Genomic DNA, 144,179 nt, shown 5'->3' with positions numbered 1-144,179 from the left:
TTTGAACAGTGAGAGACAGAATAACAACAAAAAAATCGAGAAAAACGCATGTCAAAAATGTTATAAATTGATTTGCATTTTAATGAGGGAAATATATATTTGACCCCTCTGCAAAACATGACTTAGTACTTGGTGGCAAAACCCTTGTTGGCAATCACAGAGGTCAGACATTTCTTGTAGTTGGCCACCAGGTTTGCACACATCTCAGGAGGGATTTTGTTCCACTCCTCTTTTCAGACCTTCTCCAAGTCATTAAGGTTTCAAGGCTGACGTTTGGCAACTCGAACCTTCAGCACCCTCCACAGATTTTCTATGGGATTAAGGTCTGGAGACTGGCTAGGCCACTCCAGGACCTTAATGTGCTTCTTCTTGAGCCACTCCTTTGTTGCCTTGGCCGTGTGTTTTGGGTCATTGTCATGCTGGAAACCCATCCACGACCCATTTCAATGCCCTGGCTGAGGGAAGGAGGTTCTCATCCAAGATTTGACAGTACATGGCCCCGTCCATCGTCCCTTTGATGCGGTGAAGTTGTCCTGTCCCCTTAGCAGAAAAACACCCCCAAAGCATAATGTTTCCACCTCCATGTTTGACGGTGGGGATGGTGTTCTTGGGGTCATAGGCAGCGTTCCTCCTCCTCCAAACATGGCGAGTTGAGTTGATGCCAAAGAGCTCGATTTTGGTCTCATCTGACCACAACACTTTCACCCAGTTCTCCTCTGAATCATTCAGATGTTCATTGGCAAACTTCAGACAGCCCTGTATATGTGCTTTCTTGAACAGGGGGACCTTGCGGGTGCTGCAGGATTTCAGTCCTTCATGGTGACTATGGTCCCAGCTGCCTTGAGATAATTGACAAGATCCTCCCGTGTAGTTCTGGGTGATTCCTGACCGTTCTCATGATCATTGCAACTCCACGAGGTGAGATCTTGCATGGTGCCCCAGGCCGAGGGAGATTGACAGTTATTTCGTGTTTCTTCCATTTGCAAATAATCGCACCAACTGTTGTCACCTTCTCACCAAGCTGCTTGGCGATGGTCTTGTAGCCCATTCCAGCCTTGTGTAGGTCTACAATCTTGTCCCTGACATCCTTGGAGAGCTCTTTGGTCTTGGCCATGGTGGAGAGTTTGGAATCTGATTGATTGATTGCTTCTGTGGACAGGTGTCTTTTATACAGGTAACAAGATGAGATTAGGAGCACTCTCTTTAAGAGTGTTCTCCTAATCTCAGCTCGTTACCTGTATAAAAGACACTTGGGAGCCAGAAATCTTTCTGATTGAGAGGGGGTCAAATACTTATTTCCCTCATTAAAATGCAAATAAATGTATAACATTTTTGACATGCGTTTTTCTGGATTTTTTTGTTGTTATTCTGTCTCTCACTGTTCAAATAAACCTACCATTAAAATTATAGACTGATCATTTCTTTGTCAGTGGGCAAACGTACAAAATCAGCAGGGGATCAAATACTTTTTTCCCTCACTGTATCTTGTCCATTCCCAGGGTACTGTTGGAGAGCTGCATCGCTGAGGCGCTCCACCACTCCATCAAAAAAATAATCTAACATAAATCATGTAGCAGATATAGCATATGGTAGAAAGAGTAGGTTTATGTGGCCTTTTCTACAGGCTGGAGATAAAATGTGTGACAATGTAATGAGATGGAAACTTTTTACATCATGCAAGTTTCTCCGATCAAATAGCCTGACCTAAATGGCCAGTAGCAGTGTGTGGTTGAAATCACTGAGGAATCCAAGCCAAGAAAGAAAAGCCATATTACAACCTATGTGTTGTAATAATTGCATTGTTTGCTCTATAACCTTTTAGTTCATATGCCTTGACAACGTGATATATAGGCCTAAGGCCGAGACTATAAGAAGACACAGTGGGCAGAATAAATTCAACCACACCTTTGTTTCATCACAAAACCAGAATATGTCCGGCGAAGTCCACACAACATATTGCATGTAACAAACAGTTATATGACATACAGCATGGTCAAACAAGCTAATGTTTCTGACATTTTCAGACTACTAAACAACTAGGCCTATTGATTTAGAACCACTGAGAGTCACCGCAAGTCGCAAAGAAAACAGGCTCTGCCTCCACTATTCCAGCACCATTTCAACTTCAACATCATCTAATCACCTATGCTTAGTCTAATACAGTGACAACTAAAAGCTACCAAAAACGATTTAGTCCAATCAATGTAATTAAATATGAGTTGGCTGTCCATATTACTGATTTCTGTGTGTGTGTATGTGTGTGCATGCGTGCAAGTACACTATATATACAAAAGTATGTGGACACCCCTTCAAATTAGTGGATTCAGCTATTTCGGCCACACCCGTTGCTGACAGGTGTCTAGAATTGAGCACACAGCCATGCAATCTCCATAGACAAACATTGGCAGTAGAATTACCTTACAAAAGAGCTCAGTGACTTTCAACGTGGCACTGTCATAGGATGCCACCTTTCCAACAAGTCAGTTCATCAAATGTCTGCCCTGCTAGAGCTGCCCCAGTCAACTGTAAGTGCTGTTATTGTGAAGTGGAAACATCTAGGAGCAACAACCGCTCAGCCATGAAGTGGTAGGCCACACAAGCTCACAGAACGGGACCGCCGAGTGCTGAAGCACGTAGCGCATAAAATTAATCTGTCCTTTTTTGCAACACTCACAACTGAGTTCCAAACTGCCTCTGGAAGCAACGTCAGCACAATAATTGTTTGTCGGAGCTTCATGAAATGGGTTTCCATGGCCAAGCAGCCACACACAAGCCTAAGATCACCTTGCGCAATGCCAAGCGTCGGCTGGAGTGATGTAAAGCTCGTCACCATTGGATGCGTTCTCTGGAGTGATGCATCACGCTTCACCATCTGGCAGTCCGACGGATTAATCTGGGTTTGGCGGATGCCAGGGAAATTCTACCTGCCCCAATGCATAGTGCCAACTGTACAGTTTGGTGGAGGAGGAATAATGTTCTTGGGCTGTTTTTCATGGTTTGTGCTAGGCCCCTTAATTCCAGTGGAGGGAAATGTTAACGCTACAGCAAACAATGACATTCTAGACGATTCTGTGCTTTCAACTTTGTGGCAACAGTTTGGGGAAGGCCCTTTCCTGTTTCAGGATGACAGTGCCCCTGTGCACAAAGCGAGGTCCATACAGAAATGGTGTGTCGAGATTGGTGTGGAAGAACTTGACTGGCCTGCACAGAGCCCTGACCTCAACCTCATCGAACACCTTTGGGATGAATTGGAATGCCGACTGTGAGCCAGGCCTAATCGCCCAACATCAGTGTCCGACGTCACTAATGCTCTTGTGGCTAAATGGAAACAAGTCCCCACAGCAATCAGCAATGTTCCAACATCTAGTGCAGGGCTGCCCAACCCTCTTCCTGGAGATGTACCGTCCTGTGGGTTTTCAGTCCAACCCTAATTTAACACACCTGATTCTACTCATTAGCTGCACAACAAGACCTTAACTAGCTGAATCAGATACGATAAATTAGGGTTGGACTGAAAACCTATAGGACAGTAGATCTCCAGGAAGAGGGTTGGGCAGACCTGATCTAGTGGAAAGCTTTTACAGAAGAGTGATGGGTGTTATAGCAGCAAAGGGGGGATCTACTCTGTATTAATGCTCAATGGTGGAAAAAGTATCCAACTGTCATACTTGAGTAAAAGTAAAGATATCTTCATAGAAAATGACTCAAGTAAAAGTGAAAGTCACCCAGTAAAATACTACTTGAGTAAAAGTCTAAAAGTATTTGGTTTTAAATATACTTAAGTATCAAAAGTAAATGCAATTGCTAAAATATACTTAAGTATCAAAAGTAAAAGTATGAATCATTTCAAATTCCTTATATTAAGCAAACCAGATGGCACAATTTTCTTGTTTTTTTAATTTACGGATAGCCAGGGGAATGCTCCAACACTCAGACATCATTTACAAACAAAGCATTTGTGTTTCGTGAGTCCGCCAGATAAGAGGCAGTAGGGATGACCAGGGATTTTCTCTTGATTAGTGTGTGAATTGGACCATGATCCTGTCCTGCTAGGCATTCAAAATGTAATGAGTACTTTTGGGTGTCAGGGAAAATGTATGGATTAAAAAGTACATAATTTTCTTTAGGAACGTAGTGAAGTAAAAGTAAAAGTACTTTACACCACTGTTAATGCTCATGATTTTGGAATGAGATTTTCGACGATCAGGTGTCCACATACTTTTGGTCCTTTTGGTTATGTGAACTGTAATTCAGTAAAATCGTTGGAATTGTTGAATGTTGCAGTTATATTTTTGTTCAGTATAGCTAGCTAGCCACCGGAGGACAACAACAGAACAAGATGCCACATTTTTTTTTTCTGTCAATGACGTTTGGCTGCAAATGTAACGTGATTGGTGTGAAGCCAAATCCAAACTGGCTTCCCTTGACACTTTTTTTGGTGCGCCAGGACCATTCACAGCTGAGCTCACTCAGTTTAGTCCAATGCTGATTGGCTATTGTTACTAGGCCAAAATGCTCGCTGGTCCCTTGCATTCAATGCTATGGGCGACAACAGTGTCATACTCTTTTTGAACAGACAGCATCAGATAGATGGGCTACACATACTGAGACAGAGGGGGCGCTGTTTCGTTCGTTCGGATGATTTGTTGTGTGAGATACATTCAGCCTCTTGTGAATTGAAGGACATTTATGAAACACAGAGAGACGAAATAGGTTATTTTATTTTGAAAAAAAATGGATTGGACAATTTTTGTGGGAAGCCTGGCTTCCCTTGGCCTCAATGAATACAAGCCACTGTAAATGGCGCCCAATCAAATAAAAAATGCGCTGACATGTTAACAAACAACATATCCTAAAAACAGGTCAGGTCAAAGTAAAATGGACAATATGGAATGGAGAATCAGGCTACTCACAACTGCTGTCCAGGAGTTTCATCCCTTGGGCTAAATTGTCATGATCAGTGGTTTCACATTTGTATCCGTCAATTTTTTATGAGCTGATTACAGCGAAAAATAAAATACTTCTGCATTTCCCTCTGTGTAAACACATTGCAAATAGGCTCAGGATAACTCCTCCTGATAAAGTCAGGTAGCTGATATTCAGAAATTAAATAGCCAAATTGATTAGTCACAGGAATGAGGACTAATAAAGCCAATTCAATGGCCTGTTTTACAAAGGCTACACTTTTGTTTTTGGTCCTGTCCGGACCGGCCGTCTTTTTTTGGTGTTTTACAAATGGTAGCCCTACCACATAGATGGGCATTCCTAAAATTATATTTCAGGTGACACCTCAGTATGCATGGACTGACGCCAACGCCTTTTTTTGGTCTGGACCACATCTGAACTAATCATAGACATCTATGTTTGGTTCAGATTTGGTCAGGTCTGGACCAGCCTTGATTTGGCCCAAACATAGTCTTTTCAACTTTCATTCAGAAGCAAAAATTAACCTGATTTCAACGTCCGAAAAATACGTATTTTCAACTTCATTCAGAACCTAAATTGAACCTAACGTCAACATCTGGAAAATACGTATTTTAGACATCTTTTCAACATCATTTTTCTTACTGGGACTATTCTAGTTTTGCAGTGGGAGTCAATATATCATCCAAACACCAGGCACTTTCATACAACAGGTAACCAACAAATTGAAATAATGATTGACATATTCATTAAAAACTTTATTTTGATTAATTGATTCATACTATTGCATCCCTTAGAAAAAAATATTGCAGTTTTGAAACTGCAGTAAAAGTGCATTAACTGTAGTCAACTGTGGTATTTTGGACGCAGTAATTGCAGAATAACTGCTGTTTACAGCAGTTGAACTGCAGTTATACTGCGCTGTAACTGCAGTTACACTGCAAAATTACTGTTGTAAAAAAAACAGTGTTATTTTGGACGCAGTATTTGCAGCATACTGCAATTAGACTGCACTTTAACTGCAGTTATACTGTATTGTACTGCAGTTAAACTGCACTCTGACTGCAATCTTTTTTCGTTAAGGGATCCTTCCACAAGATATAGTCCCGACACAAATCTAGGGTTGCTACCCAAGCAGGCTGGTCGTTTATTCTATCGGTTAGGTTGCCAGAGACGAGGCCCAGTCATGAAGTAATTTTTTTCTGTATCTATGGATACAGTCATTCAATCTAAATGTTCCATTGCCATGCTACGGTTAACACAGTCACACCTGGCACAGAAAAGGGTCTCTCTCGTCAGGACACTGTTCAGAGGAGCTATCCAACTACACAGCTAACACAATCACTTCAAACGGAAACAGGAAAGACAGCAAACTAGCTGCATTTCGTTTAATTTTACTTGTTTTTCTATTTACATTTTTTTGTATATATCCATAAAAATCATGAGTCATGATTTGTAAACCAAATGCTAGTCTTTAAGAAAGGGGAGATAATGTCTAGATGCTTTTTTACAGTGTAGATTAAGTTTATAAATTGCTAGGTTGGGCTAAATAGGCCTTTCAACGTCATAGCCTTAGCCGGTGGTAACTTATGGAATAGACACTGGGTGGAATGTGGTATTAACCAATCAGGTCAGGATTAGACCCACCCTTATATAAAGGCCCTTGGAGGTATGGTATATGGCCAACATACCACGGCTAAGGGCTGTTCTTATGCACGACACAACGCGCACGACACAACGCGGAATGCCTGGATACTGCCCTTAGCTGTGGTATATTGGCCATATACCACAACCCCCTGAGGTACCTTATTGCTATTATAAACTGGTTACCAACATAATTAGAGCAGTAGAAATAAATGTTTTGTCATAGCTGTGGTATACGGTCCGATATACCACGGGTGTTAGCCAATCAGCATTTAGTGCTTGAACCACCCAGTTTATAATGGTTAATAAAATACTCACACAAGTAGTGTCCTTGTGAGATGAATGGATGGAAATTATTCTCTAACAAACAAGCTTAATCATCAACATACTTATTAGGCAATTGTCAGCATTTTCGGCATTATTTTTCCATTTAATAGTTCAATTTATCTTTGTAGGACCTCTCCAACATTTTGAAAGAGTGTAATCATGTTACAAAAATATTAAATCCCTACAGCTTGAGTGATGTTTGGTATCAAATGTAATTTTTTTGCCACGGTTTCCTGACTCAATCTCACCTATGCTTAAGCTTTGGAGACTGACGTGCACATAGTCATGTCATTAATTATAACTGGTATATTGTGGTATATTAATATTGTTCAATATACTGTAGATCCTCAGAGAAAGATACATTGAACATTTTGTGTAATGACAGTCATCCTTGATTGAATATTGATACGTCGATACATCCCCCTCACAAGCATCTACTTCATTACGTTTAATAGTAGGCTAGCTACATCAACAATAGATTTAACATATATTCACATTACAAATTGTAAAGCTTGACATTACAAATTGTAGAGTTGTAGAACATGAATGCATGGGGAATAAACCTAATGGAGAAATGGATAGTTAAATCACATCATACTGTACATCTTTGATTGGCATGTTTTCAAGGTTGCCCTTAGGGATATTAATGTTAGTTGTGCACTAGGGAGTTCATGCTCTAGCGCCAATGATAAGACTGGTGTCTATTTTTCATCTTAACAAACCAATTAGGCAGCAATTAGGGGCACTAATTTACAGAGCAAACCATCTTATTAAAGGAGCCATGTATCACTGAATACTAATCGCCCTGCTGATGTTCATATTTACTAATCACCCTTCTTATATTCATGTTTGTGATTCATATTCATGAGAACAATAATAGTTTTGGGGGGATTAAACAACACATGCTAATTCCACGTTTTCGATGATGAGTACGTCTAGGTGAATCATTAGATCTGATGGCATAAATTTACCAAATCCCATGGTTTTTAAGATGAGATCTACCCAATAAAATGTTCCATTCTTTTTTGATAATCATTTTCAATGAGCATGTGAACATTCCAACTTGTCTCAACATTCCTTTATCAGCTTTCAAACGTTCTATTGCACAGACTCCCATACATCAAGATACTGTAGATGTGAAAAAAATAAAGCTACTTTTTTTGGAGAAGCTATATATCAATTTGATCAGGGGCTTGTGGTGTACAATTTAATACCATCAAACCTTTTCCAACCCAAAGTGGACACATTTTTCCACTGGCCCATGGACTATAAGAGCTGTGTATCTATAGGAGGGCCATGTACAGTAGAGATGCTCTATCATGAACCAAACAGTCTAATGGAGAGGGGATTAATCTATGCCATTTCCTGAGACCGAAGCAAAACTGCTGAGGCCCTTAATGACAAACTCTGTCAGCTAAATCATTCTGTGGCTGTGACAAAATCATGCAAGGCTGATTAAAGTAATCATGTTATTATAACAAAATAGAAGAGGTCTCTAAGTCCTTGATGATGTCAAGCATTATCTCCTGGGAGCACCTGGCTACTCTTCAAAAGAGTGAAGCAAGTGGGCTCAAATCAGGTGTTGAATGCCTAGTTACTTGAAAATCACATGCCTTCCAGGGAAATTAATGTTTAGTGAAGTAGTTCATGTAAACAATATCAATATGTACACAGATTCATACAGATTTTTGTTAATGTACTGTATGACAATAAATCATGATTTCTTACAGCTATACTTCAAGCAATACCTCATTAGCCTAAACCATCCTGTATTTGCTGTCATTGATTGGTTATGAAACTAAATTCACATTTCCATCGCTGACAATACAGAGGAGGCTAGTCTAGAACAGGGCTTCCCAAACTCGGTCCAGGAGCCCCTCTGGGTGCACGTTTTGGTTTTTGCCCTAACACTACACAGCTGACTCAAATAATAAAAGCTTGATGATGAATTGGTTGATTTGAATCAGCTGTGTAGTGCTACGGCAAAAAACAAAATGTGCACCCGGGGGGGGGGGGGCTCCAGGACCGAGTTTGGGAAACCCTGTTCTAGACTAGCCTCCTCTGTATTGTCAGTGATGGAGATGTGTAGTTAGTTAGGACCGAGATTGGGAAACCCTGATCTAGGGTACCATGTGATGATAGAGTACATCCCAATACTGTCCATTCTGTCTCGATGTACCCCAAAATGTATACATGTAGGCCCATAGAGATGTCATTATATCAAATTGCCTTAGTTGGAGAAGATTGCACCCTGATAATTGAAATTACATTTCATACCCTCAATCCTGTTGGCCCAAATAACCGCATAGAGGTCATAACATATAATGCAGTGATTTTAGCTACCACATTTTGTTACCTCCGATACGTGGTTATCATACCAAGACATAACCCACAGACATGGATCTCTAATGACAATCATCATTAGACTTGCTACACCAAAGTGACAAATGTGAATTTTGCCTGCTGGCCCATGGATTATTACTGTCCCACCTACAGATACACATGGCCATTCTGCAGATACATAACGGCTCTTTAGAAAGAAAGTGACACATTTGACAAATAACGCATTTATTAAAGAGTGAAATTGTTGAATAAGGTATCTGTATGTACTGAATGTACTGAACATGTCTGTTTTATGAACATTTATTTGCACACTTCTAATTTTCACCTGTCAAATATTGGCCTCTTTTGAGCACTGATACTGGTTACATTGATTATTCTGCTCTACTACAGTACTACCATTTTAAATGGTATTAACATAGACAAAATGAATGTAAACAATGGGTTACTTCAAATGGCTGGACATAATAGCCTCACAGTTCCTAATCAAGAATTTATAGGAGAGACGAGAGGATACTCCTGATAGGCATGGCAGTGTGGAGACCGCCCAGGGTTAATGGCATACATACCTTAATGGACTGAAATACAGGAGGATGTTTGACAGAGGAGAACAGATAAGGAGACTATATTGTTCTTGCAGATTGCTCAAATTGTGATGGATTGAAGCTCAATTGAAGGAGAGAAAATTGCCTTTAAATGACAAAGGACAAGTGTAGAGCTTCTCTATATATACAAAAGTATGTGGACACCTCTTCAAATTAGTGTATTAGGCTATTTCAGCAACACCAGTTGCTGACAGGTGTATAAAATTGAGTACACAGCCATGCAATCTCCATAGACAAACATTGGCAGTAGAATGGCCTTTCTGAAGAGCTCAGTGACTTTCAATGTGGCACAGTCATAGGATGCCACCTTTCCAACAAGTCAGTTTGTCAAATTTCTGCCCTGCTAGTCAACTGCAAGTGCTGAAGTGAAAACGTCTAGAAGCAACAATGGCTCAGCCGCAAAGTGGTAGGCCACACAAGCTCACAGAACGGGACCGGCGAGTGCTGAAGTGTGTAAAAATAATCTGTCCTCGGTTGCAACACTCACTACCGAGTTCCAAACTGCCTCTGGAAGCAATGTCAGCACAATTATTGTTCGGCGGGAGCTTCATGAAATGGGTTTCCAAGGCCGGGCAGCCGCACACAAGCCTAAGATCACCAAGCGTCGGCTGGAGTGGTGTAAAGCTCGCCACCATTGGACTCTGGAGCAGTGGAAACGCGTTCTCTGGAGTGATGAATCACACTTCACCATATGGTAGTCCAATGGACGAATCTGGGTTTGGCAGTTGCCAGGAGAACGGTACCTGCCCGAATGCATAGTGCCAACTGTAAAGTTTGGTGGAGAAGGAATAATGGTCTGGGGCTGTTTTTCATGGCTTGGGCTAGGCCCCTTAGTTCCAGTGAAGGGAAATCTTAACGCTACAGCATACAATGACATTCTAGAAGATTCTGTGCTTCCAACTTTATGGTAACAGATTGGGGAAGGCCCTTTATTTTTTCAGCATGACATGACCCCATACAGAAATGGTTTGTTGAGACTGGCGTGGAGAACTTGATTGGCCTTCACAGAGTCCTGTCCTCAACCCCATCGAACACCTTTGGGATGAATTGGAACGCTGACTGCGCACCAGGCCTAATCACCCAACATCAATGCCCGACCTCACTAAAGCTCTTGTGGCGTAAAGGAAGCAAGTCCCCGCAGCAATTTTCCAACATCTACCGGAAAGCCTTCCCAGAAGAGTGGAGGCTGTTATAGCAGCAAAAGGGGGACCAACTCCATTTTAATGCCCATGATTTTGGAATGAGATGTTCGACAAGCAGGTGTCCACATACCTTTGGTCATGTAGTATATGTGTATCTGCTGCACCAACTGCTAAAACATTAGGAACACCTGCTCTTTTCATGACATAGACTGACCAGGTGAATCCAGGCGAAAGCTATGACCTCTTATTGATGTCACCTGTTAAATCCACTTCAATTAGTATAGATGAAGGGGAGGAGACAGGTTAAAGAAAGATTTTCAAGCCTTGAGACAATTGAGACATGGATTGTGTATGTGTGCCATTCAGAGGGTGAATGGGCAAGACAAAAGATGTAAGTGCCTTTGAACGGGGTATGGTAGTAGGTGCCAGGCACACCCGGTTTGAGTGTGTCAAGAACTGCAACGCTGCTGGGTTTTTCACACTCAACAGTTTCCCGTATGTGTCAAGAATGGCCCACCACTCAAAGGACATCCAGCCAACTTGACACAACTATGGGAAGATTTGGAGTCAATATGGACCAGCGTCCCTGTGGAACGCTTTCGACACCTTGTAGTCCATAACCCGACAAATGTACGGCTGTTCTGAGGGCAAAAGGGGGTGCAACTTAATATCAGGAAAGTGTGCCTAATGTTTTGTACACTCAGTGTATATTAATACATTTGACAAAGGTTTGATTAGCCCAAAGTCAGGATCATCCCTCTTGAATGTGTGTGCAATCTCTTTTTTTTAATCTCTTGAACCAAACAACATGAGGCGCTGTTGTAATAGCACCAATATTCAGCTGTAATTTGTAAGACTTTTGTCAACTTTTGCTGATTAGCTGAAGATGGCTATGCTGCTGCTCTGGCAGGATGGTCGACAGGACGGATGACAAAGACAAAAATGGTAGAAGTCAATAAAATATGATGGCACTATGATCCACTTTGGTCATACCCTCCTTGCTATACTTTTGATCTCATCATAGACATTGCCATTGTTTGATCCTGTTCCATAACAAATCCCAGAGACTGTGGAATGTCATGTTTTGTGAGAGAATACTGTCACTGGACTGGATCTCTACTGTAATTAATTATCCTGGGAGAACACAAAACAGGTTGTTCTTCCTCAAGTTTAATGACTTAGGATAGATATTTGAATGATGCTGATCTATGTGTTCATGTGAGAGAGAAGTGTACCTTCAGAGTAAATTATGTGTCTGAAACATGTTGATCCAAATAGAATGACATACTGTGTGTTCATTTAAATGTCATACCTCTTTCGTATGCGTCCCACTAGAGACTGAAATCAAAATAACTGTCTCTCTACAGACAGATTTCCAAAGTCCTTACCCACTTCTTTTTTCTCTACCACACAATCAAAGATTTTCTTCACAGGCAGCTTTTACACATTCCAAACTTTTCATATGCAATGATGAATACATGTCTTTGCCAGTAAGGCACATTATTCTACTATTCCTATCTTTTCATGTTGCTTGTTATGATTATTTTCTAATGGATGACTTTGATGTTCCTGCAGATGGTAGTCTTGTGAGTTAACTCTAGTAAATTGAGCAATATTCAGATTTACTGCAAATATACACAGTTCAATTATACCCATATAATAATGGCAAACTATTTGCCAAAGCACATCAAGTGAAGTTGTTGTCATGACGTGACTTTCATTATTGTGATGACTATTATTTATCGAATAATTACCTACTATGTTTAATTGTTACTAGATTAAATTAATCATGTAACAACTAACTCATTAGGAATTTGGGCCACCACGGGAAAAGTTGTTTAACGAGTTACCGTTTCCCGAATTAACTCTAAAGATATCTAGATATCTCTTGTCATTTAACAGTAATTTATTAATCATTTACCTCATATCAGTCTCATTCTGAAAGTCGTAGACTCTTTAAGTCTACACGAACCCCGGTCTTACTGATCATTCCGTACCACACAAATTGATTTAATTATTTATTTACTAAATAATTAAAAATGATAACACAAGATACAAACACATACACGGTATAGGTAGGGATTAGAAACTTAATATAATGAAAACGGGTCCCTAGCGGACTAACACAATATGACACTTGTTACAAAATGGCGAGTTGAAGCGAGAGAGAGAGAGAAAACACTTGGATGCACATGGAACTATGCTCACAGTAATCCTAATACCTTGCCCCGAACTGCCGCCCGTTTGGTAAAAAGTAATGCATGTATTTACGTATTGGAGGTCTTCATTGTGTATCTCTGTTGGACCCAGGCCTTCGTGGGAAGGGGTCGATCGGGCCTTCTCTTTCGGATGGCCTTTTAGATGTAAGGCTCTGATTGTCCACGAGGTCGCAATGTCCTTCTTCTTAGTTGTCTGTTTAAATCAAATCAAATCAAATTGTATTGGTCACATGCGCCGAATACAACAGGTGCAGACATTACAGTGAAATACTTACTTACAGCCCTTAACCAACAGTGCATTTATTTTTAACAAAAAAATGTAAAAAATAAAACAACAACAAAAAAAGTGTTGAGAAAAAAAGAGCAGAAGTAAAATTAAATAACAGTAGGGAGGCTATATATACAGGGGGGTACCGGTGCAGAGTCAATGTGCGGGGGCACCGGCTAGTTGAGATAGTTTAAGTAATATGTACATGTGGGTAGAGTTAAAGTGACTATGCATAAATAATTAACAGAGTACCAGCAGCGTAAAAAGGATGGGGTGGGGGGGCAGTGCAAATAGTCCGGGTAGCCATGATTAGCTGTTCAGGAGTCTTATGGCTTGGGGGTAGAAGCTGTTGAGAAGTCTTTTGGACCTAGACTTGGCACTCCGGTTTACTTTCACTCGTTCTGGAAGTGGTGTTCTGAGGACGGCTAATCAGCCGTGTCGATGATCCCCTGTGGGGTGATGAGAGCAGTGTAGTAGACGATGGTTTGAAGAGAGTAACAGGATGGTCCCACTTAAATTCACCTTCTTAGATACAGTACTTAGAACAGCTACTCAGCCGTAACATTGATTGTTAGTGGAGGCAACTTTGTCGTCTTCACCTCGTGTTGATTTTCAGGGTCGGGACCAATTTCGACCTCACTGCAGCTTGAGGTCCGTCTAGTCTGATATGATAATTCTTAACTCAATCTTTTATGCACTGGTAAAGAGGGGCGTTTCCGTCATACTGACACGCTCTCTGAGCTCCCTCAGGTGTGGCTAGTTACGAGGCAAAAGTATTATCATCACTATGATCTTGTTAGAAAGCTAAAATCACATTCCAATCTTCACAAAAACATTGTCTTCCTCCTTGATATTTTCTACCCAAGGTAAAGAATGTAAACCTGATATACACAGTGTAAAAGCTCTTCAAGTCACTATGTTGTCGTTATAACGCCTTTATACCATTTTTAATGACATCACAAAATATACATTAATTTTCCATATTCCATTTCTCATCATTCCCAAAATGTGGATGTTGAAATATACAGTGAGGGAAAAAAGTATTTGATCCCCTGCTGATTTTGTACGTTTGCCCACTGACAAAGAAATGATCAGTCTATAATTTTAATGGTAGTTTTATTTTAACAGTGAGAGACAGAATAACAACAAAAAAATCCAGAAAATCGCATGTCAAAAATGTTATAAATTGATTAGCATTTTAATGAGGGAAATAAGTATTTGACCCCTCTGCAAAACATGACTTAGTACTTGGTGGCAAAACCCTTGTTGGCAATCACAGAGGTCAGACGTTTCTTGTAGTTGGCCACCAGGTTTGCACACATCTCAGGAGGGATTTTGTCCCACTCCTCTTTGCAGATCTTCTCCAAGTCATTAAGGTTTCGAGGCTGACTTTTGGCAACTCGAACCTTCAGCTCCCTCCACAGATTTTCTATGGGATTAAGGTCTGGAGACTGGCTAGGCCACTCCAGGATCTTAATGTGCTTCGTCTTGAGCCACTCCTTTGTTGCCTTTGCCGTGTGTTTTGGGTCATTGTCATGCTGGAATACCCATCCACGACCCATTTTCAATGCTCTGGCTGAGGGAAGGAGGTTCTCATCCAAGATTTGACGGTACATGGCCCCGTCCATCGTCCCTTTGATGCGGTGAAGTTGTCCTGTCCCCTTAGCAGAAAAACACCCCCAAAGCATAATGTTTCCACCTCCATGTTTGACGGTGGGGATGGTGTTCTTGGGGTCATAGGCAGCGTTCCTCCTCCTCCAAACATGGCGAGTTGAGTTGATGCCAAAGAGCTCGATTTTGGTCTCATCTGACCACAACACTTTCACCCAGTTCTCCTCTGAATCATTCAGATGTTCATTGGCAAACTTCAGACAGGCATGTATATGTGCTTTCTTGAGCAGGGGGACCTTGCGGGCGTTGCAGGATTTCAGTCCTTCACAGCGTAGTGTGTTACCAATTGTTTTCTTGGTGACTATGGTCCCAGCTGCCTTGAGATCATTGACAAGATCTTCCCATGTAGTTTTGGGCTGATTCCTCACCGTTCTCATGATCATTGCAACTCCACGAGGTGAGATTAGGCATGGAGCCCCAGGCCGAGGGAGATTGACAGTTCTTTTGTGTTTCTTCCATTTGCGAATAATCGCACCAACTGTTGTCACCTTCTCACCAAGCTGCTTGGCGATGGTCTTGTAGCCCATTCCAGCCTTGTGTAGGTCTACAATCATGTCCCTGACATCCTTGGAGAGCTCTTTGGTCTTGGCCATGATGGAGAGTTTGGAATCTGATTGATTGCTTCTGTGGACAGGTGTCTTTTATACAGGTAACAAGCTGAGATTAGGAGCACTCCCTTCTGAGAGCCAGAAATCTTTCTGATTGAGAGGGGGTCAAATACTTATTTCCCTCATTAAAATGCAAATCAATTTAATTCATTTTTGACATGTGTTTTTCTGGATTTTTTTGTTGTTATTCTGTCTCTCACTGTTCAAATATACCTACCATTAAAATTATAGACTGATCATTTCTTTGTCAGTGGGCAAACGTACAAAATCAGCAGGGGATCAAATACTTTTTTCCCTCACTGTATTGTCCCAATGTTCATTGTTTGATGTTGAAGTTTTTGGGCGGCAAAAAGTCTCTGAAACAAAGGCATTCCTTTCACCATACTAGAGGGCCAGAGATAGATTCTCCTCCTCTGTAATTTATGGCAGTGTTAAGGTGTGAAGGCACAGCCCACCCCCCACCCCCCCCCCGTGGGTCATTTGCCAAGCTGATGTGAGGCCTTTGATCCTCACCCAGGGAGAGTCATGACATTGTTTACAACTACTTTTCTAGCTAGCTTGGTCTCACACCCACAAGTCACTGTATGGGAAGGATGACATCCATAGTTATCAGTCAAGCTCACCTGTGGCGTTCCACAGAGGGCTCACTCTATGTGAACCTGAGGAGAGAGCTTTACAGGCTGCATGTCAGCTGTCCTGTAGTGCTCGGAGAGGGCTCATCGTCTTTTTAATTATCAGCCAATCTTCTGTCAATCACATCACTTTATCCCTTCTTTAGAGCTCAGCTCAAGTCCGCACACTGTCACTTTCTGACATATATCACAGCCTACACCTCGGAAAAAACAGAAAATATAGTGCCAGCGCAACTTTACTTAAATAAAAAGGGATGTTCAGACAATCAGATTCACTATGGACTCAATATGTATTTTTCCTTGTATAATGGGACAAAATTCTGAAGTGAAAATTCATGTAAAAATTACTTGTGATGAAGATTGGAATGCCACCTTATACAGTGCATTCGGAAAGTATTCAGACCCCTTCACTTTTTCCACATTTTGTTACGTTACAGCCTTATTCTAAAATGGATTAAATAAATAAAAATCCTCGTCAATATACACACAATAACCCATAATGACAAAGCCAAAACAGGTTTCTATTAATTTCTGCAAATGTATTAAAAATAGAAAACAGAAATACCTTATTTACATAAGAATACAGACACTTTGCTGTGAGACTCGAAATTGAGCTCAGGTACATCCTGTTTCCATTGATCATCCTTGAGATGTTTCTACAACTTGAATGGAGTCCACCTGTGGTAAATTCAATTGATTGGACATGATTTGGAAAGGCACACACCTGTCTATATAAGGTCCCACAGTTGACAGTGCATGTCAGAGCAAAAACCAAGCCATGAAGTCGAAGGAATTGTCCGTAGAGCTCCGAGACAGGATTGTGTCGAGGCACAGATCTGGGGAAGGGTACCAAAACATTTCTGCAGCATTGAAGGTCACCAAGAACACAGTAGCCTCCATCATTCTTAAATGGAAAACATTTGGAACCACCAAGACTCTTCCTAGAGCTGGCCTTCCGGCTAAACTGAGCAATCGGGGGAGAAAGGCCTTGGTCAGGGAGGTGACCGAGAACCCGATGGTCACTCTGACAGAGCTCCACAGTTCCTCTGTGGAGATGGGAGAACCTTCCAGAAGGACAACCATCTCTGCAGCACTCCACCAATCAGGCCTTTATGGTAGAGTGGCCAGACGGAAGCCATTTCTTAGGAAAAGGCACATGACAGCCCGCTTGGAGTTTGCCAAAAGGCACCTAAAGGACTCTCAGACCTTGAGAAACAAGATTCTCTGATCTGATAAAACCAAGATTGAACTCTTTGGCCGGAATGCCAAGCGTCACATCTGGAGGAAACCAGGCACAGAGTACAGAGAGATCCTTGATGAAAACCTGCTCCAGAGCGCTCAGGACCTCAGACTGGGGCGAAGGTTCACCTTCCAACAGGACAACGACCCTAAGCACACAGCCAAGACAGGAGTGGCTGCAGGACAAGTCTCTGAATGTCCTTGAGTTGCCAAGCCAGAGCCTGGACTTGAACCCGATCAAACATCTCTGGAGAGACCTGAAAAAAGCTGTGCAGTGACGCTCCCTATCCAACCTGACAGAACTTGAGAGGATCTGCAAAAAAGAATGGGAGAAACTCTCCAAATACATGTGTGCAAAGCTTGTAGCATCATACCCAAGACTCAAGGCTGTAATTGCTACCAAAGGTGCTTCAACAAAGTACTGAGTAAGGGGTCTGAATACTTATGTAAATGTTATATTTCCGTTTTTTATTTTTAATGTTATTGCTTTGTCATTACATTGATAAAAAACATTGATAAAAAACACAATTTAATCCATTTTAGAATAAGGCTGTAACGTAACAGAATGTGGAAAAAGTGAAGGGGTCTGAATAATTTCTGAATGCATTGTATGTGATCAAAAGTAAGCTAATTCAACATTTGGGGGAAATGCTATTTCAGGAACAAGTGATTTGGAACTCATAAAATCCACGTTAACGGGCATGTTTTTCGGTTTTCTATCTTAGAAATGTGTGAATTTAGAGACACTGAAATTGATGTAGATCCTCAGTGGGAAGTTGTATAACAGCAGCATGAAGCAGTTGCATAGTTAATTGTAATTCCCCCGGCATGTTTTCTTTGAACTAGAACACCCATTGTGGATACTGTGTTGAATATTTAACCTCTGAGTCTTGCCTATGGTGTTATGGGCAAGAATAGACATGTGACTTGCAATGTAAAGTACAGGCGAGATTAAAAATGCATGAGGTATGTTAGCCAGTGAAAATCAACTCATGGTAAAAAAAAAAATACATTATTCATCTTCATTTCTACATTCCACCCATAAGCTTTGTCAATTCCCACGGGGGGCAGTATGAAAAAAAAAATATATATATATAAAAAAAGAATAAAAATAAAAAAATAAAATAAAAGAATGAATGCACTCACTAACTGTAAGTCGCTCTGGATAAGAGCGTCTGCTAAATGACTAAAATGTAATGTAAATGTAATAGTTGTATTGGTCATCAGACTTGAAACTCAGGCAGCATAAATACATACTCTGCTTGCCACTAACTGTAACTTAATCATAAAGCATTACTAACATTAAAAAAATAATGTATGCACTCACTAACTGTAAGTCGCTCTGGATAAGAGCGTCTGCTAAATGACGTAAATGTAAATGTATGGAGGATAATCAGTGCCACTTAGAAAATGAAATGCTACATTTTGTATTTGTATTTATTATGGATCCCCAATAGCAGCTACTCTTCCTGGGGTCCAGCTAAATTAAGAAAGTTATAATTTTTTTTAAACATTACAATACATTCACAACAGATTTCACAACATATTAAGTGTGAGCCCTCAGGGCCCTACTCTACTACCACATATCTACAACACAAAATCCATGTGTACGTGTGTGTATAGTGCGTATGTTATCGTGTGTTTGTATGCATGTGTCTGTGCCAATGTTTGTGTTGCTTCACAGTCCCCGCTGTTCCATAAGCTGTATTTTTATAAATTTTTAAAATCTATTTTTACTGCTTGCATGAGTTACTTGATGTGAAAAAGAGTTCCATGTAGTCATGGCTCTATGTAAATATCAATATTTGCGCATGTGGCAAATAAAATTTGATTTGATTTGATGTAATAATAATAATAATATGCCATTTAGCAGACGCTTTTATCCAAAGCGACTTACAGTCATGCGTGCATACATTTTTTTTGTGTATGGGTGGTCCCGGGGATCGAACCCACTACCTTGGCGTTACAAGCGCCGTGCTCAACCAGCTGAGCTACAGAGGTCCTCCCTCATCTTAAACGGCACCGACCACCACTGGTCTGTGGTATACAGTTCTAGGACAATCAGTTAGTGAGTATACACTGTAAGGTCAAACAATCAAGTAGCTCAACTCAAAGAAGTTAAGTGTGTAATGGAAAGTATTGCATGTCACCACATACAGACACAAAGACTCCCCTCCGAATATGCATACAATATACCTTAACATCTATGTAGTGCTGTGCGCCTCCCATAGTCTGTTCTGGACTTGGTGACTGTGAAGAGACCTCTGGTGGCATGTCTTGTGGGGTATGCATGAGTGTCAACATGTCAATACCTCTCACAAATACAACTAGTGATGAAGTAAATCTCTCCTCCACTTTGAGCCAGGAGAGATTGACATGTTAGCTCTCTGTGTACACCCAAGGGCCAGCTGTGCTGCCCTGTTCTGAGCCAATTGCAATTTTGCTAAGTCCCTCTTTGTGGTACCTGACCACACGATTGAACAGTAGTCCAGGTGCGACAAAACTAGGGCCTGTAGGACCTGTCTTGTTGATAGTGCTGTTAAGAATGCAGAGCAATACTTTATTATGGACAGACTTCTCCCCATCCTACTGTTGTATCAATATGTTTTGACAATGACAGTTTACAATCTTACAGTCCAGGGTTACTCCAAGCAGTTTAGTCTCCTCAACTTGCTCAATTTCCACATTATTCATTACAATATTTAGTTGAGGTTTAGGGTTTAGTGAATGATTTGTCCCAAATACAATGCTTTTAGTTTTTGAAATATTTATGACTAACTTATTCCTTGCCACCCATTCTGAAACTAACTGCAGCTCTTTGTTAAGTGTTGCTGTCATTTCAGTCGCTGTGGTAGCTGATGTGTATAGTGTTGAGTCATCTGCATACATAGACACACTGGCTTTACTCAAAGCTAGTGGCATGTCGTTAGTAAAGATTGAAAAAAGTAAGGGGCCTAGACAGCTGCCCTGGGAAATTCCTGATTCTACCTGGATTTTGTTGGAGAGGCTTCCATTAAAGAACACCCTCTGTGTTCTGTTAAACAGGTAACTCTTTATCCATAATATAGCAGGGGGTGTAAAGCCATAACACATACGTTTTTCAAGCAACAGACTATGATCGATAATGTCAAAAGCCGCACTGAAGTCTAACAAAACAGCCCCCACAATCTTTTTATCATCAATTTCTCTCAGCCAATCATCAGTCATTTGTGTAAGTGCTGTGCTTGACGAATGTTCTTCCCTATAAGCGTGCTGAAAGTCTGTTGTCAATTTGTTTACTGTAAAATAGCATTGTATCTGGTCAAATTGGAATGTGAAAATGCTAAATGCATTTACATTTTCATAACAGTGCGCATGATTCATGCCACAATGAAATTGCAATGTTAAATTAAGAAAACTGGAAACAGTAAACAGAAATTCTAAATGAAAATGGTAAATGGTAAACAGAAAATGGCAAATGGTAAACAGAAAATGGTAAATGCAATGTGCAAAGTGAAATGGAAAGTGGCTGTTTTCATTTTCCAACTGCCCAATTTCCCATTTGATCTTTTCTATTTTCATTTTCAAAGTTTATGCAAATGTCTTCCTGGAGATGTGAACCAGGACAGCAACATGACACCACCATGCAGTGGTACATCCTAGCCATGTCAACTTCTGTGCATTGAATTTAGACTAGTGTAACCGACAGGGTTCGAACCTGGTGTGTTGTACACCCAAATAATATTTAGTCTGCTAAGCCCAAACCTAGGCTTGGGGAGCCAATGCCATTTCTCTGGTCTCAAGCAAAGTTACTCAACACTAGGCAAAGTTACAAAACACTAGGTAAAGTTACTCACACATGTACGTGGTCACTGAACACCCTCCGTTACATGATCAGCTCCTTGACCACAAAGCAAGCACAATACACAGCCTCCTCCTGTAATGACTTACATTTTACATTTTACATTTGAGTAATTTAGCAGACGCTCTTATCCAGAGTGACTTACAGTTAGTGAGTGCATACATTTTTCATACTGACTTCTTCCTAGTTAGTTGTTCACATGATGAGTAATGTTGCCTGATACCTGAAGAGTTGAATTGGCTATACTAGACTTCTTCCTAGTTAGTTGTTCACATGATGAGTAATGTTGCCTGATACCTGAAGAGTTGAATTGGCTATACTAGACTTCTTCCTAGTTAGTTGTTCACATGATGAGTAATGTTGCCTGATACCTGAAGAGTTGAATTGGCTATAGGCTTTGGCTTAGCAGGATAATGTGCTCTTCTGATCTGCAGAAGACCCTTGTTCGAACTCTGTCAGTCATAATTGTGCCATGGCTCAGATGGGTCTTTGTAAGGAGGAGGAGGTCAAAGGATGGTGAATTGTAACTAAGGTGGTTCAGCCCAAGCAAAAAGAGTATACTTAAATATACTGTACTACTACTACAAATTCATATAATATACTTAATATAAGATGTACTTTTCTAGTATATCTTAAGCATACTATACACATACTGTATCCTATCGTTACACTTCAACACACTTATTTAAAGTGTACTGCAATTTCATACACTAATTGCAATTTAGTATATTCATTCAAAATACACTTGGAGTTGTTTTTAAGTTGCAATATTGATTTTGTTACGATACTATGCTTGTGAGTGCTCAAGTACACTATAAGTATAGTTTCAGTGCCAATAATGAGTTGAGGTACTTTCTGAATTCCTGTTCAGAAGAGAAAGAGAAAGTTGACAGTAACCATCCAACCTTTTATGCGAGTAAAGTACATGTCTCCCCAAAAAAATTCACGACAAGCCTGATGGAAACAGCAAATTTGTCAGTAAACTTTACAAATGTCAACAAAACAAAACAAACTACGCTAGATGAAGTGGGATCTTTTTGTGTCAGTAAAATTTATTATGCGAGAAATGGTGGTGGAAACGCATTTATGCACAAATACTGAATATAATAACCATCAAATAATAATGGCGCCGGAGGGGATGGCTTCTGTTTTACGGGCTCCTGACCAACTGTGCTATTTTGTGTGTTTTTTCGCATTGTTTTTAACTTATTTTGTACATAATGTTGCTACCACCGTCTCTTATGACCGAAAGGAGCTTATGGATATCAGAACAGCGATTACTCACCTCGAACTGGACGAAGATTCTTTCTTTAATGAGTCCGATGCGAAAGATATACTGCTTCTCCGAGACCAGGCCCAAATCCCTGTCATTCCAGTGAAGAAAAGAAGGAAATACAGGGGGCGGAGACCGGGGTGCCTTGTGAGAATTTGTCGGCGAGTGGGTAACCCACCTCTACCATCCGTTCTATTGGCCAAAGTGCAATCACTGGAGAATAAACTGGATGATCTCCATTCGAGACTATTCTACCGACGGGACATTAAAAACTGTAATATCTTATGTTTCACCGAGTCGTGGCTGAACGACGACACAGATAATATACAGTTGGCTGGGTTTTCCGTGCATCGGCAGGACAGAATAGCTACGTCTGGTAAGACAAGGGGTGGGGTTGTGTGTCTATTTGTCAATAACAGCTGGTGCGCGATGTCTAAAATTAAGGAAGTCTCAAGGTATTGCTCGGCTGAGGTAGAGTACCTCATGATAAGCTGTAGACCACACTATTAACCAAGAGAGTTTTAATCTGCTTACAAGCAAAAACTAAAGCAGGAAGTACCAGTGACTCGCTTAATACGGAAGTGGTCAGATGATGCGGATGCTACGCTACAGGACTGTTTTAATAGCACAGACTGGAATATTCGTACGGTCCCCACAGTGACTGTACATACAGTGGGGAGAACAAGTATTTCATACACTGCCGATTTTGCAGGTTTTCCTACTTACAAAGCATGTAGAGGTCTGTAATTTTTATCATAGGTACACTTCAACTGTGAGAGACAGAATCTAAAACAAAAATTCAGAAAATCACATTGTATGATTTTTAAGTAATTAATTTGCATTTTATTGCATGATATAACTATTTGATACATCAGAAAAGCAGAACTTAATATTTGGTACAGAAACCTTTGTTTGCAATTACAGAGATCATACGTTTCCTGTAGGTGTTGACCAGGTTTGCACACACTGCAGCAGGGATTTTGGCCCACTCCTCCATACAGACCTTCTCCAGATCCTTCAGGTTTCGGGGCTGTCGCTGGGCAATACGGACTTTCAGCTCCCTCCAAATATTTTTTATTGGGTTCAGGTCTGGAGACTGGCTAGGCCACTCCAGGACCTTGAGATGCTTCTTATGGAGCCACTCCTTAGTTGCCCTGGCTGTATGTTTCGGGTCGTTGTCATGTTGGAAGACCCAGCCACAACCCATCTTCAATGCTCTTACTGAGGGAAGGAGGTTGTTGGCCAAGATCTAGCGATACATGGCCCCATCCATCCTCCCCTCAATACGGTGCAGTCGTCCTGTCCCCTTTGCAGAAAAGCATCCCCAAAGAATGATGTTTCCACCTCCATGCTTCACGGTTGGGATGGTGTTCTTGGGGTTGTACTCATCCTTCTTCTTCCTCCAAACACGGCGAGTGGAGTTTAGACCAAAAAGCTATATTTTTGTCTCATCAGACCACATGACCTTCTCCCATTCCTCCTCTGGATCATCCAGATGGTCATTGGCAAACTTCAGACGGGCCTGAACATGCGCTGGCTTGAGCAGGGGGACCTTGCGTGCGCTGCAGGATTTTAATCCATGACGGCGTAATGTGTTACTAAAGGTTTTCTTTGAGACTGTGGCCCCAGCTCTCTTCAGGTCATTGACCAGGTCCTGCCGTGTAGTTCTGGGCTGATCCCTCACCTTCCTCATGATCATTGATGCCCTACGAGGTGAGATCTTGCATGGAGCCCCAGACCGAGGGTGATTGACCGTCATCTTGAACTTCTTCCATTTTCTAATAATTGCGCCAACAGTTGTTGCCTTCTCACCAAGCTGCTTGCCTATTGTCCTGTAGCCCATCCCAGCCTTGTGCAGGTCTACAATTTTATCCCTGATGTCCTTACACAGCTCTCTGGTCTTGGCCATTGTGGAGAGGTTGGAGTCTGTTTGATTGAGTGTGTGGACAGGTGTCTTTTATACATGTAACGAGTTCAAACAGGTGCAGTTAATACAGGTAATGAGTGGAGAACAGGAGGGCTTCTTAAAGAAAAACTAACAGGTCTGTGAGAGCCGGAATTCTTACTGGTTGGTAGGTGATCAAAAACGTATGTCATGCAATAAAATGCAAATGAATTACTTAAAAATCATACAATGTAATTTTCTGGATTTTTGTTTTAGATTCCGTCTCTCACAGTTGAAGTGTACCTATGATAAAAATTACAGACCTCTACATGCTTTTGTAAGTAGGAAAACCTGCAAAATCGGCAGTGTATCAAATAATTGTTCTCCCCACTGTACATATCCCAACCAGAAGCCATGGATTACAGGCAACATCCGCACCGAGCTAAAGGCTAGAGCTGCCGCGTTCAAGGAGCGGGACACTAATCCGGACGCTTATAAGAAATCCCGCTATGCCCTCAGACGAACAATCAAACATGCAAAGCGTCAATACAGGACTAAGATTGAATCCTACTACACCGGCTCTGACGCTCGTCGGATGTGGCAGGGCTTGCTAACTGTTACGGACTACAAAGGGAAACCCAGCCGCGAGCTGCCCGGTGACGGGAGCCTACCAGACGAGCTAAATGCCTTTTATGCTCGCTTCGAGGCAAGCAACACTGAAGCATGCATGAGAGCACCAGCTGTTCCGGACGACTGTGTGATCACGCTCTCCGTAGCCAATATGAGCAAAACCTTTAAACAGGTCAACATTCACAAGGCATGGACAGACCAACTGCTCGGCATCTGACCGTAAGGCACTACAGAGAGTAGTGCGTACGGCCCAGTACATCACTAGGGCCAAGCTTCCTGCCACTCAGGACCAATATACTAGGCGGTGTCAGAGGAAAGCCCAAAAAATTGTCAAAGACAGTCACCCAAGTCATAGACTGTTCTCTCTGCTACTGCACGGCAAGCGGTACTGGAGCGCCAAGTCTAGGTCCAAAAAGCTCCTTAACAGCTTCTACCCCCAAGCCATAAGACTGCTGAACAATTAATCAAATGGCCACCTGGACTATTTACATTGACACTGCTGCTACTCGCTGTTTATTATCTATGCATAGTCACTTTACCCCTACCTACATGTACAAATGACCTCGACTAACCTGTACCCCCGCACATTGACTCGGTATCAGTACCCCCTGTATACTGCCTCTTTATTGTTATTTTATTGTGTTACTTTTTATTTAATTTTTTACTTTAGTTTATTTAGTAAATATTTTCTTAACTCTATATCTTGAACTGCATTGTTGGTTAAGGGCTTGTAAGTAAGCATTTCACTGTAAGGTCTACACCTGTTGTATTTGGCGCACGTGACAAACTTCACAGGGTGGTGAAAGTGCACGGTGATGAGCTTGTCCATAATAATCTCATCATGTGGGTAGCCTACCAGCATTGTATCGGTGAACTGTTGGCTAGAGTGCACGTGCCAAGACCAGTGGGCACATTCGCTATATAATGCAAACATTTTATGTGACAAAAGAGTTGAAATTGTCACTTCTGCACAGATATCAAAAATGTTACATGTAAATTACCGCTCCAGCCGCAACTGCTTTATAAATAGCATGTTGTAACATTGGCTGAGAAGACGCCTTGGTCAATCAAGGTTACCTTTACATGGCTAATTACAATAGCAAATGTGGTTAATAATTTGAAGTCTGATTGTAAAAGTATACTTGAAACACATTTAAATGCACTTTGTTTGTAAAGACAATACAGGGATTCTAATTCAAATACCATTTAATTGATCATGCTAGTATATTAATAATACAATGACGTTGATTGGTCAACTACATCAAACTTAAATTTACACTGAATTAGAATTTGAGTATACTTCTAACTTATGAGAAATATACATAACATGTAATTAAGGTGTATTCAAAGTATTTCTGCTTTGCTCTTTATCTAATTTAAAAAAGATATACTTCAGTACAAAAAGTGTCCCAATTTAAATAATTTAAAATGTATTTAATATACTTAAATGCTAATAAAACACTAATAAAGTTGAAATTAAATGCATTACATGTATTTAAAATTGTTCCAATTTAGATAATTTCTAATATGCTAAAGTATATTTATCACAGACATACTTCCATATACTTAAATATATTTATGCAGTATGATTTATATATATACAGTACCAGTCAAATGTTTGGACACACCTACTCCTTCAAGGGTTTATCTTTATTTTTACTATTTTCTACATTGTAGAATAATAGTGAAGACATCAAACTATGAAATAACACAAATGGAATCATGAGGTAACCAAAAAAAGTGTTAAACAAATCAAAATATGTTTTATATTTTAGATTATTCAAAGCAGCCACCCTTTGCCTTGATGACAGCTTTGCACACTCTTGGCAGTCTCTCAACCAGCTTCACCTGGAATGCTTTTCCAACAGTCTTGAAGGAGTTCCCACATATGCTGAGCACTGCTTTTCCTTCACTCTGCGGTCCAACTCATCCCAAACCATCTCAATTGGGTTGAGGTTGGGTGATTGTGGCACTACATCACTCTCCTTCTTGGTCAAATAGCCGTTACACAGCCTGGAGGTGTGTTGGGTCATTGTCCTGTTGAAAAACAAATGATAGTCCCACCAAGCACAAACCAGATGGGATGGCGTATCGCTGCAGAATGCTGTGGTAGCCATGCTGGTTAAGTGTGCCTTGAATTCGAAATAAATCACTGACAGTGTCACCAGCAAAGCACCCCCACACCATCACACCTCTTCCTCCATGCTTCACGGTGGGAACCACACATGCGGAGATCATCCGTTCACCTACTCTGCGTCTCAGAAAGAGACGGCGGTTGCAACCAAAAATCTCCAATTTGGACTCATCAGACCAAAGGACAGATATCCATCGGTCTAATGTCCATTGCTCGTGTTTCTTGGCCCAAGCAAGTCTCTTCTTCTTATTGGTGTCCTTTAGTAGTGGTTTCTTTGCAGGAATTCGACCATGAAGGCCTGATTCACGCAGTCTCCTCTGAACTGTTGATGTTGAGATGTGTCTGTTACTTGAACTCTGTGAAACATTTATTTGGGCTGCAATTTCTGAGGCTGGTAACTCTAATGAACTTATCCCCTGCAGCAGATGTAACGCTGGGTCTTCCTTTCCTGTGGGTGTCCTCATGAGAGCCAGTTTCATCATAGCGCTTGATTGTTTTTGCGAGTGCACTTGGAAAAACTTTCTGGATTGACTGACCTTCATGTCTTAAAGTAATGATGGACTGTCTTTTCTCTTTGCTTATTTGAGCTGTTCTTGCCATAATATGGACTTGGTATTTTACCAAATAGGGCTATCTTCTGTATACCACCCCTACCTTGTCACAACACAACTGATTAGCTCAACCGCATTAAGAAGGAAAGAAATTCCACAAATTAACTTTTAAGAAGGCACACCTGTTAATTGAAATGCATTCCAGGTGACTATATCATGAAGCTGGTTGAAAGAATGCCAATAGTATGCAAAGCTGTCATCAAGGCAAAGGGTGGCTATTTGAAGAATCTCAAATATAAAATATGTTTTGATTTGTTTATCACTTTTTTGGTTACTACATGATTCCATATGTGTTATTTCATAGTTTTGATGTCTTCACTATTATTATACAATGTAGAAAATAGTAAAAATTAAGAAAAACCCTTGAATGAGTAGGTGTTCTAAAACTTTTGACCGGTAGTGTATATATAAAAATCAACACTTGGGAGTAGGCCCAACCTTGCCTGAGACTTGCAAAGTTGCATTGGCTCCCTGAGTCAATGCCTAGGCTTCAGCTTAGCAGGCCTTTCTGTGCCAAGGAGACCTGGGTTCACACCATGTTGGTTACACTAGTCTACAATTAATTCACAGAGGGTCCAACATGGCTAGGATGTACTACTACATGGGGGTGTGGCGTTGCTCTCCTGGTTCACACCTCAGAAACATTTGCATACACTTTGAAAATTAACATGGAAATAGAAAAGAGAAAATGCTAAATTGGGTAGTTGGAAAATGAAAACAGCCACTTTTAATTTCACTTTGTACATTGCATTTACTATTTCTGTTTAGAATTGAGCATTTTCCATTTACCATGTTTATTTAACATTTCTGTTTACCATTTCCAATTTTGTATTAACTATTTTCTATTTTCATTTTAACTTTGCAATTGAATTGTGGAATGAGTCATGCACACTGATATAAAAATATGAACGCATTTATCATTTTCACATTCCTATTTACCATTTAAGCATTTAATTTTCAAAGTGGCACTGAATATCCTCCATACATTTGGCTTGTGAATTAACTAAACAAATTAACTATAAATCTGTCTTTGAGTGTGATCACAACATATCTTTATTTGGAGATCACCATAAATGTATAACAGTAATAAACTGTCACTAACTGTTAGCCTAGTTTTTTTTTTTTTAATGGAATGTCCTACATCGCCCTCTGCTGAAGTGCACATACTGTCATTTGATACACCGTCGACAAGCATGCCATTTTGCACAGGAGATTTGTTTTCCTTCCTCCCATTCGTCGGTAAATATTCCTTGGCAGCCGAATCCATTGCAGCCAGGAAAACGATTCCATCCAATGTCCATGCAATAATCCAATCTCCTAGAGAGGTAATGTCTGCTCTACTGTAGGGTACAAATTAAGTGGAATATACAAATACAGACTATAGACAACACAACTCGCCAACCATATACGTGGACCAAAATGGCTTCTACAATCAGTAAAGGTTGACTTTAGGTAATATTAAGTCTATGAACTCCTAGAGGTAAAGAAGGCATTTTTTTATACAGGTTCTTATGAAATGTCCATGAAAAAGGGATTAGTTACAATCCATGAGTCAAGCTCTGGTTATACCAATTGCTTTACATATTTAAATCTGAGTTTCCTTTTTACAGAGCAGACAGCTTAAACTCAAAGGGGATTGAAGCTTTGGAAAATTGAAGTGACTGTTAAAAGTAGACTTTGAGTGATGTTAGTTTCCAAAACACATTTACTTATCCACGTGTAACACAGGAAAATAGGTCTGAAGCATGACAATGTGCATTTTAATGATTACAATTGTAGTTATGCTGTAGTTATAAAAAAACATTTTAGCACTGTCTCCCCCTATGATGCATTGTATACCATTTGATGCTGTGTTTTGCATCATATGGTGCAAAATGCATCATACAGGAATGATTTCTGTATTTTGAAAGTCACATATCTTGAAAACTTGATTGCTGACATGCAAAACATTTTGGGACTATGTCAACAATGGACTAATGAAACAAATACCAAAATAGTTTTTGGGTAGAGTTTTCCTTTAAGTTGCAGTGGAGCACCTACATTAGCAAAACATTACAAAGGTAGACTTTACACCTTGAGTAAAAATTTGGCCTGAAATTAACCATGACTGATATTTGCACTCCTATCAAGCATATTTTAATTACTGAAAATGTCAAGCAGCCGTACATTTGATCCCAACAGGCTCAACTCCAAATGTGATTCTTTCAGAACACCAAGAATAGCCTTATAAATGTTTAAAACATATTTCTAGCTTAGCTTGTTTTTTATATGGAGTTCTCTGGTTGTCAAACCAATAGCAGTTGTAGTTTCCTAAAGCCTCAACATGTTGCTATAGGAAACTCCAAAACCCAAATCCCAGTATTTTCCAGATACTTTCATTTTCTTATGTTGCCAAGATTAAGAAAGAAAAAACAAGCTTAAGGACTGCTGAAGTGGGATAAATAGAAGGAATTCCTTTCTGGTCATATCTTATACAGCACACAAACACTCCCTCCAGGGATGCATTCCAAGTAAACCTTCATGCAATATCTCTAGCTATGTAAACAAAATCAATGCCATAGTGCTGTACCATACATATCCACTGGGTTTATATTTGGAGACATTCTGTGTACCTCTTTGAGGCTTGTAATAATTACACACTGATGTTTCTACACATGACATGTTCAAAATACATACCAGCGTCAGAGACATGTTGTGTTTCTCAAACCCTGTCATTGGCTCCATTGTGTGGTATCCTCCAAAAACCCTCCAACAGAACGCCTCTCGAGCGGCTCCTCCTCGCTCTGTGGCCAGTTACACCTCAATGTTGTGGGGGTCTACCTGAGTGATCCTGTCAGCAACATATTCTTGTCTCAAAGATGAAGCAATGCAAGTCTTAGTACACATGGCCGGTAGAGTGAAACTCATTAAATCAGTTATGGTTCCTTTGATCGTGCCAACGTTACTTGGATAACTGAGGAAATTATAGAGCTAATACATGCCAACGAGCGCTGACCTTCGGGGATAAGTGCATTTATCAGACTTAAAACTAGGGCTGTGGGGGTCACGAAATTTTGTCAGCCGGTGATTGTCAATCAAATAACTGTCAGTCTCACAGTAATTTACTGTTAATTAACATAAACACATTTAGCATCTCCTGGCTTCCACACACAGCCTACAAGCCACTGATGCAGATCTTTGGAACATCTACATTTAAAAAAGTCGAATAAATCCATGTAATATAGCCTACACCTTCACAATAAATTAATTTTTTACGCAATGAGGCTGACGCAACAGATCAAAACGTTTAGCTTAAAATGTTGATAAATTATTATCAAAAGTGACCACAAATGTGATTATGTATGTAATGTTTTTATTATAAAGGTGCATTTTTATGGTTAAAATGATCTTCACCAAACTTGAAACTCACGCGCTGCTTATGTATGCCAGTTAGGCTCTACACCCGTTGTAAAGGGGATTAATGTGCTTAATTTTAAGAAGTTATTTGGCCACTTTAGTTGTGATACAAACCTTATCAAAACATATAGGCCTATGGGCTAGGCTACATGAGATGTGCGACTATGATTCAAAAAAGTAAAACAAAAAAACAATTGTTTCTTGCCTTAAGCTGGGCATCATTCACAAGTGATAATATATAATTCACAAGTGATAAGCTAATATTGTCACCCATTAGACTATTCTTGATTTAATCTTGTCTTTACATATATATGTGTGTGAAATTTGTTTTGATTTAGAATGGACCATTATCATGCACCTGTCTCGAAACAGGGGCAGGGGAAAAATACATGTAATCTCTGCACTTAAATAGCGAATGGAGGACGCTTTCCCTGTGGTTCATTTTCATGCCAGCCAGGTAGGCTATTCTCCTGTTGTAAAGATAAGCAATGTTCTTGATATTAGGAAAGTTGAGAAATAAATATAGTAGGCCTAGCCTATAGAAAGCTAATGTGATCCTCCACTTTTTCACTCCGTTTTCTCGTGCAATGTCATAGCCTATAGTAATATTGCGCAACATGAGCTCATGGGCTCTCATGAAGTGTTTGATTTGATTTTCGATTACATTTGCATTGATGTCAGAGTGATTAGAGGGAGAGTGCTGAGTACTAGGCAGTTAGCAAGTTTGGTAGGCTACTAATGACATTCAGCAGCATCATGTTTTTGGTGACCCCTTTCGTGGCGCTGACGTCTCATTCGAATGTGTGCCCTATCAACTTTCATTGATACTTTCTGTGCATGCCATGTTGACTATGGGTAACAGGGAATCAGGGTTCGATTCCAGGGAGGAAGCCTAAGAAACAGCTACCACGTCCAAGGAAGGCACCAGGCACATACATTACCCACTCCGACTCGGTAGTGACACTTTCGAGGCCTTGTAATTATTTATTTATTTTTTTAGCAGACGCTCTTATCCAGAGCGACTTACAGTTAGTGCATGCATACATGTTTTTTTGTTTGAACCCAGATCCCTGCCGGCCAAACCCTTCCCTACCTTGGATGACTTGTGCGCCACCCATGGGTCTCCCGGTCGCGGCCGGCTGGGACAGAGCCTGGACTCGAACCAGGATTTCTAGTGGCACAGCTAGCACTGCGATGCAGTGCCTTAGACCACTGCGCCACTCGGGAGTCGGATGATTGGAATGAATACACTTAAATCATTTATTGATGTTTAGAAGTTGCAATTTACAATGGTCAGAAACTTTGGAAAGTGTAAAAATGTGTCTGCCTGTTGTGTATTGTCCGTCGGTGTGGCATAATGTCCAATAGGGTGACGACAAATGAACGAAAAGAAAGGTGTTGTCTTGAACAAAATGTAAAAATAATTGTGAAGCTTGAGGCAGGTAACATCATCATAATACGCAAGTAAGCTAAATGCTTTTTATCTAGGTTTAATAAAATTACTAAAAATTTAATGGGGAGACACTTGGTTATCGTCATTATACAAGTAAATTGTGTTTTTCAATTGAAATTCCAGAATCTGATTACTGATTTAAAGACAGAAGTAACTAATAATGACAAAAAATATGTTCTTGCAAATTATTCAGACCCCTTCCCATTTTCCACATTTTGTTACGTTACAGCCTTATTCTAAAATTGATTCAATTATTTGTTTTCCCTCATCAATCTACACACAATACCCCATAATGACAAAGTGAAAACAGGTTTTTAGAAATGTTTGCAAATGTATTAAAAATAAAAAACAGTAATACCTTATTTACATAAGTATTCAGACCCTTTGCTATGAGACTCTAAATTGAGCTCAGGTGCATCCTGTTTTCATTGATCATCCATGAGATATTTCTACAACTTGATTGGAGTCCACCTGTGGTAAATTCAATTGATTGGAAATGATTTGGAAAGGAACACACCTGTCTATATAAGGTCCCACAGTTGACAGTGCAGGGGTTTTGGAGTTGCTTTAAAAAATGTAGGAACATATACAGTGAGGGAAAAAAGTATTTGATCCCCTGCTGATTTTGTACGTTTGCCCAATGACAAAGACATGATTAGTCTATAATTTTAATGGTAGGTTTTAATGGTGGGACTTGGGGCAGACACACTCCATGGAAACGTAGGCTCCCCTCTCGGGTTTGCTCTCCCTCTTACCCTCCCTCTTCCTCCTCCTCTCCCTCTGTTACCTCCTCTCCCTCCTCTCCCAACTCCTCTCCCTCCTTCTCTCCCTCTTCCTCTCCTCTCCCTCTTCCTCCTCCTCTCCCTCTTCTTCTCTGTTACTCTCCCTCCACTCTCCTCTCCCTGCTCTTCACTCTCCTCCTCCTCTCTCCCTCCACTCTCCTCTCCCTCTTTACTGTCCTCCTCCTCTCTCCCTCCACTCTCGTCTCCCTGCTCTTCACTCTCCTCCTCCTCTCTCCCTCCACTCTCCTCTCCCTGCTCTTCACTCTCCTCCTCCTCTCTCCCTCCACTCTCCTCTCCCTGCTCTTCACTCTCCTCCTCCTCTCTCCCTCTTCTCTCCTCTCCCTCTTTACTGTCCTCTTCCTCTCTCCCGCCACTCTCCTCTCCTTCCATTCCTCCTCACTCCACATCTCTATCCCTCCAATCATCTCTTAACTCATGTTCCTCCCTGCCTTTTGCTGCTGAGCCCTGACTCACCATATCACTTCCCTCTCTTTCACTGACAAAGAGGAACAGAGTAACAGAGGGAGAGGAGCAACAAATAGGAGACAATTGTGGTCAGGAACATATACTCTCTCTCTCTCCCTCTCACACAGTCTCTCTCTCTCTCTCTCTCTCTCTCTCTCTCTCTCTCTCTCTCTCTCTCTCTCTCTCTCTCTCTCTCTCTCTCTCTCTCTCTCTCTCTCTCTCTCTCGCCTCCAATCAACTCTCGCTTTCTTGCCTGACAGACTAACTACAGAGTTCGCCAATGTTAGCTGATTAGTTACGAAGCTGGACTAAACAAGCAACTTGTTAGCTGGCTATGTAAACAAATATCCAACTCAATATCATATGAGCTCTACTGCGAGGGCATCTACCCTAACACAACAGCTAAGCTGTCAAATAATAGGAAAACGAGGCAATGTATAGCCTATGAATATCTGCACCTAGCAAACATGACAAACCATAACCTAAGCCCAACAGATAAACACAAACTACTCCAACCTTCATTTTGGTGGCTAGTTAGCTGATCGTCTGTATGGCTAGCTAGTGAAAGTGACAGCTGAGGTTGATGCTTTGTGAGCACTACACACAACTTTTCTTGCCTGACAGACTAACTGGCTAGCTAGCTAGCTATAGCAAGCAGCTTGGGCCGTTTCTATATGATTTACATCGGTAGAAACAAGACAAAACAACCAACTAGTTAGCTGTATCACCAACCAACATATATACAGCCTCTTTCACAGTGAAAAGTCGTGTCCGCTTCGGCGCCGTCATTTTGAGTAATTAAGTGATTTTCTTTTTTTTAAAGTCAAATGACAGCATACCCTGTTTCCGGTTTCTGGTTTCTGACAACAGCCCTGCAAATACTACGACAAGTTGTTTGCAAGTTAATTTTGCTATATTGACACAGACATTATTGTTTGAAAAACAAGGCCGTTCGCGGTCGCTATAGTATTTTTTAAAAAGCCCACTGACGGCTGCTATGGGTTCTAAAGAGTTAAACTGTATACATTAAAAAAATGTATCAAAGTTGGCCACATAACATTTTGAATGTTTATTGCAAGTATATGTTTTTTTACTTACATTTTTGAATAAATGATTTGTTCACTTTTGTTTTGGCCATGATGTCAACTACTATCAAAATCTCAATCTATCAACCCTTCAGAGTTGACCTTACAGATTGACTTGACAATATGCACACCTATATAGAACCTTTTCGTTCTTTGGTTAAATTGTAAGAACCCTTTTCAGAAAAAGGGACTAGCTATGTTGCCGCTGAACCCAAATATCATTGCTACTGATGTCAGCAACTGCATGTAAGTTGGTCTTCTACATCATAATAAATATATGTCTGCATAGCATTTTTCCTTCATTCTTGCAGGCATAAGATTGACTCAAGTTTATGCTCCTTTTTTCTTCTTCTCAGGAACCAGCCAGGCAATAACCCATACAGTCCTTTTCCATAAAGAAGGCATGAACCCTGTGAAGGCATCCAGAGTTACCAAGATTGACATGGGCCTTCATTCAAACAAAGTGCCTCCCTGCCCACCAGTGCATATTTCCAAACAATGTTTGCAATATCTAAACTGTTTGTTTGAGTGTGACTATAATGACAATAAAATCTCAAAACTATGTTGGTATTATTTTGTGCATTATTTCATTATTTATTATATAATTTTCTTATTAATATTACTATTATATTAGTAGTAGCCATAATTCATAAATGGCGGTTCAGTGAAGAAGAACCATACCAAAGAGTGCATATATCACTTTTAGAGGTTCCATATATGAAGCAATCAATAGAACCCTTTTTGATTCTATATGGAACTATTTTTCTAAAAGTGAGCCATTCTGCCAACCAATGGCTCCAAATTCCTCAATTTATGATAACCATCAGTTGACTTGGTACTGCACACACTTACAAACATAAAATCCAACATACATAGGGTACATACAATGTCCTGAACTGAACATGCTAACATTTACATTACATTTTTGTCATTTAGCAGACGCTGCTATTGAGAACGACTTACAGTGAGTGCAATCATCTTAAGATAGCTAGGTGAGACAACCACACACGGTGAGTGTCTGACACACTTAAACTCAATTTGATCTCACTGTTGGTAAGGTAATGCTTTCCCTTTGAGTACTAATCCTGTTTACCTTAAAGATTATGTCTCTGTCATAGCTCCCAGTCCTGAGACCAGCTTTATCAGTACTGAACCTTGACTATTCATGTGCATTTGCAGGCCAAGTAGCTTGTGCCACTTTGCAGATTATGAGTGCTTTAACCTGGGTCTTAGAACTTCTGTGCCCTGCATCTTTTTAAAATCAACTACTTATTCTCTTGAATATTTCTTTAAAACCTTAAAAAATATTTGCAGATGTTTTGTGTGGACTTGAGATCAGGTCTTGGTTATTTCCATAATTCTAAGAGCGATTTACTGTTTTATTAATCACAGATTCCAACACATCTCAACCATTCAAAACAACATTTGATTTTAACTCCGACAAACTATTTCTATCACCAACATTATTCAATATTGCATTTGCTGGGACTTCCTCTAAACCTTGACACTCCTTTGTGCATATGCAGTGATCTTTCACCACTTCTGTGGCTATCTGTGGGAAATCTGGGCCAAATGTTCTCTGGTTCTTATGCATAAAATTCATTACATGGCCTTAGGAGGGGATGTCTAATCTGTCCCTACTTGAATTAACTGATCTCTATCTAACAGCTATTTAAGTATTGTCAAAAATAAGACTGCTATATGATTTAAGATTTACAATGGATGGTGGGGGTTGGGACTATATTGAAATCCAAGAAAAGCATGACTGGGTCGTGAAGGCCAGTTAAAAAAAAAAAACTATTTTATACATTGTAGAATAATAGTGAAGACATCAAAACTATGAAATAACACATATGGAGTCATGTAGTAACCAAAAAAGTGTTAAACAAATCAAAATATATTTTATATTTGAGATTCTTCAAATAGCCACCCTTTGCCTTGATGACAGCTTTGCACACTCTTGGCATTCTCTCAACCAGCTTCATGAGGAATGCTTTTCCAACAGTCTTGAAGGAGTTCCCATATATGCTGAGCACTTGTTGGCTGCTTTTCCTTCACTCTACGTCCAACTCATCCCAAACCATCTCAATTGGGTTGAGGTCGGGTGATTGTGGAGGCCAGGTCATCTGATGCAGCACTCCATCACTCTCCTCGGTCAAATAGCCCTTACACAGCCTGGAGGTGTGTTTTGGGTCATTGTCCTGTTGAAAAACAAATTAGAATCCCACTAAGCGCAAACCAAATGGGATGGCATATCTCTGCAGAATGCTGTGGTAGCCATTCTGGTTAAGTGTGCCTTGAATTCTAAATAAATCACAGACAGTGTCACCAGCAAAACACCCCCACACCATCACACCTCCTCCTCCATGCTTCATGGTGGGAAGCACACATGCAGAGATCATCCGTTCACCTACTCTGCGTCTCACAAAGACACGACGGTTGGAACCAAAAATCTCCAATTTGGACTCATCAGACCAAAGGACAGATTTCCACTGGACTAATGTCCATTGCTCGTGTTTCTTGGCCCAAGCAAGTCCTTTAGTAGTGGTTTCTTTGCAGCAATTCAACCATGAAGGCCTGATTCACGCAGTCTCCTCTGAACAGTTGATGTTGAGATGTGTCTGTTACTTGAACTCTGTGAAACATTTATTTGGGCTGCAATTTCTGAGGTGCAGTTAACTCTATTGAACTTATCCTCTGCAGCAGAGGTAACTCTGGGTCTTCCTTTCCTGTGGCGGTCCTCATGAGAGCCAGTTTCATCGTAGCGCTTGATGGTTTTTGCGACTGCACTTGAAGAAACTTTCAAAGTTCTTGAAATGTTCCGGATTGACTGACCTTCATGTCTTAAAGTAATGATGGACTGTCATTTCTCTTTGCTTATTTGAGCTGTTCTTGCCATAATATGGACTTGGTCTTTTACCAAATAGGGCTATCTTCTGTATACCACTCCTACCTTGTCACAACACAACAGATTGGCTCAAACGCATTAAGGAAAGAAATTCCACAAATTAACTTTTAACAAGGCACACCTGTTAATTGAAATACATTCCAGGTGACTACCTCATGAAGGTAGAGAGAATGCCAAGAGTGTTTAAAGCTGTCATCAAGGCAAAGGGTGGCTACTTTGAAGAATCTCAAATATAAAATATATTTTGATTTGTTTAACAGTTTTTTCGTTACTACATGATTCCATATGTGTTATCTCATTGTTTTGATGTCTTCACTATTATTCTACAATGTAGAAAATAGTAAAAATAAAGAAAAACCCTTGAATGAGTAGGTGTGTCCAAACCTTTGACTGGTACTGTACCTAAACTCTGTCAGTGAGGAATATAACCCCTCCTGGAGGTCTGCATCATATCTCTTCACAGTGTTACTGTGACAACTACCTTTTTGAAGGTATAGTATTGTATGTCCCTCTCAGGATATGAATAAGTAATAACCACGATAAGACATCTTTACTATTAATTCACAGTTCATGATCGACATACTGATGGTACACTGTGATGAAAAATAATCAGTTAAGAGATCAGATCAATTATCTGTGTTTTATTTAAGACACATACAGTACCTTTGTGCAACATAACGTGACATAGGACATTTTATGTACACTTCTTCTACTTTCATTCCTACACCTGCTTCTATTTTCAGATGGCCTGGCATCTGCTATGAAATCCCTGGGTACTCCACAGAGTTAGAGCAGTTCTCAGGAGATTAATGTCCACGTCCAGACACTTACCTGTCAGCCAACCTGATAAGATTATTCCAATGTGTGGCTGGCTGGAATGCACTTACTCTACTTTGGTGTCATGCCTCGTCTTGGAAATGTCATCTGCCATGTGGTACACAGAACTTTCTGTATCATTTGCTGTCCTAAATATCATATTTGAAATGTTACCTGGCACATTATGAAGTACATCCTGTGTGTGAGTTGATGAATTTGTCGCTTGTAAAGTTGACATGTACAATATATCCAATATAAATAAATACAATATCAGAAATCAGCATTCCAATATCATGCATTCGACATAACTTTGTTTGTCAGGAGGAAACAACTAGACAAATATTTTGCTTGATTCAAAACGGTTCCGTGGATTTCCTTTGTCACCCGCTATTCCTATTACTGAATGTTTACCATTCTAATTGCCTGTTGCAAGTTAATTTGTTTTCTAAGAAAGTTGTTATAATTGGAAATAATTATGAGAGCCTTCAATCATATGCTAGCAGTGTACAGTGTTCAACAGAGCTCATACAGGGGACCTGACCTCTGAAAACATGAACATTTCAAAGGTAATCTAAAAGTATCTGAAAAATAATCTATATAATTTCTGTATTCATGAGAGGTTAACCTTGAGCTATTGGTAATTAACAATCAGTATGCACAAGGCTTTGAATGGATTGTCTCCAGGCAACCATATAGATTGGAAGCATGAGATTTGTTTCATGTGGGGAAGGTACATCCACACAATACACATACATTCAGCAGTATTGAGCTGCTTACAAATACCACCGTGGGTTAGCATGAAGGGAGCAATTATTTTCTCTTGATACTTCTCAATGTTTTGACATCAGTGCATCTGATAATAGGGCAATATTAGCAAGAACATGAAGGTAGTTATTCCCAGGCAATATGTTCTTGTCTAACCCAAGTAAGGTTCATTGATATTCTCGATAGAATTAGCACAGTTAACCCTAAAGTCCCCTAAACCATTATGTAATCATGATGTGTTAGGCTCTGGAAAGCACTGGACAATGTTTGTGGGTGCAACTGCCACTTTTCATTAGTAGGGTCAGTGTTCACTGCCAGTTGCAGTGCATCAAATCAAAATCAGGTAATTCAATTCTGATTAAAACAATCTAAATTGCATGCATGGACTGACACGACAGGAATTGGATTTGTTAATTTTATGCTAAGCAAGAACCAAAGTATTCAGTTAAATGTTGATTGTGTTCAAAAATAAAACCTTGGCAAGGGAAAGCACAGCAGCCATGCTGTCAGTGTTGTGAGCTACCTGTTCATGGTAACTGAATGGTAACTATTAATGCAGAGGGGTGTCACACTGACTCCTGTGAATGATGGCTGTCATTCTCCCTGGCACTTTCAAAAGGGTACACACACCTGAAATGAAACACATTTAAAATAGACATTTCAATTTGAAATGTTTTATTCATTCTCAATTACATCTCACAGAGATATCTTTTGTTTGTTAATACAATAGTATTAAAACAGTTATGCAACACCTATCAAGCACAACTCAGCCACAACTTGAAATATATTGATTACGAACCATGGAGAAAGAGTTGAATTAATCGAAAATGTTTGAGAAAATCTTCCCCAGGTACTGTTTCAATACACATTAACATGTTTTTCTGTATAGTTCTGCATATTGAGCCAAGATGTCTGTGATGGTCATATTGACCATGATGATACTGTTAAATGTTGACGATAGCATATGTGAAACCTCAAGAATGTCCATATACCACAGAACTGGGATAGTTTTTCACAGAATCTGCTGAATGTTGATGGCCACCAGACAGATCATACTGTCATTGTGCTTCATTAAGGAATTAAAGGACAACCTCCTAGTGAACCATGGTCGTTTCAACAGTTGACTCATTCTTACAGAACATTTACAATAACAAACAAACAGGTCACACAAAACACAGGGATGAGGCACACATAGGCAAGGTACTGTATCTCTACCATTAGAAAAGGACATCATGTTATTCTAAAGAGAAGCTTGACATGGCCATGGGGAACTAAACATTTTGATATGTAATTACTGAGGGACATAACCAACATCATTAAGGGGCACGTTTGTGCCTTCATTTGATTACTTTCATATTTCTGCCATTTATAAATATCTCATGTGGATTGTTCTAAGGTTTGACAATCTTCTCATATGTAAAAGCCTATCTTTTCGGCATAAAATCTAGACATAAAACACTCAAAAGCTTAGTTGACAAATTAATACAAAAATGCATACAATAAGGCAATGCAGCTGCGTTGAATAGTCTAAATAGTTAGCTGTTGATTTCACATTCTTGAGAAGTGAAAAGTACACCTAAAACACATCCTTTGTTGAGTACTTGACTCTGAAAGTTAGAGTTCATTAAAGGCATTACATGTTTAAGTCTTATAAAGTTAACCTTGAAAGTATAAAAAACATAACTGCACAAATCTTGCTTGGAGCTGAGCTGAAATGGCCCTTTGAGTTAAGACCTGAAAAAGACAAACACTCATCAACAAACATACAGTACCTGGGTGATTCATTGTTATGAAATAATTTAGTTGAAGGCACTCTGGAAACCTTGAATCTATTGTACCAAAAGTTAATCCTGTGAATGGTGAAAGCCAAAAACAGTGATCTCTTACCAGACATCTTTGGGATCCTTATGGGGCCACTGCTGCTGCCATCCCCTCCACCACTCAAGGCTTTGATCTCAATGAGGTAGTCCTCACCAGAGGGGACCTGCAGCTCCATGCTGGTCCTGTTGGTCTCCACAACGCTGGTCTTCCCAAGCCAGTTCTGACGGTACAGCACCTAGAGACGGGAGAGGGAATATCATGGTGAGTATCTGATATCAATAATACTAATTTAAGTGACCCAGTAGTTTGACATACAGTGGGGAAAAAAAGTATTTAGTCAGCCACCAATTGTGCAAGTTCTCCCACTTAAAAAGATGAGAGAGGCCTGTAATTTTCATCATAGGTACACGTCAACTATGACAGACAAATTGAGATTTTTTTTCTCCAGAAAATCACATTGTAGGATTTTTAATGAATTTATTTGCAAATTATGGTGGAAAATAAGTATTTGGTCACCTACAAACAAGCAAGATTTCTGGCTCTCACAGACCTGTAACTTCTTCTTTAAGAGGCTCCTCTGTCCTCCACTCGTTACCTGTATTAATGGCACCTGTTTGAACTTGTTATCAGTATAAAAGACACCTGTCCACAACCTCAAACAGTCACACTCCAAACTCCACTATGGCCAAGACCAAAGAGCTGTCAAAGGACACCAGAAACAAAATTGTAGACCTGCACCAGGCTGGGAAGACTGAATCTGCAATAGGTAAGCAGCTTGGTTTGAAGAAATCAACTGTGGGAGCAATTATTAGGAAATGGAAGACATACAAGACCACTGATAATCTCCCTCGATCTGGGGCTCCAAGCAAGATCTCACCCCATGGGGTCAAAATGATCACAAGAACGGTGAGCAAAAATCCCAGAACCACACGGGGGGACCTAGTGAATGACCTGCAGAGAGCTGGGACCAAATTAACAAAGCCTACCATCAGTAACACACTACGCCGCCAGGGACTCAAATCCTGCAGTGCCAGACGTGTCCCCCTGCTTAAGCCAGTACATGTCCAGGCCAGTCTGAAGTTTGCTAGAGTGCATTTGGATGATCCAGAAGAGGATTGGGAGAATGTCATATGGTCAGATGAAACCAAAATATAACTTTTTGGTAAAAACTCAACTCGTCGTGTTTGGAGGACAAAGACATCTGAGTTGCATCCAAAGAACACCATACCTACTGTGAAGCATGGGGGTGGAAACATCATGCTTTGGGGCTGTTTTTCTGCAAAGGGACCAGGACGACTGATCCGTGTAAAGGAAAGAATGAATGGGGCCATGTATCGTGAGATTTTGAGTGAAAACCTCCTTCCATCAGCAAGGGCATTGAAGATGAAACATGGCTGGGTCTTTCAGCATGACAATGATCCCAAACACACCGCCCGGGCAACGAAGGAGTGGCTTCGTAAGAAGCATTTCAAGGTCCTGGAGTGGCCTAGCCAGTCTCCAGATCTCAACCCCATAGAAAATCTTTGGAGGGAGTTGAAAGTCCGTGTTGCCCAGCGACAGCCCCAAAACATCACTGCTCTAGAGGAGATCTGCATGGAGGAATGGGCCAAAATACCAGCAACAGTGTGTGAAAACCTTGTGAAGACTTACAGAAAACGTTTGACCTGTGTCATTGCCAACAAAGGGTATATAACAAAGTATTGAGAAACTTTTGTTATTGACCAAATACTTATTTTCCACCATAATTTGCAAATAAATTCATTAAAAATCCTACAATGTGATTTTCTGGATTTCTTTTTCTCATTTTGTCTGTCATAGTTGATGTGTACCTATGATGAAAACTACAGGCCTCTCTCATCTTTTTAAGTGGGAGAACTTGCACAATTGGTGGCTGACTAAATACTTTTTTTCCCCACTGTAAATGAGAAATTAGTGGTTTATGGATAATGACACTGTACTGTTTTTTATTTTAGGAAAGAGAAGCTGCTTCTCAGAGACTGACAAACTCTTCAGAAAAAAATATAAAAGTATTTTCTGGTGTAGCCAAATAGTCTTAAGAAATTGTATTTGTATTTCTCTGCAGACCCTTTCCAGAGGATGACATGAATTGCAAATTATAGTGCGAGGTGCTAGTGTGGCCCCTGTGGCGCTCCATGGAGGCTAGTGTCTGAGTGTGGAGCTTCACAGGCACCCAGCTGCTTCCTCGCCTTCTCTTTCATATCTCTGAGCCACATCAGATCAATAAATTAGCAAAAGGCGCTCAGTTGTAAATTAATACTTTAAAAGAAACCAGCACCTTTTCTGAGTCATAATCCTCTGCTGAATGCTCCCAGAGTTCAGATACCCAGGATGACATGAAACGCTTCCTGTTACGCATGTTCAAACACTTTTTACTACTGATCATTCAGAGTTCAGAGGGATCAAAAGGCAGGGAAGAATGTATCATCAGGGTGTTCTGCCATTAGGGACGCCATTAGGGAAAGTGTTGCCTCAACAACTATCCACAAGGACACATTTTGTGTTTCCATATCAAAACATTGCAGACGTTCAATCAAACCTACTCAGTGGAAACCCAGCACAATGGAGAAACAGGTTTGTTTTGTGTCATATCACCAGGAACAGTCTTTAAAATGTTGTATGGACCATCCATACGTGACACTGGAAAGGTTTATATTTCTATTGTGATCAGGGAGTCATTAATAGATAAGACAGCTGTAGAGGTAAGCCAAGAAACTGCATTTGTTTCCTAGTTTTCAAAGATTCTGCTATTACACTGACAACACTCACCTTATATCCTGTCACCTCAGACTCATTTCCCATTGCCTTGACATGCTCCCAATTCAAAAAGATCTTGGAGTTTGTCAAGTTCCACTCAATATTCCCTGGAGGTTGACTTGGTGCTGAAAGATATGCAATCATATAGCCACACAAATTAATCATGCACAATTCCGTCAATAGCTGAAATGACTTCGAAATGACTTTCTCACTTTAAACATCCCCTTAATCACTGCTGTATGAAGGAACTCCCCACTGGGCACACACTGGTTGAATCAACGTTGTTTCCAAGTAGGGCTGGGCGATATGGACAAAATATCATATCACGGTATGAAAAAGAAAATGTACGGTATTTGACAGTATTTTATGTATTTGAATAATAAAAGTTCTAAATTTGCTTTATGAGTAGTGCGTGACCCTAGGGTGGCAACACATACATTCTAAGTGATTTCAATGGGTCTTTCTCCATTTTGATTGTTTTATACTGTTCAATTAAACTTCAACCAAAAATACTTTTCAGCATTTTCATTAATTTCTGCATTTCCTGCACTAATTTGAGATCATTGTCACACTGCCACGTAGGGATGCATGATATGGGCACAATATAGGTCTTATTTTTAACCAAATGTTGCAATTGCGATTTTACTTGCGATTTAGTGCAAAACAACTTGGGTGAACTGTTGGAATCATGGAAATAGAATGATTATTCTAATTCTATAGGCACAGTGTTGTTTGACATGACAATTAATGAAAATGCCAGGGAGGAGTTATTGTGACAGGGTAGGAACCAAAGTGTTGATAATGTGTTTCCTAGGGGACCCTGTAATCTTTGGCTACATTGAATGTTTTCTCTTAGCTACTTCATGTAGCTAACATTTTCATGCTTCACGTATTCCTCTTTGATTTAGAAGATACTGTTACACAAACAACATGCTGATTTAGGTCTACACCATCACTGTTATTATCAGGCTGTATAGCTAATTACGTTTGCTCTGACTCAGTACATTTATTAGCTAGCTAGCTAGCCAGATAACTAGCAATTAGCATTAGCAGCTAACAAGATTTAGGCCCAACTTGCTAAGAAAATACAAACTAGCTGTTTGCAGATGTAAGAAACACAAACTAATAGTGTTATTATAGAATGCTAGTGGATTTATATTAAGAAGCAAAGTGAAAACTGCATTGTTATCATCAACATTGTTGCATATGCTGCATTGACCATGCAGACTGAACGCAAGTGTCTCGTGGTCGAGGAACAACATTTGTGCTCCTTGAGTGACGGGGTGGGCTAGGAAAGCGGCATGGAGAGAGAGAGCGGAGAGAGATGACTCAAGTAGCGAAGTAAACTATAAAAATGGACGTTACACGCGGCTTATCACATTTAACAAACCAAACATTCAAATACCGTTATAGAAGGTAAAGTAAAAACCAAAACCGGTCCGTGCATCAATATCGGTATATTGTAAAATACGGTATACCGCCCAGCCCTATTTCCACGTAATTTCAATGAAATTACATTGAACCAACGTGGAATAGATGTTGAATTGACGTCTGTGCCCAGTGGTTCTCGACTAGAAGATAACAAAAGGAGGAGAGCTGATTGCTTTGTGATAGAGTTAGTAGTTGAATAATTGAGTCTAACTCTGATAAGCTCATAAACACGCCTCCTCTCCCTGAGTAGTCAAGGCGAACAGCATCTTATCACCGATTTTTTAATTTATTAAAGAGCCCCAGAAGTGACTCTTCTTATCAACTGTACGCAATAATTTGCTATGTGTTGTCTTAAGAATTTAACATTATCTATGTTGATCTTGCCATCCCACATTGTCACACCTCTGAGAAGCAGAGGTTACATCATGTAGGTCTGATATCTGATTGGAGGTTAACTTTACAGTAATACTATTGGTCAACAACTCAGGTTTTGAATCCAAAAAACTCAGATGCTTATAAAATACTAAGATTCATTGTTCTTTCTCTTATTTGTTCCTGACCTGCTGTTGTGAGATACTCTTTCTTTCTTTCTCTCTCCACCTCATGGACTTTTGGGGCATGGCCTTTCAGGCTATGGTTTCTCTCTCTCTCTCTGATCATGCTTAGAATAATGCCTTGTAATGCTTGTTAATGCCTTGTAACTTAAGCTTTATGCCTTGTATATGAATCCATTCATTTTACAAAGTAGTTAAATAAACTTGTATTTAGAATCCATTCTCAGACATTTCTTCATTGCCTATTACTGTAACTCAACCATAGTCTCTTGCATATTGCTAATTATCTTTATGGAGTCAGATAAACATTTTAATAGGATAATTGCTTAGTCTTATTACGAGTCGCATATGATGTACTTACAATATACACATATAGAAAATTACTGCCCACTACACTGCTAATTCACGTTTGTAGGTATGACATAAGCCAATTCCATTCGTTAGTCTTGCAGTTAACATGCAGTCAAGACTTTACCCAGAGGATTATTTTTTGTCTCAGCAGTGCTGTTGATGTAAAGTATTCACAGAGGCTCTAAAGTCATTGAAGTTGTAGTGTATACTGCTGCATTCCACCACAATTCCATTAATATAAACCTCTACTGGATATGCAGGCTTCATACACGTGAAAGCAGACTTGTAAAGAGAAAAACGCTCAAATTGCATGTGACAGCTGTCCCATCTCAGAGAATACTCACGTGGTTTCTTGGTGGTGACGTTGACTGCGGGGCTAGAAGGACCTGCTCCAGCGCTGTTCTGGGCCCTGACTGAGATCAGATACACAGTACTGCTCTTGAGCCCGGAGAGAAGAGCTGCAGTGTCTGTGACCCTCACCATCTCAGCATCACTCTCCTGCATCCCCTCCTCCCAACAAAGGACCTGGAACCAAAGACATTAAGGTTATTCCAGACCTCCCGACAGCATTAGAGACACTTCCAGCACCGTTGTTTGATGATTTAATTCTGGACCTGATAACCAGGGGCTGTGAGTGACCTTACAGGTTCACAATGGAGGTCAAGCAACCTGGGCCTTCTCTACAGCCAGACAGTCTTGGGCTATACTAAGGGGAAAATGGGTTAGATTAGAGACAGTGTTAGTTGTGGAGGAAATTGATATATGATGTTCACACTTGTGAGGGGTGATTTATAGAACACTACTCAGGCAGAGTAGCAGCCAGGGTATTAGGCTCCTTGGGAGACTGGAACAGCTGTGGACAGACCTCTTCACTCTCTAGATTAGATGGTGAGAAATATACCTTTGTATCCCAAGGTATTTTTCGGTGTAGGGGAACTTCACGTTTTTGCCATTGGCAGTTCTATTTAAATGCATGCCAACCTATTGCTGAGTCAATCATCGTGAGGATAATACTGTATCTATCATGCTGTTTTCTGCTCTGTACCAGCATCATGATTCTTGGGATATTTTTCATACCTCATATCCAATGATCTTCCAACTGCTGGCTGTCTGGGTGATGGGTTCCCAATACACCTCGATTTCAGAGGCTGACAGAGTCCGGGTCCACACTCTGGACGGGGGTTCAGAGGGCTCTAAGCATTACAAATTTAGACCAAGGACATTATCAAGAATGTTAAACATTAAAGTCAAACTAACCCAAAGCTTCCATTTCATCAGCAACTTGAGAAATAGTCAAAATAACTAACCTTCCTCTGCAGAATACACTACAACCACATGGCTAGATGGGCCTTCTCCTTTGTTGTTGTAGACTCCAACTTTCACCTCAAATTGGGAGAGGGGTGGGATGCTGTCGTTCCTGAAGGTGTATCTTGATGCATCAGGTGAAGCCAGCACAGTCTGCTTCCACGTGCTTGTACCAAGAGGACGAAAAGCCACAACATATCCAAATTCTTCTCCACTCTGTAGCTCCTCTGGTATCGGCTATGAGACAGAGACAATTTGACAGCATAAATTGTAGTAATTCTTATCCCTTCCCATTGGTTGAACTGAATATCAAATTACTACCTCAACTGGAAGTGTCAAATTCGGAACAGTGAAATACCACAACACCAACATGATAATACATTATATCCAAAAGGTATACACAGTATATACACATTCTGCATGATAAGTCAATTCCCTTTAAGAGAGCCACAGATACACCCATTCTGAGACTTCGTCCTAGATTTATGCACAAACAATTTCCATCATCTCCGCATCTGCATTTTCATTTACACACCAGGGGAGCTGTTTGGAAGAGGCAAATAGCTAGGCAAGACAGCTCTTCTTTTAATTAAAACCCATTTAATTGAAGTCGCATCGCCGTAGAGAATTCTGTCAAAACCCCATTCATGTCAGAAGAGTGATTTGAACTGAACATATTTGGAGGTATTTTATTTTGTAATTGTCTTTGACATAAACTCAGCAAAAAAAGAAACGTCCTCTCACTGTCAACTGCGTTTATTTTCAGCAAACTTAACATGTGTAAATATTTGCATGAACATAAGATTCAACAACTGAGACATAAACTGAACAGGTTCCACTGAATATGTGTCCCTGAACAAAGGGGGGGTCAAAATCAAAAGTAACAGTCAGTATCTGGTGTGGCCACCAGCTGCATTAAGTACTGCAGTGTGTCTCCTCCTCATGGACTGCACCAGATTTGCCAGTTCTTGCTGTGAGATGTTACCCCACTCTTCCACCAAGGCACCTGCAAGTTCCCAGACATTTCTGGGGGGAATGGCCCTAGCCCTCACCCTCTGATCCAACAGGTCCCAGATGTGCTCAAAGGATTGAGATCCGGGCTCTTCGCTGGCCATGGCAGAACACTGACATTCCTGTATTGCAGGAAATCACACACAGAACGAGCAGAATGGCTGGTGGCATTGTCATGCTGGAGGGTCATGTCAGGATGAGCCTGCAGGAAGGGTACCACATGAGGTAGGAGGTAACGCACAGCATTGAGATTGCCTGCAATGACAACAAGCTCCGTCCGATGATGCTGTGACACACCGCCCCAGACCATGACGGACCCTCCACCTCCAAATCGATCCCGCTCCAGTGTACAGGCCTCAGTGTAACTGTCACGCCCTGACTCTGGGGACTCTTATTTGTTGAGTCAGGGTGTGATTTTCTATGTGGTGTAGATCTATGTTTATAGTCTAGTATGTCTAGATCTATGTTGGCCGGTGTGGTTCCCAATCAGAGGCAGCTGTCGCTCGTTGTCTCTGATTGGGGACAATACTTAGGCAGCCTATTGGCACTAGTGGGTTGTGGGATCTTGTTCCGTGTGAGGTTTGTTGTGTGTACCTTAGGACGTCACGTATCGTTGGTTTATTGTTTTGTCGTTGTGTTTATTCATTTAATAAACATGTATGCATATCACGCTGCGCCTTGGTCTGACCCGTCGATGAACGAACGTGACAGTAACGCTAATTCCTTCTATGATAAACGCGAATCCAACCATCACCCCTGGTGAGACAGAACCGCGACTCGTCAGTGAAGAGCACTTTTTGCCAATCCTGTCTGGTCCAGCGACGGTGGGTTTGTGCCCATAGGCGACGTTGTTGCCGGTGATGTCTGGTGAGGACCTGCCTTACAACAGGCCTACAAGCCCTCAGTCCAGCCGCTATCAGCCTATTGCGGACAGTCTAAGCACTGATGGAGGCATTGTGCGTTCCTGGTGTAACTCGGGCAGTTGTTGTTGCCATCCTGTACCTGTCCCGCAGGTGTGATGTTCGGATGTACCGATCCTGTGCAGGTGTTGTTACACGTGGCAGAGTCAGTAGAAAGGCCTCTTTAGTGTCCTACGTTTCGACCGTTCCACAGGTGCATGTTCATTAAATGTTTATGGTTCATTGAACAAGCATGGGAAACAGTGTTTAAACCCTTTACAATGAAGATCTGTGAAGTTATTTGGATTTTTACAAATGATCTTTGAAAGACAGGGTCCTGAAAAAGGGACGTTTCTTTTTTTGCTGAGTTTACAAGGGAAAACAAATAAATAATACAAAAAAAAAGTAAAAAAGAAGAGTGATTAGAAAACAATCTGTCACAATAAAGACGTATTCTATAAGTCTGTGATGATCAGCAAGCTTACCTCCCATTGGATAACTAGTTCTCCTCGCCTTCCTCCTCCTCCACTCACATTACCTGGTGCTAATTCAGGAACTGGACGGACAAAAACAACAACAGTGTCCAATATCAGGGTGTGTATTCCTTGGAGAAAAGGCATGAATTTGAATCCCTACTACTCCGAAACCATACAGAAGCCTTGATATCACTATCATAGTGCCCCTAATTCCAATACGGTTTCCTACATTCACAGAGCAAAGGCTTGGTTTTTATATGTAATTAAATCAGGGTTGATAGTGGCACGAGCGCCAGTGCATGCTACTGCTGTTACTACAGTGTATCACACTGCAGGAGTACTCCTCCCTTGTGATTCAGTGAGCCAGGCAGAACCACTCTGATAACCCACTCAAAATAGACACTTTCAAGTCATTGCCTTATGGCATGCGTGGGTATTTCACACAGCTCCTGTTGATGCTGTTGACATGAATTAATAATGGCAGGATTTCCTGAGTGCTGATGTACACAGCATCTAAATGCTTAAAAGGTTTGATGCCTCCTGCTCGGATAGTTCTAATCTGACGAGCAAAAGTTTAAAGTGTCAATATCCACATGAATAGATAGGCCATGTGGTCTAAACACATGAATAAATTATCTCTCACTTTCTTTTCCTATTAGGTAAATCATTAACATCTGTCTCTGTGTAAGTCAAATTGGAACAGAGCTGATTCTGTCTTCATTAGACGTAATGGCAGGATTTCCTGAGTGCTGATGTACACAGCATCTAAATGCTTAAAAGGTATGATGCCTCCTAATCTGATGAGCAAAAGTTTCAAGTGTCAATATCCACATGGATAGATAGGCCATGTGGTCTAAATACATGAATAAATTATCTCTCACTTTCTTTTCCTATTAGGCAAATCATTAACATCTGTCTCTGTGTCAGTCAAATTGGAACAGAGCTGATTCTGTCTTCATTAGACGTATTTAGCGATGAGAAAGGCACAATAACCAATGGATTGGCTTGAAAAGTGAATGTGGGTTCTATATGGTGAAATTCATCAGGGGCTGTACGGAACACTCAATGCAAAATGAAACTAATCACCGTTAAATTACATTTCCACTGCGGTGTTGATAGATTCACCACAAGAAGAAAGAGGAATGAGAATGTACCTGCTCCTTTTGTTCGAATCTGCTTGGATTGCATGCTGGGCTCTCCAACACCCACATTGTTGATAGCCACCACCCTGAATTCGTAATCCACCCAGGGATTCAAATCTATCACCGTTGCATGAAACATCTGTCCAGGCACAGAATCAGGAACTAGGATTAAAGAATTTAGAATTTAAATACATATTAATTCTCATCCAACAACAAAACACATTCATGTTATCAAAGACTGCCTGTGATACAATTCATGTTAATATAACTTATCCATGAAGGCCCCAAAGATAACGAATGATTAAAAATAAATACTCCTCTTCACATCATTCATCCCCAAAGCTAACTGTTCCCACAGTATTCTGATAGTATAGACATTTTAAAGTGGAAATTACAAATTAACTTCAGAAGCCTTTTTAAACCTCAAATACACTACAAGTTTTACATTTCCTGCATTGCAAGAACATTCTCCTGCAACAGATCAAATTAAGATCCTACATCTGTAAACAGTGTCCGTGAAGGATGGGCTGGCATTGTAGCTACCTGTCCTGACGGCCTGCCAGCCAATGGAGAAGGGGGTCCTGGCCTGGATGCTGTATGTGATAACAGGGCTGTGGTTGTCAGGCCCAGACTCCCAGGAGAGCTGGACAGTGGAGTCAGTGATTTCCCCCACAATAAGGCCCTCTGGGGCACCGGGGGCACCTGAAATAACCAGCAGCACAGGGACAGAACAGGGAGACAAGGACAACCACTGTCAAATAATTATATTGTGTCAGCCAAAACAGGATGGTACGGTTAGAGCAGTTTCATGCAAGGCAGACAAGTCTGCCCACAAAAGAGAGAGACATTTAATATTTCACACAGCAGAGCTAAAGATCCTTCAGTTGATGAGGGGAAACAAAAAAGGATTCCAAAATGAAGGAGAAGAGGAAGATTTATGCATTGATTTTCAGATGCTCCTGTAGTCATTATTTAACACTGAATGAATGTCACCCAGAATAGTTGACTGAAGTAAAGCGAATTAATAGAAAGGGTGATCATGTCTGAGGTTGTCTAATTCCTCTTTAGATGGGTGCTACCCTAGATATGGTATATCTTTATGGGTGCTACAGCGTGCCTGTAATACAAAGTATCATCACAGGGAGGAAGTGCGTGCGTACCTCTGACAATCAGGTCGGCTGCTGCTGAGACACTGTCCACCACGGTGTGTACCATGCACACATACTTCCCAGAATGCTTTAGCTGAATATTCCTGACCATCAGATCACCAGCTGATCCCTGATGACAATAGAACAGAAATAAAAAAACAATACTAGTGTCTCAAAATACAGTCATTCAATATATATTTTTCCAGCTGTGTACCAACTTTTGTACCACTTATACATTATGATAGATGTTTTATCCCCTGTATGCTATTGCAGTAGCAGAAAGACCTAGGTCAGGCTACGTACAACAGTGAGAGAAAAGAGCAGGTAGGAACACTGGAGTGACAATGATATCAACACTCCTTGTGTTAAAAAAAAAAAACTTCCTGAAGTTTAAGAGCTCTGCCAAATGATGCTCACAGTGAAAATGTCAGTGTTATACAGGCCATTTTAGTGCAGGGTATTTGTGTGCTCAGCAGACCAGAGGATAAATCCTGTAGTCAGACAGATTTGTGTGCCTTTGTTCACTGGAGTGTCAGGTGATTTACTCATAAGATCAGCAACAGACTGGGGGTTTTCATCTTAATGTCCACAGGTTTAACCTGGCCAGGTCTCCATGTTAAATGCAATTTTCTTGTCTGACCCCAAGTGCCTTCAGAAAGTATTCATAACCCTTGACTTATTCCACATTTTGTTGTTACAGGCTGAATTCAAAATGGATAAACAATTTTTTTTTTTATCACCCATCTACACACAATACCCCATAATGACAAAGTGAAAACATGTTTTTAGAAATCTTTGCAAATTTACTGAAATACAGAAATATTTTATTTACATTAAGTATTCACACCGCTAAGTCAATACATGTTAGAATCACCTTTGGCAGCGATTACAGCTAGGAAGGAGTCTTTCTGGTAAGTCTCTAAGAGCTTTGCACACCTGGATTGTACAATATTTGCACTTTTTTTTATTCTTCAAGCTCTGTCAAATTGGTTATTTATCATTACGAGACATCAATAGATTTTCAAGCCGATTTAATTCAAAACTGTAACTAGGCCACTCAGGAACAATTCAATGTTATCTTGGTAAGCAACTCCAGTGTATATTTGGCCTTGTTTTGGGCTGAAAGGTGAATTTGTCTCCGAGTGTCTGTTGGAAAGCAGACTGAAGCAGGTTTTCCTCTAGGACTTTTCCTGTGCTTACCACTATTCCGTTTCTTTTTATCCCCCCAAAAACTCCCTAATTCTTGCCGATGACAAGCATACCCATAACCATGATACAGCCACCACCACCATGCTTTATGTGTTGTGTTAGATTTGCCCCAAACATAACGCTTTGCTTTCAGGACATAAAGTTAATTTCTTTGCCAAATTCTTTGCAGTTTTACTTTAGCGCATTACTGCAAACAGGATACATGTTTTGGAATATTTGTATTCTGTATAGGCTTCCTCCTTTTAATACTGTAATTTAGGTTAGTATTGTGGATGTCACGCCTGCACCCGCTCCCCCTCCCTGGCGCTCGAGGACGCCAGGCTGCCCATCATTACGCACATTTGTCACCATCGTTACGCGCATCTGCGCTCATTGGACTCACCTGGACTCCTTCACTTTGTTGATTGCCCCTTCTATATCTGTTGATTGCCCCAGTTTGATCCCCGTGTCTGCATTAATGTCGTTACGTTTCTCCTGTCCAGACGCTGTCTGTGTTTTGTTCCATGTCTTTTATTTATTAAATCATCACCCTGTACTTGCTTCCCGTCTCCCAGCGTCTGTCGAGCCGAGATCGTTACAGTGGAGTAACTACAATTTTGTTGATCCATCCTCAGTTTTCTCCTATCACAGCCATTGAACTCTGTAACTGTTTTAAAGTCACCATTGGCCTCATGGTGAAATCCCTGAGCGGTTTCCTTCCTCTCCGGCAACTGAGTTAGGAAAGACGCCTGTATCTTTGTAGTGACTGGGTGTATTGCTACACCATCCAAAGTATAATTAATAAGTTCACCATGCTCAAAGGGTTATTCAATGTCTGCTTTTCTACCAATAGGTGCCCTTCTTTGCGAGGCATTGGAAAAAACTCCCTGCTCTTTGTGGTTAAATCTGTGTTTGAAATTCACTGCTCGACTAAGGGACCATACAGATAATTGTATGTGTGGGGTACAGAGATGAGGTAGTCATTCAAAAATCATGTTAAACATTATTATTGAGTCCATGCAACTTATGTGACTTGTTAAGCTAATTTTTACTCCTTGCCATAACAAAGGGGTTGTATACTTATTGTCTCAAGACATTTCAGCTTTTCCTTTTTTATTAATTTGTAAAAATTTCAAAAAACATAATTCCACTTTGACATTATGGGGTATTGTGTGTAGGCCAGTGACACAAAATCTCAACTTAATGAATTTTAAATGTAGGTTGTAAAAAGTCAAGGGTGTGAATACTTTCTGAATGCCCTGTAGGTGTTGGTGTACTGTTACTGTACAATTTAGGATGCTTGTGTGCGGAGGTTGTAAATATTCTAACATGTTCATATAAGGTGTAGCTTTACAGTACAAGCTATGAAGCTTGTGAGCAGAGACTACTGTGTGCTGTCTCCTGTACAGTACAGATAGTAGGTACATACCACTCCTATCATCTCAAAGTGGTCCTGTCGGTTGAAATCGATGAGCTTTCCGTTGAAGAACCACCTAAAGGTGGGATCCAGGGAGGAGTCTCGAGACACTTCACATGGCAACACGATGCTCTCTCCCACAGTGGCATCCACACTCAGCGGTGGAACTATTATCTTGGTTGGCTCTATTTGAGAACACAGAAAAACAAACACACAGAATCATGTGTAACTGGACCCATGCTACATGTCTTGAATATTCATATAAACTTGCTGCTAGACAAAATATACTTTAGACAAGATGGTTCAATGCAGAGGCAACCTCCCCTGCTATTAATGTAACAAATTGATCTTAATTTGCTCCACTTCTCTTCCTCTCAACCCTATTACATGTGTTTTTTTATGGATATAGTCTTGAGACTGAACAATTCAACTAAATGCAATCATTGTGTCAAATTAAGAAAAAAATGAATAATCCATGTATAACCATCAGTTATTAAAACAGCCAAATCGAAAACTGCAGCAGCAGCTCTTTTTAAATTAACATGCAATGTCTGACTTGGATGGAACAGAACATCTCTCTCCTCACTACTATAGATATAGGGATTTTCTACCCTCCGCTGTGTGAACAATAACTCACAGCTGACAAAACCAAGGATGAGTTATGTTTCTGTCAAACCAGCAGGAACATAAAACAACTATACATTTCATTATCAATTTCATGCTTGGCTTAGTATTTTTTTTCTCTAAACAGGTTTAAACCATCTGCTTAAAAGGTAGTGAAATCTGTGTCCGGAAAAGTACCTTTCACCACCAGAGTGCCAGTACTGCTTGATGTCCCAAAGGGGTTCCTGGCCACACAGGTGTACCTCCCTCCGTCTGATTCGCTGATGTTGCTGATACGGAGAGTTCCATCCTCCATGATGGTCCGTCTGACAAGAATTAAAGAACAGACAACTGTTGTTATCAGGATCAATAATTATTTGATAGCCCTCACTGGGTTATATAGGGATTATAAATACTATATTAGTGATTGATAAATGATGAAAACATACAATTACATCAATACCTTCATATCACATCCATTCCTATATCCATGTTGTAGTTTGAATGACAACTATTTCATGAATAAAAACGTAATTATCTGGAAGATTGAATTCTCTACAAGCACATTTGCAGAGAGCAATTATCTTAGTTGAAGCAGAACAGATTTGTTGTAGAGTTGCCATGCTATTGACAGCACAAAATATTAAATGCATATTTTAATAGGATCCACAGCGGGACACTAAGACAAAAATGAGAACAGAGAAGAGAGCAGAGTAAAGGAGAGAGATGATTCACTAACAAGAATCTTTACCTGCAGCCTTATCATTATTATAATTTTTTTAACATGTGAGTGATTCCTCAAATAACCAGGACAAAAAAAGACCATGGTTTTAGAAATGTTCACAAACTGCAATCCATAGAATGGTCCTTTGGAGGGATGTTGACATACACCTTCCTAATATTGAGTTGCAACCCCTTTTTCCGTCAGAACAGCCTCAATTTGTCGGCGGGATGGATTCTACAAAGTGTCGAAGGTGTTCCACAGGGATGCTGGTCCGTGTTGACGTTAATGCTTCCCACAGTTGTGCCAAGTTGGCTGGATGTCCTTTGGGTGGTGGACCATTCTTGATTCACACGGGAAACTGTTGAGCGTGAATAACCCAGCAGCGTTGCAGTTCTTGACACACTCAAACCAGTGCACCTGGCACCTACTACCATACCCCGTTCAAAGGCACTTAAATATTTTGTCTTGCCCATTCACACTCTGAATGGCACACATACAAAATCCATGTCTCAATTGTCTCAAGGCTTACAAATCCTTCTTTAACCTGTCTCCTCCCCTTAATCTACACTGATAGATGTTCCTAATGTTTTGTACACTATATTTGACATTTGAATCTAATTTGGCATATTTACGACATAATGTTTCATCTGTAGGTACGAGTAAGCAAGAATTGGTGGCATATGAAGCTTTACCGCTTGCTCCATACCATTTATTTTAAACATTAATTTATGAATATTGAAAATATATGCAGCACCAGTCAAAAGTTTGGACACACCTACTCTTCAAGGGTTTTTCTTTATTTGTACTATTTTTTACATTGTAGAATAATAGTGAAGACATCAAAACTATGAAATAACACATATGGAATCATGTAGTAACCAAAAAGTGATAAACAAATCAGTGTATATATATTTGAGAATCTTCAAATAGCCACCCTTTGCCTTGATGACAGCTTTGCACACTCTTGGCATTCTCTCAACCAGCTTCATGAGGAATGCTTTTCCAACAGTTTTCAAGGAGTTCCGACATATGTTGAGCACTTGTTGGCTGCTTTTCCTTCACTCTGCGGTCCAACTCATCCCAAAACATCTCAATTGGGTTGAGGTCGGGTGATTGTGGAGGCCAGGTCATCTGATGCAGCACTCCATCACTCTCCTCAGTCAAATAGCCCTTACACAGCCTGGATGTGTGTTTTGGGTCATTGTCCTGTTGAAAAACAAATTAGAATCCCACTAAGCGCAAACCAAATGGGATGGCATATCTCTGCAGAATGCTGTGGTAGCCATTCTGGTTAAGTGTGCCTTGAATTCTAAATAAATCACAGACAGTGTCACCAGCAAAGCACCCCCACACCATCACACCTCCTCCTCCATGCTTCATGGTGGGAAGCACACATGCAGAGATCATCCGTTCACCTACTCTGCGTCTCCCAAAGACACGGCGGTTGGAACCAAAAATCTCCAATTTGGACTCATCAGACCAAAGGACAGATTTCCACCGGTCTAATGTCCATTGCTCGTGTTTCTTGGCCCAAGCAAGTCTCTTCTTCTTATTGGTGTCCTTTAGTACTGGTTTCTTTGCAGCAATTCAACCATGAAGGCCTGATTCACACAGTCTCCTCTGAACAGTTGATGTTGAGATGTGTCTGTTACTTGAACTCTGTGAAACATTTATTTGGGCTGCAATTTCTGAGGTGCAGTTAACTCTAATTAACTTATCCTCTGCAGCAGAACTCTGGGTCTTCCTTTCCTGTGGCGGTCCTCATGAGAGCCAGTTTCATCATAGCGCTTGATGGTTTTTGCGACTGCACTTGAAGAAACTTTCAAAGTTCTTGAAATGTTCTGGATTGACTGACCTTCATGTCTTAAAGTAATGATGGACTGTCATTTCTCTTTGCTATTTGAGCTGTTCTTGCCATAATATGGACTTGGTATTTTACCAAATAGGGCTATCTTCTGTATACCACTCCTACCTTGTCACAACACAACTGATTGGCCCGAACGCATTAAGAAGGAAAGAAATTCCACAAATTAACTTTTAACAAGGCCCACCTGTTAATTGAAATGCATTCCAGGTGACTACCTCATGAAGCCGGTTGAGAGAATGCCAAGCGTGTGCAAAGCTGTCATCAAGGGAAAGGGTGGCTATTTGAAGAATCTCATATATAAAATATATTTTGATTTGTTTAACACTTTTCTGTTTACTACATGATTCCATATGTGTTATTGCATAGTTTTGATGTCTTCACTATTTTTCTACAATGTAGAAAATAGTAAAAAGAAAAGAAAAACCCTGGAATTAGTAGGTGTGTCCAAACTTTTGACTGGTAGTGTACATGAATACAGAAAAAACACAATTTTAAATCTGGCAATTTTTTCTATATATTGTTGAACATAATATACTCTACAGACATATCAAAATTCCAGAGTGCGATCTCTGGTATTTTTAAAGTTCTGGCCAATTTTATGCAGAGAATATGGCATAGTAGGCAATGTAACCAATCACAACCCTCCTTTTACTTGTATAATTGCACATTCTGCATATCACCAGCAGAGGGCCACCACTTTGAATCAATTTTCACATTCACTCTGTTGGTAAAATAAAAAGATAGACATTTAAATATTACTTGTATTACAGAGCATGCAGTAAAGCTTCATATGACACCAATTTTTGCTTTGTAGCACCTACAGATGAAACATTGTCTTAAAGGAGGCCTGGGTAAGACCAAAATGTCATAAATATGCCAACTTTGATGAATAATTATAATTATTATATGCTTTTAGATACAAATGTCAAAAATATGTCAAAAATCCTTCCTCCAAAGGACCATTCTATGTATTCAATTTCGTGAAAATCCTGCAATTATTTTGTCCTGGTTTCATAAGGAATGACTCATGTGTGAGATCCTATTGAAACACTAAAAGTCATTTCCAAAAGGTAATGAAAGCAGATATGACTAGAGAGCCGTCTCTCTTGTAGCTGGTTGTATGGACTCAGTGAAAAACCAAGGGAACTCGAGCAACAATGGTTAAAAGGCACATGACGGAAATACAAATCAGGGACGATTTAGAGCTGGGTTCTACATGGAACCAAAAATAGTTATCCTATGGAGACAGCCGAAGAACCCTTTTGGAACCCTTTTTTCTAAGAGTGTACTTTTGGATTATTACCGTACCCTTAGAACTACTACTACTACTACTTTGAATGTTGTAACTATCAATTGTAACCATCCATTGTAGTCAATATAAGCAGACTTACAGTATTTCATTGCAAACTTCACATTTCTCTAGTATAGGCTACTTATCGTGACAGCAAAATGTGACTAGTTTCAGGAAACTAGGCGTATGTCGCACGTCACTACTTCACAGGAGCGTAATTTGAACGTAAACATTTATATATTTTATCAAAATGCTTGTTGGGCAGAAATGCCTTCTGGAACGTGAACTTTCATGTGCCTTAATAACAAACTTGTATTCCATCCATAAATACGAATACAATTGTAAAACACAGGAACCTTCCCGCTAGCCATGATTGGCTGAGATAATGGATGGGCTGGACATGCTGGGAGATGAGTTTGGATTGGTCTGCCATGTAGCATGCTTCTGTCTATAACGTGAGCTGTTCAGTATGTGTTGACAGTCCTTTCTACCACGCCATTTTTTAAAGATATAACGTTAGCCATCGAGAACTACAAAAGTTATGCTACTTTTCTCAACAACTTTGATGCCCTGAATTTAGCGGGTACTATCGACAGATCAGTTGGAAAAAGTGATGGGCTACTTTCTGCACACGCCACGGTCAGTGTGAACCTGAGTGACTTGACACAATGCTGGCCAAACAAGATGTAGCTACAAACAAAACAGAGTTAAATGGTTCCAGTCTGCCATGAAGCGTTCATCCATGTATACGGGTAAGAGTCTAGCTACATTTTCAGATATAAGTTTCACATTTTGTCAGAAAGTCGTTTTTATTGCAAGTTAAAGCCTACTGTTAGTTAGCTAGCAAACGTTAGCTTGCTGGCTCGCTAGCTAACGTTACGTGTATGATCTGTGTAGTAATATTATTCGAATCAGAAATACATTTGCATTGCTAGTTATAGCCTAATGTTAGCTAGCTAACATTGAACCTAGTTTGTTAGCTTTAGCTACCTGCAGATTCATACTACAGCTATGACAATGTTTGTATTGGCAGTAGTATGAGTTGAGATTATGCCGGTTCATTGTTTAGATAGCTAGCTACCTAGCTAGCTACATGTCTAAACAAAAGACTCCACTTCGGCTGGATTATTACATGACCCATCAAATTAGCCAGGTGTGTCTGGGGGTGATTACGGCCATCTACTGTATTTCATGAACATGTGTACATGTCTAGACAATAGTGACCCATCCACTTAGCTAGATGTGGCTGGGGGGTGGTTATAGCATTTCCTTCACATGACCCATCAATTTAGACAAGTGTGTCAGGTAAGCGTCATCTAATAATGAAATATTTTTATCTGGACACTTTCTGTTTTTGATATTGCTACTATGCAAGTAACCACTTCACTGTACCATTTACACCTTCTGTATCCTGTGCATGTGACGAATAAACTTACATTTTATTTGATATAGCGTGTGTTTACCACATGGCCTCACATGTGAATCATTAAAGAGATGGGTGGGGCTAAGGCTTAAGAGGGTGTGAACGATGCTGAATGGGTGTAGACAAAGAAGAGCTCTCCAGTAGGTGTACCAAAATATTCAAGGACCATTTTCTCAAAAGTGGGGATACAAGTTGATCAACTTTCAAAGTAGAATTACTTTCCAATTGTTCCTCAGCTGTAGTGTATAATATAAAATTTTCTAGCTCTGAGTCTCTACATTTATCCAATGTAAAAAACACAATTTCAAATTTCACCGAATCGAGGTTGTCGGTCACATATTGACTTAATCTATTTGTGACATTTACATTTGACATTTTAGTAATTTAGCAGACGCTCTTATCCAGAGCGACTTACAGTTAGTGAGTGCATACATTTTCCATACTCCCCAAATATGTAAAGTGGAAGTTTCACAAACAAACTAGATTAAAAAGTGGTTTACTTTATACAGTTGAAGTCGGAAGTTTACATACACCTTAGCCAAATACATTTAAACTCAGTTTTTCACAATTCCTGAAATGTAATCCTAGTAAAAATTCCCTGTTTTAGGTCAGTTAGGATCACCACTTTATTTTAAGAATGTGAAATGTCAGAATAATAGTAGAGAGAATGATTTATTTCAGCTTTTATTTCTTTCATCACATTCCCAGTGGGTCAGAAGTTTACATACACTCAATTAGTATTTGGTAGCATTGCCTTTAAATTGTTTAACTTGGGTCAAATGATTCAGGTAGCCTTCCACAAGCTTCCCACAATAAGTTGGGTGCATTTTGGCCCATTCCTCCTGACAGAGCTGGTGTAACTGAGTCAGGTTTGTAGGCCTCCTTTCTCGCACACGCTTTTTCAGTTCTGCCCACAACCTTTCTATAGGGTTGAGGTCAGGGCTTTGTGATGGCCAATACCTTGACTTTGTTGTCCTTAAGCCATTTTGCCACAACTTTGGAAGTATGCTTGGGGTCATTGTCCATTAGGAAGACCCATTTGCAACCAAGCTTTAACTTCCTGACTGATGTCTTGAGATGTTGCTTCAATATATCCACATAGTTTCCCTTCCTCATGATGCCATCTATTTTGTGAAGTGCACCAGTCCCTCCTGCAGCAAAGCACCCACACATCATGATGCTGCCACCCCCGTGCTTCACGGTTGGGATGGTGTTCTTCGGGCTGCAAGCTACCCCCTTTTTCCTCCAAACATAACGATGGTCATTATGGCCAAACAGTTCTATTTTTGTTTAATCAGACCAGAGGACATTTCTCAAAAAAAGTACGATCTTTGTCCCCATGTGCAGTTGCAAACCGTAGTCTGGCTTTCTTATGGCGGTTTTGGAGCAGTGGCTTCTTCCTTGCTGAGCTGCCTTTCAGGTTATGTCAATATAGGACTTATTTTACTGTGGATATAGATGCTTTTGTACCTGTTTCCTCCAGCATCTTCACAAGGTCCTCCTGTTGTTCTGGGATTGATTTGCATTTTTCGTACCAAAGTACGTTCATCTCTAGGAGACAGAACGCGTCTCCTTCCTGAGCGGTATGATGGCTGCATGGTCCCATGGTGTTTATACTTGCGTACTATTGTTTGTACAGATGAACGTGGTACCTTCAGTCGTTTGGAAATTGCTCCCAAGGATGAACCAGACTTGTGGAGGCCTACAATTGTTTTCTGAGGTATTGGCTGATTTCTTTTGATTTTCCCATGATGTCAAGCAAAGAGGCACTGAGTTTGAAGGTTGGCCTTGAAATACATCCACAGGTACACCTCCAATTGACTCAAATTATGTCAATTAGCCTATCAGAAGCTTCTAAAGCCATGACATCATTTTCTGGAATTTTCCAAGCTGTTTAAAGGCACAGTCAACTTAGTGTATGTAAACTTCTGACCCACTGGAATTGTGATACAGTGAATTATAAGTGAAATAATCTGTCTGTAAACAATTGTTGGAAAAAGTACTTGTGTCATGCACAATGTAGATGTCCTAACCGATTTGCCAAAACTATAGTTTGTTAACATGAAATTTGTGGAGTGCTTGAAAAACGAGTTTTAATGACTCCAACCTAAGTGTATGTAAACTTCCGACTTCAACTGTACATCACAAAAGCAACCTCATAACACAGCAGTGGTTTCTATTCATTGTTTGCCATATTCCACAAACACCAGAGGCCACGGGGTGTCTAATGCTTCTACGTTATTTTCTAATCTAACAAAATGTAAACACATGCATAAATGATGCTGAGAACTCCTAGCTATCATGACCTTCTGTTTCAGCAAATCAAACACAAAGGCTGTGAGCTGCAAGCTCAGAAATCAAACAATTTCACTGCAGCTCTTAAAAATAAATATGTATTCACTCCAGCTGAGCTGAGACCCAGAGAGCATGTCTGACACAGGGTGCTTTGCGCTGATTTATTGACAAAAATATCAAACATTGAGTGATGGAGGCGCGCTGAGAACATGACCTGAGGGGCAATGAGCTGCAAAACAAATACAAACGTAAAGAACTATCTGCTTTAAGAAAGAAACGCCGTTCCACGCCGTGCATTTTCTATTCTCGTCCAGATGCACAGCCTGTGTAATCACTTCTTTCTCCTTTTCCCCATGACCGCTCCGTGGAATATGATACAGTAACTAATCAATCGCTCTGCTCACATGTTGAGGCAGGTCCACTGAGTTACGGAAATACTATGGAAATGTGGCAGCACATATTGATTCGGGACACAGCCCTAAAGCAGGACACTAAGGAGAATAACATAGCAGTATCACCAAGGCTCCTGTTCACAATCTGTCTGACTCAACCACACCACCCAAATTAAAGATGCAGAATTGGAGGGAGTATATTCCAGGGTGTGAGAGGAGTACACTAAACAGAATACTGCTGGTGATAATAAGCTCTCACCTTTTCCCCCTCTCCTTCTCTCAACCACTAACTCACACCCACTCACCCTCACTCACACACACACGCACACACAAACGAACACACAAACGAACACACACACACACACATACAGAAGCTACTGTATAGCGGCTGACTGAGATTAGAGAGTAAATCATAACATGGGTAGGCGGTAGTATACTGGACATACACTGAGTATACCAAACATTAAGAACACCTTCCTAATATTGAGTTGCACGCAGAACAGCCTCAATTCGTCGGGGCATGGACTCTACAAGTTGTCGAAAGCGTTCCACAGGGATGCTGGCCCATGTTGATTCCAATGCTTCCCACAGTTGTGTAAAGTTGGCTGGATGTCCTTTGGGTGGTGGACTATTCTTGATACACACAGGAAACTGTTGAGCGTGAAAAATCCAGCAGCGTTGCAGTTCTTGACACAAACTGGTGCGCCTGGCACCTACTACCATATCCCGTTCAAAGGCACTTAAAATATTTTGTCTTGCCCATTCACCCTCTGAATGGCACACATACACAATCCATGTCTCAATTGTCTCAAGGCTTAAACATCCTTCTTCAATCTGTCTCCTCCCCTTCATCTACACTGATTGAAGTGGATTGAACAAGTGACATCAATTAAGGGATCATAGCTTTCACCTGAATTCACCTGGTCAGTCTATGTCATGGAAAGAGCAGGTGTTCTTGATGTTTTGTATACTCAGTGTATTATTCTCCAGCCCTCTCCAACCCTGTTCCTGGAGAGCTACCCTCCTGCAGGTCCTCACTTCAAACCCAGTTGCAACTAACCTGGCTCAGCTTATCAACCAGCTAATTCCTACAATCAGGTGCGCTAGATTAGGGTTGGAGCGAAAACCTACAGGACGGTAGCTCTCCAGGAACAGGGCTGTAGAGGCCTGCTCCAGCCATTGGTCCACAGCGTACTCTTGGCGGAGCCTTTCTCCCAGACGACTGCAGGGCCACATACAGTACAGTAATTGACATTAGGTTAGCGTATCTTCAGCTGCAGGGCCATGCAGCAGTGACACTGTCCACACAACCCTTCTGGGGCTATGACCCGTACCTCAAATTAACTTGTGAGCTGTGAACCTGTGTAGCTGTGAGGCTTGCATGAGCGGTTACAAGGAAGCATCTATAGCCACTGCTGAATACAACATTGAAAGACCAAGGTCATAATCAACATAAAGCCCCTACCATAACTGTCATGGTGTTGTACAGAACAACCCTGAATGCAGAGACATACAGAGAGTGATAAAGGCAAGGTCTTTGACATCTCTATTGAACTTCAAGCAAAAGAGAGGGTGTTAGCAAAAAGCCCCCTCACCACAGCAACGTCAGTCCCCTTAAGTAGAGACATAGCGTTGAGTCCTAGAGACTAGCACGGCCCCAGGAGAAGGGCTCTTTTACACGTGCCATCAATGGCATGAGCAGTGATAAGTACGGTTACTACGACTGTTACTGTACCTCTTGCTGTCCTTCAGAAACTCTCCCCCTCTCCGCCAGGAGATAGAGGCCCTAGGGGACGCATGGGGACGGCACTCCATGATCACCTCCCCCCCTCTCTGGATCAGCATGGACTTCTTCACAGGACTGTTGGAGAAGTCGGGTGAAGAGGCTGCATGGGGAACAGAACAAACCCTGTTGCTACCCTTCTGTTCTCTTTGACGAGGCACATCAGCTAGCTATCGCATGTACTGTATGCATTAGCCAAACTGTCAAAATCATCCTAGTTAATTACAGTGGGGAAAAAAAGTATTTAGTCAGCCACCAATTGTGCAAGTTCTCCCACTTAAAAAGATGAGAGAGGCCTGTAATTTCCATCATAGGTACACGTCAACTATGACAGACAAAATGAGAAAAAAAATTCCAGAAAATCACATTGTAGGATTTTTAATGAATTTATTTGCAAATTATGGCGGAAAATAAGTATTTGGTCACCTACAAACAAGCAAGATTTCTGGCTCTCACAGACCTGTAACTTCTTCTTTAAGAGGCTCCTCTGTCCTCCACTCGTTACCTGTATTAATGGCACCTGTTTGAACTTGTTATCAGTATAAAAAACACCTGTCCACAACCTCAAACAGTCACACTCCAAACTCCACTATGGCCAAGACCAAAGAGCTGTCAAAGGACACCAGAAACAAAATTGTAGACCTGCACCAGACTGGGAAGACTGAATCTGCAATAGGTAAGCAGCTTGGTTTGAAGAAATCAACTGTGGGAGCAATTATTAGGAAATGGAAGACATACAAGACCACTGATAATCTCCCCTCGATCTGGGGCTCCAAGCAAGATCTCACCCCGTGGGGTCAAAATGATCACAAGAACGGTGAGCAAAAATCCCAGAACCACACGGGGGGACCTAGTGAATGACCTGCAGAGAGCTGGGACCAAAGTAACAAAGCCTACCATCAGTAACACACTACGCCGCCAGGAACTCAAATCCTGCAGTGCCAGACGTGTCCCCCTGCTTAAGCCAGTACATGTCCAGGCCCGTCTGAAGTTTGCTAGAGTGCATTTGGATGATCCAGAAGAGGATTGGGAGAATGTCATATGGTCAGATGAAACCAAAATAGAACTTTTTGGTAAAAACTCAACTCGTCGTGTTTGGAGGACAAAGAATGCTGAGTTGCATCCAAATAACACCATACCTACTGTGAAGCATGGGGGTCGAAACATCATGCTTTGGGGCTGTTTTTCTGCAAAGGGACCAGGACGACTGATCCATGTAAAGGAAAGAATGAATGGGGCCATGTATCGTGAGATTTTGAGTGAAAACCTCCTTCCATCAGCAAGGGCATTGAAGATGAAACGTGGCTGGGTCTTTCAGCATGACAATGATCCCAAACACACCGCCCGGGCAACGAAGGAGTGGATTCGTAAGAAGCATTTCAAGGTCCTGGAGTGGCCTAGCCAGTCTCCAGATCTCAACCCCATAGAAAATCTTTGGAGGGAGTTGAAAGTCTGTGTTGCACAGCGACAGCCCCAAAACATCACTGCTCTAGAGGAGATCTGCATGGAGGAATGGGCCAAAATACCAGCAACAGTGTGTGAAAACCTTGTGAACTCTTACAGAAAACGTTTGACCTGTATCATTGCCAACAAAGGGAATATAACAAAGTATTGAGAAACTTTTGTTATTGACCAAATACTTATTTTCCACCATAATTTGCAAATCAATTCATAAAAAATCCTACAATGTGATTTTCTGGAAAAAAAATTCTCATTTTGTCTGTCATAGTTGACGTGTACCTATGATGAAAATTACAGGCCTCTCTCATCTTTTTAAGTGGGATAACTTGCACAATTGGTGGCTGACTAAATACTTTTTTTCCCCACTGTATATAAATTGTATTTCATGAAAAACCACTGGTTGGCTTTCTTTATCAAGTAAATATGTAAATGTAGCTAAAACCATGGCTCAGCTAATATTCACTGGTTCTGTTAATTTTCTTCTGGAGTTGGTTCTGCCTACTGACAGTGATACTACACAAATGTCTTGACCTTGCGGTGTCTCTGACTTCAACTTTCTAAACAAGACAGAACAAATACTCCAGACTAGAGTCCTCCAGACATGCTTACCTACAACCTTGAGTTCAGCGCTGGCATAGATGGCTCCATGTTCATTCTCTGCCAGACACTGGTACATCCCAGAGTCCAACAGGTTGATCCTGGATACGGCCAATCGTCCACCTTCTACCAGTATCCTGTCCTGGTGACAAGAGCGATACATCCTCAATATCACACCTTAGTATGTGATGTGTGATAAAACTCAACATATAAATTGATACTTTTATAAATGTATAACCTAGGAAGATCAGTATCTGAACAATACAAATGTTCACACAAACTGTCAACAATAATTTTAATATTTTGGTCATGTAGATTTAGCAGAAACAAATGTCAATCAGGATTTTTCTGCAGTGTAATTTGGATATCATCTATCTTATGATAGTGTGACCTTTGCAGCAAACCTTGTGATGGGTAGACTTTTGAAATGAAAACCGGCTTAATGTTTGATCTCATGTCTTTGATCTGAGATGAAAAAGGGGTCTTAAGATGGGTAGAATAGTTCTTAATGGAATATGACAATGACACATAAAAATGCTAAGTACAATGTTAGCAAGTCATTCTCACCTCCAGCACCAAGGGCTCCCCATTCTTCAGCCATCTGTACACAGGCTTAGGCTTACCGCTCGCCCTGCACTCCCACTGGAGATTAGCCTCGATGGCCATCTGAGCATCTTTCAACGTCTGGACCCAGTGCAGATGTTCAACACCTGGAGAATAAAGAACACGATTTAGTGACAAAATGTCAGCCTTTATATTGACAGTTCCAATGCAAAACGGGTCTTTATTGGCCTAAGTCGTCCTAAAATAAATAATGGCACAAACAATAGCACTATGGCAGAGCTGGAAGCTGCCCTAAGCTTGGGATGCCATTTGTATTTTTCTCTAAGGACCAACTGGCTATTGGCAGTATTCAAGTTGGCAAGACAACAGCTTAGCTACTTCAGAATGACTAAACAGAAAGGTTAATTGGTACAAATTAATTCCAGATTATCTTGTCATTATAATGTGAGCAAAAGGTTTTTCAGGCCTGACTTATGACCATAATGTATCCATAATTTATGGCCCCTAAATGTTAATTAGACTTTTTTAGCTAAACGTTGACAAAAGACAGATAAGCCATTACCATTCAAGGAATTGTTAGTTATTATTAGTTCTATTTAAGAATTTAATGTTGAAAACCCAATTATAGTTTTTGAATTGTTTCATTATTACACAAATAAGCATCTACAAGCATGGGAAATAAAATGAGGAAATCCTGTATGCTTATGTACAGTTAAAATCATTATCACCTGCAGTTGAAGTCGGAAGTTTACATACACCTTAGCCAAATACATTTATACTCAGTTTTTCACAATTCCTGACATTTAATCCTAGTAAAAATTCCCTGTCTTAGGTCAGTTAGGATCACCGCTTTATTTTAAGAATGTAAAATGTCAGAATAATAGTAGAGAGAATGATTTATTTCAGCTTTTATTTCTTTCATCACATTCCCAGTGGGTCAGCAGTTTACATACACTCAATTAGTATTTGGTAGCATTGCCTGTAAATTGTTTAACTTGGGTCAAACGTTTCAGGTAGCCTTCCACAAGCTTCCCACAATAAGTTGGGTGAATTTTGGCCCATTCCTCCTGACAGAGCTGGTGTAACTGAGTCAGGTTTGTAGGCCTCCTTGCTCGCACACGCTTTTTCAGTTCTGCCCACAACTTTTCTATAGGATTGAGGTTTTGTGATGGCCACTCCAATACCTTGACTTTGTTGTCCTAAAGCCATTTTGCCACAACTTTGGAAGTATGCTTGGGGTCATTGTCCATTTGAAAGACCCATTTGCGACCAAGCTTTAACTTCCTGACTGATGTCTTGAGATGTTGCTTCAATATATCCACATAATTTTCCTTCCTCATGATGCCATCTATTTTGTGAAGTGCACCGGTCCCTCCTGCAGTAAAGCACCCCCACAGCATGATGCTGCCACTCCCATGCTTCACGGTTGGGATGGTGTTATTCGGCTTGCAAGCGTTCCCCTTTTTCATCCAAACATAACAATGGTCATTATGGCCAAACAGTTCTATTTTTATTTAATCAGACCAGAGGACATTTCTCCAAAAAGTACGATCTTTGTCCCCATGTGCAGTTGCAAACCGTAGTCTGGCTTTTTTATGGCGGTTTTGGAGCAGTGGCTTCTTCCTTGCTGAGCGGCCTTTCAGGTTATGTTGATATAGGACTCGTTCTATTGTGGATATAGATACTTTTGTACCTGTTTCCTCCAGCATCTTCACAAGGTCCTTTGCTGTTGTTCTGGGATAGATTTGTACTTTTCGCACCAAAGTACGTTCATCTCTAGGAGACCTTCCTGAGCGGTATGATGGCTCCATGGTCCCATGGTGTTTATACTTGCGTACTATTGTTTGTACAGATGAACGTGGTACCTTCAGGCGTTTGGAAATTGCTCCCAAGGATGAACCAGACTTGTGGACGTCTACAACATTTCTTCTGAGGTCTTGGCTGATTTCTTTTGATTTTCCCATGATGTCAAGCAAAGAGGCACTGAGTTTGAAGGTAGTCCTTGAAATACATCCACAGCTACACCTCCAATTGACTCAAATTATGTCAATTAGCCTATCAGAAGCTTCTAAAGCCATGACATCATTTTCTGGAATTTTCCAAGCTGTTTAAAGGCACAGTCAACTTAGTGTATGTAAACTTCTGACCCACTGGAATTGTGATACAGTGAATTATAAGTGAAATAATCTGTCTGTAAACAATTGTTGGAAAAATTACTTGTGTCATGCACAAAGTAGATGTCCTAACCGACTTGCCAAAACTATAGTTTGTTAACAAGACATTTGTGGAGTGGTTGAAAAACGAGTTTTAATGACTCCAACCTAAGTGTATGTAAACTTCTGACTTCAACTGTATCACAAAAGCAACATACAACTGTTCATCTATATATGTTGTGAGTGATCATACTCTGGAATATGAGTTGTCCTTTGGCAATGTTCTTTCCTCTGGAGTTCTCTGCAACACACTCATATACACCAGCATCCTCCAGTCTGAAATATGGTATTTCCAGGACCCCGTTGGAATGATTGATTTTGATCTTGCCAGGGAGGGGATTCCCATCTGTTCTCCTCCATGTGATGGAAGGCACTGGGCTGGAGAGGTCAGTCAGGAAAGGTCACCAGAGCCACATGCTTCATACTGACACTTATTATTAATACATTAGTTGCCAGACATAGATATCTAACATTGTTGTGTGCCATGGGAGATGTCTGGCCAATGACTAATACAGTACATTCTCAGAATATGAAATTCCATATGCAATGACTATGTGACGCTGCTACAGTGTGCTTGCTAATGATCTCAGTTGATTAATGGTTACCCGAACTATCTGCACTGACGCTATCTTGCACTGACTCTATGCACACTCACAAGACTATACACTGAGTGTACAAAACATTAAGGACACCCCCCCCCACCACCTTTTGCCCTCAAAACAGCCTCAATTTATTGGGGCATGGACTCTACAAGGTGTCGAAAGCATCCCACAGGGATGCTGGCAATTGTTGACTCCAATGCTTCCCACAGTTGTGTCAAGTTGTCTGGAGGATATCCTTTGGGTGGTGGACCATTCTTGATACACACGGGAAACTATTGAGCTTGAAAAACCCAGCAGCGTTGCAGTTCCTGACACACTCAAACCGATGCATCTGGCACCTACTACCAGACCCTGTTCAAAGGCACTTAAATATTTTGTCTTGCCCATTCTCCCTCTGAATGGCACATACACAATTCCATGTCTCAATTGTCTCAAGGCTTAAAAATCCTTCTTTAACATGTCTCCTCCCCTTCATCTACAATGATTTAAGTGGATTTAACAAGTGACATCAATAAGGGATCATCGCTTTCACCTCGATTCACATGGTTAGTCTATGCCATGGAAAGAGCAGGTGTCATTGATGTTTTGTACACTCAGTATACACACTATATACACACTCACACACATTCACATACACTACATACGCACACACACATAACACACACACACATACACAGTCATCATTTGCTGCTGCTACTCTGTTCTTTATTTTACTCTTATCTATTCTGATACCTAGTCACTTTATCCTGCCTTCATGTACATTTCTACCTCAAATACCTCGTACCTCTTCACAGTGATCTGGTACTGGTACTCCCTGTACATAGCTCCATTCTTGTGTATTTTATTCCTCTTGTGTTACAATTGTTCTTTTTCTGACCATTTTTTAAAACTCTGCATCGTTGGGAAGGGCTCATAAGCAAGCATTTCACGGTTAAGTCTACACCCGTTGTATTCGCCGCATGTGACAAATTAAATTTGATTTGATTTGAGACCTACTTTCCTAAGGCAAAACATTCCAGTTTCACTGATGATCCTTTGGTGACATGAAGAGTTTCGGGGAACTGAACTTCGATCTTTGGCTCATACTCTCCCATTACAGCTGTGTGAGGTGAAAGAACATCACATTAATTCAAACACAAAATGAACGTTGCGTTCTATAATTCAAATTAAATGCCAGAACTGTGGCACAGAGCAGGTTGGTAAAGGCCAAGCCTGCGTGTTAATATGCTTTACAACATATGCTTTATAACATCTCTGCTCCAGCTCAAATCTTAAGTGGCACACGCTGTATAATCAGTAGTAATGGGGTTGGTGAGGTGAATCTCCCTGTGCAGAAACGTGTTTGTGTGCATGTGCATGTATGTGTTTCTGTGTGTGTCTATGTACTCTACAGTTCTGGATATGTAAATGCATAAACGTGTATTTTCATGCAGAGGGAGGGATTACTTTTCATGCCGCGTTCAAAACAACTGGGAACTGGGAACTTGTAAATCTCAGACTTCCGACTTCAGTGCGTTCAAAACAACTGAGAACTCTGAAAAAAACTAGCTCCGACTGGGAAAAATCGCTTTCAGCGGTCAGCCAACACGGGCCTCTTTCTAGAGCTCCAACTTTCCGACCTGAAGATCACCGGCGTCATGATTTGACCTCGTATTTTTCTGAGTTCCCAGTTGTTTTGAATGCGGTATCAGACCTACAGCTCTGTAGTGTGAATACTGCACAACCCTGCTCCTGCTCCCGAGCAGCAGCTAAACAAACACTGTCACGCTCAAGATGACTGATTTATCTCCTTAGCTTTCACACCCCTCAACGGTACAGGCAAGTTCAGCATGCAGGATAAGCAGTAGCCAGTGGAGCTAGTGAAGGCAGTGGAGCATGCTCACCGTCCCTGCGCAGCACCACAGGGGTGGGTGAGCTGTACACGGTGGCGTTGGTCATCATGTTCCTCACCACACACGTGTAGTTCCCCACATCGGAGGCCTCCACCTTGGCAATGTACAGGTTGCCAGTCCTCTGGGAGATAAAGCGGCGGGTATCCTGCAGCAGGAAACTTGGGCGTCCGTTGAAAACCCACGAGTATTTGATCTCTGCAGAGGAAGAGCACAGACAGCAGCGACCACAGAGGATCGTGGGTATTGACAAAGGAAGAGATACTTGTGCCAATGACATTATAAAATCTGCCAGTGTGGTGAAACTAAGAATAGACAATAGATTAGGTTAGATTCTTGTACCTGTACTGTAGCTATAAAAAGGGTGGAGACATACAGTAGTTGCATCTTATAATATCTATTAACATTGCATTTAGACAGTGTGATAAGACTTTGCCATTTCCCATGCCAGATATGTGCAGGGGGCAGTTCACAAAGCAATTACACTAAACAGATGGTAGCACATCCATGACAGTCATGACATTCTAGTCTGTGAGTACTGTTGCCATCGACATACTCAACAGCAGTATTTCAAACAGTTTATAATTTAATAATGCATCATTCAATAATGTTATGATTTTTAGCTCAACAGCTTAACATGGCTGAACCTTGCTCTTTTCACATCTCCAAGCATTTCAGAGAGTAAGCAGAGATTTGGATACACTATTGAATTCCATTTTCAGTTAGCCCAGATAGCAACCTCCTCCCACACGTATTAAGGGTCAGTGCCACAGGCTTGTGCCGATCACACAGACAGTGGAGTAATTTATAAGTTCAAAAACATTATCGTAATCTAGGCTGGGTCCTTTTTGTCCTGACAGCCTTTAGACTCGGCCTCCCTTTAATGAGAGAGAGAGTGAAAGAGAGACAGGGGGGGGCATGGAGCAGCGGGATCTGGAGAGATCAATGTCAAATTAAGAGCTTCTTAGGGGACAGGGAGGGTAGGATGGGCTGGGGTGTTAGAGCCCCTCTGATCAGAAACACATTACATCCTGCAGTCAGTCTTTTGACTGGGCAGACAGTAAAACATCCTATTGCTTCCTTCAGGGAAACAGTGAATTAAAAAGGATCATAGTGAAAGTCAGGGCAGAGTGACAGACCTTTCATGATTAGAGAGTATTATGGAGTGGTTCTGCTGAAGGGTTTTGGTCTCACAGCAACAGAGGACTCGCAGAATTTAACACTGAACACAGACCATTTTAGAACACCTACTACTGATGGCTCAAAGTTGCTTCAAATAACATGTATCTCCTATTTATATGGCTCTGTGTATTTCTGTATAAGCATTAACTTGCACTAAATTGGTTTGACATTACTGCAGGTTATGGCAGAAAACAAACATGTTTGCTTGGATATAAAATCCACAGCATTGTTCTCCAATTCAAGCATTTATGCCCTTCCTTTGACATCCACCTGGAGACAGCGGCATTGTGAAACACAATCCCATCAAATGTCTATCTGGAAGAAAAACTGGAAAATATAAAATAAAGAGATGAAGGCATTTTGGGGAAAAGGAGGACAGATTGTGAAAAGGTACGGTTTGAATCCCTTGTGGCCATTGATTCAGTTGGAAACAGAGAGTGGAGAAATGCTGGTGCGCTGGCGTGAAATTGTGGTAGTGGTGCGGAATGGCTTCAGGAGTGCGGGGCACTTTGAGGGTCTGCTAATCAGCAGCACACAGACACGGAACAGACTCACAGCTGTGCCACGGGATAAACGATCCCCCCCCAACACACCAGCCACCAGGAGCCTTTATTACCCACAGATACCCAGTCTACACTGAAAAAACCTGACGCTATGGAAGGAAGTGGAGCGCCGGAGGCTTTACAAATGACAGCATGGTAGCGGGTCACATTGGGAAAAAGTGAGCTTGAGGCCATGAAGTGTGAGGGTATGAACTGAGGATGTAAAGGCATTTGGAGTTTGGGGAGAGTTCAGGAAGATGAGTGATCCTGCTACAGTCCAGTAGGAATGATCATAAAAGGAAGAGAGAGAGAGCAGAATATGAAAGACAAGAAGTGAGAAGAAATAGTAGATATGAGAGCAAAGACGTGCAGCAGTGTTGGGGAAAGAAAGTGGGTATGAGAGTGAAGAACCATAAGATAGCTGGGGCGTGAGTGAGAGTGAAGCAGCATAGAATCTGTAAGGGTTGAGGATGCAAAGTGTTATACACTCTTAGAAAAAAGGGTTCCAAAAGGGTTTTTCAGCTGTCCCCATAGGAGCACCCTTTTTGGATCCAGATAGAACCCTTTTTGGTTCCAGGTAGAACCCTTTTGGGTTCCATGTAGAACCATCCATGGTTCTACCTAGAACCAAAAAGGCTTCTTCAAAGGGTTCTCCTATGGGGACAGCCAAAGAATCCTTTAAGGTTCTAGATAGCACCTTTTTTTCTAAGAGTGTGGTACCTCCGTTATGGGGTGGAGGGCCACACAGTAGCACCACAGCCTGGCCTTCTCTCACTGACACTGTGTTCCTGGGCTTTCTGCTGAAGTTCTGCAGATCTGTGGGGAGGTAAAGACAAAGGGGCTTTGATCACTTTCAGATGTCTATAGTTGAACCCCCTCTACAGTGCAGTGAGAATTTAGAGAGGGCATTTTAATTTTGAAGACCGTGTTCCTCTCTATGCACATTGCTTATACCTCATTTACTTTACTTCCCTGTTAATACCACCAGTGATATGTGTGAACAGGGAGAGACATAAATACCTCTCTCTAAACTGGGTTTACAGATCATTTTCACTTTTCATTATATGCTGCTGCATTATAAGGAAAAATAGACAGCACTAGGGACCACAAACCTTCAGAAATATCATTCAAATCCCAAGAGGGGGCAGGCAAATATCAACAATAATAAAGTCTCATCTCATCCGAAGGCTTATCACCATTTAAATGAAAATATCAAGTATGAGCACTTCCTGCATGAAAAATACAACCCCCTACCCCCTGAGTTCGGTTATAACTTCCCTAATGTAATGTGGGATTGGTTTGGATTGGTTAATTAGCTGAGCCTGTCAGTAAACCTGCATTGTAAAATGAAACAACATAAAGCAATGTTCTATTGACACATGAACACCCAACCAGGTCTACCAAGGCATATCCCTTAGGTGGACCATTACAACTGGGTTAGTCTTGGTATTATCTCCAGAGATGTAAATAAATGTGTTGATGGATTCATAGGATAACTTTAGTCTGGAATTATGTTTATCTTTTCACAATCTATAGAGGGAGTGAATTTCACAGTGCATTTGAGTGAGAGGGAGAGAGAAAAAGTGCCCATCTGTTGTTGAAATGCTCCAGATGATGTGATTTAGTCAGGGTGTAACATTAAGCCAGTGTTAAAACCATTCTAAGATTCAGACTTACACTAATCACTAATGGAGCTGCAGGCTTAGTGCATGTCAACACGGCAATTACCCCCAGTAACAGCTCTTCTCAAATTAAAACATGCTTCCAGAATGAGAGGAAAAACCCTTTTGGGGTTCCTAACCTGAATGATTTGCTTATGCTGTACTTAATCGTGCGTTAAATCGTAGCAAATCACGTCTTCACTCGATGTGTCATGACAAGAAAAATTGAATGTGTCTCTAAGACATATGTCTCTAAAAATACACTTGAAAATGAATTGTGTTTAGATAAATGTCTGAAATGGCAGTGTTTTGTTGTTCCTTTGTATTAGATAGAAGTCCAAATCTACTCACATGCAAACTGAACCTTGGCCTCCCTGCTGACGATGGTTCCAAAGGCATTGGTAGCAATACACTGGTAAACACCCCCATGATGTGTTGCATGGGGGGTATTGATCAACAGGTTTCCTTCAACCAGGTTGTAGTTCAAATCCATGTGAATATCTCTCCCATCAACCTTCCATCTGTAGAGCAACACACATAAACACAATGACTATTCATCACTATCAGACAGTATAAACCATCATGGCCACAGGACAAAATATTATTCTAAATTAAAATAGTGACAAGAGGAAAGGTATGAAAGTTAAAGAGTTTAAGGGACAAGCGCCTACTTATAATGCGGGTCTGGGTTTCCCTTTGCTTTACAATTGATGAACACCTTGTTGTCCTCAGATCTCAAGGGGAAAATGCTGTCACTTGGTTCTTGAGTGAAGACGGGCCCATGGCGGGTGTTTCTCTCTGAGTGAAAGAACACAACCGCTTTAGTTATACCTTGCTGCTGACAACTATGTCTGAAAGGTGAAAGACAGGACAATTACTGAGGACAAATGATAAGTTGTGTGAACCTATACCCAATTATGTAACAACCCGTTATATTATACGTACAGTAGTCTTAGGCTACAATAATAGCCTAGCTACAGTGTTGACATGAGAGAGGACAAATACTACACTGACAATTAGAGGCCAATTAACTGATCATATTCCCTACACCCTGTAGCTCTGCATGCATACTAGGACACTGCAATTTACAGTGCACACGGACAAGTCATACAGGAAGTCCAGGGACATCTTCTACTCTATTTTCCTTCTTTCCATTTGAATTCCAACTAACGTACAGTCTGTTGGCACACCCATGACACGTATGGCAGCTCAGTCAGGTCTGTTGTTTTGGTAAACTGCTGCCAACTTACCAATACACCAGAGTAATTACCCCATGTTACTCTAATTAACTCCACTGAAATGCAGCTATCATTCCCTTAATGGGTAAACCCCCCTCCGTCAGAACTAATCGTCTTCTCTGTTCTGACACACAGTAGGCTACAGTATCCTGTTGGTGGCTCACTACAGCTACAGTCTAAGTTCTAATGTCCCCTTTGAAAATCATCTGTTTTTTCCTTTCATATGAAGGATATCAGATTATTTTTTACAGGTACCTAACCTTGACGACTAGGACAAAGAGAAGTACTCCCTCCAGCATCATCATCATGCTAATGAGAGTGTGGGGGAGAAGCTTTGCCTGAGGTGAGGGCCTCCTTTCCTTTCTCAGCCTCCAAGGGAGGAGCTTCATATCTCTGTCCTTTAAATGAAATAAATGAATGAACCTTTTATAGCTGGCCTATTCAACCTGGGAAATGCTTGTGCTTCGTGTAATTTTGAGAGAGCTCACCCTAGCTAGCAGTCACCCTTCTCTTGCCATCAAACTACACATGCACACTGAATATCAATTATATATGTATTTATGTAAATGCAAGCTCAATGATGAGGAAAATACATCAACTCGCACAAAGTAGACGTCTTTGACATCTCCACATTCTGTTCCCTCCTCCTCGTTGTCAGTTTTCTTTTCCAGGCTGCCTTCATCTGTATGTGTCCCTGAGAAAGTGCTGACTTAAGATAAAATGCTAACTCAATGGAAATGGAAGCATAGATAACACAATAGCCACCTACTCCATATACTGTATACATTTAAATACATTTGTCTGATGACTTGTAAATATTCGGCTTGACTTCCATTTAAATCTGTCAGCCAGGCCTGTCAACTTTAAATCCCTCTCCGTTCTGTAGATTCATAATACCCAGATATAACAGTGTGGGAGATACTCTGTTATATTGACACTCCAGATCTCTGCCTCTCCAAGGTCACTCCGGTGTATGGAAACAGAATTCAGGTTAGTAATTGGGACCTTCCAGGTGTGTGTTGAGTGGTTTGGCTAAGAAGCTAAGGAAGTGTTATTGCCATGGAGATGAGCATAAAGCGAGAGATATGAATGAGAAATACAACATAGATTAGCACCATGGAAACCATTGTGTTCTGAGTTAATCACAAACCCTACAACTTTCACTCCAAGTTTGGTAAAGTTTGACACATAATCCTTTGCGGTGATATAGATCAAATGATGAGGTAACCCCCTAACAGCATGCATTCTGGGTGAGAATGGCATGATACTCTTTGAAGAGATAAGGAAATGATAAAACAGACCATGCATAAAGAGGGGAGTATGCAGATCAGGTGTGGTATCAAAGGCAACTTGGGGGACATCTTACCAGCAAGGCAGTCCGTGAGTGACAGAAGGATTAACAGTTCCCATGGCAACAACATTTTCATTTTCCAAGGTCAAAGACTTTCTTTCTTCCCATCCAATTGCCAGTGAGAGGGGAAAATGTCCTGTGTAAACTGCTCCTTTTAGCTGTGGAAGGAGAAAAGAGGAAATAGCCAATACGACAACAATCCTTTTGCAATAGGCTATGCACTGAGCCTGTTAAAAAATGGAGCTGGAATTGAGGAAAATCAGTGAGCCATTAATAATTCATTCATAAAAATAAGCAGGGCCAAGATCCCGTGCCTGAGGGGCAGCTAGTAGCTGATCCACAGGAGCTGATATTTGGTGTGTACATTCTGTTGCTACAATATCTCCCAGGAGCAAGTCAAGGGAGTGAGAAAAAAGATTCAAGGCTTACAGCAGCAACAGATGCGCAGCACAGCCCCCCTGCCAAAGGCACTGTTTAGATTTCTCTAAAACTACTGGTTCAACACATTTACACTGTGAAAATAATGTGATCCATATACAGATCTGCATGCATTTCTCTCCTCTTATAGCAGTGAAAAGTATGTGCCGGGAAGGTATTCGATGTGAGTCTTAAAGGGCAGGGAATATGACAGCATGGTGAGACATATTCATTTAACCTGGCCTCTATTGAGAGAACTAGAGAGAGCAATCCATCTAGAGGCAAGACATTCAATCCACTTCAAAACAGAGCAGACGCAGACACAGACAATATCCTCTATGAATCATCTGAAGGAACTATTATTGCTATGAAGAGCAAAGTATTGCTGCTATACACATTCACAGGCTTTGATCAGCAGGATCAGACAGAGAGGGTTAGGTATCAATAACATTAACTCATTATATTGTGCTGGGATTGGTAAATAAATACCTTGAGTATTACACAGCCCGAATGGGAGACATTTGAACAAATCAAATCAAATCACATTGTATTGGTCACATACACATATTTAGCAGATGTTATTGCGGGTGAAGCGAAATGCTTGTGTTTCTCGCTCCAACAGTGCAGTAGTATCTAACAATTCACAACAACACACAAATCTAAAAGCAAAAGAATGGAATTAAGAAATATATAAATATTAGGACGAGCAATGTCGGAGTGGCATTGACTAAAATACAGTAGAATTGAATACAGTAGAAGAGAAGAAGAACAAGTATTTGATACACTGCCGATTTTGCAGGTTTTCCTACTTACAAAGCATGTAGAGGTCTGTAATTTTTATTATAGGTACACTTCAACTGTGAGAGACAGAATCTAAAACAAACATCCAGAAAATCACATTGTATGATTTTTAAGTAATTAATTTGCATTTTATTGCATGACATAAGTATTTGATACATCAGAAAAGCAGAACTTAATATTTGGTACAGAAACCTTTGTTTGCAATTACAGAGATCATACGTTTCCTGTAGGTCTTGACCAGGTTTGCACACACTACAGCAGGGATTTTGGCCCACTCCTTCATACAGACCTTCTACAGATCCTTCAGGTTTCGGGGCTGTCGCTGGGCAATAAGGACTTTCAGCTCCCTCCAAAGATTTTCTATTGGGTTCAGGTCTGGAGACTGGCTAGGCCACTCCAAGACCTTGAGATGCTTCTTACGGAGCCACTCCTTAGTTGCCCTGGCTGTGTGTTTCGGGTCGTTGTCATGCTGGAAGACCCAGCCACGACCCATCTTCAATGCTCTTACTGAGGGAAGGAGGTTGTTGGCCAAGATCTCGCGATACATGGCCCCATCCATCCTCCCCTCAATACGGTGCAGTCGTCCTGTCCCCTTTGCAGAAAAGCATCCCCAAAGAATGATGTTTCCACCTCCATGCTTCACGGTTGGGATGGTGTTCTTGGGGTTGTAGTCATCCTTCTTCTTCCTCCAAACACGGCGAGTGGAGTTTAGACCAAAAAGCTAAATTTTTGTCTCATCAGACCACATGACCTTCTCCCATTCCTCCTCTGGATCATCCAGATGGTCATTGGCAAACTTCAGACGGGCCTGGACATGCGCTGGCTTGAGCAGGGGGACCTTGTGTGTGCTGCAGGATTTTAATCCATGACGGCATAGTGTGTTACTAAAGGTTTTCTTTGAGACTGTGGTCCCAGCTCTCTTCAGGTCATTGACCAGGTCCTGCTGTGTAGTTCTGGGCTGATCCCTCACCTTCCTCATGATCATTGATGCCCCACGAGGTGAGATCTTGCATGGAGCCCCAAACCGAGGGTGATTGACGTCATCTTGATCTTCTTCCATTTTCTAATAATTGCGCCAACAGTTGTTGCCTTCTCACCAAGCTGCTTGCCTATTGTCCTGTAGCCTTGTGCAGGTCTACAATTTTATCCCTGATGTCCTTACACTGCTCTCTGGTCTTGGCCATTGTGGAGAGGTTGGAGTCTGTTTGATTGAGTGTGTGGACAGGTGTCTTTTATACAGGTAACGAGTTCAAACAGGTGCAGTTAATACAGGTAATGAGTGGAGAACAGGAGGGCTTCTTAAAGAAAAACTAACAGGTCTGTGAGAGCCGGAATTCTTACTGGTTGGTAGGTGATCAAATACTTATGTCATGCAATAAAATGCAAATTAATTACTTAAAAATCATACAATGTGATTTTCTGGATTTTTGTTTTAGATTCCGTCTCTCACAGTTGAAGTGTACCTATGATAAAAAATTACAGACCTCTACATGCTTTATAAGTAGGAAAACCTGCAAAATCGGCAGTGTATCAAATACTTGTTCTCCCCACTGTACATATGAGATGAGTAAAGCAGTATGTAAACATTATTAAAGTGACTAGTGTTCCATATTAGTGGCCAGTGATTCTAAGTCTATGTATATAGGGCAGCAGCCTCTAAGGTGCAGGGTTGCGTAACCGGGTGGAAGCCGGCTAGTGATGGCTATTTAACAGTCTGATGGCCTTGAGATTGAAGCTGTTTTTCAGTCTCTCGGTCCCAGCTTTGATGCAACTGTACTGACCTCGCCTTCTGGATGATAGCGTGGTGAACAGGCTTGGCTCGGGGGTTGATGTCCTTGATTATCTTTTTGGCCTTCCTGTGACATCGGGTGCTGTAGGTGTCCTGGAGGGCAGGTAGTTTGCCCCCGGTGATGCGTTGGGCAGACCGCACCACCCTCTGGAGAGCCCTGCGGTTGCGGGTGGTGCAGTTGCCGTACCAGGCGGTGTTACAGCCCGACAGGATGCTCTCAATTGTGCATCTGTAAAAGTTTGTGAGGGTTTTAGGGGCCAAGCCACATTTCTTCAGCCTCCTGAGGTTGAGGGGTTATTTTCCTGGCACCACTCTCCCAGGGCCCTCACCTCCTCCCTGTAGGCTGTGTATTGTCATTGTTTGTAATCAGGCCTACTACTGTTATGTCATCTGCAAACTTGATGATTGAGTTGGAGGCGTGCGTGGCCACACAGTCATGGGTGAACATGGAGTACAGGAGGGGGCTGAGCACGCACCCTTGTGGGGCCCCTGTGTTGAGGATCAGCGAAGTGGAGGTGTTGTTTCCTACCTTCACCACCTGGGGGCGGCCTGTCAGGAAGTCCAGGACCCAGTTGCACAGGGTGGGGTTCAGACCCAGGGCCCCGAGCTTAATGATGATCTTGGAGGGTACTATGGTGTTGAATGCTGAGCTATAGTCAATAAACAGCATTCTTACATAGGTATTACTCTTGTCCAGATGGGATAGGGCAGTTTGCAGTGCGATGGCGATTTCATCGTCTGTGGATCTATTGGCGCGGTAAGCAAATTGAAGTGGGTCTAGGGTGGTCCTTAACTAGCCTCTCAAAGCACTTCATGATGACAGAAGTGAGTGCTATGGGGCGATAGTAATTTAGTTCAGTTACCTTTGCTTTCTTGGGTACAGGAACAATGGTGGACATCTTGAAGCAAGTGGGGACAGCAGACTGGGATAGGGAGAGATTGAATATGTCCGTAAACACTCCTGCCAGCTGGTCTGCGCATGCTCTGAGGACGCGGCTAGGGATACCGTCTGGACCGGCAGCCTTGTGAGGGTTAACACGCTTAAATGTCTTACTCACATCAGCCACGGAGAAGGAGAGCCCACAGTCCTTGGTAGCGGGCTGCGTCGGTGGCACTGTGTTATCCTCAAAGCGGGCGAAGAAGGTGGTTAGCTTGTCCAGAAGCAAGACATCGGTGTCCGCAACATGGCTGGTTTTCCCTTTGTAGTCCGAGATTGTCTGTAGACCCTGCCATATACGTCTCGTGTCTGAGCTGTTGAATTGCGACTCCACTTTTTCTCTGTACTTACGTTTTGCCTGTTTGATTGCCTTACGGAGGGGATAACTACACTGTTTGTATTCGGCCATATTCCCAGTCACCTTGCCATGGTTAAATGCGGTGGTTCGCGCTTTCAGTTTTGAGCGAATGCTGCCATCTATCCACGGTTTCTGGTTTGGGTAGGTTTTAATAGTCACAGTGGGTACAACATCTCCTATACACTTCCTGATGAACTCAGTCACAGAATAGGTGCAAACTCCGATATAAATTCAGATGGGAACACAATTTTCCTAGATTGTGATCACCTTCCATGTGAACAGAAACCAATACACTGATAAGAAAGTAAACTAAAAGCTAAAAGAGAGAAAAAAAGGAAGTAAAATCTCTCTCACACGGTGTTAAAATCATTACCTTTATACGTTACACAATGTGCCTGAAAAGCTCAGCATGAACTCCTAAATAGGTAATGTAGGCTACTTCTTGACTCAGGTATTGCCCCTCCAATTGTGGAAATGAGCTAATGGACCTTTGTACAGTTATACAATGTTCTTTCAGATTACTTTCTAATGTTAAAACCAGAAAATTTACATTTGATGGCGACAATAATTCTCAAAACTTTTACATCATTTTTTTTCTTTGCAATCAGTGCAGTCTCATTTCCTGTGGTGAGAAATACCCATGTTGGAAACTTAATGGATGGTAGGTAAAATCTCTCTCACACGGTGTTAAAATCATTACCTTTATATGTTACACAATGTGCCTGAAAAGCTCAGCATGAACTCCTAAATATGTAATGTAGGCTACTTCTTGACTCAGGTATTGCCCCTCCAATTGTGGAAATGAGCTAATGGACCTTTGTACAGTTATACAATGTTCTTTCAGATTACTTTCTAATGTTAAAACCAGATAATTTACATTTGATGGCGACAATAATTCTCAAAACTTTTACATCATTTTTTTTCTTTGCAATCAGTGCAGTCTCATTTCCTGTGGTGAGAAATACCCATGTTGGAAACTTAATGGAAGAAAAAGGTGAGAAGTAGTAATCAGGAAAGATCAAATGGCTTAGATCTCAATAGGGATGAGAAGAGAGATTCAATTAGATGAGATTCACTATCTTCTTGATCTTCTATTTTCTTAACCTTCTGCCTTTTTATTAGTCATTCTGCCCACAGTCTTGCCATGAGTCTCAATCAACTATGGAGGAATAAGTCAGTAACAGGACATTTGGCTGATCCCTTATGAGAGTTACATGGATGATGTATCTGTCTCATGTAGGGAAAACTGATGCTGAAACAGTATCCATATAACAATAGACAGAACTCACATTTGACCTATTTGAACCCTAATGGGAGAGCTAAATGCACTGACTATCCCCCCTATCCATCGCAATCCCATCAGTCTGTAATACCATCAGTCTGCAATACCATCAGTCTGCAATACCATCAGTCTGTAATACCATCAGTCTGCAATACCATCAGTCTGTAATACCATCAGTCTGTAATACAATCAGTCTGCAATACCATCAGTCTGTAGTACCATCAGTCTGCAATACCATCAGTCTGTAATACCATCAGTCTGTAATACCATCAGTCTGTAATACCATCAGTCTGCAATACCATCAGTCTGTAATACCATCAGTCTGCAATACCATCAGTCTGTAATACCATCAGTCTGTAATACCATCAGTCTGCAATACCATCAGTCTGCAATACCATCAGTCTGCAATACCATCAGTCTGTAATACCATCAGTCTGCAATACCATCAGTCTGTAATACCATCAGTCTGTAATACCATCAGTCTGTAATACCATCAATCTACAGTCCTTGTTAGGGGTATATGTACCATTTTGGTATTGCAGTTTGAACTCTCTGAACCCTTTCAAGAATATTTGCCAGCCAACTACCCAAAACGCCTATTTGCAATCAATAAAGTATACATGCCAGCTACTGAGGTGAGTCATTAACAATCAATGTGATCTAAATTGAGGCAAGCTTGCCTAAAAAAAAAAAATGGCTGAGCACACAATCCTCTGGCAGAGAGTGAGGTGCGGTGCAAAGAAATTCACTGACAGTAGTGATGTACATTGGCCAAGCGGGGAAACTCTTCCCTTTGGTCCAAGTAGATTCTACTGTAATGATGTAGAATCAGGGCCTTGAATACCGATCCCCAATCATCATATTCTGGCCATCCATTCATTCCAACATTTTCCAACTCTAAGAACTGCACTCTTTTCCACCCAGACAGGTGCTACACATTGTTAATGGATGAGTTGATTTAAACTCAAACATACTGTAAAGCACCAAACTTGACTATGAATTGTGTAATAGAGGAGTGGCATTAATCTAGCCATACCAGTGGCGACTAGGATCACTGAGGAATTATAGCTATTTATGGGTATTTAGAGGATTGGGAGGGCAGGGGAACCATTGCAGTCCATTGCTGAGGTTGTCTAACAAGGCCCTGAAGCCTAAAGTCATTAGTGTCCCTGCTCTGCCAGATGATCGATGCTAATTTATGTTTGCTCTAGTCAGCTGTCCAGTTTCACTTCCAAGCTGATCAACTTTCTTTTGTCTCCTCACTGTAGCACGTCCTCTCCCCCTGGCGCTCAAAGTCAAACTCATGGAGCTGTTTGCATTTTCCCCATGGATGGTAGCTATGATTATGCTCAGCGTCAAGATGCAGAGCCTAGATTCCCGCAAGTGTAAGGTACGACTGAGAGAGATGGCGCTGTTCCTCTGTCAGATAGCACAACTCTGTTTTAATGATGCATATGTCCTGGGCATCCTTGGGGAGGATGTGTTTCTTGGTCACAGTCCAGAAATTTAAAGTAGTTGCTCATGATCCCCATGATTAATTTATATACCAGAGAAAAATACAGTGGTAATAATTCTTGTGCTTAGCGGACGGTGGTCGCAGGTGTTGGAAATACCAAGTGGGATGAATCTGAGCTAATGGTGCCTGCAAGGGAAACTATCTGTCAGGGATTAATCCCTAATAACACTATTGCATAGATAATGCGCCTCTTCTCCCTCAATGGCCTCCGATATTAAGATAGCTAGCTGGAGAGAAATTATTAAATGAGGTATGGGTATTGACACGGCTGGATTCTGGTCTGATGCGTTGGCTGGTTTAATGTTCATTACTGATGAGCAGCATCCCACAGTGGAATATGTAAACTAGGTGGAACTGAGAGGAGGATGCAGTTGAACTCTGGTGAGCAGTGTTCCACTTCATTAGTTCCTGAGTAATTGGCTAAACACGTGACCACAGAAAATTAACATCAGCGGCCTAGCCAGAGGTAATTAAGGCATGTTTTTGGAGCTTACCCCTGTAAATAAGACTAGTAGTATACAGAATCACACACTTGTGGTTTCAAAGGCCTCATTTTGTTAGGGTTAATCATGGCATAGAGCATCTGGACCAGGCTGGACTAAACAGTTTCTCTGTGAAATTGCAACGCCAAGGAGGGGAGGGGAAGGGCGCACACAGAGATACAGTGTTGCAATGGACAGACTTTAATTATTGCTATGAAATATTATACCGGGGGTACAGAATGAATTAAGTCTTGTCCATCCCCTTCCATGTATGGCCTTATCATATCATAGCTCGCCTCTCCAAAACACTCCTGTAATCTCCTTGATCTCAGGTTACCGTCAACCCATATCCATTCATGGGGGAGCAGGAGCTAGGCAAACACTATGGTGGCTGGATGTCAATCAACATTCACTGGCTAAGGGGTAAACATGTTGCTAGCTAGTTGAGAGGAGGAGTAACATTGACGAGTACCATCTTGTTATTTCCCATCTTGCTTTTCAGCATTCACACAAACACTACAGTATGTTCACAGAGTCAACAGGCAACGAAGAGAGAAGGACTGAGTGAAGATACAGTAGCTCAAATTAACCCACAGATTAATCTTTACACTCATACAGTATACAGTATCTCAGTAATTCACTCAAATGCTTAAATAAAATGTGTTTCTACTTTTAGGGGTTATGAAAAGCCACACAAAATGGTAAGCAAAGTAAAAAATTATTCTGTTATCAGACAAATGGCTGTTGTCATGGAGGGGAAGAGAGCTTTTTCAGCCAAAGTGTTATAAGGGGAAGGAAATGGTAAGATAATGGTTATCTGGAGTGCAGTCATGCACACAATTGAAAGTAACCAGTTCATACTAGTCCTTACAGCTTGAAATGCAGACACTGTGATAAGACGATACTGTAAGTCCCATCCCCAATAAAGTAGCTAACACCGATCAGCACCAGGGACAGCGGCAGATACTGTATGTTGAATATTCACAGCCCACTATTGCTAAATGTAATGTGGGCGTAAACACATGCATACGTGCAAATTCACACACACACATGCACACACACACACACACACACACACACACACAGTAGCTACAGCAACAGCTCTTGTACCTGAAATAACACCCACAGTCGCACTCTTTTACAGTATGAAATAAATCACCAGCTCCACTGACAACCATGTTTCCCACTGATTGAGTACTCACAGAGTAACTGGAGAGAGCCCTCTACTTCCCCAGGAGCTGAGACACAATCAGCCCCTTCCTTTGGTCTGCTAAGAGAGAGAGCTCAGAGACCGTGTGAGCTGAATCTGAAGCCGAACAGGAGCCACTGAAATGGTGGGAGCTCGGGAAGCTCTGTGCCTTGCTGCTGCTATTAGTCTGTAACACAGTGTGTAGCCCTGATCACAGGGAACATTTCTTTGTGCCCTGCCCCTTCATGGCACCGCACAATTATGGCACCACTGACGCCAGCAATCCACCACGGCAGGAGTCAAGGATTGTTCTTGAATTCCTGAAGAAAAGGATGACTGGATGTCAAATAGTGATACAAATGTGAAAAACAACACTACAAGTTTGATCCATCTGATCGGCCCCGGATAATAATTTGTTTGACAGAGTTTGTGTATTATACAGTGCCGAAAATCAATAAGTTAAATACTGGCGAATAAATTCACTGCTTTTAACATTTTCTACAATGATGTGTAGTGGTAAAATGCTATAAAGATATTTTGTACAAGTGGTAGCTACTTCATAGGGTATCACCATTTCTAAGAGGCATTGATGTGATACACAAACACACATACAAACACATTCGCACCCACACACGCGCAAACACACACACACGCACACACCAATCACAATGACCTGAATTCCTGAGCTAGCACCACAGAAGCCATTTACTCATTGTAATTTGGTTTCCAGCATGGCAGACACCAGCAGAGCTATCACAAAAAGACAGATTGTTTCTGCAGGTGGATAGAGCCTCGCTTGCAATGGCCTTAATAAAAAGCACTCTGAATACTCCACAGTGTAACATCTGAAAAATGAATTTCTTATCCCAAAATAAGCAAACAACTAGCAATTTCACAACAGTCTTAAAGAGGACCATTGAGCAAGTTGCTGTGAAATGCAGAAACAGGCAAAAGGTAATACAACTGGTGAGAATTACTATTATTTAAGAGCTCTATTTCCAACAAAACTAGTGTCTGTGTTTGTTTGCTAGGCAATTTGACATTCAGTGAAAAGCGGGAGAGAGAGACAGAGACAGAAAGAGAGAGAGAGACAGAGAGAGAGAGAGAGAGAGAGAGAGAGAGAGAGAGAGAGAGAGAAATGTTTATTTATTTTCCCATTTGTACTTTAACTATTTGCACATTGTTACAACACTGTATATATACATAATATGACATTTGAAATGTCTTTATTCTTTTGAAACTTCTGAGTGTAATGTTTACTGTTAATATTTATTGTTTATTTCACTTTTGTTTACTATCTACTTCACTTGCTTTGGCAATGTTAATACACGTTTCCCATGCCAATAAAGCCCTTAAATTGAAAAATTGAGAGAGATAGTCTGACTTGGTTTAGAGCCCTGCATTATATTTCTATTATGAAAAATCCCAATAAATTTAGGCAGCAGCAGTGATATTCAAGATCTAATTTTACTGGAATGGCTGTATCTCAATAGGAGTGTAATGAGGAGGGGAACAAGGCAAGGCAATTCTTTATTAAATTAACATGATTTACCACAACGTGGGGCTGCTGATTACTATGCATAATCCTGCCTGTGACTGGTGGATATTTAATCCACTTTACATCAATGTCCTCTCTCTGGTTCCAGTAGGGAATGGATATGGTATGCTGTTCCCAGTTGGGTACCCATAACCAATCATATCTATATTCCCTCCCTGTTGAGCTAAGAGGACTGGTGTTGGAGTGTGGTGTTATGCTTCTCTGGACTAATGGCTTTTCTATTTTAAGGGGTGACAGGGTAAATCAAATGCAGGTAATCGGATTCATGCCATTGTTTCCAGTGAGTTGCTTACGACACACCATTTTTCACAGCTTGTTTTTGTTGTTGTAGCCTACTGTATCTTACTTAATGAGAAGTGAGTTGATCATGAGCTCACATAAGCCTATGTTAAGCACAATGAAAAGTTTCAAGGAGAATATGATTTCTTAGATTGAACCTTTCACTTGTAGTCTAGACACTGTAATTATCAGCTATATAAAAGGGAAATGTCAAAGAACTCGGTGAATTGTTGCTGGTCTTTGTGAACTGTGCTGGTTTTACAGTATATTTATAATGTGAAATGGCAAACCAGACAGATACATTCAGATATTCATCCTATTGTATTCTTTATCAAAAATCCTCATCCTGAGTACAGACTTTTTCCTATTTCTTCCATAATCCTCAGCCATAGTATCTGTGTTAACATTTGAATCTTCTCTCTCAGCATACACTTAAAATTGCTCTAGTTCCACAACTTCCTTACATGCTCAGCAGCCTTTTGGCAACGCCACTAAATGCCCGAAGCATGGGAGTCACATTACTGCAGCCCCGGAGATTATGAATGAGAGGGAAACTCTTTTAACATTCATTATAGGACCACACATGAATAATTCATTGAATCAAATTACAGGCCCCGAAATATTCAACTGTGTTGTATCAGGCCTTTCCTCTCCAATTGATCACTTCTTATACAAGTGATGTATTTGCTGACAAGGGAGCTGCAGTACCATTCACCTGCTAGCCAGATCGGAAATAGCTCTTACTGTAGGGCGAAGGGACATTAGGAGCAATTCCAAACTGATATAAAAAGGTGAGATCAAGAGAAATCTAACAGCAATACTTATCTACGTCGGTGGAACAATTATATTCGTACTGTCAGACAAAATTAACGTTTCTGTAAATACTACTTTGCACTGAGTCAAATATTACATCCCTTTGAGAATATCTGCTGAGGAAAAGTGAAAACAATAAACTTCAAATCACAACTGCTTATACTGTAACACACGCATCATCACTCTGTATAATATAATCAGAACTGCTCCGAGTTCTGCCAACACAGCCTGGTTGTGGGTCCCACTGGGGAATTGCAGCTGTCGTTCACCTGAATAATGTCGGAGACAGCAGTGGTATTTCAGAGAAAGAAGAAGGAGTCCATCATCTCCGCTAGGTCACAGAGTGAGTGACTAATTCTGCTAAAGGTTAGGCATGAACTGTGACCGCTCTCCTTGACAGGGACTCTGACAGAGCACCCACACCCAACAAAACAGGTCAATGCCGGTCTGATTATTCCTCCTACAGCCATAAGAATAGGAGAGATGATAAACTAGGTGGTGGGCTCAGAGGTTGGCAGTGAAGGACATCAAACATAAATGCAGCTCGAGGGAAAAAAACACCACAATAAAGTTACAATATAAAAAATTCATGGCCTTTTGTTGCATCCGCTGGATGAATCTGTTCAGCGATTCTACGTGGTAGAGCTCAGAACAGCTTTGTTCAGGAGAAGCGTCCCTCAATTCACAGTCTTCAGATTGCAGCCCCTATAAAAGCTGCAGATATGATTTCATTGGACTGCAAATTAAAAAGGCATCTGAAACCCCTATTGACCTATCTACTGTACTCACCTCACCATAGAAATTATCTATGGTAATGCAGAGAGATAATTATATTGTAATGTCCATGGCCCATATCTAAAAGGAAAGTGCTGTTTTCATAATCATATAATAATTAAATGTACTTCCAAAATCAAGATATACCATTGCCTTAGTGTTAACCAGTGAATGAACCTACTAGAGAATATTTAAGGCAAGATCAAAAGGGCACGGCTGTACGACAAGATGGAGTCAAAAGGCAATTGTTCAAGGTCAAGAGTTGAATGATTAAAGCCAGGTTTGGAAAAAAAGAGTTGAGATGAAAAAAATAAAACTGAAACTCCTCAAGCACGAAATAATAATGCTAATCATTTAAAAGTGGTCTTCCTACAAATGGGTTAGGTCGTTGAAATCACTACCACATTTGATAATGTAATACAGCTGCTAAATACTGCATGTTATTTTTCAATATTCTTTCTCCCTCAAGGGTAGCCTACTGCCTTGCCTGCCTATGCACCCTAAACTCTCTGGGACCCCAATTTCAGAGGTCTCAATTACGCTGTTTCAGTCTCCTTCAACTAGAGACCTCTAGTAACACACAGCCCCAGAGACATAAAGCCCATTAACACTAGTTCTCCAACTCCATTTGGAATCTAGCTCAGCCAAGAGAGGATTTTTTCTGACTTACCACCATGTATTTTAACCCCCTGCCTGACACTTCTATACACACATCAAATAAGGGTGACAGAGTGCTAAGCAGGAGTGTGATTTAATCAAATTGTGTTAGTGGAGGAGTTTTGAAACCTATTTTGAGATGTGAAACTTTAACAATGTGATGTTATTCACACCATTGCCATAATGATTCAAAATACAGGCTTGCAGTATACAAAGTGCAAGTGCTGAAATAATTAATAATCCACAGTTATTAAGTTATTACATTTTTTATTTATTTATTCATTTTCGGTATGGAAAAATGCTATCTATCAGTGTAAACTTTAATTACCAAAACCAGATATCAATTACGTAGAAAATACACCTATATATTTTTTTAAATAATATTTGAGAACTAACAATCACCAGCTACACAGTCAGGGAGAATTGAACATTTCCAAAACAATACATTTAGCAGTATTGATATTATTATTATGTTTGCACATAAGAACACAGCATTAGCCATGGCAAAATGCATAGAATTGAGGGAAATTAGCTTTAAAACATGAAAATGTTATGTAATCTGTCTACATAACATTTTCTTTAAAAACAATGCACCAAAAATGCATTTTACGTACCTTTCTTTAGTATTTTACAGATGGAAAGATTAATAAGGTATTTATCCACAATCTGCTATGTAGACCTCCAGTCCTGGAGTGTCTTAACAAAATGAAACCAAAATATTTAGGTTGACAGAAAAAAGGATTTACATGATATGCAAATATGTGCATATTTAATGAGATATCACCTAATTTGCATATTTGCAATACAATATTTCCGGAAAATAATTATACAAAAAAGCCTTATATTTGTGTCCACATTCAACTGTTAAAAGTTGATTGTGATATGATTAAAGGGAAAAATTACCGTATTTGGGTGTGGTGCCTGGTATGGCCTTAAAACTGCAACATTTTCTCTCAGCTCCATGGCAAAATGTGTAGAATTGCAGGAAATTATCTTTAAAACTGCAAAAATGTATCTCAGCTCCATGGAGAAAATGTTAGAATTGAAGGAAACTGGCTTAGAAATGAATTGCCAGTTTTAAATCTATACATTTACAGACAGTGCGCCAATCCACAGCATGTCCTGGATATTGTTATAAATTGCAACAGTGTAGTGAACAGAAACATGTCACTGGCCATTCAAAGCTCAGAAAGCACTGAGGGGACAGAATGGATTGTCTCAGTGACTGAGAGTGTGTGCCAGCCACTCAAAGCCCAATGTTTGGTGCTCCTCTGGGCTTCTGCCCTGAACTCCACTGTACCCAAATCATCACGGCTTTGCCCTTTATCCGCAAGTCCTGTAACTTTGATCTCCTTGCCATCAATTAAGACATGGTTTACTCTGACTAAGTCCATTTGAAGCCCATGGCAGTGCACAGCACTTCCACTGAGCCCTTCACACTTGTGGCCTCCACATATTCCTCATGTTGTCACCCCATTAGACAGGCCCTCTCCTAATTGCAGTGACACTATCTTGCTTGTACAGGGGGATGGTGTTGCTGCAGTCAGCAGTCCACAAGACTCATTTGCACGTCTCCCTGTGCTTTAGCACCGTGGAACATAGAATTCCTCCGGAGACATAACTCACATCCTCATGTCACTTTAATTGATGGCAAACTTGCTGTCGGTGATCATTAACAACATGGAGTGCTTCTGACTGAAGGTGTCTCTATATAAAGGGACTCACCTCATTTATCATCCAGCAAGCCTGTGCTACTGTATTGGACTAATCTGGTTTCTTTCAGTAAATTATGCCATATACAAAATAGACGTTCCATATGACATAACTAATTACAGGTCTAACATTTTCCACCTCGGAGTCAACACATTTTCATTTCTGAGTATGGGTCACAAATTGACCACCACAACCTTCAGTACACCTTCTTTCAAGCCTGTCTTGTTTGATCACGCCGACAAATTACATCAAGAGCCTCGCTCCTGTGCAGTTCAGCGGGAACATTTATGATGGGAGATAACCTTACATGTCTGACATTTCCCAAGAAAAGGCTGCTTGGATGGGGTAGGGGACTGATAGAACCCTGGGTTCTGTCTGAAATGGCACCCTATTCCCTACATAGTGCACTGCTCTGGGAAAAAGTAGTGCACTATATAGGGAATAGGTTGCCATTTTGGACACAGCCCTGCTTAGGTGCTGTTGAACCATGAGGCTCACGGCTCCTGGGTTTCACCACAACCCACCACACCTGGCTGGGCTGCTGTTGCCTGGTGACTCAATCACTAGGCCTGAGGATTAGTATGCAAAGCATTAGGGCATTGAACATGGTGTCTGCTGCCTGCGATAAACTGTAATGAACCCAGCGGTAACATATCAACCCTGCAGAAAGTAGCAATGATCACACCAGAACAGTCAGCTGTGACTCAGAATTGAAGTGAAATTGTAGTGAGAGAAAAGGATCTTGTAACAGTGGATTCACTTTTTGTGTTATTTACACAAAACCTCTACTATTTGTAATATACAATAGGATACTACTGCACCTTTCTTACTACTGCACTACTATTGTCATTTTTGCTCCCGCCAAATCCTTACCACATGCTCAGGTGCTTCAATTGTATCGTTGCTGCCAGAGGCACCATTGCGCTGTAAGCCATTTCTTCAGAGATAAGCTAAACAAATAGCCAAGTAAACAATCACTTTGTTCGTAATAGTATTCAATAATAACCATACAGTACACTCTTAGAAACCTAAAAGGGTCCTTCGTCTGTCCCCATAGCAGAACCCTTTGAAGAACCCTTTTGGGTTCCATATAGAACCCTTTCCACTGAGGGTTTTACATGGAACTCAAAAGGGTTATACTATGGGGACAGTCGAAGAACCCTTTTGGAACCCTGTTTTCTACGAGTGTATGCATCAAACCTCCATTTATTTAGGTAGCGTTGTAATGTGGTTTCTTGATTATAATCGGCTGAATCTGGTGGGCCTGTTATAAACAGACTTTATTACCACCAGGCAGCATGACATGTGGAATGTCAATGTACCTTTGGTACACACCTTCAATAAAAGATAATAGAAGTGACAATAAGATGAACTCCATTCACTCTAACTGGGCCAAGGTTTGATACAGGCCAAACAATCGTTCTCAATCCAATTATAGTATGCAAAGCTGGACAGTTTCCCTCTCATAGTCTCAATGATAAATGGCACAGTAGAGAAAATCTAGATATGATCTTCCATTATAATGGTTCTGCTCATACACAGAGCCTATCAAGAGACCTTTTGTGAATATGCCTGATATCATATGTGTTTGAAAACGAACAACATCCCCCTATCAGGGAAAAATAAACTGGGCATGTATATTTTTAAATACAGCAATTTCCTATTCTTTGCAAACGTTTAGGGTAATTTACATATATTTTCTAAATTCTGGATCTAAATGTTGTTTACTTAGCAAATCTCCAAAAACAATGACTCCCTGATATCAGATTAAGACCACAGACATTATTCAAGCACAGACTTTTGACAAAAGTGGTGTCCCTTATTGGGAGACAGAATGTTTATGAAACTTTTGAATGTGGTAAGTGAAGAGGTTTCATGACAATGAGACCATATTGCAGTGTCACATCAGTCGTACAAGGAAACACAAGGCTGTATCCACTCTAAAATCATATTCTACTTTTACAACTAGCAGAATGACAGCTGCAAGAAAGAAAGACAGTCTGAGTCATTTACATTCATAACCAATAGAACGGATAGTAACTCCATATACATTTTTAGAACAGTAGGCATGCAACTGTACCAATCAGTGGTTTTCCTAGCCTGTCAGAGCCTGCTGAACAATTTTTGTTTTCATACTAAGGCCAATTAGTTTGGAGGCAGAGCTCATTGGAATGGAACCGCTAAGATGCAGAACATTATCCAAACCTTTCCTGGTAAAAGGAATGCCAATCAAAGGCATGTCCCACTATGTCTGGGAGGAAGTGGAACAAGAACAAAGCTCACCACTGAATTTGAGTCAGAAACTCACTACTGTTGAATAGTAAACCTGTTCACAATGTGCCAGAATAGCAATTAGATAATTCCCCAAGCCTACAATCACAGGAATATGCAATACATTTCCAGGAAAGTAACAATTGCCATGCTAACCACAAATTTGAATCTGTCCTAGACGCCACCTAACAATGAGTTATGTTCGACCTTAGGCTTCAAGTCAGCAAAACCGAAAAATGATGGGTGTATTTCTGTCAGGTGAATTTCTACAGAGCCTCTAAACTTCAGAGCGCTACCATGAAAAGCTGTAATAACTACAGATTATCTCCAACTGTGAGTTAATTTCAATGTGGCTGAGGTGTTTAAAAAAAGACATGCGTTCAGCTGATTCACGGCTAAACTGTCAACAGTTTGGTAATCTCGTCTGGGCCATGTCTAATTTTGCTCAAATACCTGGAAAACACAACCTTCCTTTTCCATTAATCTCAATCTGACACATAATAGAATAGTGAAGTATTTCAAGGATGGAAGGATGTATTTTTCAAGCACTTGAACAAGGTTTATTATGTTGTCAGGGCCTCCTGTAGCTCAGTTGGTAGAGCTTGGCGCTTGCAACGCCAGGGTTGTGGGTTCGATTCCCACGGGGGGCCAGTATGCAAAATGTATGACCTCACTAACTGTAAGTCGCTCTGGATAAGAGCGTCTGCTAAATGACTAAAATGTCTAACCTTGCCACCCCCGGCCAGTTTAAAACAATGTACCACAGAGAAAGGAAACCCCTTCTGATATGGCTTCCATATTCAGCAGACTAACATCTTAGTCCTCCCAGAGATGATTTTGGGTCTCTATTCTAATGTGTGTTTATCTGTATTACAAGATGGCACTTGAATACAAGCAAGGGTAGCTGGGTTCTTTGAAACTCCTTAGCTGCTATAGTCACACTGGGTAATTGGTTTTGATTGCGTCGAGGGGTCTTGAATGTTCCCTGACCTTTGCTGTGAGGGCGAGGAGTAGCTTGTTTTAACTGGAGAGCTTTTAACCCCTCAACATATTTGAACCTCAAACTGTCAGATGACAGGTAAGTAGCCTGAGAGGAGAGGCAAAGGCCAACTCAGCTCCAAAGATAAAAGCGGAGTGATTTCTGGAATGTTTGTAGATAAACAGCTTGAGCCCCAATGAGGATTTTAAATCAATCCAATGAAGACCCACCACAGTCCAGCCACAAACTACTGATATACACTGAGTGTACAAAACATTAGAAACACCTTCCTAATATCGAGTTGCATGCCCTTTTGCCCTCAGAACAGCCTCAATTCATCGGCGCAAGGACTCCACAAGGTGTCGAAAGCGTTCCACAGGGATGCTGGCCCATGTTGACTCCAATGCTTCCCACAGTTGTGTCAGTTGTGCCTGGATGTCCTTTGGATGGTGGACCATTCTTGATACACACGGGAAACTGCTGAGCATGAAAAACCCAGCAGCGTTGCAGCTCTTGACACACTCAAACCGGTGCGCCTGGCACCTACTACCATACCCCGTTCAAAGGCACTTAAATATTTTGTCTTATCATGTCTCAATTATCTCAAGGCTTAAAAATCCTTCTTTAATCTGTCTCCTCCCCTTCATCTACACTGATTGAAGTGTATTTAACATCAATAAGGGATCATAGCTTTCACCTGGATTCACCTGGTCAGTCTATGTCATGAAAAGCGCAGGTGTCCTTAATGTTTTGTACACTCAGTATATTTGGATGGGTGCCCTTTCTTCATTAGACCATTGAGAAGCGGAGGACACGGTCGTTTTCAAATTCTGAATGTAATTGCATTCACATACTGTAGATACTGTATATAGTAAGTTTGACAAAACAGGTGACTATTGCATTTTGTAACATCTACTAGTATATAAATATCACATCACACAAAAATAAAACACATGGAAAAAGGTGGTTTCATTTTAATGACTTGTTTCCTGCTTTGGGTTTATGCTTTTGTCATAACACAATGTCAAAACAAACCAAAACAATATGCTATCATGACTAGATAAAATAAATCATCTAATTCCTAATCAAAATCAAGACATTTCCAGTTTCTTTGTAATTGTATTTTAGTATTCCCTTTTAACTGCGCGCTCTGTCAAAATAAAATACATATTTTATTAATTATACAAAGTTGGGTATTTGAGAAATCAAACATGCATTCTCTGAGGTCTATGTCTGGGTATAAACTTGCTGAATATTTATACAGGAAAAATTGAATGACTATATGAAAATGAATGATTAAAATGTCTGCTCCATAGTCAAGTCAACTCCTTCGTTACTTTGAACAAATCTCCAGACCGCTGGAGAATTTAACAGGCTCCTGAGCCGCCACATAAACACCCGGCTCTGGTTTGACTTTTGAGTAGGTTGTGTGCCCTGCGGGGGTGAAAGCTCCACCTCTTAGTTGGGGTCCTACTGCGGCAGCGGCAGTGCTCTAGTTTGTGTGCCCGACTGCAATAAAAGCTTTTTTATTTACCACTTCTCTATATTCAATCATCCTGCAGACAACTGCCACTGACTCTATAAATACAGTGGGAAAAAAAGTATTTAGTCAGCCACCAATTGTGCAAGTTATATATATATATATATATATATATATATATATATATATATATATATATATATATATATATATATATTTGCCATTTTGCAGATATATATATGCCATTTTGCAGACGCTTTTATCCAAAGCGACTTACAGTCATGCGTGCATACATTCTTTTTGTGTATGGGTGGTCCCAGGGATCGAACCCACTACCTTGGCGTTACAAGCACCGTGCTCTACCAGCTGAGCTACAGAGGACAAAAAAAAAAAAACTATATGTGGTTATTCCATAGATTAAAACTACAGTGGGGAAAAAAAGTATTTAGTCAGCCACCAATTGTGCAAGTTCTCCCACTTAAAAAGATGAGAGAGGCCTGTAATTTTCATCATAGGTACACGTCAACTATGACAGACAAAATGAGAATTTTTTTTCCAGAAAATCACATTGTAGGATTTTTAATGAATTTATTTGCAAATTATGGTGGAAAATAAGTATTTGGTCAATAACAAAAGTTTCTCAATACTTTGTTATATACCCTTTGTTGGCAATGACACAGGTCAAACGTTTTCTGTAAGTCTTCACAAGGTTTTCACACACTGTTGCTGGTATTTTGGCCCATTCCTCCATGCAGATCTCCTCTAGAGCAGTGATGTTTTGGGGCTGTCGCTGGGCAACACAGACTTTCAACTCCCTCCAAAGATTTTCTATGGGGTTGAGATCTGGAGACTGGCTAGGCCACTCCAGGACCTTGAAATGCTTCTTACGAAGCCACTCCTTCGTTGCCCGGGCGGTGTGTTTGGGATCATTGTCATGCTGAAAGACCCAGCCACATTTCATCTTCAATGCCCTTGCTGATGGAAGGAGGTTTTCACTCAAAATCTCACGATACATGGCCCCATTCATTCTTTCCTTTACACGGATCAGTCGTCCTGGTCCCTTTGCAGAAAAACAGCCCCAAAGCATGATGTTTCCACCCCCATGCTTCACAGTAGGTATGGTGTTCTTTGGATGCAACTCAGCATTCTTTGTCCTCCAAACACGACGAGTTGAGTTTTTACCAAAAAGTTTTATTTTGGTTTCATCTGACCATATGACATTCTCCCAATCCTCTTCTGGATCATCCAAATGCACTCTAGCAAACTTCAGACGGGCCTGGACATGTACTGGCTTAAGCAGGGGGACACGTCTGGCACTGCAGGATTTGAGTCCCTGGCGGCGTAGTGTGTTACTGATGGTAGGCTTTGTTACTTTGGTCCCAGCTCTCTGCAGGTCATTCACTAGGTCCCCCCGTGTGGTTCTGGGATTTTTGCTCACCGTTCTTGTGATCATTTTGACCCCACGGGGTGAGATCTTGCTTGGAACCCCAGATCGAGGGAGATTATCAGTGGTCTTGTATGTCTTCCATTTCCTAATAATTGCTCCCACAGTTGATTTCTTCAAACCAAGCTGCTTACCTATTGCAGATTCAGTCTTCCCAGCCTGGTGCAGGTCTACAATTTTGTTTTTGGTGTCCTTTGACAGCTCTTTGGTCTTGGCCATAGTGGAGTTTGGAGTGTGACTGTTTGAGGTTGTGGACAGGTGTCTTTTATAGTGATAACAAGTTCAAACAGGTGCCATTAATACAGGTAACGAGTGGAGGACAGAGGAGCCTCTTAAAGAATAAGTTACAGGTCTGTGAGAGCCAGAAATCTTGCTTGTTTGTAGGTGACCAAATATTTATTTTCCACCATAATTTGCAAATAAATTCATAAAAAATCCTACAATGTGATTTTCTGGATTTTTTTTTCTCAATTTGTCTGTCATAGTTGACGTGTACCTATGATGAAAATGACAGGCCTCTCTCATCCTTTTAAGTGGGAGAACTTGCACAATTGGTGGCTGACTAAATACTGTTTTTCCCCACTGTACACCTGCTACTTTGAGCTTTCAGCACAGACCAGCATTCCAGCAATCACGTTCAATCAGTTCAATGTCGGTTTGTGGGGCTCAACCGGAGTGCTCTGAACTCAACTGACTGTGCGGGCACAAGCTCAGATCACAGATCACTTTTCTTTTTGTTTTAATCATACCACAAGGCTTTTACCAAAGCCTTCTCTGATATCTTCAGGCAGGAGAAAGAAGAGAGCTTTGGAAACTTGTTATTGTGTGCCTGTCTGAAATTGGACCACTGGAATCCTACCACAAGGATAGTATCTATCTAACCTTGGATACATTGTTCTTTATTTAAAAGCAACACAAATTCATCCCTCATAGTACTAATGGTCGACATATCTCTTAGGGGACTTAGAGATATATACTGAACAAAAATATAAACGCATGTAAAATGTAAAATGAAATTCTCCATTTGCACAAAAGCTAATTTCTCTTCAATTTTGTGCACAACTTTGTTTATATCCCTGTTAGTGAACATTTCTCCTTTGCCAAGATAATCCATCCACCTGACAGGTGTGGCATATCAAGAAGCTGATTAAACAGCATGATCATTACACAGGTGCACCTTGTGCTGGGGACAATAAAAGGCCACTCTAAAATGTGCAGTTTTGTCACACAACACAATGCCACAGGTGTCTCAAGTTTTGAGGGAGCGTGCAATTGGCATGCTGACTGCAGGAATGTCCACCAGAGCTGTTGCCAGAGAATTTAATGTTAATTTCTCTACCATAAGTCGCCTTCAACGAGAATTTGGCAGTACGTCCAACCGGCCTCACAACAGCAGACCACGTGTAACCACACCAGCCCAGGACCTCCACATCTGGCTTCTTCACCTGCGAGATCGTCTGAAACCAGCCACCCGGACAGCTGATGAAACTGGGCTGGTGTGGTTACACGGGCGAGCAGTTTGCTGATGTCAACGTTGTGAACAGAGTGCCCCATGGTGGCAGTGGGGTTATGGTATGGGCAGGCATAAGCTACAGACAACGAACACAATTGCGTTTTATCAATGGCAATTTGAATGCACAGAGATACCATGATGAGATCCTGAGGCCCATTGCACAACCTAAACATTTCAGCACAAACTCTCAGAAACCGTCTCAGGGAAGCTCATCTGCGTGCTCGTCGTCCTCACCAGGGTCTTGACCTGACTGCAGTTCGGTGTCGTAACCGATTTCAGTGGGCAAATGCTCATCTTCGATGGACACTGGCACGTTGGAGAAGTGTGCTCTTTACAGATGAATCCCGGTTTCAACTGTACCAGGCAGATGGCAGACAGCGTGTATGGCGTCGTGTGGGCGAGCAGTTTGCTGATGTCAACGTTGTGAACAGAGTGCCCCTTGGTGGCAGTGGGGTTATGGTATGGGCAGGCATAAGCTACAGACAACGAACACAATTGCGTTTTATCAATGGCAATTTGAATGCACAGAGATACCATGATGAGATCCTGAGGCCCATTGTCGTGCCATTCTTCCGCCGCCATCATCTCACGTTTCAGCATGATAATGCATGGCCCCATGTCGCAAGGATCTGTCCACAATTCCTGGAAAGTGAAAATATCCCAGTTCTTCCATGGCCTGCATACTCACCAGACATTAAGCATGTTTGGGATGATCTGGATCGACATGTACGGCAGCGTGTTCCAGTTCCCGCCAATATGCAGCAACTTCGCACAGCCATTAAAGAGGAGTGGGACAACATTCCACAGGCCATTATCAACAGCCTCATCAACTATGCGAAGGAGATGTGTCACGCTGCATGAGGCAAATGGTGGTCACACCAGATACTGACTGGTTTTCTGATCCACGCCCCTACCTTTTGTTATGTATCTGTGACCAACAGATGCATATCTGTATTTCCATTCATGTGAAAGCCATTGATTAGGGCATAATGAATTTATTTCAATTGACTCATTTCCTTATATGAACTGTAACTCAGTAAAATCTTTGAAATGTTTGCTTGTTGCGTTTCTATTTTTGTTCATTGTATATTTAAGACAACTCTTATTTGAGATGGAGTACATTAAAGGAAACCATATTGATACAGATCACTGAAGCATTCTTAATTGGCTCAGTGAATTCTGGAAATCTAAATTACTTAGAAAACTGATCGTAAATTACAGCTCAATAATGGGGATCTGTAAATGATCCATAATTCCTAAATGTATCTCAAAATACATTGAAAAGACACCCAATTCACTTTAAAACCAAGTAACAAGTAAACAATACATCACTTAATGCTCATTGTTGCTTGGTATGAGTATCATTCAAAGAAACAGACTGTGAGTTTTAGCTGAGAAATTCTCATGAGACATGCCAGGCTTTCAAAGCAATTCTGAGACTCTTATCTATATAAACATGCACAACTTTCAGTATTCTTTCTGCAAGAAATAAGTGTTATTTCTACTGTCTGGACATTTGAGATAGTAATATATTTGAGATAGTCAAATACTTAGCATATTCCCCGCAGGAAATAAGCTATTTAAGAGCACCTGCCAACTTGGATTGAGTTGAGCTATGTGAATTCAAGGTTCAAATGAACATAAAGCTGATGTTAATTTAATAAAACATTCATGATCAGTGGTTTGCTTGAGCATATGTTAATATACATCCTATTATCTCAAAATTCAATATTACATATTCCAGCCTGTAGCAATAGAATAATTGTTCTTGGTTGAAATGTGATGCATTGTTTGTCAACATACTGATTACACATCTGGTAGTGATGGAAAATAATGGCATAATGAATAGTGAATGATGAAACTATGATTCTAATGGTTTTGGAATATGCAAAAAGAACTGTGACTTCATCTGTCCATATTAAGATAAGCATGAGTGAGGAGTGAGGAGCTTAGGGAAGGGAAGGGGAGCCTTTCAGTGGGATGCTGCTGATTTGAATATGATTAATGGAGGGCCAGCTCCTGGAGTTCCATCCAGCACACCCAGCCAGTCAGCCACTGATAGAGTATAACCCAACGTTTTCTCTGCCATTACCAGATACACTGCTTCTATTTACCCAACACTCAGGAGGGTAGACTCCTGCGCTCAGTCTTAAGCCCATAATAAGACAGTGAGGAGTCTGTCCAGCTGGTAGAGGAGCTGAAGACCACTGGCACCAACGCCCCAGCCAGGGATCAGTCCATGGGAGGCCATCTCTACCACACAGAGGACAGGACAATGTTGTGACAACAGCAGTCCCTTCCCCTCTATGTCACTTCAAAGTGCTGGAATCGAAAGCCATGTCAGAGGCATGCATGTCATCATCACCATCAGGACAGGAAACACTACAGGCATCAAGGTCAGCCCTGACAAAGTCACCATTCTTCAGGCACTGAAGTGACGCACAACATGAGCTCAGTCAGTGACCTGGGTGGAACTGGGTTATAAATTTTCCTCACACAAAATATGCAAAGACGGAGCATCACTTACAGAAACTGAATTTGATGCCTTATAGGCCTGTAGGCTGTATCTAAGATTGAGCAAGCTGTTGTGCTAAGAGGTGTTCAAACAAGTAGAGTACTGTAAAAAGCAACAACTTAGTCCTTGTCTTATAAAAGATGTCACATACTAGGACTTACTGTCATTCAACCGTTTATGTATCTTACTATGCATATCCATGAGAAACACCAGTTGGCGCACTGATACAAAGCCAGCTTTCAAAGTCAGGTTACATAAATGAAATAGAATTACTGTACTTTCACTTTTATCTTCATCCCGCAAAAAAAAAAAAACTCCCTGTCGTCTCATACATCATTCCAGCGTTGCCGTGTCTACGGCACCATGTGGACAAGGTCTCAAAGAGCTCTGACCCTCCGTGTGTTTATTTCACTTAACCATCTGGCTGCTTGAGACCAGCAAGGTCACTTTTCATTCCCATTCACCGGCTCAGCTTGGCCTCCTCTCCTTTCAGCCTGCACTACAGTACCTGGAATAATCATTGAAGTTGTGCTTGCTCCCAAACTCTACAAAGTTACTACAGTAGGAAAAGCAGTAGCACAACTAAGAGGCAAAATTGTAATAGAATTTCTAGCATTACTTTCGCTCATATGATCATAAAGTCTGTCTGTTTGAGCACATGATGTGTTGAACCAATATCCTACACTGGAAAAGCTGATGCCAAAACATGAACCAGGAATGTTAAAATAGGGGTGAAAATGTTATGGATACAAGAGTCCCTGGGTGCAGAAGCAGGATGAGTAAAGACGATTCAGATACAGCGCTTAAAGGGCCAATCTGCAGTTGCTACATCCATTTTTGAACTTACAAATGAATAATAATGTACCCATTGATTCTTGAAGAATATAAATTATACATGCCTCATGAGCTTAGTTCAACTGTCGTACCCCATCAGAACCCCAAATATAAGCGTGTTTTACTTCAATGTTTGTAAAAAAAAAAGCTAAGCTTAAGCTCACATTACTTTTGAATGAGAAATGTATTAGAGTGGGTCTGAGGACAGAGGACTCCTCATAAAAACATCTTATACTGTAGGCCAGCTGAGGGAGACCTTAGGTGAGTATCTTTCATTTTTAATATCTCGCTTCCGACTCAAATAGCCTCCCTGTCTTCATATTTTACATCATAAAAAATGACAAGCAGTCACAGGTGGGTCAAGTGTGAATGATATAAACTGAAATAAACATTCCAATCTCTTACTATGCAAAATCTCAATTCATAATTCATCATACTGTATGTCATTCACACCAAGGAGTAACATATGATAGCATACCGTATGAGTTATGAATGTGTTAATAATTCTAATTCTAATTAAACTCTTTGATTATTTAAGAAAAGGTGTGTATAATGACTGGTAGGCTATCAAACTGTCCTATCACACTATGATCATAAACACTAACTCTGAACCATGCTAGAGGAGAAGGGTTATCTAATGGCTTTATAAGCACCAGCATTATGAAAGGCAGCGGTATTATGTAAATAATAGCAGGGGGAGAAGCATAGGTTTTTTATAGACAAATATTGATGCATAGTAAGAGCCAAACCTTTTAGCTCATAAGCATTTTATGTGCATCATAAAATACATAATGCATGTTTAGACAAAATGTGGGATATGAAATAGAATAACTAAATAAATAACAAGGCCATTGAAAATAAATCAGTGTAACTGTGCTTATAAAAGTGACATAGTATGGATTATTATTGAAATCCCTGAACCCATGGTGTTGTAAAGTGATACATCTTTCAGTGGACAGGGGAGATGAGGGAGACATTGCGTCAAAGGCTGTTATAGGCTTGGCATAAACGACCCTCATTCAACATCCACCCAGGAGGCATTTTCTATTCATCCTAACAAAAACAACACCTGTATACTGGCATGGGAAGCGAATGTAGGACAAGAATGTGTGTTTTTATATAATATTTTCTATCCACTCTTACTGCATACCACAAATACTAATGGAAAACATGAAATATTTGTTCACCAGGGAATAAATATATGAATATCTGGGGGAACAAAATGTGTCATTGGAAAGCTATCTATCTTGGCAAATACCATATACTAATGGATTCTACAGCCCACATCAAACCGCTGAGAGGATACAGTGAGCATATGCAATATTTCCTATAAGACATCTAGGTACTGTAGGTTGGGCGTTGGACCAACAATCATCAGAGGAGCGTGTAATGTCTCTCATCATCATAGGACACGTCTGTCAGGGTAGTGGCATGGAGCCAGAGAGCGCTCTCTCATCGCTGGGACTGACCACTAGCACAAAGTAATGAGATCATCCTGGGTGAAGTGATGCTGAAAAGAAATCATCTCCTTTATATCCCTCCATGGCACAGTGTCCACATTTCTTCAGGACCTTGTGCTCATAGTCCATCCATACGTGATCACTGCCTGGAATAGCCCAGCCCCCAAACAGCATCTGACTAACGGTATCCCCAAATCTAGTCAAATCAGAGCAGAAACATAGGGAGGATGGAGTTCAATCATATTGACAAAGTGAAACATCTGAACCCCCCTTTTGAGGAGGATTTTTCTTTTCTCATGGTTTGAACTCCCAACTGTCATCTAAATTTCCATTGTCCAGCCTAAGTAAGGCCAGGTAATGATCTTTGCTGGTTGAGATAGGTATGATAGGATTGTAGATCTACAGTTTTGCCAGTGTATATCCGGGACATGTTTTCTATTAAGAGGGCAAAGAAAGGAAATGGCTATTCCAGTTCAAAGCTATTTTGCTTTTGGCAAAAGGTATGAGAGTGCTTTTGTGGGTAAATCACAATGCAGAATCAGTGGTGTGGCTGAGGGATGGCAGTGGTCTTAATCCATTAAGTCTGGCAGCCATTGAGAGACTGACTAAAGCCTTCTTCATGTTGCCCCTATATTTGGGGACACATTGTTGATACATCCCTGCAAAGAGAGGCTTTTCAAGACAGACACAAACATAAACAATCCAGAGAAAGTAAAAAGGGCCACAATGTGGCCCTGAAGATAAAGCTAAATCTATCACAGGCCAGTAAGTGTAACAGGAAAAGACAGTTTAAAGGTTTAGAATAATCACAGATGTCAGGAGTTATTTTTCACCGCGTGAGGATGTAAGTTGTCTTAGAAATAGAGTCGACTAACGGTGAGGTGCTGTGATGTCTGGGAGAGTTCTGTTGATGGATGTGCTGGGGCAGCGCCCACAGACGCCTCACAAAGCCAGAGTGAAATGGCACAGGGCATAGGGAAGAAAGACAGACCATGACACAAGCAGACAAAATCAGCAGAGCTATAGGGCCAGACAGAGAGCACACACAGCCACAGACAAATAGGCCTTTGAACCACTCTGCATGCCCCAGAGAGTTGTAGCCACACAGTGGACTGAGCCAGTCACAGTCACATGCTGCACAGAGGAGAAACACAAGCCAAAGCCATTACCTCTCTGACTGATTACTTATTCTCCTCACGTTCGCAGTCATGGACCTAGTTGTTTGGTTTGCAAATTCCAAGATAAAAAAGACTGGGAGGGAGGCCCTAAACTGGAGGCAGGCATGTGCTGGTTTATTGCAAGTGTAAGCAGCTCATCAGAAGATTGGTTCATTGCAAATCCATTTAGTGTGCAGTGTATTAATCATGCTGCAGCCTGCACTGCCTCAGTATTTATGTTGAGGTGTAGTTTCTAGTGAACAGGAGGAGTGGTGAAAATGCTGCCCAACAGCAAGGAAACTCTCATTATGTTTGTCACATCATTCATTGTCCCAATATCGTTAATATTGTTACACACAGTGATTTACTGGTCGTGTTTGAAATCGCATATTAATAGACTTCAAAATATATTAAATATGGGATGCAACCACACTGCTCGGCAATCCAGTCTGTTATAGTAGAAGTTATTCACATATATACAGTGCCTTCAGAAAGTATTCATCCCAATTGACTTATTCCACATTTTGTTGTATTACAGCCTTAATTCAAAATGGATTAAATAGATTGATTTTTACCCATCTACACACAATACCGCACAATGACAAAGTGCACATTTATTGAAAATTAAATACAGAAATATCTAATTTACTTAAGTATTCACACCCCTGAGTCAATAAATTGTAGAAACACCTTTGGTAGCGATTAGAGCTGTCTCTCTGGGTAATTCTCTAAGAGCTTTCCACACCTGGATTGTGCAACATTTGCCCATTATTCTTTTCATAATTCTTCAAGCTCTGTCAAATTGGTTGTTGATCATTGTTAGAAAACCATTGTCAGGTCTTGCCATATATTTTCAAGTAGATTTAAGTCAAAACTGTAACTCGGCCACACAGGAACACTCCATGTCTTCTTGGTAACAACTCCAGTGTAGATTTGGCCTTGTGTTTTAGGTTATTGTCCTGCTGAAAGGTGAGTTCCATTCCGTTTATTTTTTATCCTGAAAAACTCACCAGTCCTTAACGATTACAAGCATACCCATAACATGATGCAGCCACCACCATGCTTGAAAATATGGAGAGTGGTACTCATTAATGTGTTGTATTGGATTTGTGCCAAACATAACACTTTGTATTCTGGACAAAAGGTAAATTGCTTTGCCACATTTTCTACAGTATTACTTTAGTGCCTTGTTGCAAACAGGATGCATGTTTTGGAATATTTGTATTCTGTACAGGCATCCTTCTTTTCACTCTGTCAATTAGGTTAATATTGTGGAGTAACTACATTGTTGTTGATCCATCCTCAGTTTTCTCCTATGACAGCCATTAAACTCTGTAACTGTTTTAAAGTCACCATTAGCCTCATGGTTAAATCCCTGAGTGGTTTCCTTCCTCTCCGGCAACTGAGTTAGGAAGGATGCCTGTATCTTTGCAGTGACTGGGTTTATTGATACACCATCCATAGTGTAATTAATAACTTCACCATCCTCAAAGGGATAATCAATGTCAGATGTTTTGTTTTTACCCATCTACCAATAGTGCCCTTCTTTGCAAGGCATTGGAATAACTCCCCGGTCTTTGTGGTTGAATCTGTGTTTGAAATTCACTACTCGACTGAGGGACCTTACAGATAATTGTATGTGTGGGGTACAGAGATTAGGTAGTCATTCAAAAATCATGTTAAACACTATTATTGCACACACACAGTGAGTCCATGCAAGTTATTATGTGACTTGTTAAGCACATTTTTACTCCTGAACTTATTTAGGCTTGCCACAACAAAGGGGTTGAACACTTATTGACTCAATACATTTCAGCTTTTCATGTTTTATTAATTTGTAAACATTTTGAAAAACATAATTACACTTTGACATTATGGGAATTGTGTGTAGGCCAGTGACAAAAAATCTAAGTGTAATCCATTTTAATTCAGCTGAAAAAGTCAAGGGGTGTGAATACTTTCTGAAGGCACTGTACGAGTCGATATCTGAGTTTTATTGATATTAGTTAGGTACAAATAGCAGTGGTGTGTATGGAATCAATATACAGTATATTCCAACCCACTTAATGCAGTGCCAGAAATGAATCATCCACTCAGAGAGAGGTGTTAAGTTTGAAGGCTGTAATTCTAAACCATTTGTGGAGGTAGATGGAGATATTACTGTATTAATATGAGACTTGCAATTTCCCATCCTATGGGATCTCAATTACATCCTTGCGGAACTACACAGAGTGTGGCACTGACATTACTTTCCCAGTTAATGTGATGTTAATACATCCACAGAATAAGATTGCATTACAAAAAGGTTATGCGAATTAACCCAGACATAAAAATAACATGCATACACTGCCGCCCCTCTCCATGTCTTGCATTGTCAAAATTAATAGGTTTCTAGGTGCGAATCAAATGTTTTATTGGTCGCATCGGTACGAGCTGCGCATTCTACATGGTCACCTCACTCCAAACGTCCTAGTTTTTTAGGAGGCTAAAACCATGATTTGGTCAAACAGTAATGTTTCGCTGGTGCCTGCTACTGAGATGAGCGAGCCACTCACCATTCCTCTCCCCCCTAGCCCCTGCCGTCCAAAGGGAATAAGCCTTTCTCTCATTTCCAGGGCGGGGACATCTGTTTTTTGGGAGATTCTGGGAAATCTAAGACTTATGGTCTAATTGCGTTCTCACTGCTTCCAGTATATAGAATTGATGTCATGTTGCTAGCTAGCCAGCTAGCTTCACTAATGTTGCTAGCTAGAAATTGTAGAAAGTCCTTTTCCTACAACTAGCTAGATAATTCGCTAGCTAGCAATATGTAGGGCAGGGGTGTCAAACTCATTTTAGCTCAGGGGCCACATGGAGGAAAATCTATTCCCAAGTGGGCCGGACCGGAAAAATCATGGTATATATAACTTAAAAACAACAACTTCAGATTGTTTTCTTTGTTTTAATACGATCAACATACAACATAAAGCTGGAGCCTGAGGACAGTGTGTCCAAAATAGTACAAGCACAACATCACTATTAATCATAAAACACGTCAAGTTTATTTGAAAATTCTAAAGAAAAAGAACACACAAACACACAATGCCTCAGTGATTAACAGAACTGTTTCACAGATCACATAACTATATCAGGGTGTCATTTCTCAGGCAGAAATGTAGATAAAAATAATGAAATCCTGTTCCCCAAACAAGTGCAAGAACCACAGAGTCAAGAATAGGTTAAATATACAAATAAAATAAAATCAATTAAAAACAATAGCACATCAACATAAAAACATATAAACATAAAGCTGGAGCCTGAGGACAGTGTCCAAAAGCACAACATCACTATTAATCATAAAACACCTCAAGTTATTTGAATGTTCTGAGGACAAAGAACACACAAACACACAATGCCTCAGTGATTCACAGAAGTATATCACAGATCACAGAACTATATCAGGGTGTCATTTCTCAGGCAGAAATGTAGACTAAAATAATGAAATCCTGTTCCCCAAACAATTGCAAGAACCACAGAGTCAAGAATAGGTTAAATATACAAATAAAATCAATTAAAAACAATAGCACATCAACATAAAAACATAAACATAAATCTGAAAGCGTTGCTCAAACTCCCGTAACAGTCCCGTTATTTTATCTTTGAACCGCTTCATGTCTGCCACATGTTGGTTCGCGCACACATTTTTCAGACAGGGGAAGTGAGCTGCATCACCACCGGCAAGTTGCGTCTCCCACAATGACAGCTTCAACTTGAAAGAACGTATGCTGTCATAATACTGCGTGGCAACTTTGTTGCGCCCTTGCAGCTGTTTGTTCAAGTTATTCAGGTGCTCTGTAACATCCACCATAAATGCAAGGTCCTGCATCCATTCTGCGGAATGAAATTCTAACACTGGTTTGCCCTTTTCTTCCATGAACTGTTCAATTTCTTCTCGTAAATCAAAGAAACGCCTCAGCACAGCACCTCGGCTTAACCATCTTACCTCAGTGTGGTATGGCAGACCATAGATGTGGTCTTTCTCTCTGAGAAGGCTGTCAAAGTGACGGTGATTCAGGCTTCTGGATCGGATGAAATTAACAGTTTGGATGACCACCTTCATGACGTTATCCATCTTTAATGACTTGCAACACAAAGCCTCCTGGTGCAAAATACTGTGAAAAGTCAAAAAATCACGTCCTCCATTTGCAGATTGCACTTTCTCTCTGAACTTTGTCACAACGCCTGCTTTTTTCCCGATCATTGAGGGCGCACCATCTGTAGCCAGGCTGACAGCTCGGGACCAGTCCACTCCGACCCTGTCCAGCGCGCCGACGAGTGCGGTAAAGATATCAGCTGCTGTCGTTGTATCTGTCATCGGCACCAACTCCACGAACTCCTCAGTGACGGTCAATGTGTCATCAACTCCGCGGATGAAAATGGCCAGTTGTGCAACATCTATAATGTCCGTGCTTTCATCAATTGCAACCGAAAACGCAATAAATGACTTTACTTTTTGCTTCAACTGGCTGTCCAAATCCACTGAAAGATCGGAAATCCTGTCTGCAACTGTGTTTCTTGTCAGGCTGATATTTGCAAAAGCCTGCCGCTTTTCAGGGCACACAATCTCCGCTGCCTTCATCATGCATGTTTTCACCCTCACTAAATGGTTTTGAAGCCACTGCGATTTCATTAGCAATGAGGTAGCTAGCTTTCACTGCAGCGTCACTGATGTCTCGGCTGTGAGTAAACACAGACTGCTGTTTCTTCAGACCCGCCAACAGTTCATTCACCTTCTCTCATCTCCGCTGTCCTTGAAAGTTGTCATATTTGTCGGCATGAAGACTCACATAGTGGCGAGCTGAAGGTTATATTCTTTCAGCACTGCAACATGCTCTGAACACACCAAACATACAGCTTTCCCATTCAATTCCGTGAATAAATAGGATGACAATTTTTCTTGGAACACTCTGCACTCTGCGTCCCACTTTTCTCTTTTTGACAGAGACATATTGGGGCAATGAGGGTGCCAAAGCACATAATGTTAAAAGTAGAAGCCGTAATAAATATCGCGGGCAAAACAAAGTAGCTCATTGGCTGCACGTGCTTGACCTACTTGCTCTGCCCCGGTATAAACAGTTTGCTTGCTTAACACAATTGCTATTGCGCCATCCAGTGGACGCAATTGGAACAGCAGTTTATTTTATTGAAAAATTGCAGCGCATTTTTATACTTTACAAAAAAATAAAAAATAATTATTATTTTTATTTTTTTCTAAATCATCTCGCGGGCCGGATTAAACCTGTTTGCGGGCCTGATCCGGCCCGCGGGCCGTACGTTTGACACCCCTGATGTAGGGTGTCCACCCACTCTTCCAAGTGATGAAATTTCGCTTCCTTATGTTATAAAATAAATGTTATCAAGACAAATATGATTATTCATGTTCTGAATCATTTAGTGGGGTCTTTCTCTAACATACTGTATCATTAACATTATATCCAAAAAGTTGGATTTCGTAACCTAATACATCCGATAATAAGCACCGAGCTCTGTTGACATAACAACTTTTGATGAATTAAAATGTTGTGGTTTTGTGGTCTTCAAAGTTCATGACACAAGCTGAATTAAATGTAAAAGGCTTTGCTAAATAAAAAGCTTGGTAAACCCTCAGTGCTCCATTGACATTTCACAGAGATACGCTTGTTTTTGTGAGAAATCTTTGAAAAATAACAGGAATTTTCCATCCGACAAGGGTGAACTCCAATACCTTTTACACAGATTATGATATAGACATTAGGTTTGAACCATTGTTTTTCTTAGAGGAATATCTACACAATTAACAAATTATTTTACTAATTGGTCAAAATATGCTTTTTTGATTGGACACTCTAAAATATGTTGAACAAAGAATTTAATTCACCCTCACCATGCTGTAACTCACGTTACCCCATACTCCCGATGCCAGGAAACCAAATGTTTAGCTTGCTAAACAGTTAGCGTCATCGCTAGCATAACAGGCTGGCAGGTTGACTTAATTCCTAACCCTGCTTGCCATGGGCAATTTTTTATTTTTATTTTTTATTTATTTAACCAGGCAAGTCAGTTAAGAACAAATTCTTATTTACAATGACGGCCGACCCCGGACAATGCCCTATGGGACTCCCAATCACCACCGGATTGTGACACAGCCTGGAATTGAACCAGGATCTGTAATGACACCTCTAACTCTGAGATGCAGTGCCTTAGACAAATGCGCCACTCGGGAGTACTAGCTAGCATGCTAACTTAATGTTTTGAAATAACATTATACAATTCTTTGATTATATATACTGTACATTATCATAGTCTTAGCAAGCTCTTTGGCAGCAAGCTAAGCATATTCTTTTTTATTTAATTTAGCTACCTAAATAGCTAGCTTTGCAAACATTAGCTTAGCTAGCTAGCTACCGGTCCCAGACTGCTGGATTCCTAAGTGACAGTGGCTGAAAAATCAATTGTAGGCGATAGAAAAATGGCAGTAAAATCAGTTCTAGCTTAGTTTAGAAGAAAAACTGACATTTATTTTCTACAGGAGAATTACTTTTTATTCAGTCGTAGTATACAGTAGCTGCCATTACCGCAGCAACGAAAAACTGGAAACATTCATTCCCAGAAAGTCCCCCGCAATTTGTCCCCCCCTCGCGCGAGAAAGGCCTATGTATGCAGTCGGCTATACACTCGTATCCCCCATGGACCGGTTCATACATAAAACATTCTCCATTCAGGCTGCAAAGGGGTCAATTTCTTCCTCAACTCTCCGAGACTAGCATTAGCTACTCTAGCATGGTGGTGGAAAATGGTGTTTCATAAAGAAAGTATGCATATTTTCCCTGTTAACCATTAAAACGAGTTAAGGAGGAAATCGACGACTTTCCAGCCTGAATGCAGAATGTTTTATGTACAAACCGGTCCATGAGGGATTTGAGTGTATTGCCAGCTGCAAACATTTCCTTTGGCCGGTAAGATGAAACGACTCAATATTGCCATCTGCCGGCCTTTGAGCTATCTCCCCTCGTGCTCCGTGAGAAAATGTGTTCTGGTTGTAGGCAATAACATTTCAAAATCCAATTGCGGGAAAAACACAGCTTTGGAAACTACTGCTTAAAACTCTGCGCTGCTGAGAATGCGCACAGAATCACGGAATCCAGACATTACAAAGGAATTCAACCATATTCAAAATGTACTGAACTTATTAGAAAATTAAATACTTTTACCAAGTTTATCATAACACATGAACAGAATGAATCACTGATTTGTATTTCCTGCAACTTTCTGAAGAGGCAACGGCACGGGAATGCCCCTGTCTGTGTGCACGCCTACAACTTTGTGTAGCCATTAGCGATGATGCTAATAACTGTCTTCTGGTAGATAGAAAGGCTTCCCCAAAAACCTTCTCAAATAAATGTTAACAAGCCTATGCCTACCTGGCAGAATAATATCATGATTATTTACATCAATGCAGTGTTCATTTGTTTTGCAAACTATGCCATCACATGTGGGCTACAGAAACACCGCTAACCAAACAATGGTCTCTTGCTAGGTGCATGCTGTGACACTCTGGCTCTAGGACTTGTGTATGTGAGCTAGAGTGTATGTTGTTTTGTTGGGACTTGGGTGTATTTCTATGTTGGTTAGTCTAGGTTGTTTGTTTCTATGTTTGGTCATTGACTCCCAATCGGAGGTAACGAGTGTCAGCTGTCGGCTCGTTATCTCTGATTGGGAGCCATATTTATACTGTTGTGTTTCACTGTTTGTTTGTGGGTTTTTGTTCCATGTACAGTCATTTGTCACTGTGGACTTCACTATCGTCATTCGTTTATTTGTTTTCGTGGTTGCTTTGATTTAATAAAGTCATCATGTTCACTCAACGCGCTGCGTATTGGTCCGCTTCCTCAGACGATCGTGACAGAAAAACCCACCATCAAAGGACCAAGCAGCGTGTCCAGGAGCAAAGAGACTGGACATGGGTGGAGGCGCCGGGTAAGGAGATCGAGAGGCTGGCGATGGCCCAGGTGGGCAAATCGTGGTCCTGGGAGGACATGCTCGGGGGCAAGGGACCTTGGGGGAAGATCAAGGCCCTGGCGAGAGAGGAGCATCGGCGGCAGCAGGTTTTTCGTCGGAAGGACGAGAGGCAACCCCAAGAAATTTTTGGGGGGCACATGGCTTAGGCGGCTGGGCAGCAGGAGGCTGCCACAGGGAGAAAAGGAGAGAAGGCTAACGGAGTACGGGAGCCATTGGCGAGTAGAGGAGGGAAGTGTTTGTGGCACGGCGTGAAGGACTGATGTGTGTTGCCAGTCCGGTCCGGCCCGTTCCTGATCCTCGGTTGAGGCCAGTGGTGTGTGTTCCCGGTGCGGACCGGCCTGTTCCTACTCCAAGCACCAGGTCCACGGTGTGCTACGCCAGACCGAGCCGCTAGAGCCTTCCGCCAGACAGGAGCCGCTAGAGCCTTCCGCCAGACAGAATCATACACCAGCGATGGAATCAGCAGGAGCCACGCAGCCCGTACAAGACTGGAAGCCCAGGTTCGGGTCCAGCAAGAGCAGCTCCTGCAGATGGGAACCGTCCTGCGGGAGGTGATGACCACTCTCCGAGGCTGGGGTCCGCCTCCACCGCCAGCCGCTCAGCCTGCACCGTCAGCCAGCCATGAGCAGCCAGATCCGTCAGCCAGCCGCGAGCAGCCAGATCCGTCAGCCAGCCATGAGCAGCCAGATCCGTCAGCCAGCCATGAGCAGCCGGATCCGCCAGAGCCGTCCAGCCAGGATCCGCCAGAGCCGTTCAGCCAGGATCCGCCAGAGCCGTTCAGCCAGGATCCGCCAGAGCCGTCCAGCCAGGATCCGCCAGAGCCGTCCAGCCAGGATCCGCCAGAGCCGTCCAGCCAGGATCCGCCAGAGCCGTCCCAGCCAGGATCCGCCAGAGCCGTTCAGCCAGGATCCGCCAGAGCCGTCCAGCCAGGATCCGCCAGAGCCGTCCCAGCCAGGATCCGCCAGAGCCGTCCAGCCAGGATCCGCCAGAGCCGTTCAGCCAGGATCCGCCAGAGCCGTCCAGGCCGGATCCGCCAGAGCCGTCCAGCCCGGATCCGCCAGCCAGCCAGGATCCGCCAGAGCCAGCCAGCCCGGATCCGCCAGAGCCGTCCAGCCCGGATCCGCCAGCCAGCCAGGATCCGCCAGAGCCAGCCAGCCAGGATCCGCCATTCGGTCCGGAGCTGCCCCCTTAGTCCGGTACTGCCCCTTAGCCCGGTGCTGCTCCTTAGCCCGGTGCTGCCCCTTTAGCCCGGTGCTGCCCCTTAGTCCGGTGCTGCCCCTTAGTCCGGTGCTGCCCCTTAGTCCGGTGCTGCCCCTTAGCCCGGTGCTGCCCCTTAGTCCGGTGCTGCCCCTTAGCCCGGTGCTGCCCCTTAGCCCGGTGCTGCCCCTTAGTCCGGTGCTGCCCCTGAGTCCGGTGATGCCTCTTAGTCCAGGGCTGCCCCTTAATCCTGTGGGGGTTTAGTTGGGGGTGGTCATGTGGAGGAGGTTACACAAGCGGGTAGTGACTATGGTGGGGTGGGGACCACGACCAGTGCCTGAGCCGCCACCATAGACAGACGCCCACCCAGACCCTCCCCTAGACTGTGGGCTGGTGCGCCCGGAGTTCGCACCTTTAGGGGGTACTGTGACACTCTGGCTCTAGGACTTGTGTATGTGAGCTAGAGTGTATGTTGTTTTGTTGGGACTTGGGTGTATTTCTATGTTGGTTAGTCTAGGTTGTTTGTTTCTATGTTTGGTCATTGACTCCCAATCGGAGGTAACGAGTGTCAGCTGTCGGCTCGTTATCTCTGATTGGGAGCCATATTTATACTGTTGTGTTTCACTGTTTGTTTGTGGGTTTTTGTTCCATGTACAGTCATTTGTCACTGTGGACTTCACTATCGTCATTCGTTTATTTGTTTTCGTGGTTGCTTTGATTTAATAAAGTCATCATGTTCACTCAACGCGCTGCGTATTGGTCCGCTTCCTCAGACGATCGTGACACATGCTCTTGCATGCGCACTTGAATTAATGGGTAACTACACTCCAAAATCAAAATGTCTTAGATTATTCCCAGACCTTAAAGGTGGTCTCCTGATATGGTTTAATCACTGTTGTGGATTTAGAACGCAAAAAAAACGGAGAAAACGGAATTAGACAAAAAATATAAGAGATTTTATAAGGCCCTACTACAACTGCAAAAGAAAAATATCTGGACATTGAATTTACTGTTAGATGAATGCATGGCTACCACTAGTGGATTTATGTTTAGAGTTAGTGATCTAGCTCAGGGGTCCTCAAAGTGGGGAGGTACAGCTTTAAAAAAAAATGTATATACAAAAATATACACTACCGGTCAACAGTTTTAGAACAGCTACTCATTCAAGGTTTTATCTTTATTTTTACTATTTTCTACATTGTAGAATAATAGTGAATACATCATAACTATGAAATAACACATATGGAATCATGTAGTAACCAAAAAAGTGTTAAATAAATCAAAATATATTTGATATTTGATATTCTTCAAATAGCCACCCTTTGCCTTGATGACAGCTTTGCACACTCTTGGCATTCTCTCAACCAGCTTCACCTGGAATGCTTTTCCAACAGTCTTGAAGGAGTTCCCACATATGCTGAGCACTTGTTGGCTGCTTTTCCTTCACTCTGCGGTCCGACTCAACCCAAATCATCTCAATTTGTTTGAGGTCGGGTGATTGTGGTGGCCAGGTCATCTGATGCAGCACTCCATCACTCTCCTTCTTGGTAAAATAGCCCTTACACAGCCTGGAGGTGTATTGGGTCATTGTCCTGTTGAAAAACAAATCATAGTCCCACTAAGCCCAAACCAGATAGGATGGCGTATCGCTGCAGAATGCTGTGGTAGCCATGCTGGTTAAGTGTGCCTTGAATTCTAAATAAATCACAGACAGTGTCACCAGCAAAGCACCCCCACGCCATCACACCTCCTCCTCTATGCTTTACGGTGGGAAATACACATGTGGCGATCATCCGTTCACCCACACTGCATCTCACAAAGACACAGCGGTTGGAACCAAAAATCTCCAATTTTGACTCCAGACCAAAGGACAAATTTCCACCGGTCTAATGTCCATTGCTCGTGTTTCTTGGCCCAAGCAAGTCTCTTCTTATTATTGGTGTCCTTTAGTAGTGGTTTCTTTGCAGCAATTCGACCATGAAGGCCTGATTCACACAGTCTCCTCTGAACAGTTGATGTTGAGCTGTGTCTGTTACTTGAACTCTGTGAAGCATTTATTTGGGCTGCAATTTCTGAGGTGCAGTTAACTCTAATGAACTCCTAATCTCAGCGTGTTACCTGTATAAAAGACACCTGTCCACAGAAGCAATCAATCAATCAGATTCCAAACTCTCCACCATGGCCAAGATCAAAGAGCTCTCCAAGGATGTCAGGGACAAGATTGTAGACCTACACAAGGCTGGAATGTGCTACAAGACCATCGCCAAGGAGCTTGGTGAGAAGGTGACAACAGTTGGTGCGATTATTCGCAAATGGAAGAAACACAAAAGAACTGTCAATCTCCCTCGGGCTGGGGCTCCATGTAAGATCTCACCTTATGGAGTTGCAATGATCATGAGAACGGTGAGGAATCAGCCCAGAACTACACGGGAGGATCTTGTCAATGATCTCAAGGCAGCTGGGACCATAGTCACCAAGAAAACAATTGGTAACACACTACGCCGTGAAGGACTGAAATCCTGCAGCGCCCGCAAGGTCACCCTGCTCAAGAAAGCACATATACAGGCCCGTCTGAAGTTTGCCAATGAACATCTGAATGATTCAAAGGAGAACTGGGTGAAAGTGTTGTGGCCAGATGAGACCAAAATGGAGCTCTTTGGCATCAACTCAACTCGCCGTGTTTGGAGGAGGAGGAATGCTGCCTATGACCCCAAGAACACCATCCCCACCGGCAAACATGGAGGTGGAAACATTATGCTTTGGGGGTGTTTTTCTGCTAAGGGGACAGGACAACTTCACTGCATCAAAGGGACGATGGACGGGGCCAAGTACAGTCAAATCTTGGGTGAGAACCTCCTTCCCTCAGCCAGAGCATTGAAAATGGGTCGTGGATGGGTATTCCAGCATGACAATGACCCAAAACACACGGCCAAGGCAACAAAGGAGTGGCTCAAGAAGAAGCACATGAAGGTCCTGGAGTGGCCTAGCCAGTCTCCAGACCTTCATCCCATAGAAAATCTGTGGAGGGAGCTGAAGGTTCGAGTTGCCAAACGTCAGCCTCAAAACCTTAATGACTTGGAGAAGATCTGCAAAGAGGAGTGGGACATAATCCCTCCTGAGATGTGTGCAAACCTGGTGGCCAACTACAAGAAACGTCTGACCTCTGTGATTGCCAACAAGGGTTTTGCCACCAAGTACTAAGTCATGTTTTGCAGAGGGATCAAATACTTATTTCCCTCATTAAAATGCAAATCAATTTGTAACATTTTTGACATGCGTTTTTCTGGATTTTGTTGTTGTTATTCTGTCTCTCACTGTTCAAATAAACCTATCATTAAAATGATAGACTGATCATGTCTTTGTCAGTGGGCAAACGTACAAAATCAGCAGGGGATCAAATACTTTTTTTCCTCACTGTATTACTAACAACAACATATTAAACACATTTTGGCTAAGGGATCCGTGGAATAAGTTTAGAGTGTGTTTAAGTTTAATACAACACAATCTAATATTATTAATCTACAAATTATCTTCTTAACCCTGGCCAACATGGGCCTGAGAGGCTCACATGGATGTTGGTATCTGTCACGCCCTGGCTCTGGGGACTATGTTATGTTGAGCCAGGGTGTGTAAGTCTATGTTTAATTTTCTATGTTGGTCTGAGTGACTCCCAATCAGAGGCAACGAGTGTCAGCTGGGTGTCTCTGATTGGGAGCCATATTTAACTGTTTGTCTTGCACTTTGTGTTTTGTGGTTTCTTGTTCCTTTTGGTTTGTGTATCGAAGGACTTCACGTTTCGTTCTTTGTTTTGATCGTGTGATCTAGTCAATAAATATAAATATGTTCACCCGCAACGCTGCGCCTTGGTCTCCCTCATTAGACGATCGTGACAGTATCCACAGCACTCCACTATTTTTATATAAATGCACTGTAATTTAAGCTTTAAAACTGCAATGTTTTCTCTCTGCCTCATGGGAAAATGTGTAGAATTGCAGGATACTAGCTTTAAAGCTGCAACAACAAAACATTTCTCTGCCCCATGACAAAATGTGTACAATTACAGGAAATTTGCTTGAAAGCTTGCATGCACTGCAGAAGTCATCGTAAAACTCCTTGTATGCTATTTCTATCTCACTCGAGTTGTGTTCTGATTATGAGGAGGTCCCTGATGAATTTGCTATCACAAAAGGGGTCCCCAGCCCCAAAAAGTTTGAGAATCCCTGATCTAGCTAATGTGTTTTGAGTTTCCACTTACTCGGGTGGTGAATTAGCCCCAAATAAATTAGCCTATGATATTACTGCAAAAAAAGATTAGGCAAATTTATCTCAATTGAACAAAATAACATTCTGGAGCCCTATTTTAACAGTAAAACATAACAACAATAGCCTAATTGTCAACCCAACATTCCTGACAATCACTGGATTATGTTGCACATCAAAATATCTTGAATCTTGCATTCCTGCATGGACATGTTACACTCTTAGAAAAAAAGGTGCTATCTAGAACCTAAAACGGTTATTCGGCTGTCCCCATAGGAGAACACTTTGAAGAACTAGTATTGGTTCCAGGTAAAACCCTTTTCAGTTCCATGTAGAACCCTTTCCACAAGGGTTATTCTATGGGGACAGCTGAAGAACCATTTTGGGTTGAAACAATGTACTTCTTGAATACTATCTCAGTAGTCTATTACACCTCTTACGAAAGCACTGTGAATTAATTTGTAAAATGGTTACGCATTTTTTCTATTGCGTGATGCATTAAAATTATTGTTGCGACCAAATCATGGGCTGGTGCCACCAACTGAAAAAGTTGAAAATGTTAGTCTGGAGCCCTGGTCTGAAGCATCTTCAATTATGTGTGGTGATCGACTAAATTATTTATCATCTTAAAGCTTGAAATAGTATACATTACTAACTGTTCATTAAAACCTCACAAATGTTCATGACACTGTGAACCAAGCAACATAGAGTACACACTATTTTTTCTTACTGAGAGGACACTGAAAGCTTGGATATGTTTTACAAAGAGTAGAACATACAGTTCCATAAAGAATGGAGACTGAAAGAGACACATACTTTCATCAACCTTCACACCCCATTCATTATTATGAGACAAGGCACCATTCATTATTATGAGATATTGCTTAATCTAAGTGTAATGTTCAGTTCTATGATCTTAACCTTCCTGTTGCGAGTGTGTATGGTTGAGAGTGGGGGACGTTGACAACGCAGTAAAAGAAAACACAAGTAGAATAGAGGTGCTTGTAATGTGTGAGCTAGCAGCGCAGTGTACAGTATGCAGGTCAGGGCCTGTCAAATACTCTCTTCACAAGCACAACTGCATAAGAAATTCACATAACAGTAAATGTAACGTTCTAGCATCTGGAGGCACACTGACAGAAATAGTGTACTGAAACCATAGATATTAAAACCCAGTAGATAGTGATAGCGCTGACGTCATCAACGTATTCCTATGGAAAACTCCTGATGGCGCATGAAGCCAGAAGTATTTGAATTTAAAGCGCGCAATATTGCTGAATGGAGCTGAATGGCACCAAACAATCTCGAAGGATCATGATGAAAGTCGCCCTAACTAGCAAAGGATCATGGTCGATGTAGTCGTTTTCATCCAACCAGAGAGAATCAGACTTAATGTATATTGCATGAGGGCGCGAGCCTCCTCGTAGCCTGCTGGCCCGTGATTGGTCTGTGTCAGCAAGTGGTCCTGTGTGATGACAAATGTAGTAGTCAGAATGGATCACTATTTAATTAAATATCTTAATTTGTAGCGAACTTAAAAATAATTCACTGTGGGGATCAATCTTATTTAATAGCCTCAAAACGGCAGTCTAAAAAAATGTTGTTTGGCAGTTCTGGCGATCTTAATTTAGATAAGCTTTCTAGGGCAGACCAGGTCTTTTGGCACAGCTAGGATGCTACGCAGTAGCCAACCAGCAGAGCTTGTGACTTCAAGCTCCAGAACAAAAACTGGGGGCCTGATTGAAACATTTATGAGGCAATGGTGTGACACTGGCATGTATTACAATGAAGCAATACAGAGAGTAACACAACGCTGCCATGCAACTGCTACTGCTACTGGGCTATACTTAGGACAATGCAAGTGGCAAACCCGGAGACAACCCAGAAAATAAAGATTTCTAGGGAGTTTCGAATTCTGTACGTCACACTTAAATAAAAACGTCCTTACAGTGCTCAAAGAAGCCTCCGTGAAATCCCTCTCCTGCAGGTGGATGTTGAAATTACTGACAGGAGGTAGGATTTCAAAGATGAAGGAGTGGAATATGCAAAACTGCAGAAGATTATGGAAAGAGAAAGTTTAGAAGTGTAAATCTGAAATATGGAATAGATTATGCATACGGGAAGAGTTGAGGTTATTCAAGAGTTGACATATGTTTTTATTTATTTTAAAAACATAACTTTAAATGCAAATAAAAATTGGTTATTCACTCAAGTTAGACATATACGTATGTACAGTATTTGTAAACATTACCCATAATATGTGTCTGAATGTATGGTAGATCTATGAAATAGATTTGTCAATAATTAAGAGAGCAGAAAATAGGAACACAAAAATGTGCTCTGTATTTGCTACTGGAAGATGCTATCACAAAACACAATGGCTTGTATGTACAAGCTCCAAAAATGATTCAGCCCTGAACTGACTGCCTTGAGTGCCTTGACCAAAACTCAATTTCCAGAATACATATTGAGTCCTCTGAGACATTCCTCTGAACGGCAAAGTCTCAAAGACTGTAGTTCAGCCCAAGTCACTACCCCCGCGTAACTCAAACTTATACTTCACACTTTTTGAAGACATAAATTCTCCATGACATGTTTTAGATTTCTGTTTAACTGGAAATTGCTACTGTTATAATATAATTTGCGAGGGTTTGTGCAGTATCCATCTTGCGTGACAGGCCCACATGACATGCCCTCTTTTAGGCTGATGCAGGTGGCCCTGGACTCAGTTTAGAGTCTATACTACAGTATATACAGTGATTTCACAAAGTATTCATACCCCTTGACTTATTCCACATTTTGTTGTGTTACAGCCTTAATTCAAAATGGATTACATTCATTTTTTCCTCACCCATCTACACACAATACCCCACAATGACTAAGTGAAAACATGTTTTTAGAAATGTTTGCAGATTTCATGAAAATGAAATACAGAAATATCTAAGTATTCACACCCCGGAGCCAATACATGTTAGAATCACCTTTGGCAGTAACTCTCTAAGAGCTTTGGACAACTGGATTGTACAATGTTTGCACATTATTCTTTTTAACATTCTTCAAGCTCTGTCAAGTTGGTTGTTGATCATTGCTAGACAGCCATTTTCAAGTCTTGCCATAGATTATCAATCCGATTTAAGTCAAAACTGTAACTAGACCACTCAGGAACATTCAATATCGTCTTGGTAAGCAACTCCAGTGTATATTTGGCCTTGTGTTTTAGGTTATTGTCCAGCTGAAAGATGAATTTCTCTCCCAGTGTCTGTTTTTACCCATCTACAAATAGGTGCCCTTCTTTGCAAGCCATTGGAAAACCTCCCTGATCTTTGTGGTTGAATCTATGTTTGAAATTCACTGCTCGACTGAGGGACCTTGCAGATAATTGTATGTGTGGGGTACAGAGATTAGATAGTCTTTCAAAAACCAGGTTAAATGCTATTATTGCACACACAGTGAGTCCATGCAACTTATTATGTGACTTCTTAAGCATATTTTTACTCATGAATATATTTAGACTTGCCATAACAAAGGGGTTGAATACGTATTGACTCAAGACATTTCAGCTTTTCATTTTTTATTTTAATTACATTTGTAAACATTTCTAAAAACATCATTCCACTTTGACCTTATGGGGTATTGTGAGTAGGTCAGTGACACACAATCTCAATCTCAATTTAATGTATTTGAAATTCCGGCTGTAACACAACAAAATGTGGAATAAGTCAAGGGGTGTGAATACTTTCTGAAGTCACTGTAGCTAGCGTATCCTCACTATGGTTTCTGCACCACCTCTTCCTCTACCACCAATGTGTTCCTGATGCCTGTGAGTCAGAGGATTTGTTAGATGTAGCTAAGCTCAGCTCCCACCTTATTCCTAGGGTATTATCCTCAGGCATCTTTCTCTTAATGTCACGACTTCCGCCGAGGCTGCCTCCCCTCCTTGTTCGGGCAGGTTTCGGCGTTCACCGGCTTACTAGCTGCTGCCGATCCATTTATCATCACTCCACTTGTCTTGTCTAATTAATCACACACACCTGGTTCTTTTCCCCAATTAGTCATTGTAGAAGTGTTCCCTCTGCTTCCTTGTCTGTGTGGGTGATTGTTTGTAGTGAGCTGTGTGTAGCTCGGTTGAGCTACCCTTACCTTGTTGTTGCCAGGGTAGATATTTCCCCTGTGCCTGAGTTTTGTTGTCGCATCCTTGCGCAACTCTTTATCGACGTAATAAACTCTTTGGATGCGTCTTACTTTCCTGCCCCTGACTCCTTCTATCACACGCATCACAGAATCACCCACCCGCTATGGAGTCAGCGGGAGAAGAGCGCATGCCTGGAGTCGTGGCACGGGTCCAGGAGCACTTCACGATGCTGGCCAGCTTGGGGGAAGCGAAGGATCAGGTTCTTCAGGTAGTCCAACGCCTGGAGAGGAGCAGACCCGATCTGTCGAGACCAGCTGGCCAACCGGATCCAGCCACCTACACCCCAGCACCAGGAGGGATCCAGATATCCCGACCACGGGCATTTGAGGGGACAGCGGCGCTGTGCCAGGGATTCCTCCTCCAATTGGAGCTTTACTTCGCCAGCATCAGGCCGGCACCATCGGAGCGGGAGAAGGTGTCCGTCCTCGTTTCCTGCCTCTGTGGGAAAGCCCTGGAGTGGGCCAACACGGTGTGGAACGAAGGAGGAGCCGCGTTGGAGGACTACAGGGAGTTTGCTCGCCTCTTTTGGGCCGATGGAGCTGGGTGGAGCCGCCGGTCGAGAGAGCGGAGGAGGACAGCGACAGTGCCACTGGTGGCACGAAGGGACAATCCACCACACGTCGTAGTCAACGTTATTTTGGGCCTGGAGGCGGCAGGCAGGGCACTCTCACATCACCCCAGGTATCGAACACCCACACTTGTTCAGAGCCCTCTGTTGCGCACTGTACCCTACCTATCCACTTTCCCAATCACATGGTAGTTCCCCAGTGTTAGGCGCTAGTCGATTCAGGCGCAGCTGGGAACTTTATGGATAGGGCATTCGCACGCCGTCAAGGCATTTCATTGGTTCCCCTCTCCATTCCACGTCCCTTCAGACCACTCGATAGTCGACCATCAGCGTCCGGATTTGTTACGGAAGTCACTATACCAGTCACCATGATCACCTAGGAGAATCATTTTGAGCAGGTGATTTTTTTCGATTATTGAATCTCCTGCTTTCCCTGTGGTATTATGTATCCCTTGGTTAGCACTCCACAACCCCACCTTCTCATGGCCGCAGAGGGCTCTCACGGGGTGGTCGCGTGAGTGTCTGGGTAGGTGTCTAGATGTTTCCGTTGGTGCAACCACTGTGGAAAGTCCAGATAGTACCTCCACCGTGCGCATTACCCTGAATACCGTGATCTGGCACAAGCGATCTATCTATCTATCTCTTTGGAAATATATGACGATATGATGAATATTGTCTATTGCTAAGAAGATTACAACCAAGAGTGACCACAGTGGAGGCAGCCATCTTACATAAGGTATAAGTAATTGAGGAATATTTGTTCAAAACCCTTACACAAGGGCTTATGGCTTCACAGTCAGGTTCTGATAAATAATTGATAGTGACAGTATTATTATAGAAAACAGAAAAAACAAGGACAAATATTATTTATGAATTCCACATAAAAACTTCATCCCAATGATAATGTATAGACAGTACTTTAAAGGGTCTGGGGTGGGTATTTTTAGTGAAGGAGGAGCAGGAAAAGGATGAAAGTACTTCCCAGTTCAGAATGGTACAGTACATGATAAGTCCATTCCCTCTCCCTCAAAGCACTGACAGTGAGGGCTCTGATTTATTCATGAGCCTCTGCTGCCAAGGAGTATTAAATGAAGGAGGATGACTGAAAGGTAAAGATTCTGCTGAGAAAAGCAAATTACAAATCAAAACAAATCAAACGTAGGTGCACCCACCCATTGACTTTACAGAAATAGCAGTTTTCCTCGACATCAACAATTAAAGCTGCGCTGCCCCAGCCTCTGCATCACTCCGGGTGTCAGGGGAGAATGCCAATCTTTCTTCTGTTTCAGATAAAGGACTGAAATGGAGACCGCTTATCATGTTCTTTCATCACCCGAAAGGTTATTCAGTAAGTTCTAATAACTTGGTGTGAAATGTTGAGGGCAGTTTTTAAGGATTGTAGCAGCACCAGAAATAAATCACGGTGGTTCCTGTCACATAGATCAGCCTCCAACCACGCTCCAATCAGTCTCCTTCAGCAGGTGAAGGTCACCAGTCTGTCTTGTTTACTGTACCTGGCCTCCTACAGACCTACCACATGTCCTCTCCCTGCTCCTTCAAATATCCTCGCAAGATATTGTGGCATACTGCAAATTAGAGATGGATTCTTAAAGTGAAAATATATATTGATGATGTCTATATTTGATAAATCAGAAATAAACGCTTTTGAAGAATTTTGCAGATCAGGACAAATCTAAGTTTTTCTTTTACAATGTCAAGGTCATTTTATCTGTAGGTGTTCTTGATCAGAAGGGTACTCCATGCAACCCTACCTTTCGAAAATGTAATTAAATTGTAATTTTGCTAAATGCAGTGTAGCGTTCTTCTGATCAAGAGTTGTTTTGCTCATATGCATCAAGAAACCTTTGTTGATAGCTTTGGGGAGTCTAAAAGGGGTGTTATTATCCTTCTGTGCTACACTTCCACAACAAGGGTGACATAAAGCATGATTCATGTAGCAATGAGCCATCATTAACTAATTGCAAGAACATTTCCTTCCATTCCAATCACCAAACAGGGTCATATAAGTATGCATCATTGCTCGCTTTCCTCTCTATTTTCTAGTACTGAACTTTCCAAAAATGCACTTCCTGAAGACATCACTGAGAATGTAGCCCACACATGTCACAATAACATCCTGGCTGCCTGCTGGCTGGCTGGCGGATGGCCAGGGAAGCATTTCACTTGAAGTGTGCGAGGGACTGACAGACGCCTGTGCAGCAACACAGCACTCATTAAAACATCTGTGGCCATGAATACAGAACCAGCCCGGCTCATATACACATCTGCAGCTATTAACACTGCCAAGATCCCTGGCATGAGGATGGGTGGAGGGAGCTGGCTGAACTGGCGGTCTGATATCACAGGCCTGACCCCGGCAGACAACACTGAGCTCAGGATGTTAAACCTCACCAGCCGCTCCATCTATCACTGTTATCTCTCTCTATCACCCCAGTGAAGATTAGGCCTCAGCTAGATACTTGCCCTGGCCTGCCTGGCCTGCACTGAGCTCACTGCCATGCAGCTTCATATCCCAACACGGGGAACTGGGGGGAACATGCATAATGCATGATACCTCAGAGAAATGTCATGTTTACTCAAGTTATAAGACAACTCAGTGATAGTAGCATTGGTGAGATAGTTATACACACAGACAATTACACCCCATACATATTAATATATATGAAAAACATTGACGCTGTCTGTTGGTCAGTGCAGCACATCATGTTGTCATTCTGATGTGTCTATATTATGCATACATTTGTCAGCAAGAAGCAGCAAGGCCAATATTTTCCTCTCCAGAACAATGACCAAATGGATCACTGCTTTTATGTTCTAATTAATTTTGTGTGGATGGTGGAAGATGGAGTGATTTGACATCTGTTGCAATTTGGTGAGAGCAGGCTGAATGGCCGGGCCGTAGTGGGCCACTGCCAGTCTGTCTGATGGGTATGAGGAACTGAGGGCGCCCATATGTATTCTCTCAGTGGCCCTCCTGAGACTAATCGACAGGGCTGCAGAGACGTGGCAGATTTATTAAGTCACTGCTTTAGAAATGAAGCCACAAAGTGGTGTATTAATCATTGTTTTGCCAGACTAAGTGACTGAAGGGTGTGATCATGGAATAAATATTTTGAGTTACATTTGAAAGAAAAACAGCTAATGATACATTATGCTTTACCTTCCTGTAAGGGGTTGAACTTTATGGTAATCATGTCAGAAGGGAGGGTGGTATATCTTTCCTGCCAATCATGACAGCAGACTTGGGTCTAGTTAATAAGAACTGTTCCTGTTGGCCAAAGTCCCACAGTGCCGTTATCGAAGTTGAAGGCAGGACATATGCATAACAGATCTGACACACACATGCACACACGTGAACATACACACACTGCCTGTCACACAGGGACAGAGAGAGAGAGAGAGAGAGAGAGAGAGAGAGAGATTACCTAAAATCAGCACCGCGGACAGCTCAAGCACTGGTTGTTTCAAACATAAATAAATTGTACTGCTTTAGGAGGGTATGGCAGCTACCCACTGGAGTATGCCATGTTCAGCAATTAGGCTAGAGCCTAACTGAACAACTTCCCGAAAACCCAGAAAGACAATACGAAATAGGTTAAAACGCTGGGTGAAATTCAGTAACGTGATTCATCAAACTACCCTGTTCTGTGATGCAAGTTGAAACAAAACCCTATAGTTCACCGGGTCTTCCAACAAGAGCATTGGAACGCATTAGTGCACCAAATGTGTAAGTATTAGGCGGTGAGATCAATTAGAACGCTTGCTATAGTGACAAAACTACAACGAATAACCTTCCATTTTGAATGTACTGACAATATGCTTTGTACTGAAGTGTAGATCAGAAATGCTGCAACGGACTCATGTTTTTTTTTTTAAGATGGTGAATATGAACTTTATCTTCATGTACACGGGAGAGAAAGCATTGATTTGTGTACAATGCACTGGCAATCTAAGGCTTTTCATGAAAATGCGCAAATCAACCGGCTGTGGTGCATCTAGGTAGCCTAGCCTAGGCTACTAGTTATACCTGCTGCTATGCGTTTACTCAAATTATAAGTGGAGTGAACGCATTAGCCACCGAAGTAGCCTAACATTCTCCATTCACTTTCATGCAATCTTACCTTCAACAGAAAAGACAGGAAAGGTTGCTTCAGGCGAAGGGAAAGTTCTTAAAAACCAGGAGGATGCTGGAGGTGAAGACAGTGGAGACGTCCGGGACACAGGGATCTCAAGCCGCTTTCGATACAGAACCGATTGATGTCCAAACTGTTCCTCAAGTGAGTCTGGCTTTTTACGGCAGACCCCTACCGCAGACACCATAGACCCCTCCCCCGTATAAATCACAATCTGTATCAATGGTTGTTCTCATTAATAGGCTATTTCTTTCTACTTATCGCAACACAATTTGAATATAACATCAGACTATTGAATATGAAGGTGAATTCATGGTGTAGACTTCATAATGGCCCATCTATTTAAGGTGTAGGCTAATCCTTCAGAAATTGGAACAAATTGTTGCTCTTTTTTAGTGAATGACAAAACTACAGGAGGCTATAGCCTACACCTATCATAGCCTACCATCAACATTTATCAATCAGCAATGTTCTATTGCGCACATTTTATTGCAACCACCCCCCATTTTTTTTAAATTAAACTTCACCAAGTTAGACTTCAATATGCCTATGTTATTACAGTAAGAATACCTTTGTTATGTCCCTTTATAGCAATGTGTCCATATAACCTGGTCTCATAGACTAGACGTAACATAGTGGGTAAATCAGGGGACACGTTAGTATGATATATTACGTTTTGGTATGGTTACATAAGACAGAAGGTTACTTAAGGCAAAAACGAAAGTAGGATGGTTGGTCAGGGTGGATGGGTTCTCAATGGGATTAAGGTCTGGGGAGTTTCCTGGCCATGGACCCAAAATGTCGATGTTTTGTTCCCCGATTCACTTAGTTATCACTTTTGCCTTATGGCAAGGTGCTCCATAATGCTGGGAAAGGCATTGGTCATCACCAAACTGTTCTTGGATGTTTGGGAGAAGTTGTTATCTGAGGATGTGTTGGTGCCATTCTTTATTCATGGCTGTGTTCTTAGGCAAAATTGTGAGTGAGCCCACTCCCTTGGCTGAGAAGCAACCCCAGACATGAATGGTCTCAGGATGCTTTACTGTTGGCATGACACAGGACTGATGGTAGCGCTCACCTTGTCTTCTCCAGACAAGGTGTTTTCCGGATGCCCCAAACAATCGGAAAGGGGATTCATCAGAGAAAATGACTTTAGCCCAGTCCTCAGCAGTCCAATCCCTGTACCTTTTGCAGAATATCAGTCTGTCCCTGATGTTTTTCCTGGAGAGAAGTGGCTTCTTTGCTGCCCTTATTGACACCAAGCCATCCTCCAAAAGTCTTAGCCTCATTGTGCGTGCAGATGCACTCACACCTGCCTGCTGCCATTCCTGAGCAAGCTCTGCACTGGTGGTGCCCCAATCCCGCAGCTGAATCAACTTTAGGAGACGGTCCTGGTGCTTGCTGGACTTTCTTGTGCGCCCTGACGCCTTCTTCACAACAATTTAACCTCTCTCCTTGAAGTTCTTAATGATCGAAAAAAAATTTGGTTTAGGTGCAATCTTGCTAGCAGCAATATCCTTACCTGTGAAGCCCTTTTTGTGCAAAGCAATGATGACGGCACGTGTTTCCTTGCAGGTAACCATGGTTAACAGAGGAAGAACAATGATTTCAAGCACCACCCTGCTTTTAAAGCTTCCAGTCTGTTATTCTAACTCAATCAGCATGACAGAGTGATCTCCAGCCTTGTGCTCGTCAACACTCTCACCTGTGTTAACGAGAGAATCACTGACATGATGCCAGCTGGTCCTTTTGTGGCAGGGCTTAAATGCAGTGGAAACGTTTTTGGGGGATTAAGTTCATTTTCATTTTCATGGCAAAGAGGGACTTTGCAATTAATTGCAATTCATCTGATCACTCTTCATGACTTTCTGGAGTATATGCAAATTGCCATCATCAAAACTGAGGCAGCAGACTTTGTGAAAATTAGTATTTGTGTCATTCTCAAAACTTTTGACCGCGACTGTACAGTACCTTGCAAATGTATTCATACCCCTTGGATTTCTTCACATTTTATTCAACAATGAACTCAAAACACTCTGTAATGTCAAAGTAATTCGTTTTTCAACCACTCCATACATTTCTTGTTAACAAACTATCGTTTTGGCAGGTCGGTTAGGACATCCTCTTTGTACATGACACAAGTAATTTCTCCAACAATTGTTTACAGACAGATTATTTCACTTATAATTCACTGTATCACAATTCCAGTGGGTCAGATGTTTACATACACTAAGTTGACTGTGCCTTTAAACAGCTTGGAAAATTCCAGAAATTGATGTCATGGCTTTAGAAGCTTCTGATAGGCTAATTGACATAATTTGAGTCAATTGGAGGTGTACCTGTGGCTGTATTTCAAGGACTACCTTCAAACTCAGTGCCTCTTTGCTTGACATCATTTGGAAAATCAAAAGAAATTAGCCAAGACCTCCACAAGTCTGGTTCATCATTGGGAGCAATATTCAAACGCCTGAAGGTACCACGTTCATCTGTACAAACAATAGTACGCAAGTATAAACACCATGGGACCACACAGCCGTCATACCACTCAGGAAGGAGACGCGTTCTGTCTCCTAGAGATGAACATACTTTGGAGCGAAAAGTGCAAATCAATCCCAGAACAACAGCAAAGGACCTTGTGAAGATGCTGGAGGAAACAGGTACAAAAGTATCTATATCCACAGTAAAATTAGTCCTATATCGATATAACCTGAAAGGCCGCTCAGCAAGGAAGAAGCCACTGCTCCAAAACCGCCATTAAAAAGCCAGACTACGGTTTGCAACTGCACATGGGGACAAAGATCGTACATTTTGGAGAAATGTCCTCTGGTCTGATGAAACAAAAATAGAACTGTTTGGCCATAATGACCATCGTTATGTTTGGAGATAAAAGAGGGAGCTTGCAAGCCGAAGAACACCATCCCAACCGTGAAGCACGGGGGTGGCAGCATCATGCTGTGGGTGTGCTTTGCTGCAGGAGGGCTGGTGCACTTCACAAAATAGATGGCATCATGAGGAAGGGAAATTATGTGGATGTATTGAAGCAACATCTCAAGACATCAGTCAGGAAGTTAAAGCTTGGTCGCAAATGGGTCTTCCAAATGGACATTGACCCCAAGCATACTTCCAAAGTTGTGGTAAAATGGCGTAAGGACAACAAAGTCAAGGTATTGGAGTGGCCATCACAAAGCCCTGACCTCAAACCTATAGAAAGTTTGTGCAAGCAAGGAGGCCTACAAACCTGACTCAGTTACACCAGCTCTGTCAGGAGAAATGGGCCAAAATTCACCCAACTTGTTGTGGGAAGCTTGTGGAAGGCTACCCGAAAAGTTTGACCCAAGTTAAACAATGTAAAGGCAATGCTACCAAATACTTATTGAGTGTATGTAAACTTCTGACTTCTATGATTAAATGTCAGGAATTGTGAAAAACTGAGTTTAAATGTATTTGGCTATGGTGTATGTAAACTTCCTACTTCAACTGTAAGTATTCAGCTTCTTTCTTTAGGCAAGCCTAAATTAGTTCAGGTGTAAAATTTGGCTAAACAGATCACAGAATATGTTACATGGATGAAATAATAAGGGTTGACATTCTTTTTTATTTATGACTAATACTTCCTCTGTCCCCCATACATACAACATCTGTAAGGTCCCTCAGTCAAGTATTGAATTTCAAGCACAGATTCAAGTACACAGGGTAGGGAGCCTTTTGAAAGACTCTTAAAAGGGCAGTGATTGGTAGATCGGTAACAATATCAAATTAGACATTGAATATCTCTTTAAGCATGGTCAATAATTATGCTGTGCATTATGTATTAAACCACCCAGACACATCAAAGATACAGTCGTCATTCTGAACTGAGCTGCAGGACAGGAATGAAACTGCTCAGGGATGTTACCATGAGGCCATTGGTAAAAGAAACGGGATGGAGCTAAGCACAGGCAAAATCCTAGAGGAAAACCTGCTTCAGTCTGCTTTACAACAGACACTGGGAGAGGAATTCACCTTTCAGCAGGACAATAACCTACAACGCAAGGCCAAATCTACACTGGAGTTGCTTACCAAGAAGACAGCGAATGTTCCTGAGTGGCCAAGTTACCGTTTTAACTTAAATCTGCAAGATTTGAAAATGTCTGTGTAGCCATGAGCACCGACATCTTGACAGAGCTTGAAGAATAATGAAAATAATAAAGAGCGACTATTGCACAATCCAGGTGTGTAAAGCTCTTAGAGACTTACCCAAGAAGACTTACCGCCGTAATCGCTGCCAACTGTGTTTCTTTTTTTGGGGGGTACTTTTTACCCCTTTTTTTCCCCAATTTCATGATATCCAATTGGCAGTTACAGTCTTGTCCCATCGCTGCAACTCCCGTATGGAATCGGGAGAGGCAAAGGTCGAGAGCCATGTGTCCTCCGAAACACGACCCCGCCAAGCAGCACTGCTTCTTGACACACTGCTCGCTTAACCCGGAAGCCAGCCGCAGCAATGTGTCAGAGGAAACACCATACAGCTGGCAACCGAAGTCAGCGTGCATGCGCTTGGCCCGCCACAAGGAGTCGCTAGAGCGCGATGGGACAAGGACATCCCAGCCGGCCAAACCCTCCCCTAACCCGGACGACACTGGGCCAATTGTGCGCCGCCTCATCGGTTTCCCGGTCATGGCCGGCTGCGACACAGCCCGGGATCAAACTCGGAACTGTAGTGACGCCTCTAGCACTGCGATGCAGTTCCTTAGACCGCTACGCAACTCGGAAGTCCTGCCAACAGTGTTGCTAGCATGTACTGTGAATAATTATGTAAGTTAGATATTTCTGTATTTCATTTTCAATACATTTGCAAGTTTCTAAAAGCATGTTTTCACTTTGTCATTATGGGATATTGTGTGTAGATGGGTGGGAAAAAATAATATTTAATCCATTTTGAATTGAGGCTCTAACACAGCAAACTGTGGAATAAGTCTAGGGCTATGAATACTTTGTGAAGACACTGTAAGTAGTTATTTCTTATCTCCAAAGGAAATGTCAATTTCGCAACACTGGAGAATATTGGACATGCCACAAAGAGTCAAAGCATAAAGCTATTTTACTTCAGGACTACTCAAGTGCAGAAAATCAGTAACTCATTATATTACAGTAACATAATATGCAACTGCCATTTCAACATATTGTAAGTAGGTAGGCTACATCAAAGGTCTTCATCAGTGTGAAAATTACAGTGTGACGTAAGTAAGATATTTCCATGAAAGTAAGTGCAGAAAATTAAAGTAGCCTACCTAATCATTACGAAAGTCTATTTTTCTCACTCAACTGAAAGACTCGTTATGTAATTAACAATAAGCACCTCACATTACATTGGCTGCCAAGAAGCAAGTGTAATGAACGTTTTGGAGAAATCATGGAAGGGCATTAGAAGGAATATATAGTTTAACTTGTATTGGCAATTTAATACATGACACAGTTGGAATCACAAAACTTTACTTCAAAACCGATGTAAGACTGCAAACAAAAGGACTAATGTGGATGGTCAATATTAACTTTACTGTTTAAAGACTTTAAAGCCTTACACCCTATTCCCACTATTGGATATGAAGGAGAGAATTCTACTTTTAAGTTCACATTACATCCATGCGTTACCTTTTATTGTGGCTGGCAAGGGGTGTGCAAAGCTGTCATCAAGGCAAAGGGTGGCTATTTGAAGTATCTCAAATATAAAATATATTTTGATTTGATTAACACTTTTTTGGTTACTACATAATTCCATATGTGTTATTTCATATTTGTGATGTCTTCACTATTATTCTACAATGTAGAAAATAGTAAAAATAAAGAAAAACCCTTGAATGAGTAGGTGTTCTAAAACGTTTGACCCGTAGTGTATGTGCAGACAATTAAAGGGTTGATCTTCTCATCTGTAGGCTACTCATTACATTTTAGCTTCAAGGCAAAAGCACAGAGTTGTTAACAGCATGTCTTCATCAAGTAACGTTAGCCTATCAAAAATGAACGATTAACCCTCGCATATGAATATAAAAGTACATTAGGCCTGAGTCTACCTCACAACATTACAACAAACCAATTTTTTGCAATATCATGCAAATCATTACATGTGGTGTCATTACATGCGTATGATCTACATTTTACATGTTTTTGGTGGTGGGAATGGGCTTCCATAGTTTAAGTGGGTTAGTGCAGCCGGCAGATACTGCAAATTCAAGTAAAAACTCAATAAAACAAGTCTCAAGTAGGAAAATGGCTATACATTTCAGCTGTTTCAAAAACATTGCTCTGCTATTACCATTTATACTGTAGGAGTGTTGGCTCAACGAGACAATTCTGTTTACACTGCCCTTCTTCAAGTGGGGCAACTGTCAGGCAAGTGTCGTGCACTAACTCCGTAGGTAACGGTCGAGTTTACATTTTAGTGATATGTGTAGCCCACAGTATTTTTACAAAAAGAGTAGAAAGTGTGAAGAGACTCTAAGTGAACTATCGTTTGACACCAAGTGTGCCACAATAGGCAAGTATTCTTCAAGTAAGTTGTTAAACTAAAGCAAACAGAGGGAAAACTGTAAAGACACATCCTTTTTTTGTTGTAATTTTAGATGGTATGAATATCTGAATCTCTCTAATGCCAATCTCTGCCAGTGGAGGACAATGGACTAAATTTGGCTAAGCCTGATAGAAAGTTAAGTAGCGTCTGAAATATATTATATTATCTTAAAGGGTAAACACAAAACTTGGTTACCATCAGCAAGGCTAAGAACAATTGTCTTTGATCAATTGCAATCACGTTCCTTTTTGCACATTATCAACTCTGAAATGCCTCTCTGCTACAAGATAGAACAAACACCTAAAATGTTTCAAGGCATTTACATTTAATCTTGAATCACTTGACACCAGGCAACATCTCTTCTAACAGACACACAATGAGAGCTAGCTGCTCCTTACTGTCACCTAGCCTATAGGTGAGACTTCCTCAGCTTATATCCAAAGGTGTTTTACTTGTTCATGCAATTATTTTATTCCTATTGAAGTAGAGGTAGAGAGATGAGGTATTGAAAATAAAATCCTTAGACATTTGACTCATGCTAAACCATTATCTTTCTCTTTCCTGCAATCTTACAATAACAAGCAATGGGTTACCATCTGATTTCAGCCCAAGATCTTTTGTCAACAAGTTAATGGGAAAAGACAGTGTAGTCATTAGCATAATGGATAATAACTCTGGGGGCATTCATGTAAAGAGAAGTCCCCTTGAAGGTATCTCTTGTGCCGTTTTGTTAGCATATCAATACTCCCAGCTCCCTAGTGAAAATCCACTCACCAGAATAGAAAGGATGTGGAAAGGGTAGATCACAATTTCATCATCAGGAAAGAATAAACTTTTCAATCCTTTTCAATCCTTGTCATATGAAGAGAAATTATAGGTAAAACGTATCTGCTCATCGGCCATTTGACATAAACATTACACAACAAGTTGCAAAATCAACTATGAGTGGAAGGAATCAGTGGCTAACTGCAAGCATTGCAAAGCAATCACTATTTTGTTTCCCCTGCCTGCTATTCGGTGGAGAGGGTGTGTGGTCCAAGTCTAGGTTTAAGGGTCCCTTTTCCAAGCCTAATAGGATAAATGTTCACATGCAACATCATGGGCCAGAAAAGGTTTAATACATTGGCCATACTGTCAATCCAGCATGACTTCTGCCGTGTTCAAAACAACTGGAAACTCGGAACTGGGAAATCTCAGACTTCAGTGAGTTCAAAACAACTGGGAACTCTGAAAAAAACGAGCTCCGACTGGGAAAATAATTTTTGAATGGTCATCCAACTCGGACCTCTTTCTAAAGCGCCTACCTGAAGATCACTGACGTCATGATTCTACCTTGTTTTTTTCAGAGTTCCCAGTCTTCTTGAAAGAACCATAAATCCAGAGAATGCCAGACTTTGATGACAACGTTTCATGACAAAGTTTGCCGACAAGAAGGACCACAACACCACCTTCCTGTGAGTCATATAATGTCCTGTATGCTGCTGCACAAATTATGTAGTATGCCAGAGAGACATGTATACTGTAGCTAAGAAAGTAATACTAAGTGTATGTTGTGTAGTAAGCTGTTGGTAGCCCATGCGCCTCACCCTAATCATTTGGTCCCATAACTTATCATACTGTTCTGACTTGGTGGTGCACATGTAGCCTATAGCCTGTTTTAGAGAAATGTCATCATCGAATATTGTAAGAGCTTTCATTGTCTGCTTATATGCCCCCTTTATTTATCCTACGGTTCTGACTTGGTGTACAGGGAAATTCTGAATTCTGTCGCTGTACATTTCAAAAGTGCTGAACAAATAGTTATATTGACTACGTCCGTCCTAGCTCGCTCATTAATGTCTTAATCAAAATGACGGATTGCCTCTTATCTGCTCGTCGTTCCCTTATACCATAGTTTGTTCATCGCAATTGTCAGCCGAAGCCACATTTGTTTAAGCAAGTCAGCCATATCAGCTATGTTTTTTTTAAATGCAGTAAATTAGGCTGAATTAACTGTTTCGCTGCCAGACAAGGCTCTGCTGATAGCCAGATGTAGCGGTGGTAAGTATTCACTCCATGGTGCTGAAAAGAAAGCTCTGCTGTTGGGACAGCTTTACGTAGGCCCTAACAGTTTGTGGGCACCGTTTGTCACCGTTATAGTGCAATAAATGTATTATTTAGTGTTGTGTTGTGTAGTGGCTTTGCTGGCATGCATTAAAAACAAATTGGGGGAGTTTGCCCCATCAAGATTTACATGCTAAAATCGCCACTGTATGTAATATTAGATGGTTCCAGTAATTTGAATGAGAAAGTTACTTTTAAACACTCAGTCAGGCCAGTGTCTCCTCATTGTTGTTCTTCGGCCATGTCTACTGTTTACTCCCCTGCCCATGTCTGATATTGGCAGAGTAAATGAAAGAGGAATAGAACTTGATGTGCAATTTGACATCTGCATCATGTTTGCTTCAACAAGGGCTAAATTGAAAATATTAAAAATAAACACAGAATAGTACTGAGTCATTACACTTGACTGCAGATGAAAATTAAACCCAAGACTGGTTGCATTATACTGACCGGTGACCATCCTTAGTCTCACATTCATGCTCTTATTTACAACTCAAAGGACTCTGATATATTAATATTTTAAAATGTTTGAAGAGTATCTGTGCTTTTGCCTTTACAATAGACTGTCCCAAACTACATACAACTTCATGTGTTAGAGTAATATATGTTTTTATATTGTGACCCACTCTTATTTCCAGAGGAAACAATGCAAGTCAAAACTCCCAGTACAGAATCCTCACTCTCTGGCCTGGTTTCCTCGTTGATCCATTTGATCTGCACATTTCAACACACACAGAGACACAGACACACTCTGGTGAAGAACTCATATATATTTGTGTGAGTAAAACATACTGTACATCATATCAAGATAGCTAGAAGGGTATTACAAATTGTATTACTCTCCTCACATTTAGACATTTCCAAGAATGCAAAGAAGGATTCTCAGTAATGGAGGACAAGGCATTATTATTCATTCATTCTTTTATAATCAATTAGAGTTATCATTGTTGTGTTGTGTTCGCCTGTGGCAACTGGCTACCATTCGGGCAGATATTGGTTGAATCAACATGGTTGACTTTTTTTTTCAAAGTAATTCCATTGCTTCACAATGGCTAGTAGGTTTGGTATATTTCAATTTGAATTTCACTTTGGTTGACAACTCAAATGTCAACCAAAACTGGATGTTGACCTGACTACTTTGCCCGGTGGGTAGACTATACTATTGGACCCACATCTCCCACTGAGAGATTTATAAAGTGCTCTCAGTAATGATATTAATCTTGTGTACCTGAAAGGGCAATTTCTTACTAACTTGCCAAAGAGAATATCCTTCATGTCTACTGTGATCATGTGGTGCTTTAAACACATTCACAACTCACAAACCTTGCTGTCATCACCTTGCATATCCTTTTCATGGCTGGTTCAGCTCGCTGGCAACATTACCTTATCAACCTAGCAAATTACATAGAGAAGAGTAGAATGAAAATATGAATACTGTTAAAGAGGGAATGAGGTATTGTTTCATTATTTAAGCCCAACTTTAGAGTAGTTTTATGCTACTAAGCTACAAACTCCATGGCCACTACTAAGATTATGTTTATTTCCTCTTTAGTCAGATGAAACACCTCTGATAAGCAATTTAAAAACGTACATTCCAATTATCAACCCACAGAACATTGTCTAAATAGTATACGTTTTCTTTTTAATTTCAAGCATAATATGAAATGTACCAATGCCAAATTAGATGTATTCATCATCAGATAGAGTTAACAATTCCTAACTGATGTTAAGATTTATCTGCTATTTTAAAAGATACATTTTTAAGTTCCTATTTTCCAAGTTATTTTAAAGATTACACGCTTTTACTGGACTGTCTTCTCCATTCTCAAGAGGTAAACACTTTTCAAACACTAATCGAAGTTTCTCTGTTTACGGTGGCTGTGAATAATGAGTAATGGGAATTCTACACTGTGCGAGTGCAGACACTGTTCAGCAGAAAGAGACAAATCAGAGAGCTGCTTTTTATATGCAGACCTTTCAATCAGAACCTGACCCACCTCTAATAAGTGACATCCCAGACTGGCTGTGTAATTTATGAGCTGCCTCAACAAATTGCTTCACAAGGGACCAGAGGAGCACCTCTCAGGCAGATGAAACCCATGGAGACTGAGCCTCACACAGACACACACAATGCTCTGCCTCGCTTTCACACAGAGCTGCCCTGTCTCTGCCACCACCTCATGCACATTTTACAAACTGTGTTATGAGGTAATCATATTTATACCCAATCCCTAAACAGCTATGGTAACCTCAAAAGCTGCTTAATGATGTCTAATTATTCGCATTCATATGGATTTGCTTCAGTTTCTCTTATTGTGATGGCTTTTGTTGATTTCACATGATTGAGAAAGAAAGCCTGTAAATGTGGTTTGCCAATGCTTCTATTGTTGCCTGAAGCCATAGTGATGTGTTATTATGTTTCTGAAACGTTATTTGCTCTCGGAAACTACTCTCATTTTTCCCTCTAATTGCCTCTTTAGGGAGCGGAGCATCATCCGAGAAGTATTAAAGTCTGGTCCTTGACCCAGTTTTCTTCCTGACCTCAAGACCTTCTGACCTAGCATCACCCTTTAAGCCAGACAAGCCATCTCTGACATCATTTACCCACAAATAAAAACAATTGGGTTGAAGATGACAAATGGGTTGTTTTTGTTTGTCAGAAAACTGCCGTCTCAGAACAAAATAGGTCTATAGTTCATGTTCCTATTATTTTTCAATTTGGTTCTCTCTGCATGATGTCTCAGTTAAAGGATGGCATGTCAATAGGAAAAGTTGTCTGTTCATTTCATGAATTACACTCAAATCCAAATGGAAAAGCATTTTGGAACTCTACAACCAAGACCTAATTTCCAAACACTCAGTGCACCTGGAACATTGTGGTGTAACCATGCCTCAGAGCTCTTTAAATATATGGCAATGAAATTACTAAAAGTATTTCAGAATTCCAGGAGCAATTGTTTCTGAGCATGTAGTTGGGAAGATGAATTGCTGTTTATACTCTGAGAAGTGCATCCAAGCTGTGGCTCTCAAATAACATATCTCTGAGGCTTACTTAGCCACAGCTTCTCATCAACACAATGATGCGCTCTGGGCCTTTGAGAAACTGGAGAATAACAGTAAGAAACTCAACACTTTACTCATCATTCTCATTGCCTCTGCTGCATATATGCTGGAGACTATTCATGCTGAAAACCAAAATGCCAGATGCAATCAAACCTGCCTTAACAATTATTATGTAGTATATTTCTTCACACAGCTATGTCGGAAATTGTTAGTAATGATGGATTAACTGCATTGTGAATTTCTTAAATTGTGCTTAATTTGTCTAAATGAAGTCCTTTCAGAATGACAATAACAATTCAACAGCACCGTAGGTCCTTCTCAACAAAATCATAACCAAGTTATCTCTAAAGAGTTGTTGAGTTTTTATATTAAATGTTCTACATATACTGCTTTAAATTGACATGGCTATTTCAGCATCATTCTGAAGACTGAGCTGAGGGAGCCAATGTCAACAGGAACACAATCTCAGGTCCTCACCTTTCTGAGAATGTGCCGCGTGTGCTCTAGTTTTAAAAGTGGTGAATGATGCATAATTTTCATGAAACGCTATCCTTGTAAGAGTGTCTAGTGTTGTGCTTTCGGCACCCCCTGAGTCTCCAGGAGGCGTCGGTCCCTGGCCAAAGACAGATCACTGGAGGAGGTTGATTTCCTCAGAGTTTGCTTCCTGCCTGCCTCCACTCTATTTTAAGGAGCCACTTTCAAGGTTGCACTGAGAAGATAAGAAAGTCCACTTTGAGTTCCATTAAAGTGTTCATTCCCGTGTTGGTAATTATGGTTGGATAACAGGTTCTGGCTGTAAGTAATTAACGGTGGATAAAAGCAGTTCTGGTTTGACCATAGTGGTACAGTACATTGAGGGGTTCCTGTGTAGTAGGAGTATAGACACTCATTCTCTTAGACATAGAAAACAACAACACAAATGAACACATTCAAACAGAAAAATGTATCGTAACTGTAACAAAGTCTACCTACTATCCCACGGGGTTCCATTCGAAATGCTGATATGAGTTGTACTGTAATGTTGACTGGATCAAGTAGCTAGTAGCTACCAGCATTTGCATGAGAATTACTCACATTGGGTGTTGATTTAATGTATACCATACTCATCTAAAAAATAAAAGGCATTTGGAAATAATGGATGGTGAATAAATTAAACATTGTTTCTGCTCTACACACAAAATGGTACACAGTTCCTCATCTTCATTTGAAAACAGGCTGTAATAAAATACCTGCTTTAAATTAACCGTAATCTTTCCCCATGTTGCTTAACACTTTGCTGGAGGCACAATTGGGTTACCGTGTCAACAGTTCTGTGGCATGCATTTGAGAGGCCAAGGCTGCTCGCTTCAGGGGGAGGCTAGCTTCCCACTTCCCTTGTCTGATCCTGTGATGAAACGTGGGTGGATAAAGAGAAGAGAGGTAGACACACAGCCAGAAATCCCAGCATGACAGAAGGGGAAGACCGAAGCTCATTAACAGCTGCAGCCTGGAATGATCCCACACTGAGTATAGGGAATAAGAGCTAACTCGCTCCATTACTGAATAGAGGCAGACTTCAAAAGGGCATGAACATCTGGAATTATCCTCAGTTTGAGTGCCTGAGAAGAAATCTCAGTTTTACTAGTGCATGCTTATGTAGCACATGTGGTTTGGAAAAAATTTGACCCATGTTCAATATCTGATTGATCACATTGGTGCCATGACCCGGATCACACAGTTCATGTTTATCAGTTGATAGGGTTGTCGCGGAGAGAAGGAGGTCAAAGTGGGGTGAAGTGTAGTGGAGGTGGTTTAGTGAACTACACACACTTAAAGAGTTGCCTTGCCAGAAGACTCTTCCAAAGCTAATCAATAGAGTAACCATAGTCTTGAGGCGGTGAACGACCCGGGTTCGATACCCAGTTCGTCACATTGGTGCTGTGACCCAGATCACATAGAAGTATCACCTCTCACTGAACATAACTATGTACTTGTGGTACTTTTCTGTTGATAAAAACATTACTTTTGTGTAGTAAAAGTGCATAACATCATAACAAAGGTGCTCACTAACCACTAACCAGCAGCATGCAATCACTAACCAGCAGCATGCATGTGTCACTGTGCAGTAAGTTAGAGAAGACTATAAAGTGTTGGTCTAACGGTACAGTTTCCAGGAACTCTCAGGTGAAAGATATGGGGAAAGCTAGATGAGAACTCTGATGGTCAAGGAGATGTGTATCCAGTCTTGAGATGACATTTGTTCCCCAAGGACAAATGGCTTCATATGAAAAATTGATACAGGGCAGAAAATAGACTTCCAGTCAGATATAGAGGAAGTCTGACTGAGAGACCAGCAGGATTCCAAGTTACAGCGGCCCAATTTACCTGAATCAATTATTCACTGGGCAGCAGTCTGATATCAGCACCTAAAAACACAACTACAAAGACCAGAGGTTGACCTTGTTTAAGGATATACCCAGAAGAAAACTAATGAAGAGTGACATATTGATTGATGGCAGCATCTTTAAGCCATTTGGTAGAGCATGGCATTTGCAACGCCAGGGTTGTGGGTTCGATTCCCACGGGGGGCCAGTATAAAAAAATAAATAATAATAATAATAATAATAATTTATGCACTCACTAACTGTAAGTCGCTCTGGATAAGAGCGTCTGCTAAATGATTAAAATGTAAATGTAAATGTAATTTGTTTGCCTTCCGGAGGGCTCCACATTGGCTGGACTATTGCTTTCCTTTGGCAAAGGAGTTGGTGTCTTGTTGTAAGCTGCGTCCTACCTTTTAAGCCCTTCACTAGCACATCATTTAAAAAAATGCAGATAGCCTCTTTAGATGTGCTAAAATTATTTGTTTTTAGTAGGGCTGTCAGAGTTAATCAGTTAACTCGAGTTCACCATTTTTTTATCGTGTTTATTCGCATTGTCTGAATGTGTTCAAAATACACTGAAAACGTCCAAAACAGCAAGTACTGCGATTCACTCGATTAC

The 144,179-nt window shown here is 41.3% G+C and overlaps 1 protein-coding gene across 1 annotated transcript; it reads right to left on the bottom strand.

Moving 5' to 3' along the window:
- Positions 1 to 40,320: 40,320 nt before the first annotated feature.
- On the bottom strand, positions 40,321 to 129,614 carry LOC121578285 (contactin-4). The gene is made up of 23 exons (XM_041892553.2): positions 129,473 to 129,614; positions 78,874 to 79,016; positions 76,941 to 77,067; positions 76,621 to 76,790; positions 75,329 to 75,424; positions 72,879 to 73,082; positions 71,992 to 72,094; positions 70,587 to 70,771; positions 68,184 to 68,326; positions 67,629 to 67,758; positions 65,511 to 65,661; positions 55,982 to 56,109; positions 55,193 to 55,365; positions 52,588 to 52,705; positions 51,971 to 52,129; positions 51,440 to 51,589; positions 50,295 to 50,365; positions 47,902 to 48,136; positions 47,672 to 47,787; positions 46,939 to 47,119; positions 44,271 to 44,383; positions 41,550 to 41,718; positions 40,321 to 41,396 (listed from the first exon to the last, which is right to left on the bottom strand). The coding sequence occupies exons 2-23, from the start codon at positions 78,932 to 78,934 to the stop codon at positions 41,311 to 41,313; spliced, it is 3,069 nt and encodes a 1,022-aa protein (XP_041748487.1). The 5' UTR covers positions 78,935 to 79,016; positions 129,473 to 129,614; the 3' UTR covers positions 40,321 to 41,310.
- Positions 129,615 to 144,179: the final 14,565 nt, after the last annotated feature.

The sequence above is a fragment of the Coregonus clupeaformis genome, chromosome 12 (genome assembly GCF_020615455.1).
Source record: "Coregonus clupeaformis isolate EN_2021a chromosome 12, ASM2061545v1, whole genome shotgun sequence".
Taxonomy (NCBI): Eukaryota; Metazoa; Chordata; class Actinopteri; order Salmoniformes; family Salmonidae; genus Coregonus; species Coregonus clupeaformis.
The sequence above is the reverse complement of the archived record's forward strand: the minus strand, read 5'-3'. Positions and strand labels throughout refer to the sequence as shown.

Bases quoted from the DNA above. Each gene is read 5' to 3' on its own strand.
- LOC121578285 (XM_041892553.2), bottom strand. From the start codon at position 78,934: ATGAAAATGTTGTTGCCATGGGAACTGTTAATCCTTCTGTCACTCACG. The intron at 52,130-52,587 runs GTACGCACGCAC...TGGTTATTTCAG, and splicing joins AGCCGACCTGATTGTCAGAG to GTGCCCCCGGTGCCCCAGAG. The intron at 51,590-51,970 runs GTAGCTACAATG...CTTTAATCCTAG, and splicing joins CTGGCAGGCCGTCAGGACAG to TTCCTGATTCTGTGCCTGGA.